The following is a 139,872-nucleotide window of genomic DNA, read 5'->3' as shown; positions in this document are numbered from 1 at the left end:
TGAACACTCTCAAACTCTCGAACTCAGTTGAGTTCAAATTCAGTTTCAGTACCTGAAAAAAATACTTTTAATGGGTCATAAAATTTAGGATTTCAGTCAATTTGGAAACCAGATGAACAATACTTTAAACACTTACATTGGTCCCTCTAAAAATAGTGCGCCACTATGCAGTAGCAGCTACTTACCTTATTTAAATTCACTACTATTATCAGACAGTGCATGTTCCTTCTAAGATCGATTCTGATACTCTAGCAGGCTAAAATAAGTACTTATTCAAGTAAGTACTATTACTTTATTCATTGATCAGATACGTAACCAACTTTATTTACCTCCGGCTCCGATGCTCAGATAAATCATAAATATTAGTATCGAAAGTAGGTATATAAAATATTAATATAAAATATACCTACGTTCTTATTTCCCATGCACATTATTCTAACCGGGAGACGAGAACTAAGTACTACCACAGAATAATAATAAGTACTACGTACAGAAGTTTTACTTCGCGAAGGGTACTACCGATAACTGCTAATAGATAAAGAGGGTTCACATTTCACAAAATATAGTATAAAGTAAAGACCATATAAGTAGGAGGAATAAATAGGTACGTTTAATTAACTTTCATGGTGCATTTTAATGAATTTTCAGTCAAAGTAGGTACCTACGCTGTTTTCAGCGGAAACATGGATTACTTATATAACACTAGCTTTCCGCCCGCGGCTTCGCCCGCGTGGAATTTTGTCTGTCACAGAAAAACTTTATCGCGCGCGTCCCTGTTTCAAAAACCGGGATAAAAACTATCCTATGTTCTTTCCCGGGACTCAAACTATCTCTATGCCAAATTTCATCAAAATCGGTTGCGAGGTTTAAGCGGGAAAGCGTAACAGACAGACAGACAGACAGACAGACAGACAGACAGACAGACAGACAGACAGAGTTACTTTCGCATTTATAATATTAGTTGGGATTACGAGCAAAAATGCGTGGAAAGCTATGTGTTTATAATTTGCAACATCCTACCAAAACTGAAAATATAAAACCAAAGTCTAGTCTATTCTACTACCTTACCCCGCCAGTAAACCAGCGGTAGGTAGATACTTTCAGCTGTCAATGAACGTACGCTCTCGCTCAGGTGATTTTAAGGTCTGGTGGCAATAGCATAGGATTCTAAAGTCTTTTTTAAGGATATTTAAGGAAAAATTTACATTGCATATTATAGACATGGTAGATTATATTTGTAGTACCGTGTACCGCTAAGGTAGAGGATATTGGCAGTCGTAGTTAATCAGTTTTCCTCGGCTTTCCTTGATTTCACAAAAGTTATCGGAATTAAGATAAAGCATGGCACATCGTCTCATTCCACTTATGCACTCCGACTAGCTTGTTTCTAGTTAGATTGTTCAAATCCGTTTCGCTGAGGTCAGCTAATGAAGAGACGAATGTCTTCCCTTTTCACCTTCATGACTAATATCATAAAACGTTTGAAAACCACTACATGCTTCAACTTCGGTCATTATTAAAAGCGTAGAGCATAACATAGTTAAACACTTACGGCGGGCGAAGTTTCTGAACACCGAACAAGCGACCAATTAAAAGTTAAATGTCTAATTCTTGTCAGACGCGGGAAGTCCGCAACTAGTTACTAAATTGAAAGTTTTGCGTTACGTGTATAGGTATGACAAGGATCCGTCCGCTCCACGCCCACAACCGAATACAAACGATGGACATTCGCATAAGGAAGGGTAAGTATAACAATCTTGATGCTTGAATTAAATTGCGTTATCGTTGGGAATAGTGCAAATCTCGTCGCTAGCATTGGGTTTGGATTACACCGCGTATTTGACTTTATCCAGTTTATGATTTAGTGCAATGGAATGCATGCAGGATTCTGATTGGCAGTCACCATTTTGTCGGAAGAATTAATAGCAGTTTTAATCAATGCAGTTACGCGGATTTGCACTATCGCTGACGTTATAGGTAGTTAGCCTAGACACAGACCAACGACTTTTAGTTGCCCGATAGTTGGTTCAGGCTGTTGATCAGTATGGAGATGTATGAAAGTGCGCACATTACGCCGATTTGGTATCGGTCGATTCTTCATACATTTAGAATCGTATCGAACTGTCGGCCAACTAAAAGTCGGTGGTCTGCGCCTACGCTTAGGCTGGGTTACACCATCTTACATTAAGTTTGATAAATGTCAAAAATATGTCAAACTCCATTAAAAAAACGCCGGTTATCGTTATAGTTACGGTCAAAGTTAGGTGGTGCAACTCAGCCTTAACATTTTAAATAATACTGAAAATATGAATACCTACTCATATCTGTTGATGAGCACCTTCATGCTGTATAACGTAGAGCTGGCTAGCTGGAACCGCTATGATAGAACTGTCATTTATATTCAAATGTGATGTTGTCTTTAGCTGTGTAATGGCTGTGCCGAACTCTCTATTGTAAATATTCTACGTGTGCTTTGATACCAATATATTTATTATGTTACTACCAACCACTGTGTTTATTGCTCTGTAGCGGACTTAATATATCCCTAACAAGGGTTATGGGCCCAGAGCCCCAGAGCAAAGTAACATTTTAAAATAGTTTGTCGTGAAAATAATTTCGTATAAAGTGACGTGAACAGAATGTCGAATGTACGTATTGAGTTATTGAGAAAAGACAACTATGATAGTTGGAAAGTGCAAGTAGAAGCCCTATTGATCAGAAATGATTTTTGGGAATATGTAAGTGGAGAAAAGTCAAAACCCACGGATGAGACATTATCAACAGCATGGGATTTTGCTGACAGAAAGGCAAGATCGGAGTTGATTTTGTCATTGGATCCGAGTGTTGTTCATCATGTGAAAAGATTGAAGACTGCACGAGAGGTTTGGCTGAAATTAGAGAGTCTGTTCGTATCACGTGGACCTGCGAAAAAAGCGACCCTGATGAAAAGGCTCATGCTACACAAGATGAGTGAGGATCAGAACGTATGCGAACATCTTGATTTATTTTTTGAAGCTGTCGATAAGTTAGAAGAAATGGACATCGTGATCCATGATGATCTTTTAGCGATTATGTTGCTGTATAGTTTACCAGCAAGCTATGAGAACTTCAGATGCGCCATTGAAAGTAGAGACGAGCTGCCAAAGCCTGAACAACTTAGGGTGAAAATTATCGAAGAATACAGTTCGAGAGGCAATACCCAAGTTGAGAGGATAGAAGGAGCTATGTATATAAATAAACATCAGAAGAAGAATGGGACTGGACCTGAAACAAAATTTAAGTATAAATGTTTCAAATGTCATAACTTTGGACATAAGGCATCCGATTGCAAGAAAAAGAAGTCTTCTCAGGCTTCAGAACAGAAACCTTCAGAATCTAGTTGCGTTGAGTCGTGTTCGACTGTAGAACATGAAGCTTTAACTGTGTATCATGTTTCAGATAACTGTTTAGCTATTGATTCCAAGCGTCTTCATCAGGAATGGTTGTTTGATAGCGGTTGCAGCTCGCACATGTGTAACAACGCAAGCAGGTTTGATAAAATATTGCCAAGTAACCAACAATTGAAATTAGCCACTGATTCTTTGACAACCGTGCAAGGTAAGGGTACTGTCAAGATATTAGCATGTAACGATGAGATTACGCGAAAAATCCAATTTGAAGATACGTTGTTAGTTCCTGATCTACGTAGTAACTTAATTTCGATTTCTAAACTTACTGATCGAGGTTGTATAGTCACTTTTAAACGTGATGTAGCATATGCAACTAAGGATGGTGAAGTTAAGTTGACTGCTGATCGTAGAGGTAATTTGTATTACCTGAGAGAGCAGGATGCTTCGGCATCTGTAGTATCAGATAAGGATGTGGATTTGTGTAGATGGCATGAGCGTATGGGACATTTGAATGCTAGGGATCTTATGAAAGTACTGAAGAAATCGGGTATAGACGCCACCAAGTCTGATACTGAATTGCGCGATTGTGATGTGTGTGCTAAGGGAAAGATGGTTGCGTTGCCTTTTGTGAAGTCCAGTCAGCCATGTGACGAAAAGTTAAAAATAATTTATTCTGATGTGGTAGGCCCAATGAGAGTTCAATCAAATGCGGGAAACAAATATTTTGTTACATTTATTGATGATTGTACTCGTTGGTGTGAAGTTTTTATGTTGAAAAATAAAAGTGACGTCTTGTCAAAGTTTAAAATATTTAAATGTCAGATCGAAAATTTGACAGGTAAACAAATAAAATATTTCCATTCCGATAATGGCAAGGAATTTGTGAATAGTGATTTATCGAAATTTTTACAAGAAAATGGAATAAAAAGGAGGTTGACTACGCCGTATTCACCGCAGAGTAATGGAATTGCAGAACGGATGAATCGCACCTTACTGGAGAAGGCAAGATGTATGTTATTATCCTCTGGTCTACCAGCAAGTTTTTGGGCGGAAGCTATTGCAACCGCGTGTTATTTGCATAACAGATGTCCGACTAGCAGCTTGAATGGAGAAATTCCATATGAAAAATTGTTTAATAAACCTGTAAATATTGGTTATTTCAGAACATTCGGTGCGAAAGTTCATGTTTTGGAAAAGGAGCCAGGAAAGGATAAGTTCGCAGCACGAAGTTCTCCCGGCATTTTTGTGGGCTACCCGGCTGAATCTGGTGGCTATAGGGTGTGGATATCCGAGAAAAGAAAAATAGTGGTGTCAAGAGACGTCAAGTTTCAGGAAGATAAGAAAACTGAAAGTGAAGTTTTGAAAGAACCATCTATTGAGCTGCAATGTGAACAAGATAGTGTTGATAAAAGGAAGACTATAGAGTTTGAATTGTCCAACAGACAATGTAGTTCACACTTTAGTGATCAACCTTCGAATATTCAAGTTCCAATAGATCGATCTCAAGATGTACCGTTCAGAAACGAACTAAACACAGAAGATACGGAAGTTACTAGTACTACTGATAGAAATGAGACATTTGACTGGAATATCACTTTGAAAAGAGGCCCTGGAAGACCTAGGATTGAGAGAGGACACGTTGGGCGCCCCCGAAAAATCTTTAATATGGTTGAAGTTAGAGAAACAGAGAATAGTGACAGTGAGTCACAGGAAGAAGAATATGGTGACTGTGATGATTTTGCTGGAGCTATTGAGACAACTTTGAAGGAAGCTTTGGAAAGTGATGAAAAAGTCAAATGGGAAGAAGCAATTTTATCAGAGTTAAGAAGTTTAGTGAAGAATGATACATGGAAAATAGTAAAGAAACCACCTGATCGAAATGTCATTGGATGTCGATATGTGTTAACAACGAAGGTAAATGTTGATTTAACAGAAAAGAAGAAGGCCAGGCTTGTCGCGAAAGGATATAGTCAACAACATGGTCTGGATTACTTCAAGACATTCGCCCCAGTTGCTAGGATAGCAACGGTTCGTCTATTGATTGCTTTAGCAGCTGAAATGGGTATGGACATAGATCAGATAGATATAAATACTGCTTATTTAAATGGAGATCTTGATGAGAATATTTATATGAGAATTCCAGAACTGCTGAAAGAAAGTTTAGAAAAGCTGATAAGCTTGGATGGCAGAAAAAGCGAAATAGGCAAAAGAGCTGTGAAAATGCTTGAAAATATGAAAGCAGGCGGTGACACCTGTCTTTTGAAGAAGTCGTTATATGGTCTCAAGCAAGCTGGAAGACAGTGGAATATGAAGCTGGACATGAAACTTAGAGAAATGGGTTTGAGACCAACAGTGAGTGAACCTTGTATGTATCATAAATGTGACAATAATGGAGCAGACCTATTTGTCGTTATCTATGTTGATGATATATTAATTGCTTCACGCAAGAGAGAAACCATAAATAAATTCAAGCAGGAACTGGCAAAGAGGTTTGAACTAAAGGACTTTGGCCAAGCAACCTTTTGTCTAGGGATCGACATAAAGAAAAATGGTAATGAATATCACATGTCACAGGAGAGATATGTAAAGACCATTTTGAAGAGATTTAACATGGAGGACTGTAATCCTGTACAAACTCCAATGGAGATGGGAAAGATAGCTATGAGTGGCAAAGAGAAGGATGAAGGAGGAAAGTCTTTTCCGTTCCGAGAACTCATAGGGGCACTTATGTTCTTGAGCGTAGCGACTAGACCAGATATCGCGAACGCGACGGCAAAACTCGCACAATTTTCAGAGAATCCTCAGGAAACTCATTGGAGAGCTGCAAAGCGGATCCTTAGGTACCTAAAAGGTACGATTACTCAGGGTTTAACATTTAAACCGATGGGCAAGTGCATTCAAGGTTATGCGGATGCAGATTGGGGTAACTGTGAAACAGATAGACGATCTTTTACCGGCTATGTTTTCATTTTAGGCGGAGCAGGTATCTCATGGGCATCACAAAAGCAACGCATCGTTGCGACGTCGACTTGTGAGGCTGAATTTGTAAGTTTAGCGGAAGCTATGAAAGAAGCAGTGTATTTGAATGGCTTACTGAAGGAACTTGGTCTTCACCATTGGTCTAAGGTAAGCATGCATGCTGATAACTTGGCTGCTATCTGTCTAGCTGAAGATCACGGTGTTTATCACGCGAAAAGTAAGCACATCGACATTAGGCATTTCTTTATAAGGGATGTGCTGCGTGACAATAAGTCGATAACTTTAGAACATTTGGCAACTGAAAATATGCTGGCAGATATTTTCACCAAACCTTTGCCTCGTATAAGGCATCACTTGCTGAGTAAAGGGTTAGGGTTGCGCGTACTCTAGTGCCTTGTATAAAGCATAAGTTGAGGGGGTGTGTTGATGAGCACCTTCATGCTGTATAACGTAGAGCTGGCTAGCTGGAACCGCTATGATAGAACTGTCATTTATATTCAAATGTGATGTTGTCTTTAGCTGTGTAATGGCTGTGCCGAACTCTCTATTGTAAATATTCTACGTGTGCTTTGATACCAATATATTTATTATGTTACTACCAACCACTGTGTTTATTGCTCTGTAGCGGACTTAATATATCCCTAACAATATCTTGATGCACTTAATAGTGGTCATGGAAAGATTATCGTGAGCCTGAATCTGTCAATGATTTCTACTCTCCTCTCGGTAAAATGATAACGACAAACGACCACATAATCTACACATTCATATAAAAATACTATCAAATGAAATTACTCCGCTGCGTAAAAATTCAAAGTGAAAAACAACGTAAGTACCTACCCACAAACACTTAAATATAAAATTCGCGCTCTCTTTTGCAGTCTGGTAAAAATGGATGAAACTGAACATATAATTCAGTTAACAGCACATGTTAATGTAAACGCATACATTTAATAAATTTTGCATGTTTCTGGAATAAGCACAACACACACGGTAGGCTCGGACCTCGGCTCAAGCCGTGTCCGGGGGACGGATAGGGGGAAATTCCGACGACCGATTTTGACATATTTTATAGGGAAATTATAGGGTCTGCGGGTGTCTATGGGCGACGGTAATCACTTACCTTACCACTTACTCGTTTGCCTCCTATTACATAAAAAAAAATAAAAAAAATAAGAAGACCGTTTTAGATATAATTTCACAATTTGGCAGGTGTGAAAAATGAAGTTTGGGCATGGTTATATTAAAGCCTATTCATTCATGTATATCTCATCATTATAATAATAATATCAATTTCCTCTGTTAAATTAGTCGCCATTAAGACATACTTATTTAATAAGCTACGGTATCTACTCTGAAATCGGACAAAAATAATGTGCAATGGTTCATTTTGTTGCATAAACACTATAAGTAAAATTTTATAAAAAAAATTAAAACCGACTCCAAAAAACCTACACTAAAAAAGTAGAAAAATAATTACTAATTACCTACTTATTTATTAGGACGAATTATTAATATTTATGTAGGTATACCATGATTGATACTTCTGGAGTCGGTGCCAAGATTATGAAACATGTAAAGTTTGCCTGCACCGACTCCAAAAGTATCAATCATGGTATACCTACATAAATATTAATAATTCGTCCTAATAAATAAGTAGGTAATTAGTAATTATTTTTCTACTTTTTTAGTGTAGGTTTTTTGGAGTCGGTTTTAATTTTTTTTATAAAATTTTACTTATTTCTTGCTTTTTAGTTAACTAATTATTACCTTGATGTTACCACTGAAGGTAGGCAGTACATTTAGACCATATTCTTAATGTATATTATAAAAAAGTTCATCCCCAATTTTCCACCCTTGGGGGTAAAATATTTTCTTCAAATTCACATGAACCCACTCTTTTGATAATACCTATTCAACAAAAAAATAATCGTTCAAATTGGTTCATAATCGGCGGAGATATTTCGTATAAAAAAGTTCATCCCCAATTTTCCACCCTTGGGGGTTGCTTTTTTATTATTAAATTTAAATGGGACCACCCTTGAGGTATTACCTATACGCTGAAAAAAGATTTGTTCAAATCGGTTCATAATTGGCGGAGTTATCGCGTAACAAACATAGAAAAAAAAAAAAAAAAAACATACGGGTCGAATTGAGAACCTCCTCCTTTTTTTGAAGTCGGTTGAAAATTAACTAACCAATTTAACAGTGAATTTCAGGAAACCAGCAAGATTTCTGTTTAAGCCTTTTCAGTGGAAACTAAGGCAACACCAAAAGGAGCTAGGGACCAAGCGGCCCCCGTATCGTGAGTTAACATTAATTGTCAACAGCGCATTATGGCGGTATCTAAATCTCATGAGCATAGGGCAATAATGCTTACTGTCAGCGAGGTCTAAACGTCTGCGAGCGTTTTGGGATGCAGATGTTTAAATTAAAAGAAAGTTAAACGGGGGATTTGTAGAGCTACGAGTAAGACCTGGTACCTTCAAGGCGGCTAGCCCAGTCGATAAGTCAACACGTATAAGGGCGGTATCTAACGCCCGTACAAACATTACTAAACATTACTAGGTCTCACAGTGCCCGTGGACGCACAGGGTGACATATGAACCAACCACAGAGCTCTATTCAACGATGTGCATTCGATTTACTGCTTCACTTAAGCAAGCATCGTTTGTGAATAGAGTTTTGGGACAAAGATGAGACACAACACAACAAGACAAAGATCATTCAAGACGGCCAGCGTAGTTTTTTGGATAGCTGAGTGACTGCCAAAATGTGTTTTTGCCCTTATACCTTAATAAGATATTTAAGTAAGTAAATGAGTCTTAACTACCATTTTTGTAAATTGTCTGAATTTTAAATTTTTTTTCACTTTGGCTAATTAATCCAAGCTGTCCAGCGAGTAATAGAGTTGCATTGAGTAGTTTACCTTACATCGTTTTGCGCAACGCAGTAATAAGTTACCTAGTAGCCACGTACATTTAAATTAACATAACGAAACTGATCGATATATCGATATTTTTGTACATTTGATTTTTTAATGAAATCTAATCTAAAAAACACTTTATGTAACAAATTGTCATTGTCAAAATCCATTATGGACACGTTGAAAAAAATTTCCAATTTTGATTCACCATTTACGTTGTTTTCTTTTGATTTGGATTTTGATTGTCCATAAAAAAACACAAAATAGGCAGTTAAAATTTAATCTCTGTCTGAGTGACACAAATTATTTAACATCAATTTCATCTGGGTAATTAGTTCAGACTTAACTATTCAGTGCAGCTAAAACATTTTAAAAGAGCATTTATGATTCAAGAGCCATCACTGTGAAAGCTGCATTATCTAGTGCGACAGCGCTATATTTCCAGTTTGTATAAAAGACCTAATTTATGGCACTTCCAGTATCTACAGGATGTTCTGAACAAAGTGATAAAAGAAAACATAAAATACTTTACTTTAAAAACGTTTCAACTCTCGATGGAAATATACATCGAGCAACTATTGTTTTGGGTAAAACTAACGTTAAGAGAAGAGAAAAAATATACGCAGTATAATAGAGCTGGGTTAGGCATCTTTTAAGAGACTTTGCCAGGGTATTACACTACCATACAATCCCTGAAAGTCTGAAAACTAAGACTTTTTGGCGAAAAAGTACCTATCACAACCAAACACATTCAAGACAAACCGAGTTTTTAGATTGAATGTGCTGTCTTTTTCCAATTCGAAGTTGACTGAAGTTTAAATCTAAGCAAGTATGGAAGGAATGTCTCCTGGATCGGTCAATAACCATTCTTTGGAGGAGGATGCATGCATATTTATTCAGTGAATCAATATAGCATCAGTGAATTTCTTTAAAAAAAGTCAAAGAAAATCCCTGCACATAGTGTGTGATATATTATTATTTTCTACTTTAGTAGAGACACGTCAAATAGCCTACTATATTATTGAAGTTTCTTTATAAATAATATTTGCTAAGTTGTTGATAGTTTCGAAATTCTATATATTTAGTGCAGAAAATTTGTGAGAATAATGGTTAACAACCGTTAATGGTTTGGATTTTGTTGAACATCTTCTGAAAGAAAAACTTGTACGTGACTATTGATTTTTAGAAGAAAAGGAACTTACGTTCTCTGCGAAAGAAATTATAGGTACATTTGTAGAAATAAGTAGTAGTAATTTGGAGTAAGTATGTTATTTGTACCTATGTATCAATATATTATAGGTTAAATTATAATAATTTTCAAGGAATAGCTTTTCTTGAATCAATAAAAGTAGAGTCCCCCGTATAATACACACTTTAGTAGGTAGCAGGTAATTGGTATCTGTCATCTCGTAGATTATTTCTATGGCCTAACCTAGAAAGTTAAAAGCAGTACCTACTTAACTTTTTCCAATGACTGGGGCTCTACCATGAGTTTACGCAAAGTATTAGTTAGATTCTACATTCGCAGAGACGAAGGGCGAACAAGACGCATAAATCTAAATCTAAATAGGTATATATGTATACAGGGTGTCCCAAAAACAATGGATAACCCTGTAACCATCGATAGGCCTCGCCATGGTCTCCCTAATGTCCAAATTTGACCCCAGTAAAAATATCACCGTTTTCAAGATTTTTAAGTTTTTGTGCATTTTTAGAAAATTGCCACCTGCGATTACTTTTTCTCATGCCATTTCTACAAATGAGGATACTTTTCAATCTAGTTTTTTTCCTTATCACAAGGGATAGTTGGGCTATCAAAAGAAAAGATTAAAGTTCAACAAACTAGTTTAAAAGTATGAAAATTTTAAGAAATTGCAGAGAAGAAGGAAAAATTAATTCATTGTCTTGCACTTTTGATCAGCCGTCGTGTAAAAAAAATGTAGGAAGACCATCGTGCCCATTACCTTAAAAACTTCCTTGGTTAATTGAGATTCTAAAAAGGTATCACAAGCCTATGTATTCTGTATTATTTTTATCTTATGGCTACTTGAATAGCAACTAGTATGAAAACTGCAAAAATGAGTTTTTCTCGTAATAGTTAAACTAGGACTGCATAGTGGCATTAAATACAAATGGATAATTTTTAGAGTAGGAATTTTAATAAAGCAATATTTTATCATCATCATCATCATCATTTCAGCCATAGGACGTCCACTGCTGAACATAGGCCTGTACCCCAATGAATTTCATAATGACCGCTTGGTAGCGGCCTGCATCCAGCACCTTCCTGCTTACCTTTATGAGGTCGTCGGTCCACTTTGTAGGTAGACGTCCTACGATGCGCTTTCCGGTACGTAGCCTCCACTTGAACCCTGTTGCCCCATTGGCCGTCCGTTCTGCGTTTTTGTGATTACTTAATTTTTGTTTTAAACCTTATAAATGTGCCTATAGACAGATACCCGTGATAATACACGGCTCGGAAACGTGGATTTTTTGGACAGCGTGCTATGGAAGGGGCTATGCTCGGGTTTCTTCACGAAACCGTATCAGAATTTAGGAGATCCGTAAACGAACTAAAGTCGCTGACATAGCTCGACGGATCAGCAAGCTGAAGTGGCAATGGGCAGGGCACAGTAGGTTGCAGAACTGAGGCAGCAGGGTTAAAGTGGAGGCTACGTACCGGAAAGCGCATCGTAGGACGTCCACCTACAAAGTGGACCGACGACCTCATAAAGGTAAGCAGGAAGGTGCTGGATGCAGGCCGCTACCAAGCGGTCATTATGAAAATCATTGGGGTACAGGCCTATGTTCAGCAGTGGACGTCCTATGGCTGAAATTATGATGATGATGATGTTAAAATGTTGCTTTATTAAAATTCCTACGCTAAAAATTATCCATTTGTATTTAATGCCACTATGCAGTCTTAGTTTAACTATTACGAGAAAAACTCATTTTTGCAGTTTTCATACTAGTTGCTATTCAAGTAGCCATAAGATAAAAATAATACAGAATACATAGGCTTGTGATACCTTTTTAGAATCTCAATTAACCAAAGAAGTTTTTAAGGTAATGGGCACGATGGTCTTCCTACATTTTTTTTACACGACGGCTGATCAAAAGTGCAAGACAATGAATTAATTTTTCCTTCTTCTCTGCAATTTCTTAATATTTTCATACTTTTAAACTAGTTTGTTAAACTTTAATCTTTTCTTTTGATAGCCCAACTATCCCTTGTGATAAGGAAAAAAACTAGATTGAAAAGTATCCTCATTTGTAGAAATGGCATGAGGAAAAGTAATCGCAGGTGGCAATTTTCTAAAAATGCACAAAAACTTAAAAATCTTGAAAACGGTGATATTTTTACTGGGGTCAAAATTGGACGTTAGGGAGACCATGGCGAGGCCTATCGATGGTTACAGGGTTATCCATTGTTTTTGGGACACCCTGTATAACTCAAAGGTGACTCACTGACTAACTGACTGACTGACATAGTAATCTATCAACGTACAGCCCAAACCACTGGACGGATCGGACTGAAATGGCAATGCCAGATTTTGTATGGAAAGTGGCGTCTTTTTTTTTTCGCTCGGCCATCGACCAAACTTTGTTTTTTGATTACAAAATAGTGTAATAAACCAAACTTACTACGGCATGTATACCTCTAAACTCAGTCCGAACTGAGTTACGAGCAATAGAAGTTTGATGATTTTCATACTAGATTTGCTTTTTGTGCGCAAGTTTTGTAATAAATTGCAACAAAATATTGCGCTATTTTTTATTGCGCTGATTCTGCTCCATACTGATGTCTGGAGCCTTTAATGGATGATATTGTTTGTTTACACATACAATCTCACTATTTTGTTGCAATTTTTTAGCAAACTTTGCGCGCAAAAAGCAAATCTAGTATGAAAATCATCAAACTTCTAATGCTCGTAACTCAGTTCAGACTGAGTTTAGAGGTATACATGCCGTAGTAAATTTGGTTTATTACACTATTTTGTAATCAAAAAACAAAGGTTGGTCGATGGCCGCGCGAAAAAAAAAAGACGCCAATTTCCGGCATTGTCTTTTGGCATGCAGGTAGATGTTATGACGAAGGCATCCGCTAAGAAAGGATTTTACGAAACTCCACCCCTAAGGGGTAAAACGAGATGCACGCGTACGAAGTCACGTGCGGCTGCTAGTATGTGTAATAATTTTTATTCTATTTCAAGGGCAATGAAAATTACTAATTTGTTTAGCTACATCTTCATTTATCGTGTGCCAGATACTTAGTAACTGAAATAATCTACAGTTTCTCACATTTTTAAAAGGTTTTAAATGACAGTTACAACTTAATGATGTAGAGTTTCAATTGGTGTCATAGAACTAAATTAATTTATACGTTAAATCTCTACGGATGTTTCAAGAGTTCTAGATATTTCAAAGAGAAATAAAAACAATTGAATGAGATGTTTTTTGAGGCAGATCTTTAATTTCTACGTAGAGGAAGTATATTATATCAAATCTATCTGAAATGAGAGCTAATCTAGCACACGATAATTAAGTATAGATGAACAAAGACGAGATTGGCAGTTCTTAATAAGGTAATAGTGATATTAACAATTAGGTGGGGTAGCGCTTGTAACGGAGTTTTCAGGAACGATTGAATTGTGTTTTATTACGTCATAGTCAAAACTTAAAAGCTAAGAATCAAAATATCTTTACTTTTTCATAATATTTAAATCTCTTTTCGTACTTTATTTGAGGTTAAAAGATCTGCTATTGCCTTATTAAACAGCCATATGTATGGTGATGTGTTAATTCGAAAGAGACCGTGAGTAAAAACCCTTTAAGTTTCTAGTAAGCATCGTTATGAAAAGATTGTCACTACTAGAACCTACTTTTGTGGGTGGTCGCCGAGTGTGCACAGTGCACACTCACTTAGAATTAATCGTAAATGTAGTTAGCTGAGCTTTAATCTAAATTTATATTTTAGAGTTAGCCTATTTATTAACTCGTGTTAATTATAAACCTGACAGAATCAAGATTTACGGTCAACGTGAAGCGCCTTACGCTGTCGCACAGTGGTCCCGAATTAATAAAACATGGACATTGATGCTAGAAGCACGAAATTTTTTTTTATGGTTACTGCTATGATAACTAATAAGGCAAAAAAATATTACAATCCTACGACGTCTATTTCGTAGTATAAAAAAATATATACATATTTTTTGTATGGAAGAAATTACGTTTCTATCAATTTTTCGAAATTCTTAAACGATGTCAAGATGCCGCTCACACATGTTATAAAACAAGTGATTCTGAGTATTTCATGCGAAGATACTTGTCACTTATCTCTGCGTACTTTTGAGTTATCGAGGGTTGAAAAATCGATTTTTTTATATTAAATATTTCTACGAAAAATTGCCAGAATTACAATATGGTGTATAAGGGACACCTTTGATGACACATAAAAACGACTCGCACTAGCGCGCGCTCGTATGCATCAGCTTTTAATGAAATAAAATAAAAATTTAAGGGAAATACTTAATACAACGTTGTATGTATAGGTCCGTTGGCCGTCAAAAAGTAGCTTATACGAGAGGTTGCCCAATTTACAATATGTCCATCATTGATAACTCACACAAATATCATCTCTCTCTGAAGGATAACAAGTTTTTTTTATTTCCAGAAGCTTTTGATAGGATGGAAGCCCATAAATACTCTCTGAAGGGAGAATTAATCTCAAATTTCGATATTGCCATTTTGACAAATTACATGATGTAACTAGCGCTAACGTTTATCTTCAGGTAGACACAGTTTTAAGTTAAAAGATTGTCTACTATTTCACACTGTTCTTCGTTTTGGAACAGTTCTTTGATTTATAGGTAGTCGCTAATTTCGTTTTGTTAGACTCTTTCAGTTTAGCACATAAAGTGTAAACTAATTCCTCCTCAGAATGATCTAAAAGTGTTAGAGAGCGCCTCTTCTTCTGCAGAAGAAGAATTTTGCATAAATCTTCAAAAGGTTTTTTATTTATACTTGAAGTCGATGGTTGCACATCTACTTCCGCAGTCTCATCAACTGGAGCGGCTTTCTCGGTATTAACGTCGCCTATGCGTTGTGTTAACTCGGTAAAAAACATTGTTTAAATCTATATTTTTACAATTCGGCCAGACAATTTCAGAGTCTAGCCAATGCGAATTCTGGTGCAAAAATGTATTTTGGGCTCTGCTGGAAGCAGACCATCTCTTTGATATATTGCTTGTAAAATTAGTAAAATTACGACTTAATGATTTGATAATACCTACTCAAATCTTCGGAAGAAAATAAAATGCCAATACGTTCGTCATTTTAGTCTGAAATTGTCTGGCCGAAATGTAAAAATATAGATTTAAACAATGTTTTTACCGAGTTAACACAACGCATAGACAACGTTAGCACCGAGGAAGATGCTCCAGTTGATGAGACTGCGGAAGTAGATGTACAACCATCAACTTCTAGTATAAATAAAAAACCTTTTGAAGATTTATGCAAAATTCTTCTTCTGCAGAAGAAGAGGCGCTCTCTAACACTTTTAGATCATTCTGAGGAGGAATTAGTTTACGCTTTATGTGCTAAACTGAAACCCCCTTACTAATAAAACTTACACGCTCGTTTAACAGTGTTTTAAAGTGACGTTTAGTATGAAAATGACATTTTAAAACAGTGTTCAACAACTGTGTAACTTTTTATTAGTAAGGGGGAAAGAGTCTAACAAAACGAAATTAGCGACTACCTATAAATCAAAGAACTGTTCCAAAACGAAGAACAGTGTGAAATAGTAGACAATCTTTTAACTTAAAACTGTGTCTACCTGAAGATAAACGTTAGCGCTAGTTACATCATGTAATTTGTCAAAATTGCAATATCGCAATTTGAGATTCATTCTCGCTTCAGAGAGTATTTATGAGCTTCCATCCTATCAAAAGCTTCTGGAAACAAAAAAAACTTGTTATCCTTCAGAGAGAGATGATATTTGTGTGAGTTATCAATGATGGACATATTGTAAATTGGGCAACCTCTCGTATAAGCTACTTTTTGACGGCCAGCGGACCTATACATACAACGTTGTATTAAGTATTTCCCTTAAATTTTTATTTTATTTTATTATAAGCTAATGCATACGAGCGCGCGCGAGTGTGAGTTGTTGTTATGTGTCATCAAAGGTGTCCCTTTTACACCATATTGTAATTCTGGCAATTTTTCGTGGAAATATTTAATATAAAAAAATCGATTTTTCAACCCTCGATAACTCAAAAGTACGCAGAGATAAGTGACAAGTATCTTCGCATGAAATACTCAGAATCACTTGTTTTATAACATGTGTGAGCGGCATCTTGACATCGTTTAAGAATTTCGAAAAATTGACAGAAACGTAATTTCTTCCATACAAAAAATATGTATATATTTTTTTTTACTACGAAATAGACGTTGTAGGATTGTAATATTTTTTTGCCTCATTAGTTATAATAGCAGTAACCATAAAAAAAAAATTCGTGCTTCTAGCATCAATGTCCATGTTTTATTAAATCGGGACCACCGTGTGTCGGTGTGATGAGTCAGTGAGTGAGACCTTTACGCGTTGAAATAAACTTCGGTTTTTATTACAAGCTTTATATTGACTTCACTTGTTAGTATGTGTGGGACAAATCTTGCAACTGAATTTAAGACCAGTTCTCCTCAACCGATTGAGCTGAAATTTGGTATACATATGTAAGTACGATGACAATGCAATATTATGGTACCATTGAGCTGGTCTGATGATGGAGTCGGGAGGTGGCCATAGGAACTCCTAAACAAAACGGCGGAAACTCATCGAGTTTGGGTTCGTTGGATTTGTCTTTTTGAGCACTTTAGTGTTAGATAATGTCCAGGGTCCTGAGATTAAGATATAACTAAAAAGTTTAAAATAAAATTATAATAAAAATAAACTTTTTTAAAAACAAGCTTTTATTCTGAATTTCGAAAGCTTGTAGAGCAAACAGAGAAAAAGAGGAATAAATTCCATGCGCGATACAAGCTTTCGAAATTCAGAATAAAAGCTTGTTTTTAAAAAAGTTTATTTTTAAATATTATAATTTTATTGTTATTGCGTTTGACTGACAGCGTGTGAGGAAATATATTAAATATCCGATATTAATTGCAGTTTGATGCCTCAAAGCCAATTAGATATTTGCTAAAAAAATTAATTCAATTAGTGAGTACCTGTTACACCAACATGCTAGACGAGGGTGCAAGCAACTCACATTATCATTTTTAATTAATATTGCGTAATGTGTTGACTTTTATAATTGAGTAAATAAAGTTTAATTATTTGCGATATATGGCATTGGAGACTGAATAATTTAAAGAAAGTCGATAATAAATCGAGTTTTCTGAGAAGTGATGATTTATTTGTTTATTGAACTTTAAAAACTTTTTAAAAGTTCTGTTAAATTCTGACGAGTGCTATAGTACGCTGAAACCGAAACGCAAACGAAAACAGCAAGATCATAATTTATGTTTCATTTTTCATTCGTGGTCTGTCTCAGTAGTTATGTACATGTATTAGTGTGTGAGTGTATTTACATAGGTAATACGAGTTATTGTCGTTGCAGTAGACCGACTGAAGTGTAAAAGAGATGGATTTAATGATTTCGGTCCATGTTTGGAATATGCTAAGAGCAATTCGATGACGGTTGCTGTTGGAAGCTGGTACGAGGAGTTTTGCAGAGGTACGGCCATGTTGCGGCTTCGAACGGACGGCGGGAAATCGCGGCCGCCCATGGGAGGCGTGCGGCGCCGAGCCGTGCGAGAGGGATGGCGCGACGCCGCCTCCCGCGGCGCGAGAGGGACGGGTGCGAGGCGGCGCGACGCAGAGGGCGTACGATCTCGCGGCCGGCACGCACTCCTGTTCCGGTCGCGTCGACGGGCGGCCGGGAACCCGCGCCTTCGCATACTGACTCCGCACGCTGCCTACGCCGACTTTTCTCCTAGTACGTTTTTTGAATGCGCGTCGGTAACAGCGGGCACGTGATACGCCCGCGGCCGCAGCTGTTTTTTTCTCTTTCGCTCGAGTTTGTGACAGCTGAGTGTCGCGCGCGATCGCGCCCATTTCCCGCCAATTCCAGTTGCTCAGGGAAAACTAAAAAGTAAGGCGAGACTAGAAGTTTTTGGCGCGAAATGTGCGTTTCGCCGGCTCACTCAAAAGGAATGCTACACAGTGGTAAATGTTAAGATGACGGCGCGGTTATTAGTTTGTGAAGATTGTTAAGCTGTGATTGACGGTTCGCATTAACTTGATAACTGTTTAGGAAAAGTTTCTTGTAATAATGGATGACTGGGAGCGACATGTAACTCCACTCCTTCAGGACATGGGCTGTTCCAGCGAGGACGCTCAAGATGACTTCTTTAATCAACAAGATGTAAGTGAAGAATACCGTGATTAACCTTCTTACACATGCTGATAGTGCCTTTATCATTTTCAGCAAATCTGTAAAGCTTACTTTCATCTTCCATGTAGTTCTAAGTCACTAAAGAAGAAAATTTTTCAACTTCATACAAAACCCTTTCTATAAAGGAATATTTCTTCTTCTGCAAAGGAAACTGGGTAAAACCATAAAGCATCGTTAGATATCTTACCTTATGCTAGTATGCACACGCACCATCACAAACTTTCATGAACGTCATCAATATCATCGTCGTGGAAAACCAAAACGCAGCGCGTTTGACAACATTTTCCGGGAACCATAACACAACCACTTTCACATACACGCTTGCACATTAATTAATCACCGGGAGATATTTTTTCATTGAAATAAAAATTAATCAGAATATTCATGATATAAGTGGGTAATTAAATTTACTACAAGTTTCTGTTAAAATTTATGATGAAGGAAATTCATTTTCATATCGCTGAATAATATATTAAGGAAAAGAAACTGCCCTAATTACATATCGATCCTTTCTTCATACTCAATATTATGAAAAAAACATTAACGTGCATCGAATATCACCTAATACCGCTGCATGTTACTTCATTTGCATATAAGTTGTTAAATATTGAACGCATAAATAAATTCACATGAAGTTAGCCACCAGTATCTGCTTAGGTGAAAGATAAGTTATATGTATATGTCGTTACTTTCCAAGTTAAATTAGGTATCAACATTTAATCGACTACCTGAGTAGCAGCTTCATTATGAAGAAAAATTCTGAAACCTATTCTGGCATTATTATCCAGTATGAATCTTCTATCGAGAATAGATTCAATCCTATGATTGTTATAGCTATTGAGCTTCAACCAATCACTTATTCAATCCATTCTCAAGTTATGCAGAGTTATAATCCTGGAAAGATGTTAGAATTATTTTTTGCACATCGTTATAAATAATGATACGGGCTCTGAAATACTTTAACTTAGCAAAGTTTGGAGTTAGCCTAGATTCACTACATTGATTAAAGTCGTTTAACGTAGCAGTCTCAGTAGCGGGCATTAGTTTTTATACTTACACGAGTAATTGCGAACCACTAATTTTAATCAATTAACCACTGTTTTCCCGACAGGCAGTGCCTAATTGCACATATGCATCGCTCGCCCTTGATTGTACATTAATGATTGTAGACTTAATTTTTATTGCTCATACAAAACTTTAATGTTATCAAAATAATATTATTTTATAATTTTTATTTTATTTTAATATCATGTTGAATATCATGTAAAACTAGTCATTCCGCGAAAAACACTTGTAAACAAAAAGATGGTCATAGGAGTATAAAAGTTATTTGTTACTAATTTTTATTCTTTATTTTTATATTTCTCAGAAACTTTTGTAAATTTTAATGATGTCTCTACTTACAATATATGCAGATTTTATTTAAGTTTGAATTTCATGATAAGTTTAGCTGCAATTTAAAAATACCTACTGAAAACAGTAGTAATTCAGGAATAACTTTCCCGAATTTTCCGAAAAGCTTTAAAAGTTTAATATCTTTAATTCAAATTACTTCAGTGCAAAAAAATTGCTATTTATTTATGGGATAACTTTATTACATGCATATTAATTCACAATCAAGTAAACTACATATATAAAATTACAAACATGGGTAAGTATATTGTGACTCTCAGAAAAATTGACATCGAAGCTTATCACGCGATAGATATAGATAAACATGCTAATAAGTATATTTAAGTATTCTTACTTGACAACAAATAGAAATAATATAAGTAACAAATAAAAAATGTAGGAATCTCTCGTTATTTATGTCTTTTTTTTTGCCGTGCGGTCTCCCCAGTTTATACCGAATGGGACATCTCAATTTTGCACTAGAATAAAAAAACCGGGCGCTGAAAAAGCGTGTTACGCAATCCACAACAATCGTGAAGTACCAATTAAATTGTTATTTATTAGTTTTCCACTTCAGAAGAAACCCATTTTAATTATATACTTTTCCAAGTACTTTGTGGTGTTAACCTTGCCGTGTAAAAAATATAAAATAAATCTATGATTTCCAGGAAAGGCTTCAAAGTTATTAAATTTTATATTAAAAATAATTAGTTATTGTCTGTAACGTAGTTTCAAGGCGTTGAATTATGTTTTATTATAAAATGCAGAAAAAGTTACTCGTATTTTAGAATTGATCTTTCAGGGGAATACTTTAATTAGACCAATGTGAGTGAATCAGGAGTCATTTTTTACGTTAAGGCTGTGGCCACACGTGCGTCGTGGCTCGTGGCCCGGCAGGCAGCGCGCGTCCACGTTATTTGCTCGGTGGGTGTCAAACCCAACATTATACCAAAGCGCCAGTAAATGGTCCATTATAATTCCATGTGATCGACATCACGTCACATTTAATAGATTCAGATGACATGTTGTCTGAATAATAACATGACCAAACCAAAAATTAAATAAAATTTACAAATGAGGAGGTGGTCGCTGATGCAGAAGGTATTTTACGAGTTTAGTGAACAACATTTTTGGGCGGGTTAGAGAAAATATGGCAGAAACGTAGGGAAGAGCGCATTGATTTTAAAGAAAATATTAATGTTATCTTTCCGATCGTAGGTACCTCTTTACTGCAATTTCATGTTTCTTATCCCCAATTAAAACTAAAAAATAATGTACGACTTTTTTTCGCGTTTTATTTTTATTGGTTTCTTAGTTTTTGCAAACGTCTTTGTCTATATAGATTTCGGTTAGTCACACTCTACCTGCAAATGATAAAACGATCGCAGATTCTGAGATCGCAGAGACTGAAAAGCTAAACTATATATAAATTTTCATGTCATTTGCAATTTAAAGGAAATTTAGTGCAATTTATTTTAAAATTTACTTTCTTTTATAAATTTTATAGTACATGTGATTCCCTTGACGTTTACAACATTCGGTCAACATACATAAAAATTTTGGAAAACTTTCGTTAGAGTCACCTCGAAATGGATTCAGGATGGATGAATGCTGCAGAGTTTTTGGATTATTAGAGTACACTCTGCTCATAAGGTAACCCCATAAATAGAAGTCTGCTGTAATAAGGTTAGCGCTTCTTAGAGGCAGTGAGATTTTACCCCTGCTTAATTGGTTTGTTGCATTTAAAGGATGATACTGGTAGGCTAAAAAGCTTTTTGATTTCAAAGCTGCAGGATTCGCAAGGCTATGACCGGAGCACTTGGTTTCATCAAGATGGTGCTACGTGTCACACTTCAAATGAGAGCATTTAGATGGTAAGAGACATGTTCCCACAAAAAAATATTTTCAGGAAGGGGTGACATCTCCTGGCCACCAGGAAGCCCTGATCTCACTCCAGAAAATTCTTTTTTGTGGTGTTACATTAACAATAGAGTATACTTTTATAATCCAGCAACCATGCAGCAACTGAAGCCGAGCATTCGGCAAAAAATTGAAAATAGGTTTCGAGGTAATTGTAACGAACGCATTCCAAGATTTTGATACATGTTGATCGAATGTTGTAAGCGTCAAGGAAATCTCCTGGGCGATGTAATTTAATAAAGGTAAATTTAAAAATAAATTCCATAAAATTTCCTTTAAATTGCAATAGTTAAAGTTTTATAAAAATGTAGAGTTTTCATTTCCTTGAATTTTCAAAAGTGAACTTTCTTCTGGGCCACCCTGTATTTTCATCTAAAAGCGCCATAATTTCGGAGATGGCAATTACAAGTTAGTAAAATGACACGTATCGGGAAATCAGTGCCATCATTTCTGATAGAGATTACCTACATTTCAAGTCTAAGTGGAGTTTCAAACTGAGTGCTAAGCTAAAAAAATTAGACTTCAGAGGCATTTAAATAATAAAACAAATCAAATATTGATTGATATCAGATGAAATACTAGTTAGATTATTGAATAAAAACACAATTTTAAACAAATTGACTTCACGATATAACGTTACGCGTTGCCGTCATCACGGGTTGAGTTGTTCCAGTATAAAATCAGATTTGAGACGGTTGCCATGTGGCAAGGTGCCCGGAGCCCTCGTACTGCCTCGTACCGTACAGTTAGATAGTAATGCTTAATTGCCTGAGTAAGTGCGTCGTTCACCGCAACATTCGCGTCTCTACAACGCTGTCTTTACTAAAACACGAAACCGTTATTGGATTCTGAATCGGATACGTTGGCTAACGGTTTGCGGGTACGAAGTTGAATAATTTTAGAACGCTAAAACGATTAGTACGTTGAAATCCTAACGTTGATTTTATACCGGCGCGGCAGCGGTCAAGATTAAAATCTACGATAGAAAACAATGGAATCGATAAAAAAACAATTTTTTAATGGGATTGTCACATGTTCCAATGACTTTTCAAATAATCAGAATTTAATTACTAAAATCAAACAAGATGACCTAGATTCGGTAGTGTATGTAAATCATATACATCAGCTAATAACGACGCTATAAAACATAGTGTAGTATTGTCAACTATGCATTCCGTGTTAACAGATGCAACAATAGATAAGTTCAGAACCCCAAGGTAATTATCAAACGTACCTTGTCATTTCTGGCTCCGTAAATAACAGGTTATCGTGACACTCACATAGCCAACCCTAGTTACAAAGAAATCATGATTATTTTTTGTTCTATCGTTTGTGTTAATGTACTAGTAAGAACGTATGTTTGTTTCTTTGTTGTGGAAAATTCATACCTTTTGTTCAATTTACGACTGTTCAAAGACACATAAACCATGTATTCACGCCAATAAGTAGCTTGCATCAAGATGATCATAATGATAATGAGTCACAAGAGCAAGATTAGTGAAAATAGATGAGTAGTTAAATAAGAATAGATCGGTATTGTGTCCACTGGAAATATATTCACAATTGATGTGCCAACAAATTTCTAATTAGTCAAACTTGTATGCATTAGTATCTGATATTGGCGTCCGCAACGTTAATTGTCATATTACAGTCGGTAATTGTAAAATAGATCTGTGTCAGTTTGTATGCGGCGAGCCTTAAAGCTCGCGTGATCTGAAATGTCAGTTGATATGTGTGGACACGTCGCCCATATAATAAGCACGCCACAAAAAGTTAAGCAGAGGTATTAAGCGGCCGTTCGACGATAGAGCTCAATAAAATGTTTGTGGTTGTACGGTTGGTTGTATGACGGCGTAGGTACATTTTGTAAAATGAAGGAGAACAATTTTTTAAGATGATTAATACACTTGTGTCAACCTTAATCGAATTCGCGTGGATTAAGGCCCACGCTGGATTCGATGGCAACGAAGAAGCAGACTTGGCAGCTAAGGCTGCTGCAAGAATGCGCAGAACACCAGACTTCCAAAAAGTCCCCATCAGCCTCGTTAAACATCAAAACAGGCAAAAATGTAAAGAATCGGCCAAAACTTTGTATATGGACCCGAACACCTGCGTCCATACATGATCCCTCCTGCCAACATACAACACCTTGCAGGAGTTTATAAAGATCGTCCGACCGGACTTTGCCACCACCCAGGTCTTAACCAACCACGGTTATCATAAGGAATACCTACATCGTTTCCATATCGTCGCAGATGACCGCTGTCCCTGCGATGACCAGACTCCACAAACTTGGAAACACCTCTTAACACAGTGCCCTAGATTTTCTTCAGCCCGATATAACCATGAAATGACATCCCGCCTGCTAAATATCAACCCATATAATCTACCAGACATAATTAGAAAAGAAGACACAGCAAAAAGCTTCAAAGCCTACATTACCCATATAGTCGATCACCTAAAAGAATTTAACCAAACTTAAGGAACTAACAAATTACAATCATCATAATTCACAAACTAAATTACTGCACTGCAATTGGAGTACTCCACTAGCTACCATTGCATGTGTATCTCAATAACACTCACTAACAAAAAAAAAAAAAAACCTTAATACTTTCATAAGCGCTTAATGGAGTTTCATTAAACACTTATTAAGCGCTTTTACGGTTTTCAGTCTCTTTTAGCTTTGTTCTCATAGCCAAATACGAATTCTCCAATACATAACATGTTTTTAAATGTAAGTACTCGTACTTAATAGCTCTTTAGTAATTCTGTTGATAGTTCATTCCTGAAAGCCATAATATGGCATACTTAGCGCTACTTTGCAACTCCGTCGTCAATGTTTACGATACGATTATCGGGAAATAAAAACGAAGCCATTTCCTCTGATCATTCCATTGCTACAATCTTTTTGCAGCGTTTAATGATACGTTGCAAAAAGATCTAGCAATGATCTTTGATAAATATTGTTCAAATATAGTATTGTTTTATAAAAACTTCAATTAAAGAAATTGATCGTAAGATTAACGTCCATTTAGGCCATCATAATTATGTGCCTTAGAAGCATTACACAGCTAGTCTTAGTTACACGCGTATAGGTTTCGAATCACTAAAGGAATTGTCTGGGCTAGGCACTAAGACATAAGACACCTATCCTGATGCAATAGGATCCAGGAGCTTCGGCAGTCAGTTGCTGTGGTAATTTGATGTGACTGTGGAGACGGTGGGATTCGTCTATACCGTAATTTGATTGAGGAGATTCTGTAGATTTCGAGAAACAGTGCTGGATCATGGCTCTACCTATGTAAGCACTACACTACTGGGTGGGTAGAATCTCTAAAATGAGATACTTTGCGTTCTTCTGAAACATCACGTTTCAGGAATGATAGACTAGTCAGCTTAGAAGCTTGATTGATAGTAAGAAGTATGCCTATAAAGCACTACAAAAATATATTGGTCAATGCAGACTTTCTGGTCTACTTCGTCGTCACAACCTTAGTCAAAACTGGAAAATATCAGCTATCGTTATGGAGTCCAGACCATAGACAGGTGGAGTTGTTTGTACCCACGCAATACATCGATATTAAATTTCTAATTTACATGTGCAGTAAACAACTTACAGATTTAGGTTGATAGGAAAATTAATCCTTTCTCTAATGAAAATTTCTGTTAAATTGGCACAAAATCATTTTCAGCGTGGGCTGTGGTGTATGTATAGTTTAATGGGTCCGCATTGTGGTTTATGCAGGACACTCGTGGAATGTTCATTCGTGTATTGTCTTGTCTAAAAGCCATAAGAATCTATAGATTATTTTATAGTATTGTGTCATAATATGTCTCTTCACCCTGACTTGCAATATGCATTTATTAGAAGCCATGACACTTTTGGCAACTTGGCTTTTGTTAACATTCTCTGTTTGACTGCAGAATCAAAATCTTCGATTCGGTGACTTCATAAACTTCCTAATTAGGCAAAATAATTCCTGTCTTATTTTGGTTTTATTTAACGGAAGCTGATAACAGGGTAAACTTTCTATAATTTTTCAAAAATAACAGAGTTAAAATATTTTTCGAATAAATAAATGATTAGATTTAACCGAGCTTAAGCGAAAATCATAAAAGGGGAATAATAAACAGCGAGGTCACTGTCTGATCATCTGTGCATAATAAAATGACCCCTCTTGACCCTTAACCATTGTGTCCCGAGTTTACTCAATTATCCTCAATGTTACTGATTATGCAACAACGAATGAATAATGCCAATTTCTTTTGTTGACCAATTGCTCGAAAGTGTACACGACCCGGTCACTCAGGATGCAGTGACACTTCTGTAAGTGATGTTACAAATACTGTCCATTAAACTGACGCATTAGTGTCTAATAGCTTTAACTTAAGTAGTACCGTGAGAACGCCTTAGAGTTCAGGTGGTAGGAAATGTGCTTCGGACACGTGTGTTTTCCAACCGTTTGCCTACCCGCATTATTTTACTCAAGAACCGGTAATTTTAATGAAATTCAACACTTTACTGCAGCTGTGCCACACTCCGCTGGATACATACGTGGTGGCCGAATAAATTTCATACACATCAAAACGCTTTTTGAATTTTTAAACAACAGGTTGCTAATAATTTTATAACAAACGCACTAATAGTTCAATCCTTTTAGCGACTTGAGACTGCCTGAGCTGTTATACAGGGTGGAATTTTGTAATGCCACCTGAAGGGAAAGTACTCTTAATAAAGATAATTTTACGCAAAGAAAACATTCCTTTATTTTGAAAAGAAAGAAAATTACATTCAAAGATTTTCGAAAATTCGTGTGCCACACCCGAGAATCTAACCGACTAGAATCTGTTAAACATTACACCCTGTATTTTTTGGGTTCGATTGTTAGGGTTAATTATATGAAATCTCTCTAGCATACTTGATACATCAAATGAAAGGAAATCTTAAAAAATGGTATAGTACAGGAAAATTTTCGAAAAATCATTGAATGCAGTTTACTTTCTTATAGAAAATAAAGGTGAGTTCCCTTTGGGTAAAATTATCTATTTAGAGTATTTAGAGTAATTTCACTTTAGGTGGGATTACAAAATTCCACCCTGTTTTTTTAAAAAAAGGGGACGACTTATCTTTATACACAATCGAATTCATCTTTTTTATAAAATATCGAATTACTTCATTAAAAGCTCGTGTCTTAACATCTTTAAATAGTATTGCATTTTTAGATGTCCTAAAGATTTATATACAAAATAATTTAATTGACTTACTTGACTTATGGGGTCCTATGTCCCCTAGATGGGGCAGAGGGCGTCCAGTCCTCCATCTCGTTCGGTCTTGAGCTTCTCGCTTGATCTCGCTCCAGGTCTTGCCGATCTTCTTCGCCTCGTCCGCTACAGTGCGATTTGATAGTTTGTAAAATTTTAATAAGACCCATAATAATATTAATTTTCATCACATTATTTTATAAACCAAAAGATAATCCCATAAACAAACACAAACAAGATCCAAAACGAAAACTTAATACCACAAGTATTTTAAAAACAATAAAAAACTTTCGCAATAGTGATGAAAAAAAAATGTAGCTCTTACCTACAAAAGAAAACCATTCGGGTCTAAGATTAAGTTACTATCAAACTACAGACTATCCCAACAAGATGTTTGTTAAGTCAAGGCTACGTTTGTCGATCGATGATCCCACAAATACTGTTACTACGGTTTGTAGTGGCCACTAATAGAGTTTCAGCTATTTTTTGATGCAACCAATTGAGGAGAAACTAACTAGGTTGTAAGAAGCCAGTAGATCTATTTCCGTAAATAAAACGATGTACTTAACTTCACATTATATTGCCTCATTTTTAAATACAATTCATCACATAGCACAAAAGCGCGGGGAGAAGTCTACGCCTCGTCTCTAATTTGACGTTTCTAGTGTGACATTAACATTACGTCAATTCGACGAGCTCATTGGCTATAAAACGATACCATTATTTTAACGTTTTAGATTTTTCACAAACAGTACTTACCCCAATAATATTTGAACGATGTTGTAAATTCATCGTTACGGAGGGCATATTATGAGCCCGACCATTCTTATCACAGAAAGCCCCGTACTTGTTGCTAATGTTTCATACGGATTATGGTTAAATTGATCGTGAGCCGAGCGTTAGAATGGCCCGGGCCAAAAATACGGAATACCTATATAAATAAAGTTTTCTCTCTAACAATCACACTTACCTACTACTTAGCGCCAAACTAAGTGGAGCTTGTAATATTGCGACTAATATCGGATGTACATGCTTAAATAGGCATGTAATATTTATTATAAATATAAAGTAGTCCATAGCTTTATTCGTTCTGTCACTAAAATGGAAAACAAAATATTTGTTTACCATACGAGTAACGAGTAGGTACCTATTACTTGTGAAAGTTAAACCATTTGTAGAGTTCACTTGTTTGTTACTTAATCAATCATGCATTACCGAATTCTTACATTATTTAACTGGTGTTAGTAAACCAAACTTGAAAGAGTTTGTGGAGGATACGCTATCACGTGTTTTTGTAACGGAGTGCAAAGGCTAGTGCAGAATGAAAAGCTCAAAAAAGTTATTAAAACAGACTCTACGGCTACTGAGTTTAGGTTCAAACTCGAAAGGAGCGACAACAACGACGAGCATAGTCTGTGCAACGAACTTTTAAGGCTTGCATGCATTAGGGTTGACCGCGCGCCGTCACGCAAAATTGCATACCTTGGCCTTGTAGTGAGCGATAGTGCATATAGAAAACTTGTCATACAAAATGTAAATTAAATGATGCAGGTCTATTTTGAACTTATGTAAGAGAAACTGACAATCGCAAAATTGTTTCAATAGTTGTGTTAACCGCGTGTCAGCAAGTTAATTTCAAGTGAGAAATTTAATGTCAAAATCCAGTTGTAAAATTTTGGAAATACCGAAAGTAATCAGTCAAGAAGTTGGGAACCCCCCATCAAATCCTTTAGGCCCGGTTTCTATCAAGGCGGAGTGATGCGGAGACGTAAGGAGATGAGCGGCGAAGCTGGAATATTGCTATCTATAAAACACCGCACCGCTCCGCAAATCTCCGCACCGCTCCGTTCTTCTCCGCACCGTGCCGCTACCGCTGTCAATAGAAAAACAAGAGAGCCTGACATTTCTCCGATCTTCCCTTCTCTTCTCCGCTCGACCCATTTCCACTGAAGCATAGCGGAATGGAGATGTGCAAATAATGGAGTCTGATTGGTTATTCAAAAAACTTCTCTGCTCCGCTCCGCCTTGGTGAAAACCGGGCCTAAGCTACGCTGAGTGAGATCTCGATTCAAACTAAGGTATATATATGTAGATCATTATGTAGATGTGGTTAATACATAAGCCTATGATCGGTCAAAGTTTAATTTAAGTGCTCTACACACCATACCATATGCATGGTTTAGTATGAGAGGCTTTCTTTTCTTTGTTTAAAAATACTTTCCATGACTTTTGACAAAATAGTGTGGTGTGTGACTGCAATAAAGGTTCTTGAGTATCGTCTCAGATACAGGCATATTGATCCTTGAACTTATTTTGATGTACCAGACTCATTTCGGCATTCTAGAGTCAGTAAAGAAGACCAAATGCCTTATAGTATAAAGGACCGTTGTTTCCTTTATTTTCCAAAAAAAAAACCGTTGTATGTGGCTTCGCTCTCATGGATATAGTAAGTCGATTTAATGGAAACGTATATTAAGAAATTCTTGGGAAAACTGCTGTCTCTAACAAATATTTACCCACAAATAGGATTTTTTTCAACGAAAAAATTCCTATCCCAACTTACATGCACAAAGTCAATAAATCAACGATTTTAATCAATATTGAAAGTGACGTTTACTGAAAAATGGGTTTTTTGGCATTAATCTTTAACAATTTCACATTATTTCGTCGTCATTAGTCGGCCGTTTGGTGTAGTGGTTCAGAACGGACTACTATGCCGAGAGGTCCCGGGTTCGATTCCCGGCCGGGCAGAAATTGAAATGATGAATTTTAATTTCTGTGACGGGTCTGGGTGTGACTATGTATAATATTTATGTATTTAAAAAAAAAGTATATCCGTTAAGCTAGCACCCATAACACAAGCATTAAGTTGCTTACTTTGGGGCTAGCTGGCGCTGTGTGAAATTGTCCAAAGATTTATTTATTTATTATTTATTTATTTATTTCGTGGACTATCATTGAAGTGAAATCTAGCGGGTAAAAAAGACGTTCTGGGAGTCTCTTGCGCAAACAAGGTCGTTATTTATTGTCATATCATAATTATTCATACGTACGCAAAGTGCTTTGTCTACACTAACACTCATAAACTTCTTACTTAAGAAGCCTAAAATATACAAAAGTATTCATCGATGAGTGAATAAGTTATCATTTTTCATATTTTGCTTAGAATGCGCACCTATATTAATATACTGACGCAAATACAATACTCATGTAATATGCTAAACAATACAAAAAAGATAAGCAATGGGTGACACATTCCTCAAAAAAGTTTACTAATACCTACCTATTAAGTAAGTATGTAAACTAATAACTGGGATTAGAAAAGCAGTTTTCCAGGTATATTATACTTACAAATTGTATATGCCATTTCTATTTTACTGTAACATCAATGGGTTAAATCTAGACAAGACCACTGCGGAGCTGAATTGCTTAGATTATAATACTTCTATGCACCTGCCGCTGCGTCGTTTAATCCCATGTCAAATTAATGACAAATGCAAATGATGATGATTATAATAATTCTGACTGCTATCAGGTTCAAGATGTTATAGTAAACTGACTTGTAGCGTTTTAAAACCAACCGTTTACGTTAATTAGCTTGAATGGTGAGTGCATCTATTATACATACATTGGTTGGTAATTACAGGGATGTAATTGGAAAATCTCAATTATTTGGTAGTTATGACGGATGGTATATTAATAATTTTGCTCTATAAGGTCCGGTTTTATTAGAATACTGCTTTAAAAGGGGTGATGCTGTGCAAATACGACAGCTCTCCCTGTGGGACCTATTTTGGTAGAAACATGAACATTCAAATTAACCAATCTATCACCCGAACGCTGGATGCGCTGTTTCTTTTGTTGAGCTCAGACACATTGATTAAACCCACTAGCGTCTGACTGCATCTGTGTGTGGCTGCCAATGAGCTTCGGTCCTTTTTTCATTCTCTGACAATAGCTGTTAACATTTAAAAAAGTGTAAAACTGATTTAATAATGCATCATTCTGTATCGGACTATCTATTAGTATCTGCTAAATGAAGAAACAATGATTTAGGTGGATATTAAACACTTGATCGTTAAACTACTAATACAGTGTGTCCGGGCATGTAGTGATCAAACTTTAAGGGCGTAATCTATGGGTAATTTTATCGATGAAAATACTTCAAATTTGGGGCTTGACCAATTTCTCGCAAAATTGCAAGGACTTGAGTTTTTAATTTTTAGTTTTCACCTTTTCCTTCAAAAACAAGTGAAAGCGTGGGTAACTTAACACTAATAAGCAAAAATTTTATATCATGCGATAGCCAATAAAATTATCTATTAGTTGAAGTAAAAAACAAACACAAGTTTTATGCATTTTAAAGGAGTAAGAATGGATTTAATTAGAAAAAAACATGACTTTTTTCACTTATTTTTCAGTTATTTTCCAACACAAGAAAAACCAGGTCGTTAAGGTATGTTTTATTTGCATTGTATTATTAGTATTTGAGCTATTCTACAAAAAGAATGTAAATTCATTAGTCTACGTATATTAGTTTCGACATAATTGTTGAACAAAGATACCCCTTCCCAGCGATTCCATAATATAATCGGAATAGGTTGTGTGATTCTTTCATGCAGTGCATTTTCGCATGTCGCGTGCGCTATGGAAACCGCTCGGAAGGGGTATCTTTGTTTAACAATTACGTCGAAACTAATAAACGTAGACTAATAAATTTACATTCATTTTGTAGAATAGCTCAAACACTAATAATACAGTGCAAATAAAACATACCTTAACGACCTGGTTTTTCTTGTGTTGGAAAATAACTGAAAAAGAAGTGAAAAAAGTCATGTTTTTTTCTGCTTTAATCCATTCCTACTCCCTTAAAATGTATGAAACTTGTGTCTGTTTTCTACTTTACTAATAGATAATTTTATCAGCTATCGCATGAAATAACATATTTGCTCATTAGTGTTAAGGTGCCCACACAATCACTTGTTTTTGAAGGAAGAGGTGAATTCTAAAAATTAAAAACTTAAAGCCTTGTATTTTTTTGAGAAATGGTCAAGCCCCAAATTTGAAGTATTTTCGTCGATAAAATTGTCCATAGATCACACCCTTAAAGTTTGATCACTACACGCCCGGACACATTGTATACAATATTGCTTTAGTGGCTTTTTTCTCATTTTTTCATTTCAGTCAATTATATACTTACTTCTTTCATGTCAATTATATAGTTAGCAAAATTGTACTGATTGATGATGATGTATCTATGTAACTGTAATGATCTTATGTTAGCAAACGTAATTAAACCAATTAATTAAAAGAAATCACTGGATTTTATGTTTGGGCTGGTTTGGTAATATAAACCGTATCTTGTGTACGCACTCCGAACATGAGTACACATGTATCCTTGCCATTGAACTCGAGTAGTTTTATTGATATGCATCTGAGAACATCACGCTATATTCGATAACAACACAAACATTGCGGGGAAAATATTGCAAGAATGCCAATTACCAGAATACCGATAGCAACGAAAAGAGATCGACAAACGAGAACAAATTGTAAAGGAATTTGTTCGTTGCGTGTAATGAAATATACGAAACAAGTTGTCGATCGAATTAGCATCGTGCGCACGGAGCGGCGGACGCGACGTTCGTTAAGCGATGTCGTTCGCTATCTCCTTATCAAGGTATAACCTTTCCGTGGTGAGTGTTATTATAACATTTAATATAATAACATAAATGATAATGAGGCCGCCGCTGGTGTATGATAATTACAATATTAAAAGTATAAATAATTCAATGGGCTATCGACGGTGGATGCACGCGACGGACTTCCGGAGAGTATGCCCCGATAATAATAAATGCAGTTTCGTTCCCGTGGCGCTTGACGAACTACGAAAATTATATAATTACCGAGGATCTAAGTGGCGTTGTTATGGGAGGACATGTTATGCCACCAGACATCTCGCACCTCGCCGGCCTAGACTGCCAGAGGCTTCGTCACCTGGTCATTGAGACGTGTTACTTATTTATTACATGCTGTCCGTGTTTTATAATTCTGCATAAGCATCAATATGTTTATACTACTGGATAAATATTTTTTAAGGGCCTGATAATACTTTAAAGTTCCAAGTTTTCGTTTGTCTGTTAGTCGAGAAGACGTGCCCTTTTACTCAAGGACAAGTAGAGTCAAATTGCAATTAAAATCAAACTAATGTTCCTGCTGGCCATTGCAGCGTACAACCTACAACGAACTACAACTACAACCTACAACCTACAGCGTACAACCAACAAACCTACAACGAATACTACTTACTCTAGCGTCAGTAAAAACAAGCTTAAATATTGAGTGCTTATCTTTGATTTATAGATAAATGAATACAATATCTAGGTCTTAGAACACAAAGGAAAACAATCAAAATTTAAGGTTATACCACTTTATAAGTATGAAAGAACATCTATTTGAACCAAAAAAAAAAATATTAAAACCGACTCACACATTTTTGTTACAACCTTCAAACTAAAACCCCTGAACTGAAACCTCCTTCTCTCACGAGTATACCTATCACATACTCGTGAGAGAAGGAGAAGAGCAATAAGAAATGTAGAGATTGGGCGCGAGGGAATGTAAATACATCGATTCGCAATAGATCGATGTTTCGTAAACAAGATCCTTAACTATACAATTATAAAATTTGCAACTGTACTAAGTACTTCTTACTTAAAAAACGTGTTGGTAAAGTTTTGTCGCAAGTCATAGAGCAGTTGTTAATGATGCTCAATAAAAGCACAATTTTATTCGGAACTGACTAATTGTAATTAACTTACACTGACCTTTACTCGTCCAATTTTTACACAATGTTCTTATTATTGAAGAAACTAAATTACAACTACATTACAATCCTTAACATATTTTTTGAAATACGACTCACTATCTATAGACAACAATATCTTTAAGAATTGTCAATATTAAATTATTTTCTTAATTTATACAATATAGAATCCTGTGTGGTGTTCCATGAAATCTTTTCTTTGCTTTTTTACTAACTATTTCTGAGTGGTCGCTACTAAAAGAATAATCCATGAAGGTCTATTAATGATTGCAAATTAAACAAGTCATTTTTTACTGCTGTCGGTGCTTGGGCGAACTATGTATGAGGTCAGGGTAATGTCCTTTGTTTAAGTCGTGTGCATCACATACTCGTACATACGTCACACAGAAATGGCCATCAAATGTAAGCCAAATGGTAAAACATAAATAAACAAATAGTCAAAAGATTCGTTGCTTGTTGCGTTAAAACTTCATTATCATCATCATTATCTTTTCAGCCATAGGACGTCCACTGCTGCATGGCCTCCCCCAAAGATTTCCACAATGGCCGATTGGTGGCGCCATCCTGCTACCTTTATGAGGTCGTCGGTCCGCCTTGTAGGAAAATTCTGCGCACTGCGTTTTCCGGTACGTGGCCTGTATTCCAGAACCTTGCTGCTCCATTGGCCGTCAGTTCTGCGTACTACTAATTTAAATTCAATAATATTTTTATTGTTTTGATAAATGAGATGGGACATGAGTAGGAGATGGCATTTTACTGCTGTGTGTTTAGTGAGACATTGTGTGTATCGATATTACCATTACCAATTTACAACGTAGGTACGTATTTGTTTTACAAATTAAATAATTAGCAATAACAAATTTTAATGTTACTTAAATATTCAGGTTAAATTTAACTTACTTACTTAGTCGTTTTCTGACCTTGTGGTTGGCATGCCTACCTACTTGCTCCATACATCGGCTGCGGTTGCAGATTTGAATCCCACTGGGAGTAAAATGTAAGAGCGAGAAGCACGAGCAATTAAATGTGTCGCCCGTATAAGTACATAATTGTTATTATGGAATTGATGAGTTAATGTGATATTCTTTGATAAGTAATTTATTACATATTCGTTCACTATGTTCCTAGAGACAATATTCAAGACAAGAGCAAGAGCTGTACCTAAGTTATATGAAAATATACATTGTATGTATGTATAACATACGAATGTTAAGATATATGTGGCTCTGTGGATCAGGAAAGCTAAAGTGGCAATAGTAGGTGCATCTCACACTTTGGAAGAAGGAATTAGTCTTTATGGTTTTTAATTAATCACTCCTCCTAGCAGGTAGTGTAGAGTCAGGCGATAAGGCGAGAAGTCGTTGGATGAAGGCAGCTGAGAATTAATCCACTGGAAATAATACCACCCACCACCACTTTGTTAATCTGGATACAGGCAGGACCAAGAATAAGAAAATCCGTTAAAGAAAAAGCAAGGCAAGGCAAGCCATCCTCTTGAATATTGATATATTGCTTGTACGAATTCGTCCGTATTAGAATAGGAATGTTGCTGAAGATGAAAGAAAATACATTCATTTGGCGCACTAAAAACAGAAAATTACAGAACTTAAACGTGTTGTATTGCTGCAAACTAGAGTAGCCGAAAGAAGTATATTCTAGAAAGTTCTCAAATGGTCACGCATATCAAATAGTGTAGTCAGGCGAAAAGGTGGGAAGTCATTGGCTCCAAGCCGTCCTGGACCTTGCTCGTTGGAAATAATGGGAGGCGGAACATTCAGCAGCGCACACGCACGTCTGAGAGCTGAAATGATAATGATGATTATCGAAATTTTAAAGTTTTCGTAAGTGTTCAGTATTAATTGTCCATAATTTACCATATAATTACTGCGCTTTATTCTATTTCAAAATTCATTGCTCAGTAAGATTAACCATTTGCATTGAAAGCGTATAATTTGATTACGAGCAGTTAACTCGTGCGCGCCTGCTCATCAGCGCTGGCAGGGCACTAATAAATTAACAGATCGGCAGTTTGTACACTATATCACGTTTTTGCTTACATCCGAACAATTTGACAAATTGTTACATCGATTATGGTTTCTGTATTCGATTGTCGCGTCAATAGTTTGTACTTTGTGGTGGTTAATTTACTGTAGAGTCTACATTTTCTGTGGTTTTAAACATTGGATTAAGGTTATATTAAGGCATTGGAAATAAATGGTACATTTCGTCAGGTAATTTGTATTATTGATCAGTTTTTTATTTAGTATGATATTAATTATTATTAACTTCGTTCCATATTCAAGTACGTGTTTAAGAGTGTCGTGTCTGCTTGTGTGTATCCTTAGTGTTTTTATAAAACCGAAGCAGTAAAAGAAAACTCATTACACCTGATAATTGCCAGCCAGATATTCTAAAGCGAAGAAACTTGAGTTAGTGTGAGAAACCGGATAAGTGAAACACCTCTTTAAGTGAGACTAAACGCGCGTCCCTTCAGCCCAGCCACCCGTTTGACTTTAATTATTTATTCATTCACAAGTGCTTATATGGTGGAAATTAGTTATAATCATTTTCGAAAAACCTGAACGTAGGTACTCAGATAATTTATATTAAATATTTAAAATACAGCAATAAATAAAAATAATAAGTTACTCATTAATTTGCGAAAGGCTGGAGCGAGACGGGTGACGAAAGTATTTACCAGTTGGTGAGTGGATCTTGGTGAGGTCCAGCAAAAGTCAATATTCGCTTTAACTACAGGACCGTGAAGTTAATAGGGGTAGGGTTAAAATAGGGTGTTATTACTGAAAATATTATGTTAACAATCTTTTTGACGATGTACTTGTACACTACAAATTGATAAACATAGGCTCTTTTCTTATTGATTAAGGTGACCACCATATACTTAAAATAATGTTTGAGAGGTAAGTAAACAAAACGTTTTTATTGGACTTATCGGTATCTATTCGAGACAAAGACCTGCGTTTACGTATGCATTGACGGTGCTAGTTAATCATAAGGGAGGCTAAACAGGGCATAAATGCCGCCATCTACAAGTAAAAACATTACAAATTGACAGCATGTTGAAAATAAAGGTTATAACTTACTATGGCTGTCGCGGCTGACACCTGTACGTGATTAACTTCAACTTTTTCTGAAGGTCAAACGTCCGCGTTTAGGGTTAACTAGTCCCTAAGGAAAGTCAGGTTCAGTGTCCACGAGCACCCACCTGTATTATATTAAATTAGTATTCAATATTCATTAAAAAAGCATAAAAAGTGCCGATGCCATGAGTTCAGTCATTAATATTATTTCTTTTGATAACTATTATAATATTCCGTTTGTGTTCTTGATCATCAAAAGTCAGAATATGCACGTCTATTACTTATATCTAATAAAAATTTGTATCAGACAAGCATCAATAACTAATAATTTTCTTGTTAAATGTTCATCAATATATGCATTTATAAGACGAATAATAACTATAATACCTAGTTAAAGTAATTTCGTCTAATTTAAATAGAGACCTAATAACAGTAATAACACTGCCTTACATGTAATTGCGTTTAAGCAAATAAATATATTACAAAAGAAAAACTCAAAAACACTAATCATCACAAAATTTTAACTTTTAGTACAAATACGTTATGTACCAACTATTTTTAATTTTAAATTTCAAACGGATTTCTTTTGGCATTAGCAATAAGTCAACGGAGTGTTAAAACTCGAAAATTTTAATGCCAACAATTATACATTTGTATTTTTTTAAATACGCTGTTTCTGTTTCACGCGACGCCATTTCTAATTTCAACCAGTTGGTAGTTTTAATGGGTCATTTTAAAGTCTCTAATAGCTTTCCTAATGAGAAACAATTAATCTCTTTTTCGAGCCGGATATTTGTTTTTGAATCGATATTTTTGTATAACAATGATGTTATAATTAAATGCAAGGATGGTGTGAAATGAATGTTAAGGGAATATGAATTTTTGAAACGTAGTATCGAAGTTGATAGTCGTAGAGAGATAACGTCCAATTAAAACAATTCCATCAAAACATTTTGTGTCAGGTCATTCCACCTGCCGGCGCGTAATAATTTATTCATAAGGAGCCGTCGGCGTGGTCAGTAGGTAACTATATATTTATCGTTTGTCAGGGGCTGGCCCGGACTCGGTTCGCTCGGCAGTTTTTAAAAGCTCCAGCGCTTGCATGCTCGGCCGAATCTACCAACACACGACTTTTCAGCTTAATTAAACGTACAATTTGCTTTTAATTTCAATCGCCAAAAGCTAAACACGACACGCGCTACTTGTTCTCGTGTTCTAACATTACTTTAATTCCATATGTAATTTCACATACTGCAAATGGTATCTGATGCATGTAGTTAACGCTGTATGGCGTTAACTGGCGTTCAATACCACTTGTATAAGACAATTAGCATTTAAAAATAAACTTAATGCATGTAAAATGTAAGTCAATATCGACAACCCTATCTTACCACCTGCAAGCATTAAAAGGTTGTATTAGATCTAAAGATGCATGTCACATTGCAACTAAGTAAACGCAAGCATTTTCGTGTCCACAGTAAAGTGCGTTTACAAATAACTCGGACAAGAACAATATAGCATTATTTTCAAAGACAAATAGCGTAATTAAGGAGCACAAATAGAATACAAGTGCGGTAGCGTGAAAAGTCGCGGTAAAAATGTTTTATGCAGTCTTTGAGAATGTCGCCTTAAGGCTCTTCCTGCGGTGCCATAAAGCTAAAGAAGGATAGACGTTTTGCGGGATCCAGTATACAGGAAGCTGCAAAACTGGATTGTCATGGGAAAGGGTCTATAAGATTAATGCGCAAGTCAAAGTCTGAAGGTTCGTAGAGTCAGGATGTAGGATGGTAACACTCGTGTTCCCTGGTTGACGTATAGTCTAGTTCACACTCGGAGAAGATTGACCTCTGTAGCTCATTCGTGAGTTTTGCTTAGGCACTCAGGCAAAATTGCGGTAGGTACTATAATGTACCTATAGTTTATTTGTAAATAATTAATACATAGTTACTTTTCGTTTCAAATATAATTAGCCATTACTAACTCAAATTTTCTGTCCCAGTCAAAGAAAATATGGTTAATCTTTCTTAATAAAAGTAGAGCCTGTAAAACTACCAACACATAAAAGATTTTTCACTAATTTACGAGTCATAGCAGTTTAACCGATTGAGTCCCAGACGGCATTAATTAATGTCATAACAATTGATTATCTATTGTGTAGTGTCTAGATTCGCGGAGCTTGAAGGATTAAATGAAGTAGTACTACAAAGGTAGTAGTACTATAATCGTATTATAATTTCAGTTTAACCAGAAACTTTTTCCCATGATATCCAGCACGTACAAGTAAGAATTATAGTTATTAAAGGTTAATGGATATTTTGTAATTTTAGAGATCCGTGCAACTTTTAGCTTACATATAAGATAACTCATGTTTCAAAATTAGGCCAAGAATGTTGTATAAAGCTGTGACTCAATATTAATATAAAAAGTATGATACATTTAAAAAAATAATTGCAAACGTTCGGCTTCATCAAAACCAACTAAATATGAAATCATGAGATGTGGTGATAATGTACGGAACAGTTCTTGCTGATTTTTTTTAAATATTTACAGAGCCATTAAGGTAATGTCATTACATACATAATTTCCATTAACATTTGTATCTCATTAAAACGATTTTAATCTGAATGGTACGAGTATGTTGTTGAAACCTATAAACATACCGACACAGCTTCAGGGCTATAAAACGCGCAAAAAGAATAATGTAAAAGTATGTCATGTTTATTTTGCTACAATATCAACAAAAACATGCCTACACACATGAACTGTTAAAACATAAGCTTCACCAACTGATGATTGCCTAACCTTAACTTCGAACTCCTATGTTTATCCTGATTAATTTCGTTGCGGGTCCAAGGACAGATAACTTTCCCCCGCGACAAACTTGACCTTCACTGGTTGGATTTTTATCGGCGGTCAAGCTGTAGATCCTGGGTACACAGGAGTTGCAGCGATGGGAACGAGAGGTGGGAATAGTCCCGTAACTGATGATTGCATAAATCTCGGTATTCAAAAATTCTACCTACTTGTAGACCCAATCACGAATGACGTAATTTCCTATACATTATGATGCATAGGTAAACCTAGCGACGATGAGAACCAATTCAATTGATTAAAAATATTTTTAGCTCATTGTGCCGAATTACTATCCAAAGTTAAAGTTAAAGAAGTCTAACTTTCAATCTTGCAGTGTAGTACCTTAGTAGCTTAATCTGTCTCTTCCAAAAGCAGTTCTAGTCTAGACATTAAACCTATTTAGAGAGCTTCCAGGCGAAGCAAAATAATTCAGGGATTTTCAATTCCATGCCTAAAAGTAAGGCTAGTTTGAAATGAAAGCGTAACTTTAGCATAGGCACCATACTTTCCTAGTCATTAGGCAAGTCTCTGCCTGCAATTTCGTAGTCATGGACATCTATTTTCAGAAGACGTCCTGTCAACCATGTTGTCAATTATTGGAACTATTTCAGAGGAGTCAATCTCGAAAGGCACTCAAAAAACTTTCTTCATTCTCCTGATTTTTATTAAAAAATATACCTATATTATTGTTATTATTATTTTTAATAGTATTTTTAATAGAAGAGTTACAAGGGGTATTGCATGTATGGTAGTGTAAAATCGCTCACCTCTCCGTTTTTGCATGCTTCATTTGATACTAGGTAAAATAAATAAATAAATAAATAATAATAAATAAATCTTTGGACAATTTCACACAGCGCCAGCTAGCCCCAAAGTAAGCAACTTAATGCTTGTGTTATGGGTGCTAGCTTAACGGATATACTACTTATATACTTTTTTTAATACATAAATATTATACATAGTCACACCCAGACCCGTCACAGAAATTAAAATTCATCATTTCAATTTCTGCCCGGCCGGGAATCGAACCCGGGACCTCTCGGCATAGTAGTCCGTTCTGAACCACTACACCAAACGGCCGACGTGTGGAACGAAACCAGTCAATTTTAACATTTCACATGTGATAGATAGATTTTAATGCTCTAAATATCGATTTTTGAACGTCAATACCTAAATAACCGTTTGAGGTATATTTGTGAAATTTGAAGCTGATGTATATCTTGCAAGTCTCAATACATGAGCCAAATTTGAAGTGTTAACGCACAGCAGTTTTTGAATGATGAGGAGTCAAAAGTGGCTCTAATTGGTTCGTCTAAATATACGCACGGTGCAGTCCCCTCCCTGGAACTAGGCTTAACATGCTCCCGCATGTCTATAGTGTTTGCTCAATGTTGATTTAGTCGATTTTCTCCTGAAAGGAACATGTAAGACAACAATAAAATTTTCAATTTTACAGACCTTCTAGAGCAGATGCCGTAAAAACTATACAAGATATAGAAAAACTTGACGGTCTCGCCTGTAGCAAATTGAATAAGCTTTTTTTGGTTCATAGTAGTCATGTCACTAGGACGCATAGTTTCCGAGGATTAAGCGAAAAACCGAAAATTAGTACCTTTAAACCCCCCTCTCCCCGCCGGCTCAAGGGCTAAGGGCGGGGACTTTTGCTATGTTCACCACCTAACTAGGCTAAATAAAGTCCCGAGGTCAGAAATTGTGTTCCACGGATTTCTCTCTACACCGTCGTTAAGGCATTCATTGACTGGACTATAAAGTAATACTCGTACATACTTTATACATTTTTCAATACTTACCTGCATTATGATTTAGGTTTTTTGTTCTTTCTTATACGATTTTATTTACTTTATATCTGTAAATATATATGTATTTGCTGGATATAATTAAGACGTCAAATGTAAAATAATAGAATTAGTGTTCAATGAAAAAAAAAAAAAACAGATTCAAGCAAGTTAATTTCTTTAAACATTTTCAAAATGTTGCCCTATTAAATTAGTAGCTATACGATTTTTTTATTATAATGTAATTATGTTAATCATAGTGACATTTTAATTAATTCAATTAAAAATAAAAGCAAATTTGCAACAAAAAATAGTTTGATGTGCTATTGACTACCTGCCATCATGTTTTATGAGTATAAGTTAACATACCAGCCTTGTTTAATTGAAACTATATCCCAATAACACGTTTTTTTTTTGTTTTGTGTATTTGCGTAAAACATCAGACCGAACGAAAAAACCCAAAATATTATTTGTGTTTAAGGTTCAAATGATGTTCGTTTTTTTCGCAGATGGAAAGGTCGCATCACATTACTTATAAGTTATTTTTAAATATTTATTTGAAATGTAACTAGTCATGTTTTTTCATTTTGTTATTTAAATCAATTGGACGGAATGACAACAATTATTGATTTTTTTATATGTAATCATGTGAATGTAATCACCAGTATGTAAATGCACTATTTTACCATATTCCGATTTCTTTCTGTCTCATTTCAGTGTATGCAGCTTATTATTATACACTCTTACCGTGTGAAATTCGCACACCAATCTGTTTCTATACAGTATAGTATCAATGAAAAACAAGTCAATATGGTCAGAATTGAACCAATTACTTAGGCGACTTTACCTTTCGACCACTTAAGTATTGACCAACGTTTGTGCCGCTGTTCGATCGCATCCTTGTCGTCCAAAAGTATATGCACATATTTTTCCAGGTTTTTCAATGCACTCACTTTACTCACTCATTAATAACTGTACCTAAGTAAACAGAAAAAAATTGGAAACTGCAGGCAATAACCATAGAACATTAAGGCTGAGTTGCACCACCTAACTTTGACCGTAACTATGTCGATAACCGGTGCTTTTTGTATGGAATTTGACACATTTTTGACGTTTGTCAAAGTTAAAGTAAGATGGTGCAACACAGCCTAAGATAATTTTATTCTACGAAATTGTTGACAAAAAAATGTTTGTAAAAAGTGAAAAAAAAAATCCTATTTAGGCAATAATAAACAAAAAAAAAAAGACTTTAATTTGGTAAAACTTTTTTATCGTTTTATTTTTTATTATAGACTAGCTGACCCGGCGAACTTTGTTCCGCCTTAATGGCAATAAATAAGCAGACTTTTTTTTTTTATTTCGAACGGGATAAAAAGTATCCTATGTCCTTCTCCTGGCTCTAAACTACCTCCCTGACAATTTTCAGCTAAATCGGTTCAGCCGTTCTTGAGTTATAAGTGGTGTAACTAACACGACTTTCTTTTATATATATAGATTACTAGCTGACCCGGCGAACTTTGTTCCGCCTTAATGGCAATAAATAAGCAGACTTTTTTTATTTCGAAGGGGATAAAAAGTATCCTATGTCCTTCTCCTGGCTCTAAACTACCTCCCTGACAATTTTCAGCTAAATCGGTTCAGCCGTTCTTGAGTTATAAGTGGAGTAACTAACACGACTTTCTTTTATATATATAGATTTTCCCCCATCCTCACCATAAGGCTGATACCATAGATAGAGCATCGATACCCGAGCCGATATCACACCGCACGGCGCGCGTGTCCCCAGGCTTGCCACAGACATACCCGCGGGCGATTTTGCTTACAAGCACACAGCCCATGGGAAAATTTTCAGTATACATATTGATACGTTTATGTCACACGGAGAAAATATCATACATACACGACAAAATGCGCGCGGAAACAAGATTCACTCTGCTTTGAGAAACTTACCAAGCAAAATTACTTACTAATGTGCTGTATAATATAAGTAAGGAGGCTTAATCAGCCTGTTATTCAAGAGTTAGTTAGTTTTTTTTTAAACCTATCTTTTATCATTTCTAGATCTCAATATTATTTTTCTGCGCAAATCTTTAGGGCTGTCATTTCCGAAACGTTATTATTTTATATCCTTAAAAGTTTGAATGTCGAAATATTTTTACAGGATAGATAATCGAGCTTCTCAAATACCAATGCTTTTCTTTTTAATTCAATTTTTCATACCACGAAATCATTGTGCTTTTAAACACGGCTTTACGATCGAATACTATGCGTTGCGTGCATTGAAAAAAGTCCTCTGCCCGCCAGGGTTAACAAGGTCAATTTATTGTTGCGAGGTGTCGATGATGAAGGTCCGAGAGGTGGTCACCGCTTGCTTGTCAAGATAACCATCGCCGGGCCCTTGATAACGTGGTAACGAGCCTAACGTCCGCAGTACAATCGACGACGGAACGAAACAAACAAAAACACCTTTGTAACCATACACATTTTTACATATTTTATTCAAAACATGGTTTTCGAATATATCTATTGACTCTTATTGTTTTGCGAATACGCAATGTCAACACGTTACATTCTTCAACAAAAACATTCGAGTGTTACGTCAATAGAGATGCATGTTTTTACAAAATTAGCGTTTTAATTTAAAGATTTTGAATATTAATTATTTTAGAAACTTACATGTTTTTAAACAATTTTCCATGTATTTATTATAATGAATGCAAACATTAAAAAGTTTGTTTCCACGTAGGTACTATGTAATTACATTGAAATCCTTCAATAGGTACTTACTTATTGTCTTTCAAAGTCAATTGTTTCGGTGAAACAAACGAAACCCTTTCAGAAACTCTTTCTATAATTAAAGCCTTGTTGACGTAATAGACTTGTGTTAGTGGCTCCCCTTAATAACAAAGTAGTTTAAAAAGCAATTGTCGGCGTCTGTACCTCCACTTACGGTTGATTGTAAACAGCTTTTTAAAACTTCGTTGTCCCTCCTTTATCTTTGCAGCAGGTAGGTACTAATTATATGTTATTATTTTATACAATGTTATTACCTAGTACACGCCAGTACACCCTTATAAACGCATAAGACACTGATAAACAGTGTTAAAACACGTTGCGTATACAGTGAAATGGATATTTAACGAATGTTTTGTTCCGTCTCAAGAGCATGGGAACGGGACCGCGTACTTACGAGTACTATTGCGGTCAAACTCTAGGTATCGCCGAACAGTGCTCATTATTCATGAATTTTAATTACGAACCCAACTGACGTCTGTAACCATAATTAACTTTACCTATCATTATCCGAATTGAAAAACTTGTTTCATTGTTATTTAGATGTGGTCCGATATACTTAACTTTATTGATCTCTTTCTATTGGATAAGTGAATTTTTATTGTTTAATTACTATGTTCGAAACATTGAATGTAGTGATAAAACGCTTCGGTTTATTGCGGTCGTTAAAACAAAAGGCAAACATAAATAATGTCTATACAGGGCATTATACTGTTTGTCTCTAGATAGTCTATCTATCATAGCAGTATGAAACGGTGGACACATGCAACAATTTGTTGTTTGAATTTTACCATTATTTACCTACTCTACAGGATAAAGCTCGCTTCCACCTTCGACCTGATTTGATTTGACCTGAGCTTTCGTGGGTAAAAAAATAACCAAACCTAATTATTAAAGTAAAAAATTGAAACAAAGACTAATTAATACTTACATACCTACATCGGTTTTAGTTATTCTCATATTCATTGCATCATTGTATTTCAAAAGAATTTAACGCTTCAGTGAGCTTTAAAATGTTAAACAGTTGTAACAATAAACAGCTAAGTATTATTTTAATATAGGTACGTAAATTGAAACGTTCTAGTAGAGTTAGAAAGAAAAATTGAATACTTAGGCCGAGTTGCACCACCTATCTTTGACCGTAAATTTAACGATAACCGGTGTTTTTTGTATGGAGTTTGACAGATTTTTGACGTTTGTCAAATTTAAAATAAGATGGTGCAATCCAGCCTTAGTGTTTTGTAAGAGGTATTTTTGGCACGGTGCCAAATGTAACCACAGACTGGCTTCCAGACCGCAGGCGCAAGGTGTTAATGGCAATGGATCCAAAAGTGACAGCTTGTCAGTTTGTTCCGAATGTGGTTATGTTCGGTTCCTACATTTAACGGAATAACGCCTTTTTAGCAGGGGCAAGGTCTGTGAGTTCAGTTATTGAAAAATGTATGTAATTAACTGTCGTCAATTCGTCTTTAAAAGCTTGTCGTTTTGAGATCACACTCTCTAAGCATACACCACAAAAAATATTTGGTACTTAATACATGTAAAACATAGGTTTAATAAATCATTCACACACACTCACGTTCAAGCAATTTGTCATTGCAGAATCGATTTTAATTTTCGAAAATAATTAGAAACATGATTAAGCATTTAAATTTACCGCCAATATGTCAATACAATTATAATAATAGTAATATATTATTAACTAGCTTTCCGCCCGCGGCTTCGCCCGCGTGGAATTTTGGGATAAAAACTATCCTATGTTCTTTCCCGGGACTCAAACTATCTCTATGCCAAATTTCATCAAAATCGGTTGCGAGGTTTAAGCGGGAAAGCGTAACAGACAGACAGACAGAGTTACTTTCGCATTTATAATATTAGTTGGGATTCATTAACTACTTTAGAATTATAGTGATTGCTCATTGTTCTCTTTTCACAAGTTTATTCAGGCAAATTATAAATGGGTAAGACCATTATTGATTTTTGCTGATAACATTAAACAATTATTGATCCCGTTAATTTCTTTCGTTAAAAACTATTAAAAACTAAAATGACTGGCGTGTAAGTATTCGTTTTATTAGTTTGTTATTAAGTATTGCGAATGGGCATAAAAATCAAACTAAATAAGAAGCTACTCGTATAATATTCGAAAGTAATAAATGTTATTAAGAATGTTATCGGCAATACGGGAGCCAATCGAAATAACGGGCGGTACGTTTCATTATTGTGCGCCCGAGGCGCAAAGCGGTCAAAGACAATCCTTAACTCAAGGTCTGGCGACTCGGGGGAGTTTTTATTTGAAAATATTTTCCTAACTAATTAAAGCGTTGAAATAAGAAGATAAAAACTGGCTTCGTTATCGAAGGCATCGACCCGCTTTTGTGTTGCGGCCACCAGCGCTGTGCGGACTTGCGCGCGCGCCGCCTCGGCGCTTAGTTGCAGCCAATAATTAACTAAAACCGAGCGAATCGCCCTTAGCCCGCATCACACTAATCCGATCCCACAGTGCGGATAACTCGTATGGGCACACTGAGCCGAGCCGTAGAATTTCAACTGACCAACTTCGGTATTAAGGATTGAGTACCTACGTAAACTAAACGTGTACTGAATTATACCAATAGTTATGTATCTTGATTAATAAAATAAATTGTTTTTAATTTTAGTAGAGATTTGCGAAACCGATAAGTAGAGAAAAATATTGAAGTCTAAGAATATCAGTAAAACAATGATTTATTATATTTATGCACACATAAACTAAATGTCGTTCAGCAGGAGATCACTCATCGTAATGATCAATTGGCAACAACAGCAACGATTATTTTCAATAGTACTTAAAAATCAATGTGTGTAACAGAACTAGACACTCGTTTATCAAATTAATTAAGATCAAAATAAACTTAATAATATCTGAATTGAAGGTTGAGTTATTTGGATTGGCTTTTTAAAGATATGAATTACATACTTTTATGATAAAACTAATACTTCACAATACATTCTTGAAAATAGTACAGCGTAGAAGGTAATCCCAGGATATTGAAAAAGTATTTTTGGAACTTTAATGCGGAATCTTTATTCGATGTCCGACGATCGCCCACGGCATTTGAAGCTTTTGTTTCATTTTTCAGTACCATTTGCTTTTTACTTCAACAGAGCCCAATTACGGATCTATGACGTATAGAACCAAACACAATTTCACTGAATTGTATGTATTTCTTTTCGGTTGCTTTAAAATTCAAACTTAGTATTAAAAGCTTAAAAATTCTGCGCCTTTTGCGAACATTACTCGTAATTATCGTACACTAAAATATAATACTTGGACGTTAAAAATTATAACGTCAATGTAGGTAACAAGAAACAAACCCAATCTGAGTACGCACGCCATCATTAGCAACACATGTCGTCCGTGTATGACATTTACGTGTATGTAAGAAATGACATACGCACGTAGTAAATTATGTTGCGTGTCGTATCCAAAATGATGGATCAAGCTACATTGTTCTGTCAAGTCTGCCCACAGCCAGTATCAATATCGTACCGGATCACACATCTAGCGTAATGATTACTATTGAGATACCGTAATGGTCCTACTTCCGTAGTACCGAACGTGTTTTATGGAGTCAACACCAGCGGATAAGCTGTCCTGAAGTGGTGATAGAAAATGCTTTATTTGGGTCGTGTAAGTACCCCAAAAAGGACTAATACTCATACAAGTACTCATTGAATTTGGAAACTTAAAAATAAAAAGCTCATGTAGAGTCGCCAGGATCTCAGAAAAATTTCTCAAATTCTTAACGAAATCACTGCTAAATAACAAGTATTAAGGTAAACGTAGGTAATAGATCTATTATGTGTAAGTAGGTCTAAAGTAACTGCAGAGCTTGTGAGTACGTAGGTAAGATTATAATAGCTTTTGATATGATTAAGCTCCATGCAACTTAGGAACATAGCATATTATTGACTAACGATCACCTAACCTTTGTTACCAGCATTACTTCATGATCATCAGCTAAGAAGAGATATTAAAGTCAAGATTATTTCAGTTACTTTCCGTTTTTATTGATACCCGTATTGCGTTACTGCTTCATTACCTTAATTTAGTTCAAAATGCATCCCGTCAAATGCTTTTCTGACTCTTTACTACAGTTTAATTATCACTCTCAAAATCGTAGCTGTTAACTCATTGATAATGTTATCTATCAAAATAGTTTAAATATCATCAACATATAACGCCACATTCAATAAAACACGCTGGTGAGCTTTGTCCAACAAAGGAAACCCTGACAGACCTGTTTTTACAAAAATCTCTTTTTTATATCTAGCGTCGATGGCCGATTTTATCGTGATATAAATCCAGATAATTAAGTGGTGTGACAAAAAAATGGAGGCCCAATATGTTTTCGGTCCGTCGACTCTTATAATACTAGATGGTAATGAATGAACAAAGATAAGGCAAGAGAAGGCTGGGTTCAGAGGACAGGGGACAGGTTATCCCTTTGTGAATGAACATTTCCAAGGGACTCGCGTGTGTAGGTGTCTACCTACATTTTACTTCTTTTAGGTGTAAGCTACGTGTGTGTGACAGGGGTCTGAGATAGAATCGCTTTTAAATGTTAGTGTCTTTTAAAAATCGATTCTTTAGCCTTTTTTAAAATATGTTGACTTGTAAGCTTTTAATTTGTGATATGATTATGGAGTTTATTGGGCGTTAGTCACATTAATTACGAGTTGACCAGATAAGTAAATGTAGGGTCGTTATTTTAAATCGTAAATTGGGACGTTTATAAGATTCTAGATAACACACAATCACAGAGAATAACGGAAGTTTGATAATATTGATTTAACAGTACTAAAATTGTTGAGGTTTTTTGTGTACACTACTAGTCCAATCCTGAAACCGATCTACCGAATCAACGCAACCGGCCTCGGGCAGTGGCCATATTGTTAATACAGCAAAAACAAAGTCGTGCAACACCGCTAGTTTGTGTAACCGCTGTCTAATTAAATAATAAGAAATGGTTTTTGAATACAGTTTCAATTGAAGGTTTGTACTTGTGTATAATAATAATACATGATAGGTTTAAACTAGATACAAATATTATTTTGTTTTCCAATAACATGTTTTTCCAAGTAACGTTTAAAAAACTTATTATAAAATGGATGGAACAATATACGTACGACACTTTAGAAAAGTTAATCCAGACAATAACTAGTTTCTCTTAGCACACTTATTCACTTATACACAAAATCACACTCACACTATCACACACACATTTTTGTTTTGTTTTTCTATTTAAATTATTTTTTAAATTAAAAGATAAAATTTAATCTAAACACTAAATTTTAGTCTTATGTTTTTTTGAGGAGGAGCCTGACTCTCGTTACACAGGTTAACCTTATACGAGAGCGGCACATATCTTATAATTGTAAAGTGTTTATTTAATAAAAAGTATTTTCATTTTCATTTTCATTTTCAAGTATTGCCAACCAACACGATTAATCAGTATATCGTTGATTTTAAAATACTTATTTTTATTAATATTCGATAAGATTCCGCAATAAATTCGTAATTAAATGTAGAAAATGTAATTAAAATTACGCGACCCGCCAATAAATCGTAATTAAAAACCAATTACTACTACCTATAGCATTCACTGAAATGGATGCTCATTGGGTATCTTGAACAATGTAGTAAAGACCCGCTAATTAGCTCTGTTCTGCGCTGTTTAAACTAGGACTTTATATTTAATGAGCTGTTTCGCTTTAAATAATTAATATACGCTTATACAAAATGCGCGCAGTGTAAACTAAGCGGGTCTTAGAGAACAATAAAAGGCAGAAATATTGCTTGTTAACGTTATTTGTATTTAGGCTAAACGCAGTGCATTAGTACCCAAAAACTGTTAAACTATCAACAGTTGTTATTTATTGCATTCATGTCATTAAATTCGTAAGGAAACCGCCAGCATTATGATTTCACAAGAGGTACGTTTAATATTATTTATTATTGTATAAGTATGGACATTGGACAACCAATATTTAGATTAGTGTTTGGATTAAAGGATAATAGTCCTAAAATTAAAAAATATTTTTTGATTTTTGAGTTTTATCTGGATAATATTTTTCCGATGCCTAGGGTTTTACTTCGACTGTATGTATTAGATAAAAACAAAGAAAGTAAGGTTAGACGCAGACGACGTTTTCAGTGAAAATCTATTATAAAATAACTACTGTAGACTAATTTTTACTACGTGATTTGACTACTAGATTAAACCTTTGCCAAAGACTTTCTAAAAAAAAGAAAAAGTGATGACTTCGCGTTAAAAACAATAACAAAATATTTTTTGCTCAAAACTTGTAAAAAAATCTTTCTAGAAAAATCTTAAAGATAAAGGTTGTTTTCCTTAACATAGACGCGTCGACAACAATAGGGGTTAAAATGCATATTATGATTTCCGACGGTTTTTTTGATGTGCATCTCAGCTCCAGAGTGCTGATGTCGCAACGTGTTAATAGCATGTTCACTGCCTTTATAATTAGTTTCTTTCATCTAGCGGCGCCTAGTTCGACGCGGCGTACAAAATTTCCGAGACATTCATATGAGCTTGACGCTTTTTTTATCTTGGGTATCGGTTAAACCGCATCGGTTGATATGTGAGTTTTCACAGTGCGTTAGATGTCCATCCATATTTACACTAATACGAAAGTAACCTAGACTGTTAACTTTTCGGGCTTAAACCGCCTAACCAATTTTGATAGAGTTTGCAACCTAAGGAAATAGACATTAAGGCTGCGTTGCACCATCTTACTTTAACCGTAACTATAACATTAAGTATACAGTATTTTTTGTATGGAGATTGACAGATTTTTGACGTTTGATAAAGTAAGATGGTGCAACCCAGTCTAAGGCTGAGATGCACCACCTAACTTTGAGGCTAGCTGGCGCTGTGTGAAATTTGCCCAAAGATTTATTTATTATTTATTTCTAAAAAATAAGCTTCTTGAATGTGTATACCTACTTATTCTATTGCCTCAAAAATACGTCTCCAGGTTTTGATATTTCTGTAAAATTTATTCTAAGTGATAGATGGTGATATTTCCCCAAATTTAGGATCCATACTGCGCGACACAACCTCGGCTTCTTAATATTATAATCGTATTCTAAACATAGAATACATTAAGTAACAGTCAACCCGAGTTGTTACCCGCCAGTTGTTTCGTCCCGGGATCTTATAACTTACCGACCGAGTTACACACTTCTTGCTTTTCGTTGAAAGCTCGCTTTGTTGAAATTAGTTTTCAAACTACACCTGGGCATGCTCGGCTATTATCATTTTCGTTCGTTCGTTCGTTCGTTCGTTTCAGCCGAAAGACGTCCACTGCTGGACAAAGGCCTCCCCCAAGGCAATTATCATTTTAACTCTTCCCTTTTCTAAAGATAATATTAATTATATGTATAGTACCTACTTATAAATAATAAAGTATTGCACTTATGGGAAAGTTAACGATCGAATGCCAATCATTTTATTTTATTTCACATAATTTAAGTAACTTGGGATCTAAAAGTAACGATTCTGATTATAGGATGCATTCGCATTAATCATTAATACATTTAATTGATATCGAATGCTGTAACGCAGTTCATTTAGCTCCCTATGTATAAATACTTCTATGGTACAGACGACAACACTCAAGTCAATCAAAGTGGCATCTGATACTATTATAATATGTACTTAAGTGCTACTTCAGAATAAAAATATTGAGTTGAATGTGATATCGACTGTACCTACATAAAGATGGAAGATTGGCGTATCGAAGTGATTCGCACAATTTACTACAAATTCCTATTTAAAAGTAATTTTTACTTCAAGAGGCGAACAGAACACACAATGCATTTAGTTTAAAAATAATCAACTAAACAGCAACAGAAAATAATCGAACAGAAACAATAATAATTATTATAATCGCAATTATTTATACTTGCTTGTCAGGATAATGTTATATAATTTTAGAACTCATTTTAATCAATTATAATACCTAACTATGATTGGCATTGCAGCAAATAATACTTAAATTAAACTCATAAATATTTTTTATTTCCTTATCTTAATTTATTGAAATGTTGTTGTGAAGGTCGATATTATTGCGTGAAAGTTTGATTAATTAATGTTATTTGATTTCTTTTTTGTTCCGATGTTTACTTATTCGTTAGTAGCAGGAAAAAAGTCAACTAGAGGCTTTCTCCTATGATAGGCAATTCAAGAAATATAGAAATCGAAGAATCGTAAGTAGCGTGAAACTAACTGAAAGAATCAATTAGGCACGTCTTAACCACAGGGTTTATTTTAAGATGAATGTTATTGTGGAATTGATAATCTTTCCACGACACATACAAACTAATACCATGTACGTACACGACTTAATGAGCTACTATGTCTCATGACATATTAGGTAGCTTCTTCTAAATGCATTGTTACTCTGTAAATAATATCAGAGACACAAAGGTCCAACGCTTCTGGTGATTGAAATTGCAGATAAAAATATTGTCTCTGCAACCTGATTAACTTTTTAAATGGAAAATCATTGAGAATGTATGATAGATGATAGATGTAGAAAACTGCTGCCAAAAAACTTGGTATCCTCTCGAGGGCAAGGCAGTACTTCTCCAATAAGCAAAGGCTGCAGTTATATAAAGCACAGATCCGACCTTGCATGGAATACTGCTGCCACCTCTGGGACGGCTCTGCCAAGAAATATTTGGCTGCTTTGGATTCGGTGGAAAGGCGTGCCAGGAGACTAATCGACAGCCCGACCCTTGTTGAAGCGTCGCTCCAGGAACTTGACCACCGCCGTAAAGTTGCTTCTCTAACGGTTTTCTACAGGCTACACTTCGGAGAATGTGCGAAGGAATTATATAACTTAATTCCACCAGCCCCTTTCCATCACCGGGGAACCAGACGCAGGCTAGCGTACCATCCCTACATTGTCGACATTCCACCAGCTCGCACTAAGCGTTTCGACGACTCCTTTATAATGCGAACAGCTAGGGACTGGAATTCGCTGCCTGCTGCTGTATTTCCTGAACACTATAATTCGGGCGTTTTCAAGGCGAGAGTGAATAGGCACTTACAGGGCAGATATGTACCATCCTAGACTGCATCTCACTTAACACCAGGTGCGATTGCGGTCAAATACCTGCCTTGGCTAGCATAAAAAAAAAAAAAAAAGATTTTATATTAACTTCTCTTCTTAACTATGATCTTTCTAGAAAAATCTTAAAGATAAAGGTTGTTTTCCTTAACATAGACGCGTCGACAACAATAGGGGTTAAAATGCATATTATGATTTCCGACGGTTTTTTTGATGTGCATCTCAGCTCCAGAGTGCTGATGTCGCAACGTGTTAATAGCATGTTCACTGCCTTTATAATTAGTTTCTTTCATCTAGCGGCGCCTAGTTCGACGCGGCGTACAAAATTTCCGAGACATTCATATGAGCTTGACGCTTTTTTTATCTTGGGTATCGGTTAAACCGCATCGGTTGATATGTGAGTTTTCACAGTGCGTTAGATGTCCATCCATATTTACACTAATACGAAAGTAACCTAGACTGTTAACTTTTCGGGCTTAAACCGCCTAACCAATTTTGATAGAGTTTGCAACCTAAGGAAATAGACATTAAGGCTGCGTTGCACCATCTTACTTTAACCGTAACTATAACATTAAGTATACAGTATTTTTTGTATGGAGATTGACAGATTTTTGACGTTTGATAAAGTAAGATGGTGCAACCCAGTCTAAGGCTGAGATGCACCACCTAACTTTGAGGCTAGCTGGCGCTGTGTGAAATTTGCCCAAAGATTTATTTATTATTTATTTCTAAAAAATAAGCTTCTTGAATGTGTATACCTACTTATTCTATTGCCTCAAAAATACGTCTCCAGGTTTTGATATTTCTGTAAAATTTATTCTAAGTGATAGATGGTGATATTTCCCCAAATTTAGGATCCATACTGCGCGACACAACCTCGGCTTCTTAATATTATAATCGTATTCTAAACATAGAATACATTAAGTAACAGTCAACCCGAGTTGTTACCCGCCAGTTGTTTCGTCCCGGGATCTTATAACTTACCGACCGAGTTACACACTTCTTGCTTTTCGTTGAAAGCTCGCTTTGTTGAAATTAGTTTTCAAACTACACCTGGGCATGCTCGGCTATTATCATTTTCGTTCGTTCGTTCGTTCGTTCGTTTCAGCCGAAAGACGTCCACTGCTGGACAAAGGCCTCCCCCAAGGCAATTATCATTTTAACTCTTCCCTTTTCTAAAGATAATATTAATTATATGTATAGTACCTACTTATAAATAATAAAGTATTGCACTTATGGGAAAGTTAACGATCGAATGCCAATCATTTTATTTTATTTCACATAATTTAAGTAACTTGGGATCTAAAAGTAACGATTCTGATTATAGGATGCATTCGCATTAATCATTAATACATTTAATTGATATCGAATGCTGTAACGCAGTTCATTTAGCTCCCTATGTATAAATACTTCTATGGTACAGACGACAACACTCAAGTCAATCAAAGTGGCATCTGATACTATTATAATATGTACTTAAGTGCTACTTCAGAATAAAAATATTGAGTTGAATGTGATATCGACTGTACCTACATAAAGATGGAAGATTGGCGTATCGAAGTGATTCGCACAATTTACTACAAATTCCTATTTAAAAGTAATTTTTACTTCAAGAGGCGAACAGAACACACAATGCATTTAGTTTAAAAATAATCAACTAAACAGCAACAGAAAATAATCGAACAGAAACAATAATAATTATTATAATCGCAATTATTTATACTTGCTTGTCAGGATAATGTTATATAATTTTAGAACTCATTTTAATCAATTATAATACCTAACTATGATTGGCATTGCAGCAAATAATACTTAAATTAAACTCATAAATATTTTTTATTTCCTTATCTTAATTTATTGAAATGTTGTTGTGAAGGTCGATATTATTGCGTGAAAGTTTGATTAATTAATGTTATTTGATTTCTTTTTTGTTCCGATGTTTACTTATTCGTTAGTAGCAGGAAAAAAGTCAACTAGAGGCTTTCTCCTATGATAGGCAATTCAAGAAATATAGAAATCGAAGAATCGTAAGTAGCGTGAAACTAACTGAAAGAATCAATTAGGCACGTCTTAACCACAGGGTTTATTTTAAGATGAATGTTATTGTGGAATTGATAATCTTTCCACGACACATACAAACTAATACCATGTACGTACACGACTTAATGAGCTACTATGTCTCATGACATATTAGGTAGCTTCTTCTAAATGCATTGTTACTCTGTAAATAATATCAGAGACACAAAGGTCCAACGCTTCTGGTGATTGAAATTGCAGATAAAAATATTGTCTCTGCAACCTGATTAACTTTTTAAATGGAAAATCATTGAGAATGTATGATAGATGATAGATGTAGAAAACTGCTGCCAAAAAACTTGGTATCCTCTCGAGGGCAAGGCAGTACTTCTCCAATAAGCAAAGGCTGCAGTTATATAAAGCACAGATCCGACCTTGCATGGAATACTGCTGCCACCTCTGGGACGGCTCTGCCAAGAAATATTTGGCTGCTTTGGATTCGGTGGAAAGGCGTGCCAGGAGACTAATCGACAGCCCGACCCTTGTTGAAGCGTCGCTCCAGGAACTTGACCACCGCCGTAAAGTTGCTTCTCTAACGGTTTTCTACAGGCTACACTTCGGAGAATGTGCGAAGGAATTATATAACTTAATTCCACCAGCCCCTTTCCATCACCGGGGAACCAGACGCAGGCTAGCGTACCATCCCTACATTGTCGACATTCCACCAGCTCGCACTAAGCGTTTCGACGACTCCTTTATAATGCGAACAGCTAGGGACTGGAATTCGCTGCCTGCTGCTGTATTTCCTGAACACTATAATTCGGGCGTTTTCAAGGCGAGAGTGAATAGGCACTTACAGGGCAGATATGTACCATCCTAGACTGCATCTCACTTAACACCAGGTGCGATTGCGGTCAAATACCTGCCTTGGCTAGCATAAAAAAAAAAAAAAAAAGATTTTATATTAACTTCCACCAATTTCATACGCCATACTAATCGAGCTTTTACAAACAAGAGCACAAAGCTTATCACTACTAACTTATTACCTATCGTAATAGGTGCTAAGCGACAAATACGGATTAACTGCATTACAATATTTAGAAAACAGATAAACATATATATTAGGCATACAAATTTACATTATTGTAGTACATACAACCAATATAATCCAGAATGAAAGCTCATGCTCATCACGATACAATTTAACCCTGACTAAAAAGAACGCGACCCGACTTAAAATACACTAAGGCTGAGTTGCACCACCTTATTTTAACCGTAACAATTACAATAACCGGTGCTTTAGTATGGAGTTTGACAGATTTTTGACGTTTGTCAAAGTTAGAGTAAGATGGCGCAACTCAGCCTAAATGTAGGCAGTGATAACGTATTATGTGCGGTGACTTAGTTAAGTAAATGTTTTAAGCAGCAACTAATTTTGTCGATTCACCCTCCACTATCTTACACCTGAGATGAACCTATGTAAACATGACCCAGATTACTTCCAAAGTTACGGTTGTTTGTCTTCCAACCCTTACATGGAGGTGGGTACTAACTTCGCAGTAAACAAATACAAGTCCTTAATAAGGCTCTCTATTGATCATGGATCAAACGGGGCGCTTTGTCGAACGCGACACGTGAAATGGAATCCGCATTTACCAATTCTGATGGCGCAATTAGGCATGGAACGGAATCAGTAGCAAATGGAATACTCAGACATTACACGTCCTACGTATATTTGTATTAAACCTGTCGTGGATGAAGCTCCTTTATATTTTACCATTTTTAGTTTATGATTCAGTATCTTTTGCTTCTTGTTGTTTGGAAGAGATCGCTGTAAGTATAGTGATAAGACCGTCTAAATTGTGCCATATCTTTTGTATATTTCTTACTTGTTATTGTCTTGTGTGGTGTACAATAAAGTGAGTTCTATCAATATAAAATATTATCTTCTCTGTTTCATAAAATAATTTTATCTTTATAAATTTGGATTTCCTTTGCCATTACAAAAATGTAGACATGAAATCAGAATTTCACTTATTGTTACCGAAATAGAGAGCCGATTCTGTAATAAAGATTAAAGTTTATTACAGAATCGGCTCGGCAGTAAAGTAAACAATACAACCCAAGGGTTCCGTGTTACTCCCGTCGCTGCACCCTGCTGGTGCGACATGAAGCGAAGCTTTCGAATATTTTTCCGTCGATGTTCGTTACTTCATCTGCCAATTAAAATAATATAGGAAAGTGGGTCAAATATAATAAGATATTTGTAGAAATAAAATGCACATGTAATTATATTTCACGCCATCGATCGACAATGGGTTAACTAAAACTTGCACGTAGATAATATGCAATATGATTATGATCATTCCCCTAGCTTTTCTAGTTCCTATAGATTTCTTCTATAAATGATAGGTTCATTGAGATCAAACTCTATAGAAACTAATTGACGACTTGTTTCAAACTCAGGCATATTTAGACCAATCACGGGCTTAAATTTATTCTTGAGGATCGATTGTGAGTGACGTTTCTTAATAGGGCTCTATCGCTCCCCCGCTACTTGGCAGTTAACCCTCAAATCCTTCGTCACGTTTCAATATGGCGCACGTGACGTAAAACACTAATTTATACCGCCTTGGCGCATAATGCATTATTTGCATGTGGTTTAATACGATTCTCCTAACTCAAATCCAAGGAAAACCAAAAAATAATATATTTGTTGACAGACCTGCTGCGAAAGGGTTATAAACGAGATAATGTAGGTCTTTATTAATTAATTTACCTTTTATTTGCGTCATAACGTGTCGACATTAATTTAAAGGTACGGATATCGAGTGTTTTAATGTTTTTAGGGTTCCGTACCTCAAAAGGAAAAAACGGAACCCTTATAGGATCACTTTGTTGTCCGCCTGTCTGTCTGTCAAGACCCTTTATCTCAAGAACGCGTGGACGTATCAAGCTGAAATTCACATGAAATACTCAGGTCTATTGTCCCTTTAAGCTGTGAAAATATCAAACTTCTAAGCCAAGCCAATCAAAAGATACAGCCGATTATGTCGATATTTTCAACAAATTTTCGACACTCGCAAAGGAATCAAAACCTACAGGATACTTCCCGTAAACTCAGAATCTTGAAATTTGGCATGAAGCATTGTCATATAATGCAAATATAGGAAAAATTGCGGTAATCACATTTTTTTAGTTATAATATAATTTAATAAAAATATTTTAATAAGATGAAACTTACTACCTTATTTCTCACGAACCAATAAAGGTATCAAATTGAAATTTATACCAGATACCTAGGTCTATTGTCCCTTTAAGCAGTGAAAAAATCAAACTTCTAAGTTAACGCGATCAAAAGATACAGCAGTTTATACCGACACCTTAGACGAATTTCCGTCACACGCTAGGGAATCAAAACCTACAAGGTACTTCCCGTGAACTCAGAATCTTGAAATTCGGCACGAAGCAACTTTATATAGTACAGATAAAGAAAAATTGCCAAAATGATAAATTTGAAGTTACATAAAATATTAAAATATTATTTTTGCTTACATGACATAAAATATTTTTTAAATAATTATAAACTTACTACCTACCCTTTTTCACATGAACGCGTAGAGATATTAAAGTTGAAATTCATATCAAACACTTCTTAAATCTAATTGCCTCTAAACTGTGAAAAATTCTAAATCAACGCAAAAATTCAAAACGCTGAGGTAGGTACCTACCTATAATCATACCGCATATTTTGAAATTCGCCACTACTCGCAACGGAATCAAAACTTAAAGACTACTACGATATCTAGTAAGTAATTTGATTTAATACGTCATAAATTGTAAACCGCTACGTTTGTACGGCGGAACCCTCGGTGTGCGAGTCCGACTCGCACTTGGCCGGTTTTTTTTCCCATCTCTATGCTTCGTGAAAAAGGGCATCAATTACAATGGAGAAATTTTTATAACTCAACCCAACTGTATGAACATCAAAAAAGTATTTAGCTATAGTACGTACTCTTGGAATTTCAACTTAAACATTTTGTTTTAATTCTCGCATCTGCCTACCCGCATGGTGGAATGTCGATTCCTGCTGTGAGAAAAAAACCTACTTACTTCGTCTAACTACACGCGTCAATAATATCTAATTCTTTAGTAATAATTTATTACATTATTGTATTGTATGGAATGTGAACTTGTTTAAATGCTCAAAATCAACTAAGTTCATCATCAAAAGTTACTAACTTGGTGTTAGTAATTTACGAGTAAACTACAATAGTAGCATTAAATCAAACGAGACTATTTAACACAATGATTTAATTATACAAGATAATTAGGTGTTTCGTAATTACCTGACCAACACAACATCTCGTCAACTTTGTAATAACTATACCGTTTACTTTGACGTGTGTATTAGCAGGATAGTTTCTATAGGCCTGACATTGTATGTATGCTAGTAAGTACCTACTGCCTTAAGTATAATACGATGTCGACGGTATTAGCAAGGGATCGATCATATAATAACGATGTACATCGGTACAGACGAGGAACACGATACAATCAACGTCACATGCAGATTTTCCCATAGGATCACGTGACATGTAAATGCATTCCAAGGGAGACTGTCTCAGAAAGCTCTTAGCGTTCGAGGAACTAGCGTAGGTATGTCGATGTCTCTCTAGACTATTTAGTTTCTTGTATCGCACGATTCGGTGTGAAATTTGAATGTGCGCATTTAGATTTTGAGAAAACGTACAAAATTGTATAGATTGAAATGTGCATAGGTTAGGAAAGATAAAGGTATTATTTTTAGTCTTAACTAAATATTGTTCACAACATCAACATCAGGCATCAACAATATACATCCTCGAACTCTATAAAAGGTCTGACCCTATTTTAACTACTTCAAATTAAATACTTAAGTACCTAACGGAAAATTTTAATGTATTCCGCTACACTTCCTTTGCGAGTTTCGGCCCCACAAAAACCGAGTTGCGTGCGTATCGAACACCGTCATTGGTGTTAATTAAAAATACTATTTTCTAACGCGATAAAGTAAAGAGAACGCCTGTAAACACATTCTACACGTGTAAACAGATATCGGGTACAAGTGGGGGATAAGAAATTTCCGCCAATATCCGGCGCACTTGTGGGCTTGTGGGCCAATTTTTTCACCCCATCAAGCGTTGTTGGAATTAAGTGGACAGATGCGTGTCGCGTTTTTGTGCACTTACATTAGTTTTATGTGGCCACTAGCTTCCCAGCAGGGAACCAGCCATAGATAAGACTGATGTATTTTTTATTCAGAAGCAAACGGCAAAATGCAACAAGAAATAAATTCTTCATGAGGTGTTCGTACAAGTTTTTGTTATCTTAGTTTGACGATACGAGTAGTATAGTGTTGTCTTCATTAATTAATATGTAGTCTCTATATGTCCGCCTTTTAATGAAGATAATTTACACCTCATTGTGAAACATATTATTAAAGCGAACGGTGAATAAAATAACTTTATACTGGTTTGTAACGTTGCTGTGAAAAAAACGTATTGGACGTAATGTCATGTAAATCTTACTCAACAATCTGGGTAGAGGCGTTAAAAATTTCTAAAATTCGTATTATTTAAGTAAACTTTTGTAAACGTTATCTTACTATAAGTCAGCTCATAACTTTTAAATGCTAATCCAATCGCTGCATTAGGACGATAATCCTATACTACAAAGGATTTGCCACTGGATGCGTTCCGCGGTCAGGTCAAAGTGATCGCAGCCGGTATCATGAACAACATTTTTGGTCAGGGCAATAGTCAATGGTCTGGCCAAGACAATCTGTCGGCGGTGCGGTTTTCGTTCTTTGCTCGTGCCCGCTCAGGTCAGATCGCATTAATATAAAATGTATCGAGACTGACAATGATTTTTTTTATCCACAACGAGGAAGCTCTTGGCCTGTATCTCACCTGATGGTAAGTGACGATCAGGTCGAAAAGGTGGAAGCGAGCTTCACCCGGAAATCCTCAACCACGGAGGAACTGGCTATCTTACTTCAAACTGCCGGAACACAACAATGCTGTTAACATTGTTGTTATGGCGACATACTTAGGTAAGATGTTGGTAGCTAGCCAGGCGGACTTAGAACAAGCCCTACCACCAACCAAACCGAACAGAAAAATCTGCACCCACTGAGAATCGAACCCGGGACCTCTGCGTCTGAAGCAAGTGGTCTTACCACTAGACCACAGATGTTGTTCATACATGATGCGGGTGGCGTTCACTTTGACCTGACCGCTGACCGCAGATCGCATCCAGTGTGGCAAATCCTTGTGACTATGCAAGTGCAACCATTTTTGTCCAAGCTCGTCGAATTTTGATTAACAAAATGCAATAAGGGAATGTAAGTTCTTCGCGATCGTTTGAATATTTTATTGAACAATCCTTGCAGTAACTAAATATTTATAAAATTGGATGTGCTACTAATGTACACTTGCGCATTCATCGGTGTTGTGTGTAGAGTGAACAATAGTGAAATCAATTTTGTCCATCGCGCCAATTTATAGGTAAACCTACCTATGGTATCTGTTTAATGCTTTTTTGTCACATAAAGATAAATAAATTGCTTCAAATGGAAGGATCGTTTTACGAAAAAGCCAAGTAAAGTTAATTTCTGCTGACATCTTACTTTTATACGAAGGTGCATGAATGTAAAATGCACAAGGATTCATTTCATAATATCAACCATCAATGTCAATTGCTGACACTTAGGCTGAGTTGCACCACCTTATTTTAACCGTAACAATAACATTATCCGGTGCTTTTTGTATGGAGTTTGACAGATTTTTGACGTTTGTCAATGTTAAAGTAAGATTGTGCAACTTAGCCTTAATCTATATCGGAGGCATATCCAATCTAACTATAGATTCTTAAAAGCGCAAACAGAAATAGCAGACCAATTTCAGTAACAAAATCGAAATTGTTTCAGAACAGAAATCTGAATTGAAATGGATCGGAATTACGAATAGCCAATTGGATTTTACGGTGACGGTCGATAGAACCGAAATAAATACTCATACATAATAACTCGTAGGTACAGTCAGCGTCAAATAGTTCGTGACACCCAAAGTAGCCCAAAAGTTCGCAACTCATCTTTGTTACAATTGGAATAAGGGTGTGTTGTCAACTTTTGGCCCACTTTGAGTGTCACGAACTATTTGTCGCTGACTGTACGTGTGTAAGCGGAAATTACGTGCTTATAATTAGCTGACACAGTCATGTAAAATATAGTCCGCTAAAGACTCCGTGCTTTTTTCCTAAACGGATAACGGTTCCATACAAATCGTGAAGCGTGAAAAGTACTTTGATTAACCGTAGCAATCGTAGCGTCAGTTTAAAGGAACTGTAGAGTTCATATTCACAGTGCTGATTTTGTGTAAAGTTGTAAATGTCAACGTCAATATATTTTATTAATATTATTTTACTTTATTATTTTCAGTCATTTCATGAACCGTTTTCACATTCCTTAAGTCACGTGCATAATGAAAACGAATTTCGTAGTGTAAAATAAAAGGTTAAGTTTGTTAAGCTCAAAAACATTTATATTGATTGACATTTTATTTCAGTAAATAAGGCGTAATTACAGCGTAGTGTATTTACATACGAGTTTTCCACCAATAGTAATAAAGCTGTCTCACTGACAGCCAAAAGCAACTTTAATGAAGACAATTTTTTTAACTCCCAAACAATTAATTAACGTAAATGCGCCTATTACCGCCAGTTTAAGCTGACTTCGGATAAACATTAGAAAATTAGATATAAGACGTGGTGATAGAAAATACACTTTAATTTATTTATAACAATGATGAAGTAGTCTTTGAATTCAAGTAGTAATAATGAGTATACAATTACACAATAATTAATAAATAGCAATTTAATCTGAAAAAGCAGTTGTTTCTATTACCGACCTATAGACGAGGTGTGTTTCTATTAACGTTTTTTCTGTTTCTATTACCGACCGCTAAGAATATTGCTCTTCAATTGGGTATATTCCAAGAGGCACGGGTTCGATTCCCGCTCAGAGGCTCGGGAACCACTTGATTTTTTCAAGTTAAATTTGTTTTGCTTTTAGTTTTAGTTGAATTTGTTTTTTTTTTTTCAAGTTAATTTTTTTTATTATTAAAAGAGAAAAGGCACGCTTCTCGAAAATAAATAAATAATCAAACAGAAATAGTAGAATAATAAATTCCTCTATTATACTTGATGACGCGGTACCCGGTGTTCTAGTGAGTAGTGGGGGTCATTATTTAAACTGTATTTGAGTTTTAATAAAATTTATTTTTCATTTAATATTTTATTTTTAATTTGACTATAATTCTTAAATAGTTTTTGGTTGATTTTAATTGTGTGTAATTGTGTATTTTAATTTAAACTATGAACAATTGGACACTGTCTGTATAATTATTTTAAATTATTTTTTTATTATTCAAAAGATCTTAAAAAGTTACATAGTAGTTGTGATAACGCATGATTGGTTTGGTGTCATGTCATAAATATTAGTTATATACAAAATACAGGCTTATAAGTCTTCGCAAGTGGCGTTATAGTTATGAGGCGGTAATAGAATCCACTATGAATATTACTTTATTCTATTAGCGACCGTAAAAAAAATCAGTAACAAACTAAAATATCTACTTTAATGAAGACGTGATCAGTGAAGTATCATTTTTATTAGGTTTTATTTTATATCAAATAGGTACTAATTAGAATTTAACAGGTTTTTATAAAATCTATTGCCATACATTATTAGAGATATTCTTTAATGTTCATTGCAGTTTTATGCCAAACCTATGACAATTAACGTATGGCGTTAATTGATTTAATTATGTGAAATATTCTTATGAATCGATCAAGATAATAAAATGGAGGTTAAATGCGTAATTAAAGATATAAATACTAAAATAAAAAACGTTATCAAAATTCTAACAACGCCATGGGTCGTTATTAGGAACCAAATTATAAAAAGTGTTTCTATTACCGCCCTTATTTAAAATTGTTTTTAAGCCACAAAAATACAGCGAGAGGGCTATATTGAGGGTTTATTAAGGAAACTAAAGTACGAATTAATATTGTTATGCAAAAACATGTTGGTATACTCATTTTAAATGTGTTAAAATCGCTAATTAATAACAAGGTGCACCTTAAGTAGCTGGGAGCGCGTCAGTATGAAAAGTGCGTCCGTTGCGGGCGCGTCCCATTTAATATCAAATAACTCCGTTTACTGGTTATTTACGAACACAAACTTTAATCGTTTTGATAGTCAATAAACATATCTAGATATTTTTTAGGTAACGTGTTTTCTGGAACCTGTTATTATGTCTTTTATGAAAGAAAGGAAAATAGGGCGGTAATAGAATACAAATTTTGGGGGGTCGTTAATAGGCGCACTTACGTTACTTAGCACAAAAATAAAGATAATTATAGTGCGTGAAAAGAAGTTATGCGGATGTTGAGAGGTATACGGCGTGTAAGTGACAGCTCCGCAAAAACTAAGACAGTTAACTCACTATCCCGAATTCGATATCATTAGTATTTTTCTCACAAATTAAGAACGCTATTTATACGTTTTTTATAACAATATTTATTTCACTTCTGTATGTTTCCGCAATGCCTGATAGACGTGAGGTGCTGAGATTGGGTGTAAGCAATTATTATTTGTGTTATGTCCCAATTTTGGATGCTCTTGCTACCTGTGTTAAGTGAATTTAAGAGATTGTTATTTTTCTGAAAATAAGTAGGTACAGCGATTTTTAACTTGGAAGTCCCAATGACTATATTAACTGAAATACTCACTACATTTTTATAATAATAATCAAGGAAAAGTTAATTATTGTCTAGTGCAGCTCTTGTGCCAGGGAGTTAAGAGTATCCAAAGAGCTTAATGGAATCCTCAAGTTCAGTCAGAGTCGTGGTTTGCGAAAACCATTAATAAGTTGAAAACTTCAAATAATTGTAGGAAATACATGGGGGTGATTACGCGTTCTCACGTGTAGCGATGCAGCGCCGGAGGCAAATTTTCCCCGCTATTTTCATAAAATAGGAGGTCGCCGCATCGCGCTTCTCCGGGGTTACAAAGCATCGAGCTCAGTTATTATTGTGAATTTAAATGTAATAAAACATTCTGCAGTATAATAATATTATTAGGATTATGCATTGATCTTTTGTTGATTCTGGTATGGCATTTTCTATATAGTACCGTACTCTTTCAAAAGAAAGAGTGGCCTCAATTAATGAAATTGTTAGTCTTCTCTACTACGAGAGTTTGGCAACTCTATAAATCTTTGTTTTAAGACTAGTTAAGACCGAGGTTTCTGTCCAAAAAATAATAATGTTTAATATAATCTATTTTTCTGGCACTTCGCCTCTAGGTAGACCATGGAACGTTCGTCCAAATTCAAACCTTAATAAAAAATCGAGTTCTAGGGTTACACCCACAAATATAACTTTAATTGCAATTAAGTATTAATTTCGTGCTATACAACCTCTAAACTATTTACGATAGAAATTGGTTTTGCCCAATAAAATAATAACGTATTTAATTTCAAACTTTACGATGTCGCGTCAATATTACTTTTAATAAAACAAAATCTATGTTTGGTTTTCCCGGCCTTTTGCGCGTGTAAACGAAAGTGTTAGTGACGCATGTCGGTTAAATTCCCGCTGTCTTTTCAAAGTAGTTGTTATATTTATGATTAATGACTGTACGAGGTTTTAACAAAGACAAAAAACACAGTGTTTTGTTTTTGGTTAATGAGCGCTAACTTGTTAAAATTAATGGGCTCGATTCTAAAGATCTAATCGATAAGCCGTTCTGATAATAATATCTGCGTGAGATAATTAGGTATTTGATAGTATTTAATTAGCCGTGGAGAGAAATGTGGCTAAATTTGCGGTAGATTTAAGCCACATACCTTGTTAGTAGCACAATCTTGTCCTTAACAATATGTATCATTCATACCTAAATGATAAAGGCACACTTACTAGGTAATGCATTGAGAAACATACGGTAGTTGGTACAGGTATTTATTGATATATTGTTGAAGTCTGAAGAGATTTCTTGGAGCAATTTTACTATAGTGATAACTAGATATCACAGTAGAAATCGGCATCTGTGCACCGAACTAATCATGTAAACCACACAACATAAGATACTCATCGAAATCAAATAAGTATTCGGTACAAATGGAAGCCAATCTAAGTGAACCCATATTATTCATATCACAAGCAAATAATACTAACATGAATAGAGCTAGAAAAGCACGAGGAGTATTGAATTCAAAATAATAACATACTACCAGAATTCATTCAAACGCTATTCCAACGTCAACAAAACAATTAACAGCTGCAACTTATTCATATCCTACAGGGATCAATAAGCCCGACAGTTATTGTATTGTATCGCAGTTTAAACTCATCACAACAACAAATCCACAAACAGAAATCCCCGTCTAAATCTAACCCGAACGATAGGGTTTATCAACAAAAAGCGTCTGCGGGCACGCACTGAAGATAGTCTGGTCACAACGCAATTCAGCCCGCTGCCCGCCTATTCTACGGGCGAATTCAATTAACTGAACATGCCATGAGAGTAATAAATTCTCTAAACAATCAGAATTCGAGCCCTGGTAATATGTCCGTCCGGTTGCATACGCATTGCGGTCGTGGCTATTTAATCAACGTATAAACACGGTGTACGCACCTCCCTTGCGGACATGTGTAGCTATCTATGTGCCTTTTTTGTCACCGTAAAAAGGTTTGTGTCCCATTGTTTTGGCAAAGATTACTTTTTGCGGGGTAACTTAATTAATGCGAATCGCAAATGCGCGGTTACGCGGCATCGGGTGACATTTTTTGCGGACATTTGTTATACTAGATGATTTTGCGTCTATTTTTTTTACCATTTCCATACTGGAGGTGTTTCTGTTGTAATTTTGTTTATTTGTGTACATTGTGTTGATTTATGGACACAGTTTGGCATGTTGAACAAAAATATAAATAGAAAAGCTAAATTTTGGCAACAGCATTCATTTGTTTCAACTTCGTACGCTTATTTTAAGGCACCTAGGTTTACGACCCAATCTGTCTTACCATGCAATAACAAATTATAGATTTTACTACTACTACCAGGGTTTCTAATAAAGGGATTTAAATTATACCCAATGTTAAAAGGGGTTTTAATAAGGAAATTCAAATTATACCCAAGTTAACATGGGTAATAAATTTAATCAGTATGTAGGCACACTCCAAAATTAGAAGGTAGGTAGATTATTTGGTTCACAATGGGTCACTGACACTGACCAACCTACTTTGCTATAGATATAGGTTACTTAAATCAGGTTTTAGATCAGATACTTAATCTCAATTAACAAAATAATTACTATTTGATTCGCCACATTGTATTTTGCATAATTGAAATCTATAAAAAATGTCTCGTTGTTTAGAAGTAAAACAGTTCTATTTATACCACACAGTATTATTTTACGATTCAAATCATGAAAATTGGGAAAAAAGATTGGAAAAACAATCTTAACGTTTATCCTAATAAAACCTATGGAATGAACTGTACACATTTTCCAGTGTCATACTTTTTATTCCCGGACTTCGTACAGTTTCCGAGGGTAGAGTTACAATGGGTACAGTTTTTTTCTCTAACCAAATCCTATTGCTACCCTAGTGGGCAAAAAAGTGGTTTTTGAAAAAGAGAAAGTTCGATACTGATGTAAATGTGCATAGTGCCATCAGTTTTCCCCAGAACGAAGCTAGGTGACGTTATACTAGAATTTACTTACTTAGCTACGTATTACTTTATACAAATAAACGTGGTTACTTAAAAGTAAAAAAAAAACTTTATAACTATGCACGATCATGAACATTGTACTTGTATTCGTCGACTTTAATCCATCTTCCTTGTATAAAACTCGAAACAGTAATAAAAATTGAGATGGCTGTGAAAAGCGGGGTGGCGCCGACTCCGGACGAAAGCTACGAAGTTCGTCCCACAAAAATCTACAGCTAATGTAGCATGTCTGTACAAACGCTACAAAGGCCATACATTACACTCCTGAGCCCTTTATCTCTGTACATAGCATCAAATTGTAACAAAAGGATTATTCAAGTAAGCGGATTAAAGCTGCTCTCCTAATTTATATCCGTGACTAGGGCTCCACCGAAGCGACTTTCCTTGTTTTTCTAACAGAACTAATCCAGTTTTAAAGTGCTTTCTATGGAAATTCGATTGTGGATGATGTTTACACGTCGGCGGTGTAGTCAAACGGCCATTGTGTGGCGCGGGTCGCGGTCGCGGGTCCCGGCCTCAGCATCTTCGCTCTTAATTATTCAGCGCTATCCTACGAAAAACCTTACGGCCGGTAATTGACCTTTATACCAGCCCTAAGACACTACGACATGCGTATCGCCCCACCGACTTCGTTATCTGATCCATCGTAAAAATTAATTACATACACATGTTCATAAATATCTAAACTGTTAGCATTTACTGCTAACGTTCGCTCGGCGGTTCGGTTCACGCGAACGCTCACGCACGTCTACCCGCGCCCGCGTAATTAGTAACACGGCAAAAACTTAAACATGTCAACCACTACTTTATTTAGTGTTAGTTTTTGTGTAACTTCCTGCCCGCAGAGACGCCTGGGCACTCGCTTGTATTCCAAAAATGCAAAATTGGCTCAAATTGCTTGTTATTAACGATGACAGATGTCTTGGCGCCGGGCCATGGGATTCTGATTTTGGTGCGACCTTAAGCGCCTGTCCCATGGTTGCATTTGCAGCGTCAGCTCCGGAGTGTCCCGAGACGTCCGATCGGATGTGTTGATACCAGAGCTATGGATACGCAATTAGTGACACAAAAGTTTTTTTACAAACGGAGGGAAATGAGACGTTGAGTTGTGCTGTAACAGCGTGCGCTGGGCGTTCACGACTATTAATATTGTGGTAACAGTAATGAGCCCTTATAAAAGCAAACTTTATTTTTCGAGCTTTCAGTGAAATACTTAGAAGTAATGACTGTCGCAAACAGTTATTTTACATGTAAGCTGTAAGTAACATCGTTTCGTGTTGGCGTATTGTGTAATTGGCTTGCACGTGTTGGAGGTAAAACTCATAGCTTAGTATGGTACGTTATGCATGTTTAAAATGCTACAGTAGGTATATTAAAAGTAGAGACTATTTTGATAACGTTATCTATTCTTGAAACTAATCTACTTTACAAACTAACACATGTATATTTCAAATATAGGTATGTTTCAAGTGTAATGAAAAACTTGTTGATTTATATTATTATTACATAGTTTTATTTCTAAAAACAATTAAAATTATTACTCTACTATATTACTTATGTCTCTATCACAATCTACATCGCCTGTGTTGCAAGTTTAAAATGGAAATATATATTTGAAAGCATTTTAAATTACTAAAAATATATTGTTTTTAATTTTCTTTGAAATTGAATTATTTTAACTTGATATCGTTTAATATTTCATAAGAGCCATTAAATCGAACGTTGTCATGACAAACAAAAAAAAATGTAAGCAGTTTAGAAAAGCTTTGATTCATTTAATCTCTTCGCGACATTTTTTACTACGAGTTCATTTTAAAAAGATAAGTTTAAATCTTATTTTAAGATGGCAGAGAAAAATAAAGTTTATGAGTTTCGAACTTTTATCTATTAGGCTTATCTAAAAAAGCTCAATTTTGTTAAGTTAATAGTTCTCAAGTGTTCTTTTCGTCCTTTTTTAAAATTACTAGCTGAAAATGACAAACAACACAGATCAATCGTGTAAAATTGCTGTATTACTATGTAATGAGGCATTAGGTGAACTATAATAAACTCTGATATTGGAAATGCATAAAACATCACCGTAGTAAAAGTTTAATCAGGATCAAATGCAAAATAAAAGTGAAGATAGTGACGTTTCTGCAAGGGTAGGTAGCGTAGGGATGACCGACGGCGATGCGGGCGCCACCTGTTACGCGGCCTATGAAACTCTACTATGCGAATTTCATGGCCTACGTTTTATTTCACCCCTAAAGTGAAGATGGCTAAATGGTTCTGCTTTTGTAGAAACCTTTCAATGGAAAGCACATTCCAATTCATTATAAATGCCGACTCGGGAAAACAGTCAATTACTTAAATAGGTACGTGCACTAGGTTGTATTTATTCAAGCAATCATTTTCGTTTTGTCATTTTTAATCGCGCACACACTTGGCTACTCGTATAAATTTTTTTCTGAAATAAATACCTACTAATTATTAATTAAAATGATATTTTTTTAGTTTCCATGTATTTAATATTTTGTGTAATGATTACTTAATAAATTTAACATGTGTAATTACAACTATTACTAAAATAGAGAGCATGAGTTTTCATTATTTGAAGTAAAAAAATGATTTATAATAATTTATTTTAAAAAGTAGAGTAGGTACCTAGTTGTTGTAGAGCTTGAAAAACAAACAATATTTTACAGTCAAAATGAAAAACTGTTTCGTAGTATTTGAAATGCTTTTTACTCAGCAAACATCGTGTGATTCTTGAGCATAGAATTTTTTTTAAGACAAATTGTTCGCGAAAGTCGTCTACAACGCCGACACAGGTAGAGCCTATAAAGTAAATTCTTAACTCTACGCTACGGCGATGTTCGTAAATCTGACGAGGTGAAACAACTTGTCGTCGGCCGAGCCATTTTTTGCCACTAGAGATTTGTTTGCTTGTGGTACAGAGCTGGCGGACTGTCTCCACGGAAACCCATAAACATGATCAAGTCGGGCCGACTCTGCCGCTTTTTTCCAGCGCCCCACCCGGACGAGGGCGGGGCTATTTAAGTAGGCGTGGTTTGCGTGATGGTGGGGATAGAAAGTGCCAATGGGAAGGCGTGATTTTGTGCTGGCTGTCGAAAAGGATGGAAGATCGGGGTCGTCATTGGCGTTGGCGGGCGCGTTCCGCCTCCGAGGCGGGGCTTGATTGGCTCTCTCCTACAGCGGAGGGGCGTCAGGCGGCGTACGCGCGCCAGTCTGTGTCGAGACTCGAACGCGTCAACAAGGTATAAGACCGGCCGCACACGACCCGACCCCGGCATGCGTAGCGCGCGCGCACCGGCCCGCTGACGCGCAGGGATGGCAGCGCGCCGCGCAGCCGCCGCGCACTCAACCAACTGTGATACGTTAACTTAATTTCGCATTAGCAGTAGTCATAAGGAAACTCATACGTCCGTGCTGTATAGACTTTGAGAGACAGTGTTTTGTGTGAAGCCGCCCATATGATCGTCCCGATGGCAGCGTACGCGCAATTTGGCTATTCGTACCCGCCCGCCTCGCAGGTTAGTCCCGATATCTCTACCTATCGAAAATACCAAGGATATAAACATACTTTTATGTAATCAGTACTGAATAAACAAGAACTTCTTGTACAGAAACATGTTGATGTTCATGCAGCATGACATAACACACTGGAATCAAGTACCTACTAATCATCAATATTGCTGAAAACAAAAATGGTTTAAGAATATCCGTAAGCTGAAGTTATGGTATAGTTTGTTTTGTTTACAATAATCACAAATCAAAATAAACAAGAAGAATAGTTGGTACATCTCTAATGTAGAGTCAGGTAAAGCAGATGTTTGTTTCTTTAACCACTATCAGCTAATATTCTGGTTATTTAATGCTGTTGTATCGGCTTTTAGTAGTTTTAGACATATTATGTTTTATATTACAGAACCAAAATATTGTGTACCTATATTCATGTCTAATAAGAAATTTAATTTGATGGTATTAGAGAATGCATAAAATAATACAAAGATTGGTACATAATTTTAAGTCGTAGTTACAGTAAAAGAATAATTTTATTGATAAACATTCATATGACATGTTTATCAAATACACTACATGCACATTATTTCTATTCAATGCACTCAGATTACAATAAACAAAAAATTATGTCATTAGCTCTACATTTAGTGTCAAATCCATAAAGTAGACATTGTTTTTGTTTGCTTTTACGTTGTTTTTAATAATTATTTCAAATTCATCAAGGTAAACGGATTTGGCATGGATGGATTGATGAAGATATCATATCTTTTAATGATAATTAAATAAAAGTACACATATTAATGCTAGTTTTCTATTCACATGTTCTCATAAAACAAATATTACTATTCCGTTTCTTTTAGACAACATAAATTCTGAAATCTTAATTTACAACATTCTTTGAATACCTATACCATTCGCATATTATGAATATTCTATCACGCATTATAAAATATGATTTATGAGAACTGTAAATTACCTACCTATGTTTACACTGAGAAAATGTTGATATAGGTAGCTAATATAGCCTATTTTAGAGCTTTATCCAGGCCTCAATTGGTTACCTATTGCTATTTTAAGTCCGTTATTAAAGTTTAATGCCCATGTAATAAATTGCTTGTTTTTTGTTATTATCTCTTGACATTTTGATAACCTGCTGATGCCTTGAGCCGACGGCGCCCTAAATGCAGGGTAATGCAGCAAGCATTAATTATAACATCTTTCTTTAAATAGGAGTTTAATTATTTGAGGATGATAAGGTACGTGCTAATGGGGCTTACATCTGTTGTCTGTACGACTATAAAATGATAATGTAGTCCAGTCATAGTTTAACATTTAAGTACGGGAGTAATAAAAGCCAGGGTTATAGTCCTTATATAATTACAAATAGAGTTACCTTATGTTAATCTTCTGTAAATTGCTGACAGCAATTTTAAACGAAAGTGGCTCATTTAATTTTGAAATCATTATGAGTTGTTATGTTGATTATTATAATACCTACTCTATGACATGAAAAGGTATTTATGTAGGCCTATTATATATTATTATAGCAGTCTTACAATATAAAATGAACAACAAATGTTGTTATTGATAAAAGGTTTCACATTAGTTCAAAATTGAATAAAAAATTAGTTTCCTATTCGCAAATACTTAAATGTTGATATTTTTGTATGCATCTTACATTAACATGCCTAACACACATTAAAAAAAACTACACAGGTAATTCCATAATTATCCCGTTTTACTCAGTCTCAAGTATATTAATTAAAAATAGTGTTATTCCCGCTAATTATAACAAGTTTATAAACAAGTTCCCGTCGAGGGACAATAGTCGCTAATTAAGGTGGAGTTTTGTCTAAAACAATGGGGAGGCCGAAGGGCGGTCTGGGCACACCCACTCGGACAAACAGCCATAATAAACATTTATTTGCCAACATAAACATCTGCCAGATTTAACACTATCGCCTTTAATAACTCCCATATCATAAACATACATCATCCCTAGACCCCTTAGCCGTCACCCGCATCCGAGTCTATGACCAAAAAAATAGAAGTGGCGCCTCTTTGAACGATTGCCATCAGATAAAGTATCACAGACAGGTAACGTTGACCCTTGCTTTAAACTTCTTAATTTATAGCCCATCGTAAAAAAACATCCGTTTCTGGTTTCAATAAATGAGTTCAGTTTTAAGAGTATGCAAAAAATACTACTTTTCGGGAATAAAGATCTAAACTTGAGATCAGTTTACAATTTACACGTTTATGTAACTTGAGTGAACTTCCATACAATTATAGACATGTGTTAACACCAAACTTACACAGTATTTCTAAAATGTCACACTTTATAAATACAGTGTAAGTTTGGTGATGAGCGTAAAAATAATTGTAATGTAAAAAGATATTACATGTTCCAAATTCAAAACAGCAGTGTTACTACACTAATGTCTTTTATGCGTTACTACATAATTGTTACTTACTTTACTACTTATAGTCGGTACACTACGGTTATACATCTTACACTATGTGTAATTACAAGTAATTTAAACTGATAGATTGAATTGGAACGTTTAAGTTTAACTTTAAATAACCGTTCAACAAATTAAAACCTATTTAAAATGTTTCTAAATTATTACCAAATGTATTTTAACAGTTTTTACAATAATTGTTATGATATTAGTAGCGCATTTATGTTTATTGTCTCAACATTTTTTGTTTAAGTGTCAAAAACATTGTTTTATTCTATCTAGTTTTTTACGCCTCACGCAAATATTTTTATCATCCAACAAGCGGTAATATAATGCATTTATTAATTAACAAAAAGGCTGCAATTTTAACTAGAATATAATTAAATGCAAAATATGTCAACGTTAATGTTCAAAGGCATAAAATACTGATAATCACATGCTTAAAATTTATGAAAGTTCTTTTGTTCATTTTGTATTTTAAGGAAACCTGTTGGTCAGGTTCGGGCCACCAAGACAGAGTATTTTGGGAAGTAATGCACTGTACATTACATTACAACCATGTTTTTAAGACGTAGTTGATGTGTAGGAAAGAATGCCAATACATGTAACTGTAATATGCCTAGAACGTAGAGAATAACAACAAACTAAATTTAAAAACAAACATTCGAAAGAAGATTCTGGCATTAAAAATTCTAAGCTTGAAAACTTTACAAATTGTTTAATTACAGTAAATAGATTGAAAATTTAATTACTGCAAACTGGAGATTATTTTGTGGTTCCATTATCTATTTATAAGAATTACAGATTTTTTTCAAACCACCGTAGAAATAGTATAATTACTGTTTAAGAAGTAAGTGATACAAATAAATATTAAGTTTAAGTGATGTAGTATTTTTTTATAAGAGCATACTAGGTTCTCAGAAAAAAAAACGCACTGTACATGTTCTCTATTAAAAAATATCGGTCAAATCTCGTATTTCACTTAACCAATAATGTAATAAGATAAATGAGACAAATCTTTACAATAAATTACATCTTTAATTTATCGACGTTCATAAAATATTCTTTTATCAATCAATCATAATTATCACAGATCATATTAAAAAAAAAACATTATTGGTATTACTTTAGGTATTGCCCTCATTTTATGTACCCTGAAAATAAAAGAAATAGAAGCATTGTAACAATGAATAGGTACATTTTAGGTAAATTTTAGGAACAAATTCCTAAACGGAATGAAATCGTAAACGGCCAGTTAAAAGTGCCTACCTAATTATATTGCATACCTACTTATACTATAATCATAATATGCATACAAAAGTTTAATCCAGCGAAAAAAATTGCCAGAAATCACGTGTTCTAATCGTCCACGTCTCGGGCGAAGGCAACACAATGCACACCCACAACAATTTTCCGTCTAATTGAGCGTATGCAATTGACCATTGAAGTGGACTCGATGGTTGTTAGTAGTTAATAGCCCTCGCATACTGGTTCATTGGTAGAAAATCAAACAAACACCAAGAATGGCTATGGCGTAACATTCCATTGTAAACGAGTCGTCTATTCTTCTGTTTTTTCTGCGCGCGTTTTTACCAGACGCGGTGGATTCAAAGAGAGGGTAATGCGTTTCGCGTGGTTGCACTTCGACATGTTCAGAGATAGTACTGTTCGGGAAATCGTAATAATAATGGTGTTGATAGAGCAGTAGTTGAGATTTGATTGCGGTTTTTTGGAGCATAATGAAACGGGCGTTTTTATTTCTTGCTCTCTGTGTACAGTCAGCGTCAAATAGTTTGGGATACACGGCCCGGTTTTTTGATTCGTAGTTAAAATAACCAATAGTCAAATTTGACAAATGTCAATATCAGAAATTAAATATCAGAAATAAATGTTTTTCGAAAGATGGTTAGCTGGATTTTTAGTATATTTTTTAACTATTAGTTTACATTTTAGCCATTAGTAGCAAAATTTAACAACTAGTTATTTTAACTATGAATAAAAAAACTGGGCCTAAGTAGCCAGCAAGTTCGCAATACGTCTTTGTTACAATTGGAATAAGATTGTGTCAATTTCTTAGGCACTTTCTTCACAACATTTGTAGAGATTATGTCAAATACATAGTACGCCGGAGCGTGGCGTTAAGGTTCGGCCAAACCAACGCGTGCAGCCTGCGTGCGCGATGGTGATGTGGCGATGGCGATCAGTAGAAATCAGTAGGATATGCACGCGTTGGTTTGGCCGTTAAAGCAGAGTTTTTTCTATGGTTAAATCTTCGGTAAAACCAACGTCTGCAGCTCGCGTCGGCGATGGCGATCGCGATCACTGGGCGTGCGTAGACAAGGACAGGACGCGACAAGTGACAGGACGCGTTGATGTTAACTCATCGCTACAAATTCATACCCAACATCTGATCGCCATCGCCATCGCGCACGCAGGCTGCTCGCGTTGGTTTGGCTGAACCTTTATGTAGTATCTATGTTTGACACCTATTATATGTAGAGTTAGCAGAGGTAGAGCTCCGCGGTACAAGCGTGAAACCGTCAAGCCACACTCAAGACATGCCACGACATCTCCGCTGTTCAGCAGATACATTAAGGCTGGGTTGCATCTTACTTTGACTGTAACAAACGTCAGAAATCTGTCAAACTCCATACAAAACACACCGGTTATCGTTAAAGTTACGGTCTTAAGGTGGTGCAAGTCCTTCACTAAAATAATTAAAAGTATTCTTTTGAATTTAAATTATTGCTATTACCTGATTATAAAATAGTTTCTATAATTCCTATAATATTTTTTCAAAGTCTTATCAATTTCCGCAAACATTGACAAATAAATCAGTTTTTTTTTTCAATTTGCAAGATTATAAAGGAATTAATTTATTTATCAAATATAGGGCTTATTTAATAGTGACTTGTCTATTGAAATTCTTTTAGTGATTTTCATTATTCATTATCTGTTCATCAAACCACTATATTATGGTATAGTTTATTTTTAGTCAACTTTCAATGATGGGATCCCTAGTGGAATTTATAATAACGTTATTGTTATTTTCTTATTATAATATATTATATTCTAGTTCTATAAAATTATCTTAGCTCCTCCCAATCACCGATCATACCGGCTATTGTTTTCTCTCTAATTAGCAATTTTTTACAAGCGCCACTATAATTAATTAAATGCAAATAGAAACTGAGCTGTATTTCATCATCAAGATTTTTTAATAAATATCGCAAGATAATTAATATAAAGTTTTTCAATAAATCCAATTAATTTCCTTCGGCATTACGTTTTAGAAAATAATTGATTTGCCTCGAAGGCTTCGTAACAAAGAATGGGAAAATTTAAGATAAAAGATGCTTAAAGGCTTTACAATATAAGCCATTTTAAATTGCAATGTGTGTAAATTCCCGGAGCTTATTAATTAAAATTATTAGACAAGCAATCAAGTAAATATGTAAGGTATTGAATTTCATTAAGCGAGTAACAATGGTCGGGAAATACACCCAGCCATAATATTTCTCCCGTCGCCACAAGCACTAGTTTTTGTTTAGACATTGAGCGAACAAATTAATAGCAATTGAGCAAGAAAATTACCTTTTACTCTGTGAAGTTTCACATTCTTAAATTATTTATAGCAAATTAGTTCTAATTTATTGCTTTCCGTAAAAAGAGATACACCAATTAAGTTAACATAACATTAACTTGTGGTCTATGGTATATCTTTATGATTGTGCTTAAGTATACACAAATACGATAAAACGATACATACATTAGTCACTCAATGGCGATCCGTTTGGGTATCATTAAAGGTTGAATTTAAGTTGTATTTCACAAAAAAAAACTATTCACTCAATGTCTTGGAATTTCGCTAAAATAAAATTCATAGTCAAATCGTACCTAATTCAGTATTGTACTAACAGAGAGGTAGGTACGGTGCACATAAGTAATCAACCTGGCTATGATATTTTATTAATGAAACTCTGTGGTTTATTAATTTATTTATTATAGCACTACATAATATGGTTCAAATATTATTTAAGCCTGAAAAAAGGTGACAGCTCTTTATTTATTATATCTTTAGTTATTTACAAATATGTACTTAGCTTCATGAGACCTAAGAGTAAAGCAGTATAGGTAATACTTTTCATATTGAAAAAGATGTCTATGTTGTATCCCGATTCCCGATGCGTTGTGGTGCTAGACACCGTGGTCGCACCACTATAACCCATCGCGTGATTACAGTGTCTGTACTATTCTGTACTAGAATGCGTAAAAAAATTAACCTAGTACTCTAAGGCTACCAAAATAAAAGATATGTGAAAAAAAAAACACACAACAAGTAATGTAAAAAAGCAGGAGAAAGTAAAAACAGTGAAAAATTTGAAAAAAATAAAATAAAAAATAAAACATTTAGATGACTTAATCATGTTAATGAAAACCTTAGGCAAAATAATTTTATTTTTTACTATTTTTTATCTCACCAATTAGGTTAAAAGGAATACTGCTTTTTTTCTTTGTTTTTACTGACTGCCTCGGTTTTTTATAACTCTTTTAGCGTAATAACAAAGTCTAAAATCTTTGTCTTGAAAATGTTCATCCTCACAATTTTCAAGGAACTGACAAAGTACTAATGGTACAAAGGACATGCACCTGCATGGTATAGAAGACCCGTATAGCTTGAGAATATCCACACACTGCTTATCTATTATGTTGCAACGTTGAAGAGAATGAAACACATTGGGTCGATATTGTAAGGCAATAATGTAGCTGTAAAAGCAAAAATGAAAACCGGTTGAACTCTTTACACATCTCAATTAGCTTGACAACATAGATGTGTCTAACATTAATTGAACATCCAATCCGGAAGAGAGCCTGTTCAGCAGGTTGGTACTGCTTCAGGGAGTAGGCCAACTGTTCAGAACTTCCGAAAACAGCTTGTAAAACTAATTGGCAGATATTATATTTGTTTTTCTAGGTCGTGATTAGTGGGTGGCTTCTGAGCAACCAGCTGAGAAAGCTTAAAAAATGCGAGTATTAATAGAGCATAAAAATACAAAAGCTTAATTTAAGAAGATACAGAGTTTAAAATGTGCAAAGAAACGAAAGGATACAAAAAGTTTCACGCTACTATGGCGATTCAGGTAATGTCGACAGCGCCATCTCTTGGTAGAGCGTAGAACTACTTGCTTGATACAGTAGATTAAGGCGAACCAGCTGGTTCTCAAGCAATAATTATATGAAATAGTATACGAGTACATATTATATGATTGATTAAAATAAACAAATTAATTTTTACTACTTTTTCAGATTTTCACTTTTCTCTTATTGATTAAAAAACTATTTGATTTTCTTTCAGATTTACATATTTAAAAAAATCCTATATTATATTAAGTTCAAATTACAAATATTTTTGTAAATTTTGTAATTTTCAGGTATTACTGAAAAAGAAAATAAATATGGTAAAATATTTCAAACTCTGACTATACAACACCACTAAAACTTCAACATACGGTTCACAGTAAACGCTCCAGACTATTTATCGATAGTCTAGATAGAAAGCAGCAACGGCCCGCATGCAGACTACAGTGATATTAATCGTTAATACTCCCAAATTCCGTGCGAACGCTAACACTGTGCGTAAAGTGGATCCATTTATCTGGGAATCCGGTGGGAGGTCACGGGAAAAGTCCACAATAAAAGCCGGGCACAGTTTAATTGAGTACTGCGACCTCATAATCCGCGCTTCGCTCCGCCCGCTAAATGTTATTTATACGAAACTCCCGAACAGCCGGCGGCGGCCGCACCTATACGCCGCGTATAAATTTTAGCCTACTGCGCCCTAGGGATGACAATTTGGAAATAAAGTCAATTCCAAGTGTACTTATTGACTTGACAATAACAATTCTTGAATGAAGCATACTTCAATGAAAAAAATATGACAACATGAAATATTCCGGAAAAGAAGCTAGAATCGAATTGCTCACAAACCTTTTAGGACCATTAAAAATTTGCAGTTTAAGACATCTAAATAATTTCTTATGAGTGTGGTGGGAGTGATTTACCCAGGCAGTAGTTGCAAACTTCAGACCACAGACTTGTCGATAAAACACTGTTTACTAGGTAGGCCTAGCTACGAGTATATTATTATGTGCCACATACTGCCTGCCTGAAACTATTATTTCTCCATTGCACCGAGAACCATAACTGCTGTGCCTACCTTGTTCCATCAACGCGTCATTGCTTTTACTGTTTTTCTCCGGGCTGGGTTAGAGCCAGTAATTAATTTGCGGCGATTATTGCCATTGCCTTTATGCTTGTTATTAAACTTGTCGATAATTTAAGATGGAACACGGGTCTCAAATTGCCCGGTCTCGGCCGATTGCCCTTTCGCGCACGCTTAGATTGTGTCGCCGAGCGATTAGTCCAACCGATTTGTTTGTGATGTACGGCACGCAAAGCGAACACTCGCGACTCCAGTTTTGCGTGAGTTTTCATACGTTATTTCCATTTTCACCAATCCAATCATGGGTTGAATTATCACTTGTAAAGTTTATGAAATAGGTAGCCGTTTATTACTGTCGAAACTTGTCGAAATGTCACCAGGTAAGTAATTATGAAAATATCATGTGACGCTTTTTATCAGTTAACTTTATAACTCGAATAGTAACATTAACATACTTTTACGCTCTGATGGTTGCGAACGTTGCAGAATTTATTAATGCCCAATGGTCGTCGGCTGGACGTGCGGCTCGTACGTTGAGAGCCATAAATGAGTACCGGCCGAGTATTTAACTACTGGGAATTTGGCCATTGGAATTATCGATGCAATCCGCCAGACGATAATTGAATTGAAACGCGTTAAATAACCATTAATTGTTGTTGAGAGCGCGATGGATATTTATCTACGGGCCGAGCGTCGATATTCTGGTCGCAGTCCCCAGGTGCAGTTCGCGCTGCGATGGGGAAAATCTAATCGCTTCACACGTAAAGGGTAGCAACTAGAAATTAGGATTTTAGTTATTTTAGTACTTTTAGGCTTAGTTGCATCATCTTACTTTAACTTTGACAAACGTCAAAAATCTGTCAAACTCCATACAAAAAGCTTCGGTTATTGTTATTGTTACGGTTTAAATAAGGTGGTACAACTCAGCATTTGATTATTGTGAAATGTTGAATACCTACATACTTAGTTTTAGTAAATGCATAAATTGTACTGAATACGTCTGCACTGCACTAGTAAGAGAATTGGTTGATTCATATTTGAAATACTCACTGTTTTGTTGATTTCTTATCCATTCACATATTATATACCCGCCTCTGTGGTCTAGTGGTAAGACCACCTGCTTCAGACGCAGAGGTCCCGGGTTCGATTCCCAATGGGGGCAGATTTTTCTGTTCGGTTTGGTTGGTGGTAGGGCTTGTTCTAAGTCCGCCTGGCTAGCTACCACCATCTTACCTAAGTCTGTCGCCATAACAACAATGTTAACAGCATTATTGTGTTCCGGCAGTTAGAGGTAAGACAGCCAGTTCCTCCGTGGTTGAGGATTCCGGGTGAAGCTCGCTTCCACCTTCGGCCTGATCGTCACTTACCATCAGGTGAGATACAGGCCAAGAGCTTCCTCGTTGTGGATAAAAAAAATTATTTTGAATGGTCTGAATAAATAATGGGTCTTATCATTTATCGAAAATTATGTCGTCTTTGGATTAATAAGCTAAATTTAGAGACATATCAATTAAAAAAGATAGTATTTTAAAACTAATCTCATTGAAAAAATACCTATTCTTCATTTTTCATTTAAGTCGACGCCTAAATCGGGGTGCAATAGCAATCTAGTTGATCGAGTGTGCAGTTCCTGTTAATTTATTCGACCGATAAATCGAATTAGGAGTCCAAATTTACATTAGCCATTGTCCACACGTTTGTACAAACAAGCACGCGTCCCGCGGCTGCGGTCGTGTCCGGCCGTGCAGCGCGCTAACTTTGTCTTCGTGACAACGTGTGTCACGCACACATTTCAATTTTATTACAATTGAGCTATTTCGACGGCCGTGTTTTGTTTGTGTGTGATTGTTAGCGTTTTATGCCCAGCGCGAGTTAGCATGATAGCAGATTCTACCTACTGTGCAGTTCTATTTGCCAACGCCAGTCTGAATTTCTGTCGGACTTAGATATTTTAAAGTCACATGACATATTGTACGTACAATGTAAACGCATTATAACGACGCTCTTGGTACAACATGCCGAGGCAGGGCACTCTTAATGTTATGTCTGCTCAGTGTAAATGTGCATTCGTAGACACAATTATTGTACCTGCTATTCTTTGTATTTTTAGCCGTTTCAATGTTATTGTACAGACGACTGCACATCAAGGTAAACATTGTGGCATCTTATGTACTTCTGATAGTGCTTTTTAGGGTTCCGTAGTCCTGACAAGGAACCCTTATAGTTGCGATATGTCTGTCTGTCTGTCCGAGGTTTTGCTTGGAAACTATTGGCATTAGAGAGCTGTAATTTTGTGGATGTATGTATATTAGTCGCGGCAATAAAGTGGTAGAATAACTTTTTGAAAAAAAAAAATTTTTAGTGTTGTTCCCCTACATAATAAAGTGGGGATGATTTTTTTCATCTTCTACCCCATCGTGTCGTGTATTGTTGGATAGGTCTTTTAAAATGGTTTAGGGGTTTCTAAGACATTTTTTCGATTTTGGGATCCGTTTGTAAAATATGAAAGTATAAAGTGCCAATTTTTAAACAAAAATTGGCACTTTATAGACTTTAGCCCTTTATTTATTTATAACCTTTAGCCCCTCCCTTTAAAAACTAAACTGTTGACTTGAAAAATCTGGATAATTCACAATAATACTGCTTTTCAATATCATCATAATATCAGTTATTTTAAGAGTACCTAATAGTAATTTATTGTATTAGAAAATTTCATGTACCTATCTAATAAAAATTCCTTGAAAGAAAATTTTAAAAGTGACTTTAGATGAAGTAATTGCTTGCTTCTGAAATATATTGTGGTAACGACGGACTACTACGGAACCCTACACTGCGCGTGGCACAACAAGCACTTGGCTATTTTTTTTTTGTAAAAGTAATGAATAGTGTGATATGTATGTGGGTTATAGACAATGTGATAGTTCTGATTGATGTTCGTATCAAGAACAGATCTGAGTCAGCGATTGTTTGATTACAATATTCAAAATTATTAGTCAGAATGATTTTATGAATTCACTTTGTGTTTAAAAATCTTGGTGTCGCTATGAAAAACTTCATAAGAAGACTAATGTAACAAATTAAGCAGACACACAAAATCACTTCAATAATAATTACCATTTCCCATTTTGGTACACAAATCCAGTTCCAGCGTCACATCGTTGGAGAACTATTTTGGAGCTGATATTCTGGTGACACATTTCAATTCAAACCATTCAGTTAATTCTGAAATTATTTGCAAATTTTTGTGCTATTTTAATAATAGGTACATTTAGTACGTTAACCTCGTTAATCCCCTGGCTAGTGTGTTTAGATTTTTATCAGAAATAGGATCTTTTAAGGCAGCTTTATGCAAGTGACAATATCATCATAGGATCAGTAATTTAAAAACATAAATTCCCTTTAGGCGCACCGGTCAATATAGGAATTCAATTTAATCCTTGTAGACTAATGTTGTACCTCCATAATTTAAGCAAATTATTATTTTAAAAATCACCAATATTTTATTATCTGTTTTACTGAATTTTAAAATATATTTAAATAAAGGTCACTGACTCACTCACCCATCAGAAATCTCAGAATCTACAAATTCTAGGAGTCTCAAATTTTGCATTTCCATTTAGAACGTAGGTGCTCACCAAGACGGGATTTTGCAAAATTCAACCGCTAAGGGGGTAAAACGGGATCCACGCATACGCAGTCGCGGGCGGCCGCTAGTAGATTATTAAAATGTTTTAAAACTGGATGGAGCTTCGTTTAGATAATTGGTAGACTTTGCCATTTCATGAGATTGTTATTTTTTCAAGATCAACCGTTCTTAAAACAATAAATAATTGTAGACAGAGCAAATTCAATCCATCATTCTGATGCGTTCATTGGATATGAAAAAACTGATGAGTATGTTATGGTTTTTGCTCTCAACATCAACTGTACTGACATTTTTGTGAGAGGTTTGCTCGTTTGCCTCCTATCACATAAAAAAAAAAAGGATATTGTTGCAAATTTCTATAAAACATTCATAACCTTTTAAAGATAAAGATGTATGATTTTATTGGTAATGATAAAGTAGTAATAGATGAAAGCAAGTTAAACATGATACTCAGGAGATTCTGGATGAAGTGTGTTTGATTATTTATTAACTTAGTTGCACTTTTTTTCGATTTGTAAGCACTATATAATAGTCTATACAAATAAAGAAATTTTGACTTTTGACTTTGAACAATTATTATCTTGTTTTCATTACAAATACATCAGCTAGTTAGAGCAGGATCCATTGATTTTATATGGCATTGCATTATTAGGCTCAAGTCCACATCGCTGCGTGAAGCCCTATAGTGCATCTATACATAGGCTTGGGCGAGGTGTCGGGCCTATCCGATATCTAGTATTACTGACATTAAAAAGTATTGATACTTGTAAATCTAGTACTCAAAAACTTACCGTATAAACTAATTAGTACACAAAGACTTTATTACCGTACATTAACCAGTAACATTAAAGAACGGTTCTGAAAACACCTACATACACCGTCAATGTTAGCAGAGAAAAATGTTTATGTAGCAATAAATAAAATTGATCAAGTTAATTTAGTAATTTTCTCAATGGAAGTACGACCTATGCTATTAGTAAGCGGCCAAGCGACTCACCAAAAGCAAGTTCTACACAATATAACTCCGCACAGTCGACTAAATGGATAATATAGGGTGGGTAGTGTAGTGTAGCGTCATATTAGAGTGTTCTGTGTTCTCTCGGACTCCGCCCCGCTTTGTTCGCCAGACAGGCCAATGGCTAGACAGTTTTGTATGCTTGCTAAAATGTCTTGTTCATAATGTAGTATAATTTGTTAAATAAATCACATAGATATATGCCGAACGGCTTTTTTCTTTTCTCAAATTAGATTTACGAGAACATTTATAAAAAACATCCATTATCTTTCCTATCATCAATCTATTTAATCATAACTTGTACCTAAACTTCAAACACATTTTGCAAAGAAGTAAAACATCAAGTAATTTCTTTAGTCGACTAGGGAGTGTAAAAATTTAGAATGGCCGATCGGTCAGGTGAAGTGAGCACGAAATAAAGGGTCAGCAAAAAAACAAACAATAATTAATGATGCTAAATTATCAATAAAAATAAATAAGGTTGAGTTAAGTGTCTTCTCATTCAAACACTAAAAAGTGATGTGATAAAAAATGGAGATAACAATAAATAAATGATCGATATTGACTTTAATTCACTAGAATTACAAATTTATGTTAATAGACAGCTGCATCTTTCAGCACTAAGCGGTGCTTTTATTTGATTAAGTGTCTGTGTACGTGCAGCGTTAACAAAAGTACAATCGACAGTTAACCGCTGCAGACAATAGCTTTTATGCTCTAGTAATTAAGCGCAGACAAATTAGCGGCCGATTTTCATTTTGAAACTCAACAAGTAGAAAATGATACTAAATGTTTTAATGTTTGTTTTTACGAAGTCGATGTAAAAAATTAATACGGTCATATTATGTATGCGGCATAATTTTATATTAAGTTTGTTTGCGATGCTAACCGTACATCCGGCGACCGTCTTGCGCTCACCGCACTGCCTTTTCTCCGCGTAAGAGACAAACCAAGTCTTTCACAAAATTTTGAACAATTACACAAGGTTCTTGTTTGCTTTTGTCATTTTTATAAAATTGTAGCAATTAGGTACGTGGAATTTAAATACGAAGCGAGTACTCGAGTTACAGCTTAAACATCGCAAGTTCGGCAACCCTTTAGTAAAAGTTGAAGTTGATCTCATTTCAAGTTTTGTGTAATTACTTTATTATTCATCTAGGTAGTTTGGGTTGTTTATTAAAAGCTATTATGAATTCAGTTTTACAAAGTATGTCTTGATCAAGAATACGAAATGCAGAACACGTGAGCTGTAGTAGCTATGACCGCGATAGCTCATTTTGCTTGTAACACGCGTTACACTTACACGCAGTTGCGCCGGCTCTAGCATCAACATCGCTTTAATAATCGACTCCCGTTCGTCAAGCTATTCAAAATAAAAAAGAGTGGCGTTTACAGGGCAATCATTATAATGATCGGTTATCGATTTGTTGTGTGGCGTGCTTGCTAAAGGACCAAAATTTGGTGCGCTCGATTACGCCTCTGCCCTCGGCGATTCCGTAATCTATTCCTACCGTCCACACGATACTGAACTTATCGTCCTCCTAATAATTTTGGAAAATTCATATAATAACATCTGATAACAATCTAATTATTATAATGTCCTCTTTAACATATCCCGAGCGAAATTGGAGCGAGACGGGCCTTCGAGACGGGATAATGCCTCGCTAATGTAATGGAAATTATGAGATCATCTTTATGCCTCTTAACAGTGCTTTTAAAATAAACACATTACGGGGCTTTAGTGTCCGGTGGTCGGTTTATGGCCGTGCATTCCGAGTGTGAAACGGGCTTTATATTCAAATGTGGAGGTAGCAGTGTCTTTCAATTAAAATAATTTGAAACGACTACAGTAATGAATGCTTTAAGTTATGTTTTATAAACAGAAGCATACCTACTGCTACATAATTCAATCTTGCTTCAAATGGATAAGACATTTAGTAGGTGCAAGTTTTATTTATTTGATCCTTAAATTCTCAGCAAACGATACTCAACTGTTTTAAGGCTCTGTGTGAAGCCAAGCCAGCAGATGTATTCTTATTTGTGCTTATCACTTATCTTGTAAATACTTAGAGATGCTGAAGTGTTAGCGTAAATTATAATCTGCGAAGATATATCTTTATATGAATGACAGAGCAAAGTGATAAATATTAAAATTGTTATTAGCATTTCCCAACTGGTGTGCAGTGTGTACCACTGCGGATGTTGAACATAGTGCTCTCATTTATCACTTGGTGTACCTATAACAATTTAAAAAGTTCACAGTCATAGTCTTCATTATAGACAACAAGCGTTGATAAAAAATAGAAAGTATCTTTTGCTTCCGGTTGAATTTCACCGACAAAATACGAGACCTGAAAATGTATTAAGGCAAAATAAACGCAGTGTTCTTTTTGTCGCAGAAATTCTGTCTCTCGGTAACTGTGTATCATCTTGCAAACGAAACAAATTTACCTCTTTGTTCTAACTTTATGCTAAACGTTGCTCTTAAATGTAGAGCCGAAAAAAGTGAGAAATCGTGAGAAATGTCATTCAACACATTTCCAGATTCTGAATAATTTAAAATAAAAGCTAATATTATCTGTAGAGTCATCACTGCCTTATATAGAATCAGTTTGAAAGATCAGATATAGCGTTTTGTTTAGAAGCGTTGTAAGCTTTTATAGCGCCGATCTATGACAGAAGTCCATGCCTACCTTCGGCGTCCGAATCTCATCAAATATTGACACACCGAAAGCCCCCCCTTCCATCGCCTGGACGTCGGTTAATGTACCTACCCACGAATAGATCACTAGGCGCATACTAAATGAACCACGCCCCATTTCAATTACCATCTGGCACTGCATAAATGATGAACTTTGACTATCAGAATGACCATTCCAATACGAGGAAAACGTACCTCATACGTGGAAACTAATCAGCGCAACGGATTGGTAGGCTCACCCCGCGGACTAATGTCCATGTATACTTTATTGAACTACTAAATTATAGGGCATCAGTTCCACAAGTTAAGGGAACAAACGTTTGGTAAATTATACGTGGCGTGGAAAACGAGGGAGAATGACAATTATAGTATGTACGTGTTGTGTACGGTTGCCGTCCCATTCTGTATTTTAGGGCTATCTACGCATGCATTTTACATGCGATAATGATAGAGGGGCTATAGTTGCATTATATGCGAGTATATTTATTTTTTCAACGTTTAACTGAATTGGTTTGGTTGTACATACAAATTTTCCTTTGTAAACAAGTAGGTGTGCTAAAACACCATCATAAAACTCGTGTGTTGATTAAAAATCTTTCTTTCGTCGATACGTAACGACAACTAAAACATTCACTTCCTAAAGCTTGATAAGTATTCCACACAAACATTAATCCTGCTCCCCTTTCTTTGCTTAACACTCTTCATTTGACAGATTGGACTAAATTACTAAAGCTTTTTTATTTAATGTAAGGGGTAATGGGAATCGTAGGAGTATTTTGAGTGTTTGCCCTTGTGAGATCGACTGGCGAGTAGCTAGTTTTTATTTGCGCGTCTGTTTACCGAGGCAGTCGAGCGTACTCAGCTCCCTCTGTGTGCTGTGACATAATATCGCTTATATTTGATTTGATCCGCCCTCTAAGGTTTGTTATTGTATCCATCGTTATTGATTGCTTGGCTACCTTTGAGCTGTGACGTTTGTTTAAGGCTGCAGTCGTACTGTAAGCTGCTAATGTCAAACTCTAAATTTACTCAAACTTACCTAAATTGCTTGCATCATTAGGGCATTATACCGCCTATTATGATCATCAAACCCTTGAAATAAGATTTTATATAACTTTACATAACAATCGTGATCATGATTTTGCTATTTGAACATTCAGAATCATCTGTTCTCTCAAATGCTCAATTTGAATAAGTATACATACGAGTACATGCTACAGACCAATACCTACCTATACCTACTCACTAATGGCAGTGTAATACTCGTACATATGCGGCTCCGACCGACACAAAGCAGCTTTCAATAGGTACATTATCTCTAGTTATCTAATGTTCTATAAATGTATATGATAACATCACTCAAAGACAATCACACAGCTAATAAATTGACGGTGCTGAAACCACATTAAATCTGAACACGCGTGTTTGAATATCGATCACACGAATACAGCCTTTGTTGTGAGGTCACAGAGTTTATAATGGTGTGGCTGATAACATAGAATGGAGGTACCTACTCTAACTTATCAGTAGGCCATACCGATCAAAATCAGTTTCGTACCTAAATATCAGTATGGCGAGCTGTAATGACACCGACCAAGCACTTTGTATGGGTACTTATTGACGGGCATTCCTACTTTTATCGATGCTTTTATAATTATAGCAGGGAAGGGAAATACAGGTGCTAATCAAAATCATATAAAAACACTACTCATTCGCCCACTATCCTACGATAAAAATATGTATACCATTATTAAACTTCCATACTCGCTTAGTAACATTTGTGTCACTTACAGATATCAATGACAGTATTTAATGATATTCTTGTTAGATGATGGATGTAATAAGAATATCGATTAATGATCATGATAATGTATCTCTGATTCATGTCGTAGACGTACACTTTTTTTAAAAATTCTGCATTAATAGTGCCAATCCTTCAGTAAATTGATTGAATGACACAACTTTATGTACCTGACAGAGTTCCAAGTTTGTTAAAATTTGAGTATTTCTCACCAACAAAGAAAAAAAACTGCTACAGCTGAACGAGTGACAAGAAAGTACCTATCACTGACCTACAAAAAAATGTGGTAAAGTAAGAATGTTTTACATAGGAATTCCATGTAATGCTGAATAAATGAAAACGATTTATTATGCCATGTATTCCTTGTTAATAAACAGCCTACATTTGTAGCTTAGTTCATTCATAAACATATTAACATTTCAAGGACTGAAAATTAGCTCGGTCGTTACGAGTACCTGGTAGAGGTAGGTCGTAAATGCGATTTAATACAACGTGTATTTGCATTGAGTCAGCGCAATCTTATTAGAACGCTATCAACAGCGTGTAAGCTCTATTACATAATGTGAATCCGAACCAAACATAGGTTGTCTAATCTTATTACACGTTGCGTTATGTATGCTGCCTTGCATCGTACGAGTACACAAAGACATCACAATATAATAGAATTTAGTTAGATAATACGCCTTATGCTTAGTACTAAACGTAGTTAGTACTCTAACTTAGCATGTAGAAACGAAAAGTCTCTAACGCCAATATTCTAAACATTACTATGAGGTCTTATAGTGCGCGTGGACGCACAGGGTGACACAGGAACCAATCACAGAGATCTATTCAACGCTGTGCGTCCTATTTGCTGCTTCACATAAGCAAGTATTGTTTGTGAATACGGGCGTAAGTTCGTTTGGTTCGAATTGCCAAAACATTTTAGGCGTTGTAAACGACGGTACGACATCCGTAGTGTCAGATTCGCCGGTGCATCTTTTAACACGTCGAAGCAAGCGCGCTATGCTTTCGTAACCGTATCCCTTATCCGAACATGGACCTGTCCACAGGTACCTATAGTTAAACCGAATCAGATTTCAGCAAACCACGAATCGATAAAGGTTAACGTTGGGAGACGTTGAACCAAGATTAGGTCAAATATTAGATAGCTTTCCAATTAATTAAATGTTTTTTTTTTCTGTTCATACCTAGTAATCAAAGGCCACTTACTGATTCATTAAGCTTATTGCGTAAATCTGATTATTTTTCTGTGTGCATGATATAAGATATAAGCACAGATCTCAATGAGCAAAATGTGAGCACAGCCTTCTTCAGCCTCCTTAAGCCTCCTTGAGGACTTTTCGCTCTGTTTAAAGAAAACAAGTTGGTGCTCCCAAACGAAGCATTAGACTCTCAAGTGGGGTCGCTGTGTGCACAGTAACTTATGCTATTATTTCTAAGTCAACTCACCCTAATGTTTGACCAAATCTGTTGACGTCCTTTCCCAGACCTTTCATCTTTTACCGACTACGTCTATATTTAATAAATAAATAGCGCATGTTTGTAATATTGAGTGGTCTGTTAGACCGATCTGCTTCATGCTCTTTCTGTGATTGACTTTTGAAGTTCCCCTTTCTTCCAACAACCTTCGCTTACAATAGGCTTGTTTAAATAAGAATGAAAGAATTGAAATGGAAGTATATCTGCTAACATGAAATAATATTGCAGTTTTAGATATTTTATATTGAAATCTTAATCTTATTTTGATTATTTAATGTTATTAAGCCAAAAAGATAATTAATCTTGTAAAACAAACAATCTTGTTTATTCATTGAAACATTGCTGTTCATTATTTGTTATTTGAAATTATGTATATTCATCTTTCGAGCAACTGCAACAATGTATACGAACGAGTACAACACAATAGACAAAATTCGCTGACTAAAAGCGTTCAGTACAAACAGGATACAATTAACAACTGTCCTACGGCCGTTGCTTCAGTCTAGCTGAGCGCTAACACGATTCCTCATAATAATATTTATACTAATTATTTCGGAGAAATGGCCGGCTCTCATTCGGACGAGGCGACGGCCGACCGCGTCACAAGATGTTTAGATTAACCGAATGCCCCTGATATTATCTTACGCTGCCCTAGAAATTGAATTAATTTGCATTCGTTTAAAAATAAAATGAAAGCGCTCCACCCATGACGTCCTGTTGTTCGTGTGCTTTCAAATTGACCGTATAACGAGATCTTTACAAGAAGTTTCCGCTGTTTACATTTTATTTGCTTAAGTCTACGTAAAAATATTTGCTTATGGATTAGAAGTGAAATAATTAAATTTAATCGCAGATATTTTCCAAGGGTGACAAACATAAATGCATGAGGTCGTTATAAATCATTATGGGTATAATCGATGTAGAGTTTCTTTTGCTTTTTTCTTTTTCTGTTTACCCCTTAATCCATCATTCATAGTTATTTCAGTGCCATCGCATAATAACATTCAAAAATGTATTAACTTTGCAGAAGAAGCAAATACTTATGCGTAATATTATTCCAGTTGCTCGTGAGCAACAGCGGGGCGGGCACCGGCGGCGCCGCCACCTCGCCGGATGGTGGGTCGAGTTCGGCGCCGCCGCTCTCGCCCGGCGGGTCCGGCGTGGCCGGCGGCGCGTTGTCCCCCGGCGCGAACAGCCACGCCAGCACGCCGGCTGCGTCCTGCTGCGACACTCCCCGGCCCATCATCACGGATCCAGTGTCCGGGCAGACGGTGTGCTCCTGCCAGTACGACAATGCAAGACTAGCCCTGACGTCATACCCGAGGCTGTCGAGCGCGGCAGTCGGCGTCTACGGCGCGCCCTACCCGTCCACTGATCAGAACCCATACCCCAGCATCGGCGTCGACAGCTCAGCTTTCTACTCGCCACTGGTAAGTTTCTTCAAAGAATGTTTTCTTTGACAGACAGGCGTCATGCTGTTGGCACGTGAAACATCCTTCAGCCTGGGCCTCTGGAAATTTCAACACTTGGAAGACGAAACGGCGTTTTGAAGGCTTCAATCAATATCATTATTGCCGAACAATTTTTTACCTTTTTAGGACTTTGTAGATTTTAAATCTAGCTAGGGTTATTGGTGATGCGAGTACCAGAAACCGGAGGCAGAAGACTTTAGAACAGTGGCGTTAAAAGAGGCACTATGGATAATCATAATCTTATTGATTGTGTAAAATAGGATAGTAAGTATCGAGTGAAGTAGTTCTATTTATTACTGCATAGTCATCATGATAGTTACAGATATGTCCAACGTGACTCAGATGGGTTGTGTTTTTAAGTTTTGAATTCAAAATGTTCCTTTTAAGGTGCAAGTAATCAGAACAATTCGAACAATGCTTTCTGTTTACCCGCTAGTGACATTAGCATCCAAACGGCTACGTGAAAAGGAATCTTGTGTTCGCGTCTTAGTGGCATCCAAAAACAGCAAGCATCAGGCTGCAAATTGGTACCAATAGCTCGTTTGCCGTATACGAGGCAGGGTTTATCGCTCTCTACCCCGATACGAGTTTGGCTTTTCTGGCGTCTCGTGCGAGCGCGCCATACAACCGGTCCCGACGCGCTGGGCCAGAAAACCACCGACACCTCGCGGACTCCGCGCCGCCGCCCTGTCACGAAACATTAATATTTAAACTCAAAAAATAAACCCAAACACCAACCGCTATTATTATACCAATTACACTTTATCTCAGTTCAGCCCTGTAGGATATCTTTACGTTGTTTCAAATGACACAAAAATTTCACGTCTTGTGTCGAGGCGGTTTTAAAATGATGACAGCATGCAGTATTCAAGTAAATTACTAAAATGCCATTAGCGGTTGCGTACAGACAGAGCGGTTGAAGTACAGTTCGGTTTAACACCTTGTCTGGGCATAGGGGACAAATGGGCGGTCTCAGTAAGCGGTACTCGTAATCCCTATAAGGCAGCACACTCGCAGGAATATCGATTATACTTTACCCAACCCTTTGTGAAAAAGCTCCCATAGCGAAAACACAAAATCTTAAAAAACTTTAGAGCTTTTTTGGGGTTTAGCAAAAACGCGTTTTCATTTCATACGATTCAAATGACAAAGCACATGTGAAATCCGTTAAATCCAGCAAATCCTATCAAACGAGAGATGATCCTTTTTTGTCGAGTGTTTAAAAGGAATTTCCTCGCCTTAATCTTCGAGTGCTGAAATGTTCATAACGGAAGTTTCGACTGAACACACGAGAAACTTTTGGCTCCATTGCGATATTTTGTTCTTTGTTTTAGTGTATTTCGTCGCGGTTTACATATTATTATGATATGATTGCGCTCTGAGTTCAGTCTTAATTTGTAGATTGCAACCGCGATAAACAAACCGTGAATCGTTCCAGAAGTTTTTGTATAGTAATGCGAGGTCGCTCAACTCATCGTAATTATAATATCATGTGGCAACTCGGGTTTGTGGATGCATCCTAAATCGCCGGTGAGATCTCTATCTGTCATTGTATTTAACGAGCTTTGCAGTACCTACGCTCTGTGACCCTGTGCATGTTTAATAACAGGTGTTTAAATGTATGTATAGTGTCATTGTGTGCTCTGTGCCCGTACCTAACTCACGACAAGCCTGGCCGGTTCCGTGCCAGCGACAATTTAGCGAACAATGACGACGCTCTACCACAAATACACTCGTGCTCGTTTCTGGCTATGTAAGTCTTCCTTTCGCAGCGATCGAAAATCTTCCTTATACCGACAGGAATTAAGCACAATTCTGCACTCTAATTTTGTAGACCGTTGCAGGGGAAAATATTCAACTGCCATTTTTGTACACGAGCGACTCCGGTGGCGCCGTCTGTTGAGTTGCGACTTACTAACAATACAGGCAGCGCCATCTTTTATCTATTGTACGCTTTTGATAATCAATAAAAAAGGATTTGTTTGTGTAGCCGCGTTGTAATACTGTCTACGTAACTACGCTGTGGTTTTTCAGCGCAAATTTGAGCTTTATGAGTAATTGCAAAATAATTTGACCTACCTACCTACACGATCAATTGATTTTGTAATGCGCTATTTACATTAGCTACCTGATGAAGATTTCAAGGATAGATTAGATATCAAACAATTTTGTGTGAGTTAGGCTGTAAACACACGAGAAGCGAAGCTTCGGTGCAGCAAGTTGCGAAATTCACGTTTAAATTATATTATTTACATATTAGTATAGAATATAATTGAGGAGTTTTTTCAGGTGATTACATTTTTTACCTTTCATCTATATCTAGTCGTTTTAACTAATTTCCTTTTAAACACAGCCTTGTCTAGTACAAGGCTGTGTTTATGCATTAAAATTCACTCATTCGTACTGTTTGACTTTGCTTTGGCTAATTATTTGTGTATTGGGAAATGGAACTGAAATTACCCACCTATAAGCTTAATTAAATTAACATTACATACTCGTACTTACGAGTACTACACATTTTTTAAAATATTCATAACAATATTAGGTTTTCTTCTACGTCAAGAAAATTACTTGCCTACTACAGACAAATTGTTAAGACGTTAATCTTAATTAATAATGTGATTGTGTGACGGTATATTTAATTAATAATGTGATTGCTGACGTTACAAAGAGTTTATAACCTCTTAATAAACCGCTATTAATAGTATCTCGAAATAAAATAACCCAACAAGAGTATCGCACATTTACCAGCAAAACAGCGTCAAAATTATACACAAGATATTCAGCCAGGGAATAAAATGACAAACGGTTTAATCTTCATTTAACAAACCGCCGGCAAATCGTGGAGCGGAGCCATAAAATCTTTCGTCAGCGGAATTGTAACATGTGCAGTAGCTGCAGCTTAGGTATACATATCTCACTCGTTTATTGCAAACGGAAATCTTATGAACCCTTCCCCTTGCTGCATTATAACCAACTGATAGACATATGACGGCGACATCCGAAATTAATGACGACCAGAGAAAAGCGAACTTGCACCGCCCTTGATGTTTCGCTTTGAAAAAAAGACGACTCAATTTAGAATCACGCGGAAAACTTTCTTTATCACGACCGAATTAAAAGTCCGATAAGTGAACAGGGGCGGCCGGAACGGTAGACCCGGCTGGCTGTAAAAACGTAACAGAACGACGATTTAAATACATCACTAATCTTAAGTCAAAGAGAATCAGTTTAGAAAAAAGGAGAGCAGAAATTCAATTAAAGAAGGGCGGTGGAACGAGAGACGAGATGCGCAGGAGCGACCGCGGGACCGAGAGGGACAAAATAAATAAAAGTGAAGAGGAATCAGGCGAATTGAAAATATCCATTAAGGTGTTAATGAGGCTCTTATTAAGCCGTCTCCTCCCCGTGGGTGGTCGTTGTGTAGTGCTCGCTTTGTTCATTAATCACTACAGATTACGTTCCGACCTAATTATCAAATCTGTATCAGCGAGTAACAATAGCCTTTCTTTTGGCCTTCGATATGTTATCTCTTGCTCTCGCTTTTAAATACTCTCGGTTTTGCATTTTCAATATTTTTTCGCGAATCGTGGACATAGTGCTAATGAGTAAAACTCTCAAGTATTTAACCCAGAATTAACAGTAAAATTAGGATAGCTTAATGATTTGGGTGGTCCTTGATTTTAAATATTTGTAAGTGTACATACATAAATATTGCGAGACGACATCTATTGCCGCCATCACTCTTTCGCCGATTAATTAGTCAGAGGCGACCTTGCTTGAGTAATAGCCGCGGTGCATTTTATTTCCTTTTTAATTAGATTAGAATAAAACATGAATTCGTGCTTTAGAGTTTCAAAGATAGAGTTCAAAGTTCTATAAACGTTTTTAAGCACTAACATGTGGGGATATTAGGGAATTAAGTGCGTAATAGACGCGAGGGCTCATAAACGGGCGAGTTAAATTTAGTAATATCTGGGAGCAGCAGCGGCGCAGAGTGGCAGGCCTGAATTACAATTTTCTCTTCTCAATATAGAGTGGCGAACACCACCAATCAAACGATATAATTTCTGACAGTTATCAAAATGCGAATATTTGTACAGAATAAATGAAACTGATGGAATGCAACTCATTATAACTTACCTACTTTATTATTTATCTAGTTATTAATTATAAAGTTACAGTACCAAAGTAAAAGCTTTGAGCTTTGTTGAAATATTTTTATAGGACAACAACAAAGTACCACCTATTACAAAGATTAGATTTTTTTATTATATTAGATTTCTTAATATTATGTGCCATTATGAACAACAAAAAGACACACAAATGAAAGTCAAACAAAAAAAACATAACGCGATACAAATACATAAACGACAAAGAATAAGAATCTAAGTATGTATGTTACAAAGAAATTGATTGAAATTAGTTCTCTGAATTCGCATTTTATTATAATAACATTATTATGGCGTGCAAAATATTTTAAATAAATTATACACTAGTATATAGCCTTTGGCTATGCTCGCGTGATAACTGTTGAATACTAAGCAGGTTTTGCTATTATAAAGGTTATTATTTTGTTTCTTTAATGCCTCAGATTAACAAGTTTTCGACAAGCTTTAATAATTATAATTTATTAGTTTAGCATAACCATACCTATTATAAAAATATTGAATTATCTGTCTCAACATGAAACATATCAAATTAAAACTGTAGACGAAATTGGGGGAACGACATGAAAGTTTAACAAAGTAAAATGATTTCGTGGTTTTATTTTTATTTCAGTATAATAAAATTAATCTTGTTCACTCACACATTTTAGCTTTTGATGCTCTATTTCTTGGTCTCTAAAAAGGTATCAAGATACATTATCAAACAATGTCTAGATTTAATTAAAAGCGCTTTAGCGCGTTTTCATGGTCAAATTCCAAATTTTAAATTTGCTGAAATACGAGACAAACAGACTTTATCTTGTTTGGAAATCAGACTTAATCTTGTTTAACAATAGTCCGATAATGATGTAGATATCAATAAAACTTAGTGAAGTTTTCCGATCGATTCCCGCATCGATAAAACATTGCTTAATACAAGTATGTCACCACAACCAAAACAGCGTGACGTATTGTTAATAACCATCCCCATTGCTCAAACATGAGGCAACTGATACGTGGGTGGGCTTATCAGTGGTAACATCGGAGATTTGACGTAAATGCGTTATACTTGGATTACTATGTGACAACCGATAACGCTTGTAAAGGGCCGCCTAGCTGTGATTGACATCGTCATGTTTACACACTGATAGCCGGACGGTCTTCTGTATCGTTATCGCCACATAACCGTTAACATATCATATGCGCAAGATGGTTGAACCAGCCGACAGAATATTATGTACAGTTCAGCCGTTTCAAGTCGCTATACTTATGTTTAGCCGCCATGCCCTGCTGCGTCACGCCGCAAAGACGCACGTTTTAGCAAAAGAAAATCTTTCTTACCGTTGTAAACTGAAAATTATGTTATTGTAACTGTCTACTATTTACCACAATGGTTGATGGTTTACATGGTTTAAATAACATAATCATCCTGTATAGGTATGAAGCAATAGGTCGAATAGGAACTTATTCTGACTGTCCTACCGCTCTCTTAAAATAACAAAGTCTCGAATAGGCAAATAAGTAGTGCTCCATTTTTGATCCTAATTAGACAAGAGGTCAAAGACCATTTAAATTCCAAATAAAAAATTAAGATGTGAAACTTATATTGTTATTTAGAAAATGTACCTATTTAATAAAGCCAAGAGAGTATCAAGGCTGTCCAAAGCTCTAGCTTTATCTAGCCTATCTTTATATTAACCTATCATTATTAGCTGTCAGTTTGAAGTTTAGACTGGCGACGCTAATACAAAACCCATTAGGCTAATCCTGATTAAGGATAGTGCGCAGGGGGACCTAACATAATTGTATTATGTAACAGTAATGTACTGATTTTAAGCTTAAAAAACATTGATTAGATTATGTAGAGATTAGAGACACAATTTCAATATACATAATACAAGTACATCATATTATAAATACAACATAAAATAGATCACTTTGATAACTAGTGTAGTTATTAAAACAGGAACAGCGTTTCATCATAGTTTTAGGTACCTACTAGGAATTCAAACAACATATTATTATTATGTACTTCAGTCTACGTCTTACACCCATATTAACAAACGATGCTTGAACGCACAGCGTTGAATAGAGCTCTGTGATTGGCTCGTGAGTCACCCTGTGCGTCCACGCGCACTGTGAGACCTCATAGTAATGTTTGAGAATATGGGCGTTTAACTGCGACCTTCGTCAGTTCGGAAATGACCGACATTAAACCAGGCGATTCTTCATGGCTCGTTTTAGCATAACGATTACAAACAATGACAGCGGATCAACCCGCACCCTTGTCTCACCTCAAGCGTTAATTGCTTCGCAAATATACTCGTCTTCGCACTAAGCGTCCACTGCTGACTTTAATGAGTGGACAAACATTGAGCGGCGCGGTCGCGCGGTCTCGCTCCGACCGCGTCCTGTGGCTACGCCACCAATAAATCTTCGGATTTTCCCCGCTTTCCCGGCGGGACGTCGGCCACGGCCGCCCTTCGTCCACTCCCGCGCTCCACTCTTATAAATTACCTACACGCTTTCACTATAAATCAAACAATGGCCCAGCTAAATGTATTTGCTATTGTTTGAATACACCTCTGACCGATAACGCTGATGCATATTTCATTCGATCATTCTCGCAATTTTCGGTCAGACATTACGTCAGCAATCCTACGGCATTCAGGAAATTTGTCGCCTCCCTTTGTTTGGGCCCGGAACTCGAGGATAATATCCGCAAGGCATCGCGATTAATCTTGAGCAGAAAGTTCGGTCAGCCGGCTGACCGAAAGGAAATCAGCTAATGCGGTATAATTGAAAGTTTACGACGAACCAAAAAGGGGTCGCATTCATCGGCTATATAAACGATTATATTCTTGTAGTTAACTAAGTGATCTGTGAACATTTAACAACGTAAAGGTGCTTAGTTTGACCGTTATCTCGACCGGAAGTTAAAAAAACGTGATCCAAGCGTAATTTCGTCCAAGCCGCCCGCCGCGCTCGCCGGCTCTAAGCATTAGTAGGATAAAAAAGAAGGTGTCGATTAAACGCCAGATAGCTTTTAACTACGTTATTATTTCATTTAAGTTTGTTTTAGAGATCAGTTCGTTTGAATGAAATAAGTTTCACTCTAATCTCACTCCTTTGATTACATTGTTGAATATTTTTCTCTATAATAATATATGATGCCGTTATGAGATGGCAAGGCTCTGTAACTAGTATTAAGTAATATTAGCTGCCACTAGCATCTATTAATGATGATTTTTATTGTGATTCATTTTCTACGCGTAGGTAATAACTCATAATGTTCCATCATCATTACGTTATCTCTTTTTCTGCACTGGTAAAAAAATATCCAAGAGTTTTTTTAAAACTAATTGATTACCTGGAAATGGCAAAATTTAATGCCGTTTATAATATTATGACACCAACTAAAGCTTATTTGTGATTGAATGGGACCACCGGGGAGTCAGGGGTAACGCAAAATGGGATAAATGATATGTCACGAGCAACAATGATGGCAATGAAGACATCTGAAATGGTACTACTACATTGTGTTCATATTCAGCGGAAAATAATCGCGCGCAGCTTTACAGTTGGTGATTTTTGAGTGAGTTTTTTGCGAGTTATTGTAACGATTCGGACAGATGTCACGGGCAGAATCCATGGCAACAAAAGCGCTCCGGGGGCGTATTGTCCCGTCTCCCCGAGTCGACCTCCCCGCAGACACCATTAACACTGACACCTCCAACATTTATTTTTGTATCAAAATAATACATATAATTTATACAATTTATTTATAGCTCTACTCCATAACAGTTATTGCTCTAAATGGTTTTTAATGTCCTTATTTTGTAAGTAATTTATACGAGCTTTTACAGCTGCATTTTACCCTCCAATGATGGCTATTAGCAAGACATCAGATAAATACGTTATGCGATAAACGCTCCCGGAAACTCTTATGAGCTGTCGCATGGTTTGTTGGGCATTTATTAATAAAGGTCACGGGATTACTTAGAATTAGTGAATTTAGTTAATTAATTAAACTTTCAAATAGTTCATTAGTGGCTTGAATACAGATACAAATAAATAAATATCAATTAACTTATTACATGTATTATATTGGCAACCCTCTATGACCGTTATTAAAATTGTTGAGCCAATGAAGTTAAGGTACAATTGCGTTGGGTTCTCTTGATGATGGTGAAGTAATTAGAAACGGAAGGTCATCGGAAACATTATTAGCGTAAATTAATTATCTCGCAAAACGACTTTCAATCAGGAAAAGTTTCATTAATGAACTGTTGTGAAGTGGGATTTAAAGTGAGGTTGGTTCGGGCGTCGTGGTTTCGTGGTTGCGGTGGAGTTGGGGCGGCCGAATCAATTGCAGTTTAAGGTCATGCCGTAGCAACGAGTCGCAATTCCAAATGGAGAAATTGGTGGTGAGACAATTTAAACCTTATTCAGATTGCATTAAAATGCTATGAAATTTTAGGCATGTTTTTAATTACAATAAGCAGTGTGTATGGAATACTTTGATGTAAAGGGTGCGAGGCAAGAGACTTGAAACAGAATTAGCTACCATCTATTAAAAATGAATTGGCGTTGAAAAATAATTTACATGGGATTTCAGTAAATGGATACCTCCTCTAATCACACTTCTACAACTCATAATGCTCTTTAGATCTGCTTATTATAGCAATGGCAAAGATTTGAAGAAAACTTTTGTGAAACGTCATGTAAGACATCGTCAGTTTCGGAAGAACTTTCGAGGGTATTAGACAAACTTATAACACCATAACCAACATGAAACCACCATGCAAAGCTCCTGAAATCAAGGCCAGGGACGGAATTTACAGCAGGGTCCAACTCTCAAACCACGAGACCACGAAGGCTTCTAGTTAATAAAGTTGTGATTCTGGATTAAAACCGAGGTTGCGGTAAGAGCCACGGTATACTTGTGAGCAGCGCGACCAAATCAATCACTAAGGCTCAATAATTGATCGCCCCCTCTCTCCAGTCCCTCCGACCTAATTACCTCGCCCTCCACACGCTCACGGCTCATTACGGACCGTCTGTTGTTTGTTCTCCTAATTAAAGCGGAGCTTTATCGGTCTTGGGGCCGTCTAATTGATATCATTGCGAGCGTTTACGATCATTGAATTACGGATCGGTTGCGTCGGGTTAGGCAGTTAAACCTGACCGCACATTGTCAGTGCCTCAGCTCCAATTGACTTGTTTAATCCCAGTTTATTGTTTATTTATTTATGGCGGAGGAAACCGGCGCCATCGCGGGCTCGTCAATGGTATTTAATTTAATTGTGGTGCAATTTACTTTATTTAATTTTATAAATAACTATTTTTCCAACACACTTTACTGGAGTAAGATATAATATTGCTAACTTTTTTAACGCAATCCAGTAAATAAGTCTTTCGCAGCAATAAAACTTACGAGTAGATAAAAGAAAAAAAAAATTTTTTAAAGAATGAATTGCGTCGATTGTTTTTGTTCAAATAAAACCAATGAAGTTTCCGCTTTATGAAACAAAGGTTAATCTTCTCACACAATAAAAGCTCCCGTAAAACGGAATGAGCGAAACAACTCAATTCTAACATGACTAAATTAAGTTTTTTGATGGCTTGTAAAAATATATTTTGGTCAGGAACATAATATCTCGCGTAATAAAATAACATTAACTCAATACAATGAATATAGTCAACTTATAACCGTCGAAGTGGAAAATAACCAATTCCGTTTAAATCACAATCTAGCAATTCTTTGATACCCGTGAAATTGCCGTAACGAAATAAATGTTAAATAAAACGTAAAATAAAATTATTGTGCCTCCACAAACAAATAATTGGAACGGGAACATACCTACCTAAAGCGCCCGCGCCCGATGCCGTCGTTTTATGGCTTATTTGGGGGAAAGCTTTATTGAACTTAGCCACGTTGTCTGCCGCCCCGCAAATACCACCCTTAACTAGAATCGAATAGGATTCCGAATCGAGCACTTCCCGCCAGTTGCGTCACCATCGTGCGGCATGAAATGACTTTTTCGTTTGTATTCGCTTTTTATCCACTTAGAGTCATTCTTTTTCCACTCGCTACAATTCACTTTCAGATTTTTGCTAGTGCACGCCGACATTATTATTTTATGGGGCGAATATTATTCCTAGTACCGAAATTAGAGTTTCATGATGAAATTTTACCCCAATAAATTTAACGTGTCAAGGGTGGGTTCCGAGTGGCCCATGGCGAAGTTTATGCGTATTGAAGTATATTTTGCACCTGTCTTTTGTGGCGTTTCTGTATGCGAGCGGCGCTGAATAGGACTCCTGTCACGTTACGCCACTCGAACACAATCGAGATCGGATCGAGGTCGCCGTCTTCTGGCTGGATCACGCGATGCTCATGCCGCGAATATTACTGTTTTTACACGTTCATTTACATGATAACGTATCTAGCTTGCGCATACGATCTTAACTATATGTCGATCGTACCATTGTACTTGCATAGTTGCAGTTAATTTGAACGATATCATATTTCAATACATCTTGGCAACATGGGAAAATTATTCCCCGAATCGCGCCACTAAAACCAAATGACAGGGGCACCACTAGCGCTAAAGTACAGTTTATGAAGCAGAAAATGGTATCGCCTAACATGACATCGGAGTAAAATCAAGGCTTTAACTGGCGTGCAGTAGCCAGGAAGCTGCGTCGTGGGATGATAGAGTGGCGTCGATTTGGCAGCGCGGCGGGCCGCCGCGGCGCCTCGGGCGAGCGGCGCCCGGTGCCTCAATAAGCCAGACATGGATAGGGTACGAATTTATGAACCGTCAAATAACTTATCACCAGTTTAATGCAATGAAAACGAGGTTTATTTATGAACCGCACCGATCACTCGATCGTGAACTTGTGTTTTTTGTTCTAGGGTCGCGATCGCAGGAGTCCTAGTTGGCTCTTATTTATGGGTCTAGCGACGCGTGTGAATAACGTTAATAGTGGGGCCGGCCCCTTTGCTACTGTTTATATTTATTTGGGGTTGGTGTAATGAGTCTATCTGTGCGCTGACTCGCGAACTCTGTGGAGAATTGATTAAAATGTTGTTTAGATTCAGTCTCGTGGAAAGAGGGGAGGAATTTGTCACGAAGAGATTTTTTAATAATTATTTTGTTTTGCTTATACGTATCAACTTTAAATTAGCGCGTAAAAAATTGGACAACGGCATTTATTAACACATTAATTTTAAAGAAATAAATCAAACGCCATATTCTTTTGAAAGGGCAAGGTAAGGGTTAAAATCAGTGATGCGCATGATACGATCAATAACTCGTCAACTATTTTTATTCACAGTTTATCGATTTTAAAATAAAGAGACTAAAGCTCATTTACATATCGAGTCGACTTAAATAAGGTCAAAGTTATCTGTGGCAGGCAGAGTTATGCTACCATTAATATCTATCATTGCAAATAGGTATTTCTTCGTCCCTAAATAAGTCAGTGACAAATTTCTACTCGCAACTCTTTTGTGGTGTGAGATAAAAATTGCGCGTTTCCCTGACGCTGACAGTGAGGGACCTAGCTAACTATGAGTGATGATGGTGGCGCCCCCGGCATTAGCGAGGAGGAAGCCACGTGCCGAGAGCATTAATGATCGCGTCTGTGATTGCACGACTCTGATGCTGGCTTTAAAGTGTTAATCTATTGAGTAGTGTCTTCTTCTCAGCCATTAGTCAATAGACACTACTCTGCTTATTAATAGTGTAAGTGCCTTTTTCCAGTGATGCGGATTTCGGCACGCGTGCGGATCTGGTCTAATCTGTGGAGTGCGTAGAAATCACAGTATTGATTGGGTGCATCGTAGCCCGCGTAATAGGAAAAACATGTATGAAAATTGAAATGCGGACAGCCCGCATGCGGAAGATCCGCACGCGTGCCGAATCCGCATCACAGGAAAATTGACGCTCTTAATGGGCAGTAGAGTAGTGTCTATTGACGACTAAAAGTATAGTTATAAGTACGAGGAAAGAAATAGTTTGTCAAGTACAGAGGTAGTAATTTATGTAGAGACATTCCCATACTACACTAGACCGCAATGAAAAAGGGTCTGTAAGAAAATTTAGCTAATCTAAACAAAACACTGGAAAATCTAAGCATTTTTATTTATTTTATAAAGTTTTTTTCATAAAGTTAGGTCAGCTACTTTTGATGATATTAACAATTTTCTAACCGACTTTTTTCTTTGCGGTCTAGTGTTTAAACCCCGAATCTTAATAGATTATTTTAATGATATTACGTCATGGAAAGAAACAAACAAAAGAAAGCTCATTACAAAAGCTTAACAGTGAAAGCTTTTGTAATGAAAATTTACAAGTAGTTCATTTAACAAGATTTATTAACAAAGGGTACAGGTAGAGATTTAGTGAAGATACATTTTGTAATGGCTTACTCGTGGTGGTGGTGTGAGTACGGATTTAATTTGTTGACTCCACTCAGAGGATTATGTCAACACAAGGGAGGGTGTAGTCAAGTGTGATTATATCTACTCTCAACCTTAATGCATTGGCCCAAAGATACACTTAGTTTTGGCACATTGTTTTAATGTTTATTCATGCAATGATACAGAGAATAGTGGCAACTTAATAGCATCGAATTGAACGTTTTAATCAACGCGGCAACGTGATGATTAATGATCAAATATCTATCGTCATCTTTGAGATAGCTAGTTGGATATCGTAGTCTTCGATTTATATTTATATTTACACGTTGAAAAATTGTAAACTTAGAAAGGTATCTGCTACGATTATAAATAACATAAATCATAAAGTGAGAATTATGAATTAAATTAAGCCAGTATTCAAATTATCTGTATCATAAATCCCTTATAAAGTTGTTATGCGCAAACACATGTTAGTACATGGCCATTACACTTTACGTTGTACGTATATTTTTATCCGAGTTTGACTTAATACATCTTGTAACTGCACGATAATTGCTAACGACAGAGACAATAATTACTAGTACGGTTAGAAAATAAAATCTATCAAAAATAATTCAACCAAGTGTGTAGTGCCAAGTTCATGTAATTTTTAATTTTGCACGTCATTATCCCATAAAAGTAATTTGAGACAGACAGGTGTATCAAACAGACTAAAGACGCCTATAAAGATGTGCTTTTTATGAGCTACGAAGTTTTTTTGCTTAATGAGCGTGCAATTAGAGGATCAAATTAAAATGTAGTCAAACAATAAATGTCCAAACGAATTGCTAATCTAGTATTTTTTACTTCAATTATCTGTTGTGTTGACCGTACCGACACGATGCTACACAATTTGTTTGAGCAATGAAACGAACAAACGACCTGCTAAGCTAGAACATACAACTACCAGCTTAGAACAATAATTAAGCTATTATCTCGGAATAGTTGTTACCATGCTAATGGGAAACGTTACTTTGTTATTTTCCAATTTCCACCAAACTGCGCGGAATGATTGCTAATTTTTGAATTGAAAAACGGTAAACAATATTTGTTGCATATAAATCGAATACTTATTTGAAAATACATCGATTGAGCAATTCATAAATGAGCAATGCATTTATTATGACTGTAAATAATTGAAAACAACAAATATTCATAGAGACTTAGAAATTGCAGAATGTAAATTTTATTTATAAATTGTTTACAATAGCATAATTAAATACAGCGTGTGACAGATTGCCAAAAAAATAAACAAATAGTTCAGACTATACTTCTGAAAAACCAGTGGACTAATTTCCCGGTAAATTCTAAATTTTCAGGGTATTATTTAACATGCTTAACACAATTGTTCAATCGTTTTATAAAAGATCCAATTTAGCGTGCGAATTTATTTCCGGGAAAAATGGTGATTATATTTTACAAAAGTGATCTCAGTAATTGTTTAAACTGTTTTCTTAGAAATGTAAGAAAGCAAAGCAAAAATAAAGTTGACGCACTCAAATAACGTCGACAACAATGGAATAATGTGCCGCAAGATTTTCTTAAAACGGGGGAACAAATAAGCTTGCTCTTATTCAGTTATCGCACTTCGCAAACAGGGTTCCATATGTATCGTAATAAGTAAGTCGTTGCCAGTGTATTCTTGCGAGGGGGCGCAAACAGGGGATGACGTCCCGGGTGTAGTTCACACTTTTAATTTAGCTTTTCCTAATGTATGCGAATAACTGCAAAGAGTATTCACTGCTCACTTGGCCCCCTCCGAACTCACTATCCGACTGTTAAACAACTATCACGCGAGGGTGCGTATGCCTTAATAGTTTAACCCTCGCATCTACATTATGCAAATACGCCAGTGATATGTCAGCCCGCACACTTGGGACTTTTATTGTCGCCCGAGTTTATTCCCTTTTATTAAGTTAAGTTTAATTAAATTCAAGCCGACGTATTTGTTAGCCCGATTGACTGAAAGGTATTACTCGTCGAGATTTATCTGATTACACGCGAGCTTAGTGCGGAGTGCTACTTTGATTCACTTAATGACATTTTGAAATGATCCAGCCATTTAACGATATCACACTTGTCTTAGTCGGGAATTCAAATTGGATTATTGAGGCTTAAGATAACATTAGGTGTACTATATTATATTTCTTAAGGAACACTCAATTAATTGCTCCCGTATCAATTGATCTAACATAGCAAGTCATCTATAATATTTTTAAAGCAGAAGTCTAGAATCCCAAATGTGGCTTGAGAGCTTTATTATGAAGATATCCAGTTCAGTGTAACACCGAGTGATTTTGTTTATTTATTGTGCGTTGCGATGTTTCAGAGTAACCCTTACGCGCTGAAGGAAGGCGGCGGCGAGATGTCTGCGTGGACGTCGGCGGGCCTGCAGCCCTCCGGCGGCTACTACCCCTACGACCCCACTCTCGCGGCCTACGGGTAAGTCCCCAGGGTCCAAAAGACCCCATAGGTCCACAACACTTTAGATAAAGCCCGCGCAGTGCTAGGATTAACATAATACCTCCCTATCGGAACTTATCTCTCTAATAGATTGCAATGCGAAAGGCTCATGTTTGTATTTGGCGACTCGCTTTGACTTTAATAAATTTTATGTTGTGCAAATGTATCCCCTTCCTATGCGGGTGTGTAGTAACGTTGTGGATTGAGCCGCATTTTTCTCGGGTGATAGATTCAAATTGCTTTCTTTGTTTGTGTTACATTTTGTTTTGATACATGTGTAGGGCGTCGGTATCACATAAAACAGGCAACGTTTTCAATTAGAATGGAGAGTTATCAACCGGTTAATAAATTAATGTGATTGTATTTTAAGCCTGCGTCCGGCGGGTTATCGGTTATCGAGCGATCGTTAAATATCTCTCGCGATAGGACGTCAATATGCCGCGCTGTTTATTAGACCGTTTATATCAAATTTCGAAAGCATCATCGCCAAATCACCTGTCGTTATTAACTTGTTTACTATTCATTTTATATCATCCGGTGAATGCTCAGACATGTAATACGAACCTGAATTTTAGGGCTAACACTCCATGAACAATTTAAATATTAATGGATATGAAATATATTAATATTAAGTAGGCATTCTCGGATATTTTCACGGTTCATAGGATGTGCGTGCATAGCTTTCAGTTAATTGATTTTCATTAATTGATTAAGTTGACCGTAAAAGTAAAGTAAAAGTGACCTCTCGTTATCAACATTTGGATTTAATCACTTACATGGAAAGGTGAACAACTGACCTTTTTGAAATTACAAAATTTAAGCGTTGTTATTCACAATACTGATAACACTTACGAAGCGTTACAAAAAGTAGAGGCATAGGTGAGCGGGGAGTTGGTGTAATGGCTTTTTGATAACTTTTCGTATCAAGCATTGAGTTGCAGCTTGCTTGATAAAGGCACACCTAGCCTATGGCCCGCGATGCGTGTCGGCCGCGAGGGACAAATGACCGGGTAACCACTCCCGGTTGTCCGCCGTCCCTTTCCGACGTATATGAACACCGAAGTGTGACAAAGACGAATGAATCCATTTCGCGCTAGCGCCTGATTAATTCACAGTTTTTCTTTGAAATGCGATCGCTTGTCGCGCTGTGTTGACGTTTTGGGAAAAATTACCGACCCGTTCGACGACGCGTTATAAGCATTCAATATGACTGGCAATCTCGTTCACCTTACGATACAAATCAACATATAATTACAACAACCGACAGTTAAATAAAATCAAGTTCCATTTACCGTATAATCATGATTCAATTAAGTAATTAGAAAAACGTACATTATCATAAATTTTTCATTTCACTGTGCACAGCAAGCCTTAAGTATAAATCATCAATGGAAACTATAATTAAAACACAATCATATCAGACAACTTGGCTGCAAAAAACTGTTTATTTGAAAGATAGTTTCGTAACTTTTTTAAACGTTACAATGGGCATTAAATAGTTCACTAAATACAAAAATAGCCATTGTTAGAGTGTCATAACAATGTATTATGTGGACCCATCAATTAATACGTTTCACGGCGCACTTGAAATTTATCCGTCCATGAATCACGCTGGAACTGCCTGAAAATAAAAACAAATCATGATACATCAAAGCAAAGTTATGCTGACAATTCGGCTCCACTCGACTTAATATATAGCAAGCGGAGCGTTGTAATCTAAAAATAATTAGAGGCGACATTAGTTTTTATGCGTAAAAAAGACGTAGCGATATAACTGAGCGGCGGGACAAGCACGGAAATACTCCGTGATATATAGCGCTCCCGAAACTCTACACAATTGTTCACTATACCACGTATAGGGTGATGCAATTGAGGTTGAGAGCGAAACAATACTTTTAACGCGTCATATATAATCATAAAAAGTGCACGTACATTTTCAACACCGGTCCTCGGTTCACATTAATTCACTTGAAAATACAATCGCCAACGGTTGCCGACAAAAATTGTTGTGTATTCATTATGAAAAGAAAAACTTCATAAGGGTTTCATAAAGCGTACTGCAATAAGTTTGCCGGGCCAAATAAATGGACAGAAAGGAACGAATGCGGTGAAAAGTGTGCACGAACAACAAAACTTGGCCACGACTGTAGGCTCACTTCAGTTAAGTACCGTTGGCTTATTATTTGAAACAGCCTGTAATCTGCCACGCCCGCCGCGCGCCGAAATGAAAAATTACTCGGCTATATTTAACACAAGAGTCGAGCACAGAAAACGTACAAAAATTAGAGAAAAGAGTCGAGGGAGTTGTACCGCACCATTGAGATCAAAATACGCAGGAAATTACTGAGCTCCGAGCTCTAAGGGAATTATTTTGTGTGCCAACGATTTGGGCTGTTACTTTTAAATAAACCAAACAAGGAATGCTTGTTAGCAAGACGTGACGTCTAAGCGACATTTATGTTTTAAAAAGGGAATGTTTACGATATACATTTTTAAGGATAGACGACGAAAATACAATAATATAGATACAAATTCCACATTGTGTAAAAGCTCTAAAATGCGTAATCTCTGGCTGTTTGATTGATAATATTTTATAAACAAAATCAGACTTTAATATCCTAACATTTAAAACTTGCTCATTGATTTGCTTCACTGATTTATAGAAGAATAGGGTCACCACACACTTGTTATTGTTTATAATTTGTGCTTACTGTGTTCAATAAATTCTATTTCTTTCTTTCACCACACACTTGATCGAGATTAAAACATCTAAAGTAATTTCTATCTAGTTCGCTTAAATAAATAAATAAATGATAATTTTGTACAATATGAAATGACGTCATTATAACCAATTATGTCGCTAACTAAATCTAATCAAGCTTACAATGGAAATCAGGCAAGGCAGATCACTAACGTTGTTAACGTTGATCAGATGTACCTACTTATCAGTGCTAATGGATTTCTCGGTATGACAGTTCTGAAACCGCGAGCTTCGTCTCGATTGACAATGTTAGCATAATCGATAACATTAATTACTGTCTTATCAAGAGACAAGGTACATTACATAGGTACGTACATGTAAATAATATAGGTACACAATAAAAAAACAATCAAGATAAGAGGGGAAAGAAAATTTAAGGCTTGATGAAAAACAACAAGTGTTTTAGAAATAGAACAATGTTAAAAATTTATTAGCAGAATGATTGTTTATTTCAAAAATAACTCTTTGGTGTGAAATTAACATATAAATAAGTAACTTTGTACCTACAGAGCTCCAATAGAATTTAAATAATCTACGCTACCTATCGGTTTTTTGTGTACTTTGCAAATCACTTTTTAAGCAGTAATTTTGGAGTATAAAGAACACTAAAATATTTTCCAAACTGAAAAAAACCTGAAATCTTGTCTATATCGTGAAAATTCATGATTTTTCGTTCACTAGAAACTTGAATCATACCAAAGGCAACGAATACCCAACTCCGAATCTCGTTTCAAATTCCGAAACACTCAACAAACTACATCCACACGGCGTAGTTAAACACAACGATCGTGGCTAAAACGCCTACTCCACTCGGAGTAACGAATCCTAATTCTAATACACCCGGTCCCAGTGGGGAGGCATTACTTATGTACCTTACATAGTATACGGGAGGGCACGTAAAGGCCGCGATTCCCCCAAGCGGGCACATCGTAAACCTCCGATACCACTGAATTGAATACTCCGCACACAAATATTAGCACTGCTTGTAGCTAGCACTCTATATGCCACTACAGAAAGTTCGAACAACAACGTATGACTGAAAAAATCATTTTTCATTTCATAAAGTAATTTACAATTCAAAATACGCACAACTGTACGAACTTTTAAAGCAATCGAATAATAATACACACTAAAGCACTTTTAACCGCGACTTTCATGAATATCAGATTAGAACAATAAAAGCATCTTGCTTATAATAAATGCAGGAAACGTCACAGTGAGTAAATCCAGTCGTTTGTTGACTCCACGAATATAAAGCATAAATCTAAATTAAGCATCGGCATTATGTTTTCGTCCCCAAATTATCAAAGATACAAAGCATTTCCGCCCGTGAATGTATTAACATTCAAACCAAGTGCATGTGTTTCTCTTCTCATAGGGCGGGCGCGGCGAGTAAGTGGACTGTCTAAATTAATTAGTAAGCTTTAAGCGGAGAGCTAGCAGCGGCTTCAGCGCTGAAAAAGATTGCAATCTCATTCAGAGCCACGGCTTTAGAGCGCTTGAATGTAGCCCGCCGGCACCGCTGTCGTCGCTAACCGCGGCAGATTTCTGAAGAGCTTATTCATGTTCCAACTAATGTTCGGTTTCAGACACTCGGTTTTCGTCTTTGACACTGTATTGGATTCAATTAGGTGGTTTAACGTTTAAGAGGTTAAGCCTACATTATTTTGACGTACTTGTAGACTCGGCGCGGTATGAAATTTATTGAAAGTTGCGTGATAAGATTTCGCGGTGTCACCTTAGAAAAGCTCGTGAGACGTTCCTCGTCTGTAGACTGGCAAGAACGGAGATGTCCGGTGCGCAAGATGGCGACTGGATCGATTGAGGTGTTGCTTGAGTACGCCCACGGTGCCCACGCCTGCGCTGCAACGCCCTGCAGTTGCAACAAGATGCAATCGGTCCGCCCTCTAGTGAAACAACTATCTTAACTCAAGAACAAAATATTAATGAATCAATAACGTACTTAAAATTCAATAACTAAAAAAAATCTATTAATTATTGTAAAATTTTTCAAAACCCAATCTATAAATTATAATTATTTAAGAAATTAATCATAACGAATATAATGATAAAAACGTTGATTGACCACAAGCAAAAAATGTATACTTAACTGAAGTGGAAAGAAAACAAACCGTTTATCGTTCCCATTCATCAATCTCATAAGATCTTGTTTATTTTGCACCAATTTACGAAATAAACACTCGCATAGATCTTCAGTAGTCTATTTTCCAAAACCATCAATTCATTTCTAAATAAATTCACTTTATCACGTAACTATTCACCTAACATCGTTATTCCAGCAAATCAATTCAAGACCTCCAGCGGGGACCGCTTTTTAACTATTTTCACGCGCGTATCTATTTATTGGACCCCTTAGACCGCGCCTTTGTCATGTCGACGAGAAAATCGAAGTCAGGTACGAATGCTGCTGGGGGGAACAGGACGGTTCGCCACAATTACGCTTACAATGCGGATGCAAATGGGACCGTGGGTCCTAAAAAGTGTATCGAATGTCGCTCCAGTGCCGCGATAGCTTTATTTTTGCTGCCGTTACGAGAAATCTATTGCCTCAAATAAAACGCCTATCTGCTACGAATTTAAAAGCCAGTTTATTGTTCGCTGTAAACGCTTCGACGTATAGATCGTAACCGATGAAAATGTGTTGTGTACACGAAATATCTCGCGGTAATATTCATATTTCGTTAAATCTATTATTGCGGAAAACAGAACACCTGTTAATGTGGTACTTTACGCATTTGAGCTTTCGTTTATTAATACTCTGAGTTTATTGAAATGACTAGCAGTTTGGATAATCACCTATAGACATGTGGCTCGGTTCAGAATGTTCATTGGCCTATGCGAGTTTTAATTTAAGGCCGGAAGCGGTATTTCCCATTAGGTATATGTAAGTATAAACATGTTTGTCGACAGATACGGAGCTGGATACGATTTAGCTGCCCGGCGGAAAAACGCGACGCGAGAGTCGACCGCAACACTCAAAGCGTGGCTGAACGAGCACAAAAAGAACCCCTACCCCACAAAAGGAGAGAAGATAATGCTTGCAATCATCACCAAGATGACACTGACGCAAGTGTCGACGTGGTTTGCCAACGCGCGCCGCCGCCTCAAGAAGGAAAACAAGATGACATGGGAGCCGAAGAATAAAACAGACGACGACGACGACACTATGCTCTCTGATGAAGAAAAGGACAAGGATGAACAAGATGAAAAAATTAAGACCCACAAAGGTTCGTTGAGTTTGATACTCGAAGCTCCGATCAGACCTTACTCTGTAAACAATTGTTGAAAATGTATCCTATAGCAAAACTCCATAAATAAATATTGTTTCGCAGTAAAAGGTCTGTTCGAAGCTTTATACTCGGAAAAGCGTTTGATAGCCAACTCGGTTAAACGAGTAATAGGATTTCGTGACAACCAGTTGTCCTTCAAATGTTTTCCAACCAAAACCTATTTACCGTAACTCTACCTGTACGTGTCACTCTGGTTCATTTCGGTGTTTGCAAAGCGAAATGTGTGTTTCAGTTAATTTACTAATCCTGTATCCCGTTTGCACCTGCGATTGCGATGTTTCCTCTATTTCGGTGTAAACTGTCCATTTTATTTTCATGTTTGGATTGCGTCAATGTTGTTAACCGTTTAAAATTGCTTTAATTTTGTCGGTGTATAAATCGTCGAGTGAATTGGCATAACGCGGCTGAGGGCCGGAGGGTGCGCGGGCTGCGAAGAGGAGGCAGGGGGCGCCGGGAGGATTGGTCTCAGGCGTGTAACAGTGCGTAACCGTTCCTCGCTCCCGGATTTCCTATTCGTACTAGTGGGCGGCGCCAAGGCCCAAATTTCATATAACGCTTCTTCCGTTCGTCGGGTGCTCGGGTACAACAGGGCGACGCTCGGAGGTCGCGTTCGGCTTGTCAGACGATCTGCCTTACTTCATGTTCTTGCCAAAGGATTTGTCGAGTTTGTGGATCGTTTCTTTTATGAGGATATTCCGACGGAACGTAAGTAAGTACGGTTTTGGGGATTTATAATGTGTTCCAATTGAATGTGGAACCTTTTCAGTGCGGTCTTTGTCGTTGTTCGTTTAACATTTTCAGCTCTGTTTCACGTAATCGATGAATTCGTTGAGGGTTTTTAAGTGCAATAATAAAATGCAGAAGCGGAACGTGTGAATGTAGAAAGGCAATAACATAACAGCAAGGGTTGTTAGTCTCGGTTGTCAACAGCATAAATTATAAGTGGGTATTGTTGCAGTGAGGATGGTGGAGGAGTGTTTTCAGTGCAAACTTCACGGCTAATGGCGTGGGGCGTCACGGCTTACGGCGGCATACGTCGCCTAATGAAGCCGACTATTGTTGGGACAGAAGTACGCTTAATTCGCGGTGTGAACGCCGCAAACAACACTTAGGGTCATCAAATTCGATAATAAAAGAAGTCCCGCGATAAGCGCGGGCGGCGCTCTCCCTAAACAAGGACCATAAACTGAATATTGGGCCTTTGTGGGACAGACAGAGGACAGAAGGCAGATCTTCAATTTTATAAAGCGATAAATACAAAGCTAATCATAAGTTGAAATGTAAATTCACATAATATTCTATAATCAAGAAATAAATTATATTTATTGAACTTAGAGCTTTGACCGGTTGCCGTAAATGTTTTAATGCCGTAGACATAAATATATGTTTGTGTCGTCATAAGTAGATGATCAATGCCTAGATATTCTTAAATGGTGTCATAAAAAGCAGGTTTGTGCACAAGTAAGGTAAAGTATTCACTAGCTAGTAGATACTCTATGATTAGTGTAATGGAATTATTCACTTCGTATAATATCTGATTATGATCGCTGAAAACCGAGCGATAAGATTATGAACGAACTTAATTTTGTTCAATCTTGAAATGATTATCGGTATCTGATACCTTCTATGGATTTATAGTGTTGGTTTCGCACCAACCCTAACCAAGTAGCGACAAAAAAAATCATAAGTTTTCCCCACGCATTCAATAGACACGCGCCCCCGCGGCGACTGCGGCGTGCAGGGGTGTGCACGCGTTTTAAGTGGTTTAGAACATTTTTGCAAAGTGCAACATTAAAAACCGACTGCAAACGCTTTTAATGCTGCATGCAGGGGCGTGTGTAAGCGTGGAATGCAGGCATAAAACTAACAACGTGCAAAAAGGTCAAAGACTACTTTAAGACCCGGTACTTACAATTTCGAAGTGCCCGTGGTCAATAATAAGATGAAGTTATGATTTTCGTCGATGGATATTTTGTTGGGTAGTTAAGTTTAATGTTTTTATTTGAAGATGCAGTTGATTTTTGGTAGTTCAGTGGTTTTTAAGAGACGTTACAGGAGGTATACAAGAAGTCTTTTCACTGCACTCGCATTCAGTCGGCAGATATTATGTCTACTTCAAAGCAGATGTAGGTAACGGCCTTTTAAGGTAGGCTTTACAAAATGTCTATGAACCGCACACCTCTGCACCTTACATATAAGGACCTTTACAGGTATCAGACCAAACTAAGCTCATGAAGTTACTGGCTGTAAACTCTTTTACAGTTAGGTTATTATAACGAAAACTTGTCAACAAAGGTCTGATCTTACTACGAAATGAAAGTAAATCCTTGGAAGCCTCACCATTTCTTAGGAATTTTTCTTTTTAGTAAATTACTCTGTATGTAAGTATTTAAAACGTAAACGACCTTTCATACTTAATACAATATTATTTCGTACCAAATCCCCTGATCCTGTACAAACAAACCACAAAACACTGCACAACCATTCTTTTCGTGAAACGTCAATGATCACGACGTGTAATATATCATTTTAAGTCATGGCAAACAAAGCCGATATAAAAGCTTTCACACGCGATCGCTAGACCGTCGTCGGCAAACAAACAGAACTATCCGGGACTAAGTCTCATGAATAAAAGCTTCATTTTGACCCCAACCAATAAATGTTAATTTTCGTCGCCGGCGCACGCATCGCAAACAAAATATTAATCCGCCGCGTTAATGGGGAATGAGTGGAAGAAACAAGTGAGCATCGGGGCGGACGTCGCCGAGCACTAATAAATTGCAGTGACCTCGTGAGTGCGGGGGAGGACGCTCTGTCAATGAGTACGTATGACAGTTTAATATGCTTCGGATAATGCAACTTGATGATGTTAATTATGCGCTTTTTCACCACATTTTCTTAATTTCATTTCATTATACTAAATCCAAGTTTAAGTAAAAAAAGAGTTAAAATAAAAAATAGTATAGCTTATCAAATTAATAATTTACAGTTTTTGTTTTAGTTACGTGAAAATAAGACTATGAGTAATATAACGATTTACAGAGTTTAAAAAAATAATATTTTATTAAAAAAAAGCCTGTTGATATACCTACAAAATAAAAATATACGCGTGGACTTAAGAGCCTCCATTTTTCCTCGGTTAAAAAGCAAAACAAATCCACTGATTGGTCAAAAAAGAATATTGGATCAGACTCCCGCTTTTCATTTGTCAATCTTATAGACTTATTCTAATCCCACGCGATACGAGTCTCGAGTGATTCACACATGTTGGCTGCAAATGTGGCGCCCCGGGTTTTATTACGCCTACAGCGCCCCCGGTGACTAAAGGGGAAAACCACTTCGTATCAAGAGCTCCCGCGTTTTCCACGCTCTTCTGTAGCGCACGCGGACGCGTCGCTTCCAGGCCAACATTCATCGCAGATTCGCTGGAAATAAAAGACGTGGCCTTTTGTTACTAACACGATGATTTAAGGTCCGTACGGAAGAATTTTCCGTGCGGTCACGAATGAAAAGTGAAAGAAAAACTGTTCTGTTTGTTTTAAGTGAGATGCGTAATTAAAAGTTTAGATTACAATAATATAATAAAAATCTGCTTTTATTAAGTACTCGGAGATAAATTACGATGTCCTTGATTCAAACATCATCAAACAGGGAAATAATTAGCAACTCACTGAATATTAAATGTAAAGTTACTGAGAAATCTAGATTTTAATATTTAACCTCATATTTCGCCGTTGTTACTATAACAACAAAATCGCGAATTAAAATCAAAGAAATATTTCTATAATAGCTTAATATTATTACATACTAACGAAACAAACCATTTCACAGTCAATTTGCAAAATTAACCCAACGGATACATTAAATGCGTTGCCAAAATAAAACATTACGGAATCATCGTCCAATTCGCGCTTATCGCCCATCGTTGTGGGCCTTTATTAGATTAATACAATGAAAATTAAAACAATTTGCCGGATAAATATCTTTGCGCGGAGTATCAGTGGCGTCCCTATTTATCCCTAGGAGGGCAACACGGATAACCCCTCTTAAAAGCTAGGAGCAGTCAGCATTAAATGGAATAAAGAGAATGAAGTCGAGCGGTCGCGCCTCCCTCCCCTCTGAATTTCATTAGTGGCCCGACCCGCCCCTCACCCCCCAAAACCCACTTTACAACGGAAAATGGCATTATGATAATACTTAGAGCCTTATAAAATTTCGCTGAATAAACATTTTTATGTAATTGTACAATAACATCAATTTTTGAGAGAAAATTTCATAGCAAAGTAACTGGTCGTAATCAATTACAATCCCGTCATAAATATTATGAGTTTAATTCGTTTTGCACAAAAAGCATACGTTTGTTGCTAAATTGTGAAATAAAGGAATAAGTATGCAAACCAAATAGAAGAAAGACCAAAAGCGAGGTTGACCATTAATTGTGTCGCTGTGCACATTCCGCGAGGAGCGTGCGGTCCGCGGGGAGCGGCGGGAAATGCGAAATAAATGCTCAGCTTAAATACGAAAGGGATCGACGGCAGCGCCCGCGGCAGGGGAGTCGCGCCCCAAAGTGGTATTTTCACTTCGCTAATCGGATAACCACTTAACGAATGGGTCACTGCACGCCAAACGTATTTTCACACGACTTTTCTGGAGGGAGCCCATCATTTCGCTTCTTACTAGCTAAAACTTACGGCCGCCCGGTAACGGTCACGGCGACCGCTCAATCCGCGTATCGATCCTTTTTAAGCTCTTTTATTGTTGTTACATTCGTTATGGAAACGGCAATTGCGACTAATCTGATTGCGACGACGCGTGCTCGCGCGTTTATTGCCGGTCGGACATAAGTATGATTGATGAAAATGATTATCTTTACAGATGAGGAGCGGAAGGGGGACGACATGCTGCAGGGTATGCATCATCAGCTGCTCGGCTACGGCATCAAGGAGGAGTCGAAGCGCGGCTCCTCCGACTGCGGCGTGCCGATCCCCGCGTCCAAGCCCAAGATTTGGTCCCTGGCGGACACGGCAGCGTGTAAGACGCCGCCGCCGGCTGCGCAGCCTTGGCCCCAGCATTCGTACGGGCCCGAGCGCGCGGCGGCATCTGACGGCAGCTCCAATGGATTCGCGCTGCCAGCCACGGCGGCGGCTAGTCCAGCCAGCGGCTCGTACGGCCGCTATGGAGGCTTCCCTGGCGGCCAGTACGGTGGACAGCACCCGTGCGTGCACCCCGCGGCCTTCCCTGACGTGCAGACTGACACGCCGCCTCAAACACCACCGAACATGAAGGTTCCGAGCGTCGCCAACCCACTGGGCAGCGGTGGCGGCTCCGGCTACTGCTTCCCCCGGCACCAGCAGTCGCCGCAGCGCGACCCCTACCACAACCCCCATCACGGTGCAAACAGCCATCAGCCCAACCAGCCCCATCACAACGAAGGATCTGCGGCCTTCAAGCCATTCTATAAAAGGTAACTATCGACTCCATTCCCTAAAACTCACCCAGTAGGCACACTCAATTTACAAACGTGCACGAATGATATTCCTAGGAGAAATTCTCGCTCTACACGACGTGAAAAGAGTGACTGTTTCCTATTCCAGCTCACTACAACACCCCAACGGTTTCGTGTCGGCCGTCTGAAAGCGGACCGCGCGCCACTAGCGGTGAGTTACTGATTGATTCAAATTGTCGAGCTTGAGAATCGTGAAGTAAAGTGCGCATGTAAATGAGAGACGCGCTCGTAAATGGATGATTGTAGTAAAGATATCGAGAAAGCCATAAACAGAGTTGCGGTTTAGTAGCGGAGTTTCGCGCCGGGGTGTCATGTCGGTAATTGAAAACAATGGAGTCGAGTCGAGGCGGAAGGGGACGCGGCGCGAGGGCGGCCAGATTGCAATCTTGCATCATTTGTCAGTGTCACGGACGCGCACCGCACGCCTACGTACGCCGCTGACCTGCCCAAATTAGCTCTTTCCACGTGATAACACGTCCACAACGCAAAGAGCTCGGATCTTCCATTGGTTGTGTACAAACAATACCAACTTATCAAAACACAATCTGTTACAAACAATTTAATGAAACCGTTTTCACGTGCATTACGTACTCGTACCATTTCGTTACAAATTACAAATTTCACGCCACATAACGTCCATAACGTATCATTGTTTGAAAGTGGTTTTATTCGGAAAATAAATAAAAATAAAGTAGAGTGAGATAAAAATAAATGTCAGCTGGAATAGTGGCACCGTGTGAATGTGAAGCTATGTATTTCCCCTAGGAGGCGACATGTCGCATTTTTCTAAGAGTCGTCAAAGATTTTCTGAGAAGAGACCGCGGCACTCGGGCATCCGCGTCTCATTACAATAAATCGCGTTTTCGACGCTGCCGCACAGAAAGGCATCGCCAAGAATTTTGTTTTAGTCAAACGCTCACAAATTCACTTCTATAACCTTTTGTATTATTTTATTTTTTCACGCCTTTTTGTCCCTCGGATTCCTTGACGCGAAAATAACTTCTTATCGCGGCATTCCTTTAAAGTAGCCCCAAAAAGAACGGTTTGAATTCGACAGTTTTTTGTTTCGACTTAAATAGCCTCCCAGTATCGTTTTAACTTATTATTTTGCGAAATGAAATCGCTACCAAATCGAGAAGTGATATCATTTTACGTGTACTTAATTCGTTAATTGCCGACATAAGGATTTATTGTGTCCCTTTATGTTACGACTACTAAACGCCATGTTTGGTCGTTGTAGGAAAATAGTGGAGATGTAGTAATCCAATACACGCCTACTCTAATCCTATTGACCGAGTCTAATTTGAATAATATTATAATAGGGGTTAGTAAGACAAAAAACGTTATTGTAGACTGCACAATGAGTATTGTTTCTGTGGCTGCTGGCGTCGCGCAGCAGCCGCGGCGATGGCAGCGCGCCGCGTGCGTGGGCGCGGAATCTCAATGGATCCTCTTCATTCACAACACTACCTCCACATTAAAGCCGCTTTACTTTTTTTCGACGCCCTAATCTTTCCTCTTATCTTTTGATCCTCACTCGGGTCCTTCTCTGTTTCATTCAGTCGCAACCCGTCCGGTAAACCTGTTTCACTTTTTTTTTTCATTGACGCCGTACAAACTTGAGATGACCGCGGCCGAGGTCGAATTTTTATTTCTTTCACATTTCGGTTTTCCGGTCCGGGCGATTCGTTAATAAATTCTCAGATAATGAGACTGAACGTTTCGTCACCTCATCTCGATTGGTTTAGATTTTTTCTTTTTGGGTTTATATGTGTGAACGCGGCGGCGGGCTCGCACCGGCGACACTGCGATAGAATCGAAACAGCTATCGGAATGAACCTCCTTTTTTATTAATTTAAATACCGCTATTCTTTTTACAAGATTTAATTTAAATAACTTTTGAACTACTGGAGAATAAAATAATAAAAGTTAAGACAATGTCTCTGGCAAAGATGCTAATTTATGTGTTGAATTTATTTGATAAAATGTGTTTATTGCTTGTTTCAGGTAAAGTAAGTGAAACCTGGGTCGCTGCACACGCATCACCATTAGGAATTGTCGAAGTCACAGTGGCACAGTGTTTCCGTTCAATAACATAATGATGACACGTCGTAGGGGCATAGAACTATGGCTGAATGTACGACAACAATTGTAGAATCTTTGTAAAATTATTATTTGGAACTACATTTATTTGTATATCGCATAGTGTAATTTCTACTTCTTAAACTTAAAATGCACAGATGAAAATAATGTATAAAAGTACATAAATTTTGTTTTGATGTGATTTATGTCGACGGTTGTCTTTACATACTATCAAATTGTATGAAATCAATATTGCTCAGTATTTTTATAGATTTAAGAATGATACTAAAATAATATCCAAATTATTTAGAGATACACGAAATGCGCAATTATGATGTAAAATTAATGTAACCATTTGTTTTAGTGAATTATTGTACATTTAACGGAATTACTCAACCGGGATTGTACGACATAAAGAAATCTGTTGTTATGACGATGTGCTTTCTTTCTAAGTTCTTCCATTGTAACTTGATTTTAATATTTTGGAGCAATAAGTTATTAATTAGTTCAGGTGCCAGACTTTACTTTCTAGTTTTAAGTGATTTGTACATTTAGTGGAAGGGAAGGTTAGTTCGGTTCGCAGTTTAATATAAACATTGAATTTAATTTTGTTAAAACTAGATGGAACATCGATTTGCAATCGTCGATTTGGTTATTGTTGTTGTCATTGTATATAAAATGTTTTGTAGATTTTCTACTTTTAGTTTCTCGAGAAGTGTACAAAGTAATTAGTATGGTTTCGCTACAATCGATGTCGTTCACAAACACATCGAAATGAATTTTATAAATATTGTTTAAAAGTATTATTAGAATACATTGTAAATAAATATATTCTGAATATTTTATTTTTAAATCGGTCGTAGTCTCTTGACAAGATCAGGGATTTTTAAATAATAGGATTTTATTTGTTTGATGTTGGATTTTAGTCATGTGGGTTAAGTCTTAGGTACATACATATATGAAGATGCTATTGAGGAAGATGAGTTTAATAAGATGCAATTGATAGGGTTTCTGTAGTAGAACTAATCTGAGGCCATATTTGAACTAGATATCCGGAAGCAACTGACCACCAGATTTTGCTCTGTACTTTGTCAGGCACTACACGAAATGTCCACTTATTTGTGCTGTTAGGCTTTAAATTAAGTTCGTTTGTTAATACATTGGTGGAAATTTACACAGTATATAGTAAGAGTTTGCACACGTCGATTAATTATTATTATTAATAAATTGATTCATATTACAAGCAACGAAGTGTTGGAAATAGATATCCCTCGGCAATAATTTATTTAAGATATATCCTAAGCCTTTACATGTATAGGTCACAACACTGAACTGTTCAACGCAATAGTTTGGAGGCTTTACAAATGTGTAATACAAATACACCTTGCAAAATGGATAAAAATTCTATGTGACCAAATCGAATACATTCGCTTAATATTAAATGTTCTATATAGATATTTATAGAATATATACCTATTAATTATTATTATTGTGAGTAAAATTATGTAACGATTGTAATTAAATCTTTATTTCAATGGAGTTACTTTTATTTAACAACCAATACTGTATAAAATAACCACGATGTTGTGTATTAACTCTCTCCTAATCCATAGAAATCGTTTTATAAATTATTAAAAACAAAGGGGTTAGCTAAATACCTAGATGGTTAATGTCTTAACCGAGTCTTAAATCCTATAACGAGAGTTAATTAAACATTAATGCTTGAATAAAAACGGAATATCAGGTTAACCAGAGAGCAGTTCAATCTTGAAGAATGTACAAACAAAATGGAAAAAGTCTATAATGAGTCGGTAAAAGTCGTCAGTTACTTTGGGAGGGTCCCGCCCTTGCCTCTTAACTCTTAAACAATGCTTAAAGGGTAATAAAAGGACTGCTTTTTTCAACTTTTGGAGTGGTGCAGAATTATGAGGGTTCCTTTCTTCGGTTTACTAAATTACTTTAATTAAGAGAAAGTTTAATTATAAATAAAAAATGTTTTGAACAACAGACATTTCGATTCTGATCGACGTAGAATAACTTATTAGTTCATAAATAAAGTAAAACTCAGTTAATATTGACAACAATCAAGTTCCAATATACGTTGAAGATATGATGTGTTAAATGCCATTTCTGCATTATTAAAGAATAATGCCAAATCTATAATAAATTAGAAAGTTAGTCTAACAATACTTAACGTCATGTAGATTTATGAAGTGACTGGTTTCTAACGTGCCTTACAACCTACTAATAATAAAAAATAATAATGATTAATGAAGGAAATAATTACAGTCAAATAATAAATTTGTTATTAAAGCCAAGACAAGTAAACATAAAGTTACGACGTCCGCGTTCAGATAGTAAATTCAATTTAGGTGAACCCGGCGCCCGCTCTACAATTCCAAGTACATCATTTCGCGCATTTGATTGTGAATAAAATTCGTAAGTATCAAAACTATTCTTGAGTCTTCGTATATATGTATAAGCTAATAGGGTTGGTTTGTAAGAATTTCACTCTGATAGAGATAAGAAAGCATCATTTTTTGATGCTACATTTAAGAAGAAAATAAGTACCTACCTACCTAAGTAATAAGAAATAGGTCTTCTTTAAAGAATCTATTATACAAATGGCATGTACTTAAGTACTTACTTACTCTTATGATTTTCCATAGTAAAATGGTTTCATCAACTGTAAAATCTTTTAACTCGAGGATGCAGTCTTGCTAAGTTTTTAGTAAGTAGTAAAAGTCAACAAAAATGATAAGTACACATAAAAGCAACATAAGTACCTACTCGTAACTAATTATATTTGAGACTATGTACTGTAGGCTTGTAAAAACACATACCTGTAGCTTATACGGCAAATCAATTTGATACTGCACTTAATTGAGTTTTTTATATTCGTTTATGTTTAGTCATACAATAACAAACAAAACATAACGATTGCTTTACTTAATCAAATCAGTGACTACCCCAATAGAACCCGCAATAAAACCGCCAGTACTCATAAAACGGTCATAAACATTGACAACACAAATAGCAACTAATAATCTACGAAGCCAATCAAACGAATATATTTTATTGGCACCTCCATACAGAGAGAGCATTGCAGATGATTGCTGCAATAAAACTGTTTACCGGAGACACCGGCGCTAATTAACTTAGCTCTTAGATTAAATTACGTGGGTTCTTGTAAGCACTTTTATACCACAACCGATTTCTTTTCAAAAATTGCTCAAGGAAAATCATGTACGAGTACTTACCCATAAAAACGAAGTTTTCCAAGCAGTTTAAATCACGCGGACAGTGTGTGCATAATGAGAGTAAAGCCATTCTGCTGACACCACCAATAATTTCCAAGAACTATTAGTTTCCCGTGCATTTCACCTGAAAGCAGTTCAGCTTAGTCGCGGCGGTTTTTCACGCTGACGAGTTACCACCGCACCACGATAGATGGCACACCTGGTTGCAGATCGCAGGTTGCCTTGTTAGTGCTTTTTATTGATTTGTAACCCGGGTTTCTTGAAAAGATTGAACTTTCAAAAGAATTTATTACTTGAGATATTTAATAGAATTAATTTGTATAAAATAATGAAGAGTTTAATGTAAATGTTATCATATTTCTTCTTAATATTGCCATGAATATATTAAGTCAGCGGCTCTTTCGTTTACAATTTATTACTTATAATCTATTCTCTATTAATAAGGAGGGCCTTAAAAATTGTGCCTAGAAATACAATATAAATAGTTTTATGTTACATGTCAATATCGATGAAAGATATTAGATGATGCTAATCATCGTATCGATTCAACCGATTAATAATGAGATTACAATAAAAAAATTCTCGTGAATAGAAAAAATAAATGTGTTTCCTATTTCCATTAACTTAGATCTTATCCATCTTTTATATTAACATTGTAGAGTCTGTCATCTTTGTAATCTTCCGCCTCGCAGAATCAACATCGGCGAGCCCACGACACTTTAGTATCGACCCTTTGTACGTGGTCCGTTTCTTACACAATCTCCCGCGACCTGCATAAATATTTTAGATTTGTCTGCGAAAGGAACTCCAATTTTTACCAAAAATCTTCTCTGTGTCCGCCACATCCCATTAACATAGCTAAATATAACTTGTTTTGCTGGAAAACTAGCATCATGATTTGTCCCTCCATTTTAAAGTTACTTTTAAATTACCTATCACCTACTGTTGTGCGTGCTAGGGATTCGTATTGTACCTATCTAATGTTTTCAGCAGTCAAATCTGATGATAACTAAAGACTTATTTATAAAAAGCACAACTTTTTGCGTTTTAATCTCATACACGAGTAAAATTTGGTAGAGTCGTTTGAAATTTAAGTAAGTATTTTTAAAATCAATGCATTTATGTTGAGGAGGTCAATCTCCTACGTATAACATGAACATATTATTTAATCTGCATAAGGGCACAGGTGTAGTTAATGGCTAAGTCAAGTTCACCTGCTCCGCCTTAGGTGTCGAACCTAATCACTTCAGATTTTTGTAAGGACGGGCAAATTTATTCATACCCTCGCATTTATCACCGGGCCTCTCTTGGGTAGTTTTTCACGATGTTATGAGGAAATTGCCAGCGCGAAATTCTATCACGCTTCCGAGAGAGGGCGCTAGCGACCGTTAGACTCCGTGCACCTTGCCGATACCCATAAATCAAACTATTTCGTAATCGCCGCTGTATGCATGGACACCACCCGTACCTCCTGTTTTATTTATTGCAATCCTAAACAGATTTTTATGCTTTATGACCCAAGAAAGCCGTTTAGCTTGTTCTTTTTTATGAGTCGACGACCCCATATCGATTCATATCAATAAATCTAAATTAATCGACGAATCGCCAATTTGTTTACACGTCGCGTACAACAGATTATACGGAAATATGACATAACAGGCACTTAATTTGAATTTTTGGGTTGGAGTATTTATTTATTGTGACATACTTAGCGTGTTAGAGGTAGTGTTATTAAGTAAAATAGTAGTCCATAAATCTCTGTGACTTCGATAAATAGGTTGGGCGGTTGGTCGTCGCCGCCAGCGGCTACCAGAGGTGTAAGGCACGTATCGAGACATCGATCGCTGATGTGATCATCCACATTCCTGCCGCGGCTCCTGAGATAACTGAAAACGTATTATAATTTATCTATGGCAATTCGTCTGCGACTTCTATCTGGTGCCGCGCCGTCTTTGTGATGAAAACAAATTGTTTTGGTGTCCAAATTAACTACAAGTCATATGGGTAGAATTTTGTCCGTAATAATGACAAAGCTACAGCTTCTATTTATACCTACTTACTTTGATCTGTATAGTTAGTTAAGGAATCGTAAAGACGATTTTGAACTTAATTGCCTATTAACAATATTGTAATCAATTCAAATAATTTGTATTTTCTAAGATGAGTTTACACACGAGTAGGCACAGTCATTATTACAGATTTTAAAAGTTAATACAAACTTCATCTTCTAAAAAACTTACATATTAATTAATGATTTCATTTACATATCGTAATTTGACAACTTTCTGGAAAGGAAACGAAAACAAAGATTCTTCATCTCCTGGATATTTCGAGAGTAGCGCGAGTTGGACATACTTCCATAGGCCGCATAATCAAAATCAATGAGGGATTCCTGCACGCGTCCCGAGGGTTCATAACGGGAGCTCAACTCCTTACAAATTTCCACCTCAGACTTCCATCTGGCTTTGATTGTTCCGTGTAAATGATTGATTTCGATTTGATAAATACTTTAAATTAAATCGCGTTTGACGAGTTGATGTCCTTGACCTGTTTGTATATTTAGGTATCGAGGAAGGTTTTGTTGTTAAAACCAGATTCAACTCGTTTTGAGGCAAATGTCATACGTTTTTTGTAATGCTCGCAGAATATTTTTACGTTATCAATGAAGAAACGATTAGTAATTCTCAGTTATATTTATTTACCTAGCTAGTTATTAAACGTGAATGTCTTCATCGAGGCATTTATTCAATTTTTATTCATTGATATCAACGTTGTGTATTCTATAATGGTCTATAGTAGTTATTTTTATGAAAACGAATTTGTGCTATAAAACATCAATAATAGTTTCAGAGTTTGAGAAGAGGGAACTGTAATTTTCTTAGATCGCATTATAATTAGGCCAAGGGCACTATATTTTAATTAATCCTGTGTCTAGTCTAAGTAAGGCTGAGTTGCACCACCTGACTTTGACCGTAACTATAACGATAACCGGTGTTTTTGTATGGAGTTTGACAGATTTTTGACGTTTGTCAAAGTTAAAGTAAGATGGTGCAACCCAGCCTAAGAATCCAGCTCCGAAGATTGCCCCAATTGTGGTGGTAGTGACTATTAGGCGCTTAGCTGGCTTGCCTGAATACTGGAGTGTAATAGGTGCATATGTTACAGGAAATGTATGAATTCTAGGAATTGTATACTATTCCTAGGAAATGTATACAATTCCGAAACTATTTAGGAAATGTATAAAATATTGCTTCAGATATTTTTTAATACGCACATATCCTAGGACATGTATACTTTTCCTAGGAATTTTATAGAATTCCAATATTGTATTAGGAAATGTATAAAACTAAGCGACACAAGCGCGGTCGTGTGATCGGGTGCCCCTCAGTACGCCTAAAATTTCATTTAGCCAAACCACATTGGCCGATAGGTACTTTTAACTCAAAACTATTATTGTTTAGCCTGAAAGTTGTTTTCACACTATTATACTTTGGCTGAAAAAATGTTTGCCTATTGGCATACCTTTCTTTCGGCATCACGCATATTACGCTGAAGTATTGGAAAACCCTAATTTTAACATCTCTTTTATTAAACTATTATTGGCATGAAGGTTTTAGTACTCCTGTAGCTGGATAACAAAGTCTCGGTTAGGTTAGGTTAGACTTGCGACCTTACACATACACAGCGGCCCGCCCGCGGCGCGGTAGCGCCATTTAAGTTTCGGAGAAAAAAAAGAAATCTTAATTACATTTCCGATTGCTGTTTAGGAAATGTGTAAATTTCCTAGGAAATGTGTCTAATGTAATTTACATTACACATTTCCGGGTGATTTTAGGACTTATACCCAAATCCTAGGAATTGTATACAATGACATATTTCATAAATTTCCTGTAACGCATACACCGACAGCCGTAATCCAGTTACAGGGTGTGTAGCGAACCTACGTATCTACCAGGTGCAAATCGATTTGCTGGCTGATCTGGTTATAGATAAATGGTTCTGCTATTCTACTTACAGAGTGTTAGGGGGAACGATGTTATTTCTGGAGCTGACAGATAACACCTCATCGTTTATCGATCATTTTAGGACATGTGACTTTAATGCGAAAAGTGCTATAATTTTCAGCTATCGTATCATACGTTCTCTGTTGACTCCAAAAACATTTACATACTCGTACATCGTTCCGCCCAATACCTACTAATAAATACCTCGATATGTTTTGGCTACTGTCTCAAGCGGGTTTTTAAGCGCCACACAAAACACCTATCGCTGTTATCCCCAAGCAAAGAACTCCCCAGTGTTACGAGTTATCAAACCACGGATTATCGCCGGGGGCGTTACAGCAGCCAGTTAAGAAAACTTAGTTTTTTATACTGATTTGATCGGGGACTCGAATTTGAGTCATGCTCAAGGCAATTCACCGTGCCTTTGCGCCATCGTCATTCTTATTAATAATAATTATGTGTTTAAAAATTAAATCGAATTAAGTTAATACACACACGCTGATATTATAATTACATTGAAAACGATATAGTTTAAAAAATTGAAAACACAGCTTGATTTAATCCTCCCATTAACGAAAGCGGACAAGATGATATAAAACAACATAAATCGGACCCCGCCGCGTGAACTGCGGACTCCGCTGCTCATGCGCCGAACATGCGCGAGTACTTTATTGCGCTCATCGTACACGCTCCGAGCGAGTTGTCCAATCGATGTATTAGGTCAGACGCACATTTTAGATCACGATAATCGACCGAAATTCAGGGATTTGAGGCGTAGTTGCCAGATTTCAGGCTCGTATTCTGAAACGATTCTCAAAAGTTATTTAAATTCAAGCAAACGCATTTTTTTAGAGATTCATATTTCGGTGTCTTTCCATATTAAGAGCCTTAAAGTTGGATGAAAGAATAGTCACTCTATCCCAGTCCTTATATTTGAATATCCCATGGCTTTTATAATACGTATTTTTATTATTTCTTAGTTTTATAACTAGTTTACTAAGTATATTTGATGAAAAAAATAAGGCGCTAAATGTAATTGGTGATCACTCCAGCCAAAGCCACACCGTACCTACATGAACTTTTAGAAACGAACTTTGAGTAAATCTGAGAACCTATCCAGTGCACCTCTGCCCCTAACCTACACATAACCTTTTTACAAACAATTTAATTTAATAGTTATTATTTTTCTGCTGTTGCCTCCTCCCAAGAAACATGTTCTTTGTTTTGCTCGGCGCTGTGCGAGCGGCGCGCGTTGTCAGATCGATGAGTTACGGTGTTACGTAGCTGTCAATTTTGCGGTATAAAACTCTTCTCCGGACAACGGCAGCTGTCATCATGTTACTGAAGGGTCACACCGTCCCCCGAGGCTAAGCTGCGAAGTTGCCTCTGAGACACGCACGCCCGTCCCATACTCGCCTAATCCGCACCTACTCTCCACATTAAACCCATCTAATTGATAATAAAAGCAGAAATTCGGAAGCATGCGGTTACATCACTCAGCCAGAGGTTCTAATTGATTTTTACAGTCTCTCTAATTTAATACGACTTTATAGGGTTAATCGGTTCTAAATGTTATTTGACGCTAATTACGTGACTTAGACTAGGGAGGGCTAGCGCATTGTTTGAACCCTCCAGAAAATTCAATTCGAATTTGCATCAAAAGGACAATCAGCGCCTTCGGTAGGTCATTATTAAGAAAATCTTAATTTCAATGAGATGATTCAAACCATTATCACAAGGCGATATAAATAAGATTTCTTCTTACTCTTTAGGAATGTAAGCATTAGATCATAACAAGGCATTTATCACTAAAACGTACAAAGGGCAGCATACGATACCCAACAACAGGACGACATTAGAAGAATTTCCAACTCTTATTCTATTTAGTTCTCATCTTCATAATTTCTGACAATATTTTTGAGAAACGTCTTATTTTCTAGTGAATAAGAATTTGTTGGGACTTCTTGAGCGTGTACAACATAATGTTATTATAATTTATGTCATACTAAGCAGGTGAAGATATACGGGCGACTCATTCATTTTATTAAACATGTTTGCTAAGTCGATTTTGTTATTTTTTTGTCGCTCGGCAACGGGCATCTATCACACAGCAAGCGGGCGCTTTCTCGCGCAGCTCTTTATTATATCGAATGATTTCCGGACAGCACCGAGTCCACTTGGAACCCCATGTATCGCGGATGGACCAATGTAAACCTTATTGGCATATGAATAGGAAACGCACGTTGCGAGAGCAAGCCAGTCTGTGTTGGCCTTGACTCCTCACTACTACAATACAACATAATACGCCAAAACGCGATATGAACATTCTTAGAACAGATCATGTGATGCTTATCTAACTGAAACGAAGTTTACTGACGCCATTTAGTAGTTCGCAGCAGCTATTGAACAAAATGATGGAATACTTCTTGACAACATTGGTGTATTTTGATTATGCTTGTATTAACTACTCATCGTCCTACCTATGATGAATTAAATATACGAGTAGAAAAGCAAAAAAGTTTAATAACGAAAATAAGAAGCGGTGATCAATTGTTATCAATCCATAGTTAAAAGTGTGTAACAGTCTGATAGCAAAGCCGATGAGCCTGATCGCATTTCCTCAATTAATAGCCAACGACTGTCAGTTGGCTAAGTAATTATGTATTACTAAAACTCTTAGGCTGAGTTGATGATTTTAACCGTAACATTATCGATAACCAGTGCTTTTGTATGGAGTTTGACAGATTTTCTGACCTTTTTCAAAGTTAAAGTAAGATGGTACAACTCGGCCTTAGATGATACGTGCCACAGACGACTGTTTGCCTAATTTTAAGAGTCTCGATGGCAAGTGTAGTACGAGTAGATAGTGTGTACGGGACTATTCCCACCTCTCGTTCCCACCGATGTGTAGCCAGGATCTACAGCTTGACCGCCATAAAAACCCAACCAATGAAGGTCAAGTTTGGTAGGGTGTAGTGGTAGTAGCTCTAAACTTGCGCTACTGACTGATGAAACAGATTTGCTATCTTCACATGAATGAAGGTGAGACAGAACCAAACCAATGTCCATTTTCGATAGGCTCCTAAAACCATCACTAAAGAAAATCTTTACATTACTGGTCGGTCAATTTCTTTGACTGAATTTTTCCAGAACCGTCCCAAGTTTTTCAGCATTTTGTTGACTACTTCGTTCCATTTACGTAGATACGTGAGGCGAAGAGTTATTTGGTTTGGCTGTTGGTCAAATGGAATGAATATTTCAGGACGAGACGGCAGAAAACATTTTATTTCTTTTAAATCACTGTATTGCTTCTCTAACTGTACCAATCGCACAAAATGCACACTATATTTTATACAAACATCATAGAGAATTCAATTAATATTTCGCCTATCTGGATACTTTTTAATTTACTATCAACTGTGTCCTATGCTAAACGTTGAAAACTTTGGACTGTTTTTTATGCAAAATCCTTTAACATCAATAAAAACCTAATAACTCATGTCCCGCAGTTTTTCCGCTCCAAAGTCCTAATACACATAACTTTCTGTCCCACAGTTATTTCAAAGAAATATCAAACAAAATACTTAAGACATCATCTTTTTGTAGTAAGAGCAACATTTGCGCAAAATGCCTATAACAATATCGGGGCCATCCATTATGCGACGTCGCCGGCAGGATGGTCGAGCACTTTGTATTAAGTCAACAAATCCCAAACCATTCAATGGACATTTGTTTCCATGAATAATAATATGTAAATATACACTAGTATAGCTACAAGCACAGCGACAGACACGATCGTTAGGGTACGATTCGCCCTATAAAACCGTTGTGCAGATTTATCTTTTTATGACCCTCAATATAAAAATAATTCAGATCTAGGTTTAATTTAAAACACTTTTATAGCTCGACTATTATCAAGAATCTAAAACAGCTGGAACAGGAAGGAAATGACCGCGTTGCATAATTATGTATGAAATCTTTCAGTTTGCAAATATTTTGAATAAAGCTTATTAAATTAGAATAAATTATTATGTCAATATTCAATGATATTCAAAATTATTTCCTAGATCATGTTGAAATCACGAAGTGTGCAAATTTTAGAATTCAAAATTTTTTAGGTTAACTTATTAACAACTTTAGCGTTGCAAAAACTTTATGTACAGTCAAATTTAACTGTTTACCGGCAATGCAGCACATCCCTGATCCAAGCTTTCACTACAAGTCGTACAGTCAGTCCCAACAGTTTTACAGATTTTAATTTTCCTTTTGTCTTTTGTGGATCACGAATGTTTTGTATACGAATACCCCGGGAGGGCTCGGACCCCCCGCCGTGGCTTCCTTCCTACATCGACTCGCCACAAAAACTCACTTATAAAAATGCACGTGAACAAAAACGCTTACGCTGGGTGACAAGTGGTCTTTGTTTATAATATTCCTTGATTTGTTTCAACCTTGTTTATAAATGTTTCTAACACCTGATGACTGCGCTCTTTTACACATTGAGTAGATGTTGTGTGTAATCCATTGTAACAATTTTAAGTATACAAATACTGTTTTTTTGGAATTTTAACCCATATATGCCCAGAGGCACGAAAACGACCCAATGGTACATGTTCTCTTGCGATGCCAATTAAAAAAAAACTGTACGACTGTTTTCTGTTTTAATGCCATAAATATAATCTTGAAAGACCTTCCTAGTCAAATATAACGGTTAATAAGTTCGTTTGCCTCCAGTTTTTTTCGAATTTGACATTGAACTTCACAATTTTTTTTGTTGTTGAAATTACTGCACCCAGTCTCACAAAACTGTAAGTATTCTTTTATGTATTCTGTTTTCAAAGATTATTGCGATTGAAATAATGAAATGAATATATTTCCAAGGTAAATAAGTAAGAAGTGTTGTGAAAATATAAATATGTGCTTTGTTATTTGTTACAAAAGTTCTGTTGGTCGAAAACGACCGCATGGGCATATATGAGACCAGAATGTAGGTTTTCATAGTATAAAGTATTTCAAATAAAAGTCGTGTTTTTTATTTAATTAGTTTATAATTTCATCAAATTATAGCAAATAGTGTAAAATAATGATATTTGGTTAATTTAGGAACTTGTATAATCACACAGTTAGTACAATTTAGCCATGAAATACTGCAAAACACTTGTTTGTTTTTGCATACTGCACAATTTCTACGAATCTGACCGGTGAGGATCAAATGCTCAGCACACATACCTTTTAGTGGTATATTAGAGGGCATGGTGCGTGTTGAAGGTCCAGGCAGAGTTCGAGGAGATCCATTTGTTAGAAACAAAGTTCTAGCAATTTACTTTCGAATCTCTAAAGTGACTACAGGTGCTCCAAGTGATCTCGCTATTATGGCAGAGTTATTGATGAGAAGGAAAAAACCGGTTAATGGTATTTTCACATGGTTGATTGATGTCACCGTCAACAATAACTCTGGAGTTTCGAAGGTCAATTGCTAGAAATTAGCTTCCAAAATATGGATCTCCTTGAACTCAGCGTGGACCTTCAACACGCCCAGTGCCGTCTAATATACCACTAAGTGTAAGACAGTATGGTGCTGAGCATTTGATCCTGACCGTAGATTCGTAGAAATTATGCAGTATGCAAAAACATTACTGTGAAGAAATGCAGCAAGTGCGGTGTAAATCTCAATGAAAAATGTTTTACAGCCTAAATTGTACTAACTGTAATATTATTCAAGTTCCTAAATAAACTAAATATGATTATTATACACTATTTGCTGTAATCTGTTAAAATTTGTGAACTAATTCTATGATGAATACGACTATTATTTGAAAATACATTATACCACGAACATCTATATTCTAGTCTCATTTAAGCCCAGGCGGTCGTTTTCGACCAACTGAAAAAAAAAAAGTTCCAAGTACTGAAATCCAAAAACTCATTGTGGTTCATAATTAGGGACCTATATAGAGTAAATATACCAAATTACATAAAAATCTGGGACCTAAATAGTTCTGGGCATATATGGGTTAAGTGGTTGAGTTGTTTACATTATGCTTGTCGCTTGTGTTTATTATAAAATCAATAAAGAAAGTAAAGCAATCAAACAACTGTTAATTTAATACGGTGTTCGAATTAATTAAACTGTACCTAATATTTGGGGTGCCTTGAAGGATGTGATTATTAAGTGACTTGCTGTTTTGTTTACATATATCGTAAACTTGAAATGAGATAATTTACATCAATTGAAGAATGCATAAAAAAACAGAAGACAACCTACCTACCTACCTTGGACCTATGTGGGATGTCAGAATGTCTACCAGGGTTAATGTGCTGTTCTGTACTTGAAAACTGACAGGACATATTATTATTATTTAAAATGTAGAGTTTACTAATTCATAATTACAATTCAACCCTGTAACACTTCTACATATTTCATGAAGATTCCAGATCAATAACAAAAACCACGACGACTGTTGTCGACGAAGCGTCCACCAAACGAACAAGTCGATATTGATGAAACCGATGACACGTCGAGCGAATGTCTTCATTGTGACACGGTTAAACAAAAATGCGTTATTATCGGAATATCATACTAATGTGGAATGTTAAATTTATCAAATATAAGGTATTTGGATGAAAACGTACAAGATGACAACACGTGTAGTCGCTATCTCGCCGGACGGATCGGCGCCCCGGGGCGCGCCGGCGCAGCATTACTCACGGTGACCTAATGGGCGGGGATAAATCATCTGTAAATCTAAAAAACATACAAAACAACCCAGAAACGGACCAATGTTGAATAAACAAAATTCATGGAAATAGGGACAAATTAGACAATGCCCCGTACCGGTGGTCCGCTGATTCGTCCCGTGATCCATTTGCAAATCTCAGATGATAACGGTTTATCTGCCTGACGTTTACGTCAGATGCTGGAGTGGAAGTAAAACGTTTTACTTTATACCTTAGCTATTTCATTTTTGCTGAAAAATAACATTTTAAAGGAAAATTCAGTATTCAGGATTTTCACACAGTACCTAGATGTGAAGCTCAACGAAGAAAAAATTAATTTACTGATGTTATATTTTGAAATCATATCACAGTGAAACGTCTTTGACTATTCTAAAATAAATTAGGTACTAAATCTGCAATAACATATCTGCATAAATTACAATAATATGACTAGGTAATTTACCCACAGCCCGTACCATTCAGATAAAACAGAATGGCTGTAACCCGTGAGATTATAGGTCATCTAAATAAAAATATCACTTCTAATGATTGCAATGTCACCGAACGGCTATGCAAACTCACGATAAGGGCCCCTTGCGACCCAACACAATGAAGATATGTACGCTAATGCGATTAAACGAAAAGTGCAACAAATTAAATTCTCCCACGCAAAACGTCCAACGAATAAAGAGAGACATTATTCTCGGGCCCGAATACAAGTAATTCATAAAACAGTCCCTTTCATATGAAAATACGACTAATCCATGGCACGCGCCCCGAACTCCGGGAGGCGAGGCGAGTTTGTTTGTTTGTTCCACAATATAATATTTATTTATCATAACTTTCAACTTTCAATACTCCCGTCTAAATTTATTAATGCTGCCCTCGTACACCATTATAAATTATAATATATCCCGAGATTAATGAGCTAAGTCTTGGTGTATTATAATCATTACAGTATTCGAGTATGTATCACACGAATTTGTGGAATGTGTGTGCGCATTAGCCTTTATTGATTATCACATTACTTACTCTTAAAGTAATGATAGCTAGATTTATTTGTAAGATATTATTTTTGTAATAACTTTAGGTGTTAACCAATTCAGGGTTGAAGTGATATGTAGGATAATAGAAGGTTTAGTAATAAACTAGCCAATGATTATTCTGACGTGCAAAATGGGTTCCGAAAATTTTTATTTTAACCTCGTACTGATATGAAACTTGTTTCGAAGACTTCAGCCTAATCCTTTGATTTTAAAACTTCAATTTGGCTAGACCAAAACTAATCTTCAAAGCAGTTTGCATAAAAACATGTAGAGTCACGGGCATTCACTAGTATGCTCTAAACAATATTATCTACCCTTTTAGTTCAGTGACATGACAGCATTTGAAAGTTTATTTTTGCTGTCAGCGCGTTTAAATGAATTGGCAGGTGCAAATTGTTTTGTATTTTGGCTTTTGATTTGATAGAATATCAAATATTCATTATTTGAGTCTCGGCATTTAGAGGAAGTTTTCAACTAGTTTTCCCCAATTAGAAAAATTGTGATGCATTAAATAACAAAAGTTTTTATTTTATCCTTACCTATGAAAGACATTATTAAATGTACTTTTCATAAATACATAATTGAAATTAAGTCTTAATGAATGCAATAAAGGTAATTTTAAGTATACAGGTACCGTCTTCTTTTGACCTAACCTAACCTAACCTACCTACTGTCTTATGAGTCTCCAGATACATATAGATCCAGTCATAAGAAATACTACCTGTTTTTATATTGTCTGGATTTTTGGCAGATGACAACTTTCAGCTCTAAAAATTCAGAAGCTACTTCTACTAATAAAAATATTCACTTTATTTTTTAATAATAACAGTTCTTTAGTGTAACACAGAATGGTTGAAAGAATCAATCCCCAATATTCAGCTTGCTAATCAACCCCATTTAGTTATTCTTTACAAGATGTTAAGTTCAAGTAAAAGCTAATAGTAGCAAGATGAAATTATTCTTATTTTTTATTCATAATAATTGTTACACATATTTTAAAAACAGTGAAGAGGCAGGTCGAAACTCGAGCACCTATTATTAAATGTAATTTAGAGCTCAAAATGAAATGCGGTATAATAAACACCAAGTTGAATGCTTGATCCCTTGAATGTTTTAATATAACTCGGTGATTGAATATTACAGTCTCGATGAACTTTTTATTGATTTCGGACTTGTTGTTTGTGTTTCGTGAAATATGAATGGAGCCTGCTATGGTTGATTTTTATACGTTGAACTGCCAACATTTATTGCGGAATTTAGGCATGTTTTTAAGAAATACGACTTGTCTTTACGATATTAAGACATTGCACATACGCTCGTGTATGATTATTATTGTATTCATTAATCTCCAAAGAAAAATAAACTCCTACCTTTTAAAATTTTTAAATTCGTTTAACGAAATAGCCAAATATCTACAGTATTAAGGTAGTAGGTACATCGTCTTTATTATTATGTTATGGGTCATTCTGAGCTCAAAAGTAAATTTACAATATTGAAAATTCCTTTTCTTATGAGTATTAATAAACGAAATATTACTTATTATGCGAAAGTAAATCTGTTTGTAAAAAAACAGAATTTAGTTGCGTTTCAAATCTCATGCTCAGTTCGAGGTTTGTCTTTTCAGAATATTAGCTGGTGTTAAGGATAAGCTAAGCTAAGTCATCACCATTTCAGTCACAAGACGTCCACAGCTGAATTTAGGCTTCCCCCAATGATTACCAAATTGGCCGGTCGGTAGCGGTCTGCATCCACCAAGCTGATATCAAAAGATTTTTTATGGATCCAGTAGAAAATTGCCTTGATTCTCACAAACTTTTGAATTTGTGCCCTTTAGCTGTTTATGAATTACAAAGAGAAATGTTTCATTAATGCCGTTAATGAGATCTGAACAACATGGGGCGTTCATGTCGGAGCTAGTAAACATGACGTGGGCCGACTATCTCGCCACAATCGATGATGCATCGAGATGTGTGTTTCATTAAGTTACAAAGCTTGATGCTGCGCTGGAAGTGACACTGTGACCCGTATGATTATTTATTTATTTATTTATTCACAACATCACTTCACTCTCATCATGATGAATGGATGAAGTTAATTATCTTTCATGTGATAAGAATCAACTCTGACTTTGTTTCAAGTCTATGATTCTAAAATTGAATTTTTTACCGTTGATTTTTCGTCGGCCGATAGTTTAGTCGGGCAGTTGATCAGTATGGGTATGTATGGGAGTGCGCACACTACGCCGATTCAATTTGGCCGATTCTTCATACAAATTAAAATCGGGCACAACTATCGGCCAACTAAAAATCAACGGTGTGTGCCTACTCTTAGCTAAATACAGGGTTGATATTAAATTCAGTTCGTCGTGACGAGACCAGGTGATCACAAAAAAACAAATCGACAAAGTGTATTAAAAAAAAAATCAAACAACCCTGAAAAGAGTGTATTAAGTTTGTCTCAAAAAATTCGAACCCGGTAAAACAAACAAGCTTTTACGTATGATCCTCCACGCCACTACGTCATCTAGCTGAATTCATATTATAATTTGAAATCCAAACTGATTTGGTTTTCCTCTATCATTAATTATTTTCATTTAAAATTTATTTCGTGTTGAGAGATTTCTCTTCCAGATCCAATATTATAATTGTGTTGTACATGTGTTACATAGGTTTCGGTTAAATACTGAGTCTTGTACGCTATCATAGGTTTCAATTTGGCAGTGATATGTGTGTGGTCTGCCAATACAATGAACACAACCCTACCGAAACCATGTGAGGATGATGTCAGTTATGTATTTCATGGGATAACTACTGATACGGATTTTGATGAAAATATAAGGCTTTTTCAATCTTATTACAGCAAGCTTGTAAAAAAAATTTTTTTGACTAAAACTACAACCTAATTTGTATCTTTATATCCATGGCAGGACTCATGTGGGTGTCCTTGACTCCACAGCCCATCGATCATAACTGAACCGTGGAATTTTTCTAAACAAATAATATGTATTGAAAATACTCATGTTCAAATTAGAAAATATGTAAGTAACTAATGTATCCACATCGCCTATTATAGACGCATTTT

At 36.3% G+C, this 139,872-nt stretch overlaps 1 protein-coding gene and 1 long non-coding RNA gene across 5 annotated transcripts; both read left to right on the top strand.

Moving 5' to 3' along the window:
• Window positions 1-4,270: 4,270 nt before the first annotated feature.
• Window positions 4,271-4,692, top strand: LOC135086473 (uncharacterized). The gene is made up of 2 exons (XR_010260492.1): window positions 4,271-4,398; window positions 4,553-4,692. It is a non-coding gene; the product is annotated as an uncharacterized LOC135086473 (long non-coding RNA).
• Window positions 4,693-18,222: 13,530 nt separating this feature from the next.
• LOC135086896 (homeobox protein araucan) lies at window positions 18,223-121,779 on the top strand. 4 transcript variants are annotated; one of them, XM_063981717.1, is made up of 7 exons: window positions 18,223-18,722; window positions 92,613-92,981; window positions 107,971-108,083; window positions 113,797-114,113; window positions 119,052-119,640; window positions 119,771-119,833; window positions 121,690-121,779. In XM_063981717.1, the coding sequence occupies exons 1-6, from the start codon at window positions 18,630-18,632 to the stop codon at window positions 119,808-119,810; spliced, it is 1,521 nt and encodes a 506-aa protein (XP_063837787.1). In that variant the 5' UTR covers window positions 18,223-18,629; the 3' UTR covers window positions 119,811-119,833; window positions 121,690-121,779. The 4 variants fall into 4 exon arrangements, with proteins under 4 accessions (XP_063837787.1, XP_063837790.1, XP_063837788.1 ...); XM_063981719.1 differs by lacking the exon at window positions 18,223-18,722 and adding an exon at window positions 71,931-72,232; XM_063981720.1 differs by lacking the exon at window positions 119,771-119,833 and having other exon boundaries at window positions 121,690-121,778.
• Window positions 121,780-139,872: the final 18,093 nt, after the last annotated feature.

This window comes from Ostrinia nubilalis, chromosome Z, assembly GCF_963855985.1.
Source record: "Ostrinia nubilalis chromosome Z, ilOstNubi1.1, whole genome shotgun sequence".
NCBI lineage: Eukaryota > Metazoa > Arthropoda > Insecta > Lepidoptera > Crambidae > Ostrinia > Ostrinia nubilalis.
The sequence above is the reverse complement of the archived record's forward strand: the minus strand, read 5'-3'. Positions and strand labels throughout refer to the sequence as shown.

Bases quoted from the DNA above. Each gene is read 5' to 3' on its own strand.
- LOC135086896 (XM_063981717.1), top strand. From the start codon at position 18,630: ATGGATGACTGGGAGCGACATGTAACTCCACTCCTTCAGGACATGGGC. The intron at 18,723-92,612 runs GTAAGTGAAGAA...ATATTATTCCAG, and splicing joins ACTTCTTTAATCAACAAGAT to TTGCTCGTGAGCAACAGCGG. The intron at 108,084-113,796 runs GTAAGTCCCCAG...GTTTGTCGACAG, and splicing joins CCCACTCTCGCGGCCTACGG to ATACGGAGCTGGATACGATT.